General features: G+C 40.6%; 2 protein-coding genes across 9 annotated transcripts in view; both read right to left on the minus strand.

The window, feature by feature from the left end:
- Nucleotides 1-5,607: 5,607 nt before the first annotated feature.
- ldlrad3 (low density lipoprotein receptor class A domain containing 3) lies at nt 5,608-85,062 on the minus strand. Of its 2 annotated transcripts, none has more exons than XM_040133625.1 (6): nt 84,601-85,060; nt 57,180-57,326; nt 47,080-47,205; nt 45,048-45,182; nt 8,789-9,185; nt 5,608-7,757 (listed from the first exon to the last, which is right to left on the minus strand). In XM_040133625.1, the coding sequence occupies exons 1-6, from the start codon at nt 84,650-84,652 to the stop codon at nt 7,553-7,555; spliced, it is 1,062 nt and encodes a 353-aa protein (XP_039989559.1). In that variant the 5' UTR covers nt 84,653-85,060; the 3' UTR covers nt 5,608-7,552. The 2 variants fall into 2 exon arrangements, with proteins under 2 accessions (XP_039989559.1, XP_039989560.1); XM_040133626.1 differs by lacking the exon at nt 5,608-7,757 and adding an exon at nt 7,782-8,079 and having other exon boundaries at nt 84,601-85,062.
- A 16,499-nt stretch (nt 85,063-101,561) lies between these two features.
- trim44 (tripartite motif containing 44) overlaps nt 101,562-144,179 on the minus strand; it is a 43,928-nt gene continuing 1,310 nt past the window's right edge. For 6 of the 7 annotated variants that reach the window (XM_040133884.1, XM_040133883.1, XM_040133880.1 and 3 more), the window contains 5 exons: nt 143,114-143,763; nt 141,726-141,803; nt 133,243-133,539; nt 126,080-126,102; nt 101,562-102,256 (listed from right to left, as the gene is read on the minus strand). In XM_040133884.1, coding sequence (XP_039989818.1) covers nt 102,172-102,256; nt 126,080-126,102; nt 133,243-133,539; nt 141,726-141,803; nt 143,114-143,758 — 1,128 coding nt within the window. In that variant the 5' untranslated portion in view covers nt 143,759-143,763 and the 3' untranslated portion in view covers nt 101,562-102,171. The remainder of the gene's footprint in view (nt 102,257-126,079; nt 126,103-133,242; nt 133,540-141,725; nt 141,804-143,113; nt 143,764-144,179) is intronic. The other variant, XM_040133885.1, reaches the window with a different exon arrangement.

A 144,179-nucleotide genomic window follows, 5' to 3' on the forward strand; every position in this document is an offset into this window, starting at 1 on the left:
CCATGCAGCTGCAGGGCTTTCTAACAGCCATGACCAGCAGTGAGAGGTGCTCTATCAGTAGAGGGTGTGGACGTGACCAAGCGGGGACTTCCCTCTCTTCCTTGGGCCACAAAGGCAGGATGACCTGCAACAGAACATCACTACCAACAGAAAGGCACCCGCTTTTGTTTGCACTTAATGGATGCTGCCCATTCACTTATAAGCTCCCCTCCTCGGTCTTAGCTCTTTTTACTTTTTACTTTTTCTTTCAGCAGAAGCACTGCTGCTAAAGGATTTCTCTTTTTTCATCTTCCTTTTCTGTGCTATCAGAAATGAAATCTGTGTTCCAGCAGCAATACAGTTGAGTGAACATATCACAAAAAAGGCAAAGGTGTCTTTGAAGTCAACCTATGTAAATCCTCCACTTTATCCATCTTTCATTAAAAGCTCCCTGCAGATGTACACTCAGTCCCCCTCCTCACCTGAGTTTTGCTGTTCCACTTCACAGAGCATCAGTGGTCAGATCAGCGGACCACGGTGAGCCTCGGCTTATGGGCCCCTGAGTCAGGAGTTCAGGGCCCCTACTGCCCCCCAGAGGGAGTGCCCGTGGACGCAAGGGGAGGGCCAGGGCGGCCCTGTTTGACAGCTCAACACACAGGTTCTGCTGGTGACCAGGGGGCCATCGAGGGGACCATACTATACTGCTTTAGATGGCACCACACCCCACATTCATCCCCCAAGCCTCTGGGCTGTTGTTCCCCAACAGAAGAGGGTGTGTTTGCAGGAGAGACCAGGCGAGGAGAGGCAGGGCCCGGGACAAAAGACGGTCCTCCATCCAGCACTGTTCTGCATGGTAGCGGCTGTATTCTTCTCCCCTCTTTTTTTTGCCTTTTCTTTTCTTTGGGTTAGCTGCCTTTGTGGGGAAGTGATGGAGGCCGGGGGGCAGATATGATGGATGGAACTTGGGGGTATGAACAAGCTGGGGGGGCCAAACAGGGAAGACGGCTATGGAGGGGCCCGGTGTCGTGCTCCCTGTCTGAGAGGAACGTGCGAGGCATGGGGTGGCCCAGGGTGGAAGGCGGACTCGGGCTGGGGGTTGTGTTGTGTGTGTTTCATTTTGAGGGAGTGTGGATGGAAACAGGGGGGAGGGCGAAAGCCTTGGTAAGAAGATGTGTGTAAGGGATGTGAGGGGCCATGCAATATATAGTTAAGGAAATATATGCGAAGAGGGATGTTGGTGCAGGTGGGGGATGCTGGAGATGAAGGTATATGGAAAAAGAATCCCTTTTTAGCATCATGAGGGATCCAGCTCCTCTGTGGAATTTGCAAGAAAAGTCCACCACAAGCAGATCTTACCAAGCTGGTAAATGCTTGCCACTATTGTTAAAAAAAAAAAAAAAAAAAAAAAAAAAAGGATGTTTATATGATGCACTTGTCAAATATCCTCACGATATATCAATTGGTATTAAATTTGCATACACCTTTAAGATGAAAATAAAGTGAATCTATGATTTCTTAATAGGAAGGGAAGAGAGACTTCTCTCGCATTGTACTGAGTAACTTGTTTGTGTGCATGTGTGCCCGTAGCGTGTGTGTGTGTGTGTGTGTGTGTGCGCACAAACTGGGTGCTGCTGTATGTGGAGCTCAGTTCTCTGGGCGTGAAAAGACAGATGAGGGTACACAGTTGGGATGAGGCCACAATATTTCATCACAGACAGTATAGAACCAGGGCTGGATAAATTGTTTAAAATAATCATCACATGGCTATCCTTTGGCCAGCAACATATAATACCACACACACGGTACACGATGTTGTCATCAATTCTGGAGCTTCACTCTACTCTGCCCCGCTCATGTTTCTTATGTAATGTACGTAACATCTCCCTCTTTATTTCATCACATCACAAGGATTAGGAATAGTAATATTCCCGAGGGATCAACCTCCTTCTATAGCTTCCGTACTGCACCTTGCACTGTGGAATGTCTTCTCAGCAAATCAATGACAGCCTGCTCCTCGGCTTTCTTCCCTCTCCTACTGTCCACCTTGCAATGTGGAATGCCCTGATCCATAGAGAGCCATGAACAAGTGCTTATAACCGCAGGAACACCTTTCACCCATTTGCATAAAACAAACCACCCATTCAACCACCTGACACCATTCAAATTCAGAATTTCTTGTCATTTGACAGGTAATTGCAAAAATTAACTTAATGTCAAATAATCTCTTTTTGTAAGGGGCACAATCAGCTGTTGTTGCTCCTTTATCGTATTAAACAATTATTTGTTTTTAAAGCTTGTTTGAAATGCTTCAGATTGCTGTTGAGGCCATTGAATGGGGCTTTAAGACAAACAGTCAAACTAGCAACCTCATACCACTCCCACTGTAGTAAGATTAACTGAAGCTCTTTGTTGACACGTACAGACCACCTGCTGCATGACAAAGCACCCTTACGCCGCATTTTCGCTATCCTCCAAGAAAGATAGCAGGCCTCCTCCTGGTGTATCACGGACAGGAAAAAAACAAAAAGGAAATCAGGACAGACGCCAATCTTCTGCCCATCAGATACCAATCAAAGCCTGGCGACCTGCTGGCATCCCTCTGGAGGACTGAGATCAGTATCTGGCAACATGCTGGTTGTCCAGTAGTAGGCAGCCTGGTGGCTGTCACCCAGTGCCCAGAGAGAGACATCCTCTTAGTGTTGGGACAAAGGTTGCTGGTCCTCAGGGATTACCCATTAGCATGCTAGTCCGTGTGTTTAACACTGGCCTGAATGGAAAGGACAAGAGCCAGCACCCCGGTCTATTCTTAACCGGGGAAGTGTTACTGTTTCAGCTGCTAATGCCAGTCTGACTTATGCATATATACGCATACATGCATATATATGTGAAGAATTTTTGTTACTATCGGTATGCTGGCTGATTTAATGACAGCGCTGCCATTTGAGGTGAAATTTGATTTGTAGTTAAAGGTATATTGCAAAAATCATAAACTTAAAACTTATTATTTATTCAATAACCAGTTAGTTTCTTTATCATTTACAAAAAATGTAAGATTTCAAGGCTATAGCTCACAAGACTTTTAAAGTTGTACCTCAGGGACATGTCTTTGACTTTCTCCGAACAATGTGGTTGACTTTGAACTTATCACACTGTAGCATTCAGTGAGAACAAAAATAGCCTACATATTGCTGGTTGTCACATGTGCAGAATCAGCATGATTGGAGCCTTTAGGGCATGAAAGAATGGCTTGAACCTCACTGATAAACTGGACAAACACATGTCCTGGAGTCCGTCCCGTTCTGGGATTCATTCTAATGTATGACAAAACAAGGAAGTTGAAACCAGGTGGTATGTGTGTGTTGGGGTGACCATAGTCTTTCTTTTTCTGTGTGTATGTGTTAGCCTAATGATGTGCAAAGACGTCTCCTCTTTCGTGCTGATGTGTGTGTGATTATGTGCTCAGACATGCTGGCTGCTGGCTGATAATAACACAAGAGGCCGTGTGTTTGTGGATCTCTTCGCTGAGGAGATTCCCACCGTGCTCAGCGTGTCTGGGATCTGTGTGTTTTTGGGGTTTGCACGTGTGACTCCGCCAGCTGTTCTATTCTCCTGTTGGCCCCCTCAACCCTTCCCAGCCCTCGTCCTTCACCGACCCCTCCTTCCCTCAGAGGCCTGCTCTTCATCTGATAAGGGCTGCGCTGGCCAAACCCTCAGCGGAGCTCCTCTGAGCCCTCCAGAGCTGCTCCATGCTAACAATGCACCCGCCTTCCCCTCCACGCTCACACCATTTACATGTGAAAACACTGGGTCTTATCTCCAGTTCACTGGAGCTATGGCACAACAGCCAAGTGAGTGTGCGTGCTGGTATATGTGTGAGTGAAAGTGGCCTTGAGAGAGCTGCATGAGTAAAAGTGAACAGTGAAACACTTATGTGGCTAAATCTGCATTTATGTGCCTACTTCAGCTTTAGTTCTCTTCTGTTTTCCGTAAAGAAATATTATAGAAAAACGACGTGAGCCAATTAAATATAAAGCAACCTCAAGAGTCTCATTCAGCACTAGTTGAAAGAATTAAAAGTCTTTACTATCAGTGGGATATTAACCAGCTTTATCACACTTGCACTGTTTCCAATAGCTAGTGGCTACGGTAATGCCAAATGAAAGACCCCCGAGAGAGGACAACTATTCTCCCTGCTCCATCACCTTGGAATATTGCCATCTTGTCATCTTATACATCATGTTTACTGTTCTCGGCATCATTGCCCACTTAAGGTCCCCCGACTTAAGAGTAATTTGGCTCGGCCTCATCTCCTGTGGGGCATAACTGAACGGAGAGCATCCTCTGGGCTGGCAACACACTATTTTGCAGCACATGTAGAGATCCCCTTCTGCTGATTCACCAGCTGCCGGCAGAGAGAGGCAGGGGACGGACAGCAAAAGAGAAGCGTGTGGGCTTTTAATTAAAGTCTGTGTAGCTAAGGGCCCGGGCTAAGCAAACACGGGCCTCCGGCATCAGAGTTTAAGATGAGGTAAAGGAGAGTGGGGTGATGCAAAAAAAGCTCCTAACATGGGACGAGGGAGGAGGGGTGAGGGAGGGAAGATAAAAGATGAGCAGCCCGGGATAAAGGACTATTAGGAAGCGAGGGGCAGGTAGAGTGGTGGAAAGGACAGGAGAGGGGGTGGGTGTGTGCTCTCAGAGATGGTATCACATGTTATCTGATTTATCATAATGTGATGCGGATATTGGGATGGGAGGGGTTAGATGAAATATCGGTTTTGGCCGGGGACATTACAAATAAAATGGGGGCCAACTAGTGAGATAGTACACACTCAGTCTTGTGTTCACTGAACTAAGTGTCAGGGATGTAGATAGTTGCCATGAATCCAAGATATATGTAAGTATGAGCTTGACTGCTAATTATTATTATTATTATTTTTTTTTTAAACAAAGCCATATCAATAGCTACTTTGACAAAACCGAAATCTGTTTAATACGATTACAAAAATGTAGCAGGACAGAAGTGAAGAGCTCCAGTTCAGCAAACTGGACGATTCAGCTCTGAGCTTTGTCCATTATGGTGACATGGTGACATCTAGTGGTGGAAATGTAGAACTACCTGGCTCTGCTCAGCTGCCACTATAATGTAACAATGCGTGGAGGGTAAAATATGGATACTTGGGGGGACTCAAGAGGATCCCAGCTCCACGATAATATCATTAATTTCACTGATTGTCTCAGTGAAAACAGTATCTGGTTGATTCCTTTGTCATGTTTCAAATGTCTTGTAAGCAGTTCCACCAGACTTCTCTCACGGTTTGATTTACATAACAGTTCAAAGCTCAAGGGGGTGAAATTATACGATAGTTCACACACAAATAAAAAAAAGATTAGAAAAAAGTCCAACATATGAATACAAATTTGTGTCACAATACTTTCAGTAGAGGATCTGAACACTTCCACCAGTGAATGTTTTAATTCTCAATACCCACAGCATAGACTCAGATGGCATTATTGGTGGTAAATCTTTATTATTTGAGGATCTGTGATCTAAGGTTTGTCTGTCTAGGGCCCAGGCTGGCAGCACAGCTCCAGACTTTGCTATAAACATACTGCTGAGAAAAGTCAACATTACATCTCCAGGTAGACTCATACATATGAGATCTGAGTCAGAATTTTATATTACTTTCAATGTACAGAATACAGGGGATCGAAAGATCATGATGGGCAATATTAAGAATATGTAAATATCTAACCTCATGAGAACCAATCAGAAAAAAGAATGGAATTGATCTTAAAATTCCTTAAAACAAAACCAAGATATAAACAACAGAACAGACAGACTGGTATAAATGTTCTCCTGAGAAATGTTTTCCAGTTTTACAGCAAATAATATGAATGCTGTTCAACTCACTAAACCTTTGCACATTTTTAAAACAATAAAGGTACAAACAGTTGTGACACATAATCATTCCTTTGGAGGGTAATATCCTTGGAGAAAAGGTCAATAATGATTATCTTTGGTTTGATTGTCTTGTGCCTGCACTATCACCGCTGGCTCTAGAAGAAAAGTAAGACGCAAAGCACAAATACATTTTACTGTTACACATTCATCTCTTACTTTAAACTCTAAGTAGTTTTCTACTTTTAAATAGTTTTCTTTACTTTCCTATCACCTATGTACAGTGTCAAACAAACCACTTTGAAATTAACAAACAATTGTCAAAAGACAATAGTACATTTAAAACACAGATCCTTCAATTATGGATTTCATCAGTCATTGTTTAATACTTCCAATGATGACTTTCCTGAATGAGGCACAGCCAAAGTTATATACATGAACAAACTCAGGCAGAATTTGAACAATCTGATCTAAGACGATGTCATCTTAAATGTTTGTTGTCATGTGAGCTTACTGTTAAATCTCAGATCAGGCTGCTGTTCTTAGGGGCTTTAGATAGGCTATTTGTACCCAAAAGCATATCACATATAAAGGTACTATGGGCCAAAATGGCACAGAATAAGGCCTCAACAAAATCCTTTGTATTTGCTTCTTCTTGTCTGTTATTCAGACAGAAATGTAGCCAGCAGATGGGTTTCTTTTTCTCAGAGGAATGATTTTAGAAACTTTCTTGGTAAAGATATATACTTAAACGGTATAATCTCTGCCTAGCATGATTTAATGAAATCTCAATGGTCCTCTTCACATTTTTAGCTGGAATTTAACCACATGACAACAAGAAATACCGTGACAAAAATGTGAAAAAAAAGAACAAAAACCTCAACTGATCATTTAGAAATATCTCTAGCTTTAAAGCACCACTACAAAAGATACAAAATATCACTTTTTTACAGACCAGATAATCAGTTCACTTTTCACATCAACAGTGAAGAAACAGGTTTAATCTTTTTGAGTACCTCTGACTGGGATGCTCCTATATATCACAACTGCATGTGTTTCTTTTAAATTCTTAACAATCTTGTACTGTCTGTTGTACTGTCTTCATCTCATTGCTAAAATTCTCCAAGTACAGTAAGTCTTCAGATGTAGCAGTATTTCTCAACAGCACAGATTTTATCTAGTATTTAGGTATTTTAAAACTTGAACACAATAAAAAATCTTATGAACCTTGCTATGGAAAATACTGTAGATACGAAATGTAATGTAGAGTGAGTCGTATCGCAAAATGCTGCATTATTTTTCCGCACAGATCGTGGTCACTGCTACATATCATACACAGTATTTCTTCAAGGGGGGGGGGCACAATTTAACTGCACTGAACTGATGACAAATGACTGAACATGTAACTGATTAAGGTGTAGTGCAGCCATGACCCCAGCAGGAGGAGCTGCATACAAGAGCAGTCTAGCAGGAGAAGCTGGTCTCAGTCCAGTGCTTCAGTAAGCCGATGGGAAGCAAGTTGAGGATGCTGTTTAGTCTCTCAGGCCCTGTTGAATCTCGTCAGCAGGTCTGGACTGTAGCTGTGGACTGTCGTGGCCTCACGCTGCCCTGCAGCCAGGTCCTTACGCCCTGCAATCTCTAAGTTCTAACTGTTATGAGTCTACAAGAGAGGGGCTACAGCTGGTCCGACTCTTCTCTGGAGCTCGAACTTGGCTGTGTGCTCGAGTGCACAGATTGGGGTGTGGAGGGTGCAGTGGGAAGTGCTGGAGGGTGGCTTAAAGGGTCTTGCGGGGCCTCGTATCGAGGCAGCTCGCCCTCTGATGGAGGCTCCCCATCTGGGAGGTATGGAGGAGGAGGGAGATCAAACCACGGAGGTCGACTAGGGACAAACAGAGGGAAAAAGTAGACAGAGGAAGAATATGATGTCAGGTTCATGAGCTATTATATAAGGACTGTAAAATGAATATTTTTTCATCAACAGCTTGCAAAGATTCAGGATGTACACCACCCTCTGAGAAATACTCCGATTATGTAAGAGCGTGTCATTATATAAGGAAACCTGTAACCAGTACGATTCTCATTTTTGCTTCTTTGATTTAAATTATCATCATTTAACCCTTTTTCATTCATGGTTTTCAACCATTTTACTTCTTTTCCACCATAATATGATTTGTTTTTCCATCCATTTATTTTGCCCAACTCTGAAGATGACAAAAGCAAAGAAAGTGTTTTAAATAGGTAATTCCTGCACATCAATATATATATAAATGTATAGACACACGCAGTGGCAGAAACCACCAGCAGACAGGTGCAAGACGCTTTAGGTGGCTACAAGAAACGTTTAGAGACTGCCAATGTTACCAAAGGTTCTGTAACTAAATATTAGGGAAAACCAATAATTGTGTCTGGGGCACATTTTGTGTTTGCATTATTTCACTGTTATGCAAGTTTTTTTTTTTTTTAAATTTTCTTTTGTTCAACAACCTTGGACATTTTATTAAAATACTCTGGTTATACAAACTTAAAATTGAATTTATTTCTGAAGATATTCTAAATTCTGTACTTAAAATCCAGGGGTGCCAATACTTTCAACCAGGACTGTATATATCTATGTCTATCTATCTATCCATCTATATTTATATATGATATATTCTAATAGCACCCTCTACAACAGATTTAGTGTGTGTATGAACACTGACTGTATGAGGCAAATTAGCTAAATGAAAATGAAATTACACTTACCCTTATTTCTAATTATACACTAAATTAGCTTATATTTGCTAGAGTTACTATTTGCAACTTTCAAAATCACCGTTTCTGTTCCTGGTTTACAGTTCAAATCTTACTTCAGGGCTACAGACAAAAGATTATACATTTCCATACAGCTGTTAGCAAGATTATTCCTTTCACCTGACATCCATAACAGCTTGTGAGTATGATGGAGGTGAGTCCATTGAGAGTCCGGAGGGATACAGGGTCCCAGACAGCAGCTGCAGCGTCTGAGGAGTTGAGCTGTACTGGCCTGCTGTGGTTGGGGAGCCGGCGGAGAGACCTGGACCTCCGGAATGGGCGTGGCCCCGGTCCAAGATGACCAGACGGGACAGCAGCAGGGGCTGGTGGTGGTGATGCGAGCTCCCTCTTACACCTCTGGGCAACAGGACGCTCCGCTTCCTCTGGTGATGGAGCACCAAGGCGAGCAATGCCACCACCAGGACGAAGATGACAGCGCTGCCGATGACGGCGTAGGTGATGCTGGGGTAGTAGCGCAGGCGGTAGTCCAGTGTCACGAAGTCCTGGCCAGGAGCTTCTGCAGGAGAGAGGAGGGAGATGAAGAGCAAATTGACGATGGATGATATAGGAGGTTGGGGAAAAGAGAAGGTGAGCAGTAGTGTGGGAGACACAGAGGGGAATGAAGGAGGGCAGGATGGAGAAGAGGTAAACGATTTAAGGGGGCAGGAGGTTGAGGAAACGGGAGGATCAGTTGTGGAGTTGCAGAGCCAGGGGAATGGAGAGGGGAGTGAACTGGACAGCCGTGAATATCAAGCAGTAAATTGTTTTCAGGTTCATTTTGAAAGGTGTTCTGGGTGATTCAATAGAGGCAGCCTCTCTTGGAGATAATAAGCATAACAGCAGTCAGACTATCCCCAAGAGCTCCGTGAGACGAAGAGAGGAAGTGGAGCACAGTGCAGAGGCTACTCTTGAGCCCCCAGTTTAAAAGTAGGGACCCCACTCTTTATTACGAAAAAAGGGAAAGAACGGTGGCTGAATTTTTTTTTTGAGGGCAAAACAGCTTACAGCAGTTTTAGATAAAATGTGACTTGAGTTGCTCGGTGTTCAAGATGAGAGAAGGCAAAAGATCACCAGGGGCTGTCGCAGATTACAATTTTTGTTGCAGGGAAAGGGTGAGCCTGCAATCTATTTAGTCCAGGGAATGTTAACAATGAGAGCTGTGGCCAGCAGTAAGAAACGCACAGCAGCCAACTTGCTTGCCCGACATGAGGAAAGGAACTACTGTAATGCCAGAGAACACTGCAGCTTACTATTCTAGCTGGGATGAGGGAATAGCACTTAAACATTTCCGCTGACTGATATTACAGTGTGAGAATTTCAATCAGACGCACGGGGTGAGGCTCATGGTGTTTCAGCTTGTCACGTCGGTGAGCACCGTTGTACAGAAGAGAGAGGAAAGGAGTGTGGAAAGAATCCTATTGATTATGATTCTGCAGCAGGCTCTGCTAATGAGGAATGGGTGTCATAAAAGTATTTCACAGTCGCTGTTTCGTTTTAAATTACACTAATGCCTCAGAGGGCTGTAAACATCAAACCTCTGCGTGCCTCATAAAAACTTCAAAACACTAATCTTTCTATGTTCTGTGTTCAAAGTTTTTGTATTGCTGCTTAATGCACTGTTTGTATTAAAGCCTAACCTGCTCAAAAGATCTGACTTCTCTGTCCGCCAGCCATCACGCAGACAGTTGAAAGATATCGCACAGAAAGCTTGACCATTCCAAGGTATCTTGAGGTTGAATCAATACTTACAGATGCTTCCATCTGTAAGTATTAGATTCCACGAAACTGCAAAGCAGACAAGCCTTTTTGGAGTGTTTTAAAGTATTCAAGGCTCACACAGACTTACAGGCTCTTGGGGGTATTTTAAGCACAGGGTAGAGATTTCCTCCACATGTGAACGCTAGAGCTACAGAGCCACGGAGAATCAAACCGAACATGAACAAAAAAGTCAACCAGTGAGACAATGTAATAGGGAGTTACTTGGTCTGATCCGCATTGCCAAATAAGCTGTTTATGGGAGAAAACACAATCTTTCTGATTGAGATTAAAGAAATGAGATAAAACATGTTGATTAGTATGCTTTAGAGGCGCTCGTAAGCGGATTCTGCGAGCTTCTGACAGACTGAAGTTAGCTGTTTCCCCGTTTCCGGTCCTTATGCTAAGATAAGCTAACCAGCTGTTGTAGCTTCATAATTAATGGACAGACATGAGATCACATCGATTTTCTTATCTAACTCTTGGCAAGAAAGCGAGTGTCTTTATTTTACAAAATGTAGAAACTATTCCTTTAAGAAAAAAGGTGCTGGGGGGTAGCGGCTCAGTATTTGTCAGAGGATTTGTGCGGACAAACCAGCAAGCTATCATTTGATGAGGACTTTTTTTCAGCTTGTTCTCTCTTTCTTCCAGACACCATGCTGCATGTTTCCCCTGTCTACCTGACCTTGAAGGCCTCAGGGAGTCTTTAGCTGTGTGTGTGTGCACATAGCGTTGAATTCCCAACAACAAACAGCCTGGCATACTGCCTATTTATGTACCAATGTGTAGTCAGGGGCCCCGTGCCTTAATTAAATCTAATCTAATTCAGATGCTCCACCCGCCCGCTGCCCAAACCGGGCACAAGCCAATAAAACAAGCGCCCTCGACCCCTCCCTTGTGATTTAAAATTGGCCAGTCCTTTACACTACCAATTAATTATGAACTGGACTGTCAGCAGAGAAAGGCAAAAACAAAGAAGAATTATTTCCATAATTACCTAGTAAAAAGGCTCAAATAAAGAGATCCCACTGCTGCCACCCTACGCTGCCTATCAGGTTTCAGTGCAGTCTTCTGGGAGCAGAGCGCAACACACACAAAAGGAACTCATAATGCTGTAACATTAACAATCGGAGCCTACTTGGTATATTAACAAATACTTGGTCTATTAGCTATAGAGGCCTGAAAGGCTGTTTGAAATCACACAAAACGTGAAAAGAAAGGGAGAAAAAGAGAAAGAGACTGAAGCAGGCTCCTTTTCTGTCAGAGGAGAGAGGTCCTGTGTGTGTTAGCCCCCCCCACTGTGTGAGTGATTGAGCTCAGCATTCTGCGTTCCAGCCAGTTTTTTGCTGTTATTTGTATTTACGGCACAAAGAAAAGTGTGACCATTACATACAAAGATCGGTGAGGAGGGGGGATGGTATAATCACAATGGTAATTCTGATTCAAAAGAAAAGAGACCGAATCAAACACCAGCACCTTATGGACACATGCACTCAAGATGCTAGCTTGCTGTTAGCTTGTATCAATAAATTTCGCCTCTGTGAAGGATGGATTCACACATCAAAGCCCTGGATAGCTGAGCCAGGACCAGATGTTGCGTGTTACGGAACACCAAAGCAAAAAAGGGAAAGGTCATGCACTCACAAGTCTGATGCACTCTTTCTATTTTAAATTCTATAGATTAACATTTCTGCACACTTCTTCAAGATCAAAGACAGTAATCTAACTGACATATAGGACAGGTGATTCAAAACGATGAACTTCAGCACATTTTGCTGGCTTTCAAACTTTTACTGCTACACAAATCTCTTTGCTCACACTACATCAGTGGTTCTCAAACTGGAGGGGCCCCTGGAGGGGCAGAGCGCCACTGTGTGTGTGTGTGTGTTGGGGGGGGGGCTGACAAGAGGAAAATTATGGAGTGAAACTAAGCTGAATGAATATATCATGTGGGGAAAACAAACAAGAGTTTGCTGATTGGCTATCATGCTAACCTTTATTTCTCTCAAATTCAGCTTGGATCCTTTTTATTATTTGCTTCCCCTATCATTGTTAATAATTGATAACATTTTTTTCAGCTTGTGAAGGCATGCCAGAAAAAAGTTCAAGAACCGCTGCATTACATGAACTCAAACATGCCTGGTCCTACTATTATCTCTGACAGTTTTAGTTTGTACCGATTTCCCTTGATGGAACTTCCACGATCAAAGTTGAACATCAAAGTTCACTAGAGGCTTTCCTGTCTTCTCAAACTTGACATGGAAGGATCAAGTACGTTCATGCTGTCGACCAATATTAACGTCGCTTGGACACCGTTGACCTCAGAGAGAGTAAAGTCCAAAGGGAAGTAGGCTTTCCTATTGGCCCATTCAATATCATACAAGTCTTGCGTGACATAACAAAATTTGAAAATCTAAAGACCTGGTGAAGCGTTTCCCAATCTGGGGTACGTGTAACCCGTAGGGTACCTTCGCAATTGCCAGAGGTTAACTAGTCAGCAAGCAAGCAGGGAAGTCTAAACCGTTAGCTAAAAGTAATTAAAATATTGTTAAAATAGTTAGTTAAAAGTAATAGATAAATGGTTAAGAAAACAAGACTAAGGGTAAGATTTAGTACTCTTTAATTGTATGAAAAAAAGTAACAATATCGATATTTTAACAACTTTGGGGATGGTCTGCCTAAATTAAAACAAATGGACTTATTCTGATGGCCTGACCTTGCCTTGAATTTGAACAAAGTTGTCAAGGACTTGTTTCATTGTTGGACTGCCAAGCTGATCTGAAAGGAGGAGAGACACCAAATTTGTAAGGTTTCAGTTGTATGCTCTCTTTTTGAAAATGACCATACTGGCTGAAAAGTTGAGTTTAATCTATTGATACATTTACTGCATGTTCATTATTGTGTAACTTTTCAAAATACTAGCAGTCTGTGAAGGTTTTACATAGAGCTTGCATTCTCCGGGCGGATGAGTGTGTGATTTAGATTAAAGGGAAATTACCAGGGATTTCACGACATACTGAGGGGGGGGGGATTACCCGACCTCAGGAAACATTTGGAGTATTTCTGGGTGCACTTGGACTTTTGAGTATATCTAGATGCAATTGTGTTCCACATTAATAACCTAACTCTGCAGTTCTCCTGGTGACATTGGCACCTCTAACAATGCTTCTGTACTGTCTTCATAAACTCATAAACCTTCCATATGTGGAGGCTTGGGGAGAGGGACAAGGTGCAGCCTTTCAACTAGGCCATTTTAATTACATGAGAGTGCTTTCTCCCCACATCTCTCCATCTCATCCTCTCCCCTCCCCTGTTCTATTCTCCCCTCTCGCCTCCGCTCCACCGCTGCTGGTGCCTTTTGTTTCCCCTCTTGTTTCTCCTCTAATATCTCCCTCTCCCTCCCCCTCAGCTTTGTGCTTTCCAGAGCTCGTTCCTCTCCTATCCACCCTCTAGACCCACTCTGCTCCGCTCTTGTTGGTAATTTACTGACATGGAGATGACATGTACCTTGTCTTTATGATATATAACAACTGCACTCCGCTTGGATTATGCACTCAATAGAATGCTTATTAACAGCGAAAAAACAAACAGACAAGAACACACAAAAAAATCTCCATTCAACTTTCTCCACTTTCTTACTTTCCTTTTGCACTATCCCACCCTGTTCGCTCTTTCACTGCCTTTCTCTCTCCAATAGTCTACCACTCGTTTTTTGCATTTCATTATCTCCTGCCTGCATCAATCTTGTAGCCCCTGCACAAGAGGAGAGAATTACAGGGATGTGGAGAGGTCACAGGCAGCACAACAGTGGACAGAGCAGAGAAGCTGAGAGAGGACAGAGCTAGAAACAGATGTGGATATGTCTAAAACGTAGGAAGGAAAAGAGATCGCAGACTTAGAAAACTTAACTCCACACACACTGCTCAAAACTAGCCTTAAATCTGTTACAAGAGGCTGAGTCATACAGACCCCCCGCTGTATGCCTTCACTACCAGTGTTGCTCTCTTCTCTTCTTGTGCCATCCTTTGTAAACCCTGTTAAAAGCCCAAATTTTCTTTGACAGTTTCCTTTCTTCTTTTACTCTTCTGTAAAAAAAAAAGGAACTAAACCAAGTACTGTGCTTTTCAGGGCTTTTTCAGCTTATTTTTTTATATATATATATATGTGTGTGTGTGTGTGTGTGTGCGTGTGTGTGTTGTGTATGTATTGCCGTAAATACATGTCTAAGGTAATTTCGAAAGCATGTGATTTACATGATGTAGTTTGTCCAGTGTAGAACTATGTAAATGTCTTCATCTTACAGTCACAGTGACACAAAAGTTAGAGCATCTAAGTAGTATCTTATTCAAATTAAACCATTAAAAAAATTATTTTAAATTTGTTTTTTGATTCCTCATGAGACAGTCATGATACTGACCACATTACAATATCTATATATCATTACAATATAGAAATATATATACGATATATAAATTACTGTATCTAAGTACAGAACTGTGTACACCCCTGTATTTGGGTGTGTGTGTTTTATCCATGGATACTACTTTGGAAAGCACTAAATTATAAAGACAACTCCAAGATGTACATTACACTGCAGCCCATGAGCAATAACAGAGGAAGCTTTCACATCAAAATATTTCTCAGTTGAAGTTAAATGAAAACAGAAATCCATTGAGAGATGCAGAACAAGATGAGACAGAATACTTGTGCACACATACACGCCTGCAAACACAGAAAACTGTATGCAGCTACTGAAGTGAAGTGAGGGCCTATGTTGTGCACAATAGCTTACTGAGCATGCAGTGATTAAAAAAGCTACTCTTTTGTCTGTCTAATCAAACTACACCCATCAGCAACAACATTAAAACCAGTTACTGTTTTTTTTATGTTGTGGCTGATTTAATCTTGTGGCTGAATGGTGTGTGTATATATATATATATATATATATATACACACACACACACATATATATATACAAAGTAGACACCATTCAGCCACAAGATTAAAACCGAAAGCTCCTTTGAATGTTTTGGCTGATCGGTGTGTGCTGCAGATCAACAGCAAACATGCCGTTAGGTTGCTGAGATACAAGCTTTTTTTTTTTTTTTTTAATGGAGCGCATTCCTTTATCCTGACTGGCTACCTGCCACTGAATATGCTAACTAACAACTGTCAGAATATGCTTATCTGAAGATGAATGAGCAAAATAAAATGAAAAGAAATCGGGCTAATAAAAGACTCCACATATCTTAATTGCCACACTTAAAACGCCTCTGAATAAAGAGAATGACTCTGGCTCATTCCTGAGGGAACAGATAGGGGCTGCACAGATGTGCTGTACTTTCCCTACGCACTGAAGACTCATTTCGTATTCACAAAGTGCCATCTTTAAAAAGAATCCAAAGTGTGTGTGTGTGTGTGTGTGTGTGTGGGGGGGAGTAATCATTCCCCAGTTTAGCATTTTAGGGTTTGCTGCTATGTGTCGAGTATGGCTGTCTTCTGCTGATAGCGGTTGGTCACAGCAGTGCTCTACTTTATTGCAGAGTCACTTTGCCTGACATTAATTACAGGTGTGGGGCTACTGGCTCATTTGGCAGCCCTGTTGCCACGGCTACGCCCACAATGACAGAGTGATAAAATGAGGTGCAGAACCAGTGACAGACTTGGCCAGCGCGTAGCTCAGCACATTAAGTTCAGTATGAGTGACAGTACCATGAGAAGAGAAGAGAAGAGAAGAGAAGAGAAGAGAAGAGAAGAGAAGAGAATGAAACCACCAGGGGGCAGACAGTTCATATTTTTACTTGGCTACACGTACATGTATACGCACACATATACACACTTCATCTGTTAGTGTTGGGCGGGCATCCAGAGTCAGGGGAGGGCGTGCATTGGGTTGAGGGTTGAGTTATGGGGGGGGGTTGCATGCCATCTGGCTTCAAACATTCCCACAAAGAGATGCACACTTGTGCAATTAACATACAGTCCTCATATACAGAGTGCTGGCCAGCAAGGCACATACATTCATGAAAATACCTTACAATAAGTTAAAAGGTAAAGTTCAAATACATTCACTTACTCTCTTTAGACTCCACTAACAGCAGAGTGGAAATACAAACTCTTAAAAGTGACAGTGGTGGCTATGGCCGCAATAAAGTTTGCTAAAAAGGGATTATAAGGCTGAAACTACTAAATGCTTTTACTGTCTCTCTGAATTAATTTACACCTGCTTTTAAACTTAAGTGTGCATCGGGAATATAACACATTACTACAATGCATTTAGTTGTTGAAATTTTCCTTTCTTCTAGTCTGTATTCTGCCTGCATCGCCATGTGGTCACATTTTTGAGCACACTATACAAAGCAGGTGAGTTGGTGAGGAGGCGGGAGGTTTATCCATTGTCAACAAAAAGCATGCAGGTGAGGTGAGGATACTGTACAGACTGTACCTTTTCTTTCTCTACAGGAGGCATTCGAAAACAAGAAGTTGATTGTTACAGAAATTGTGTTTTACAGCAACTGTGAATGTTTCATTGTTTTCTTGTTGGTTTTAGAGACGAGAATTGTCCTTTTTTGGTACATCATCTTGGCTAGCCGCAGAGCTGAGCCAGCAGGGATTTTATTTCTAATCCATGAGTGGACACTGTCTAATGCAATCCAATCACTCTGCAAATCTGACCAAATCCAGAGGTGGTCTGTCTGATCCGGTCACATTCCGATAGTGTTCGTATGCACTAGCATCTTCTATTAACATCCAATCTTCTTTATCTAGATAAGCCACCCAGATACAGATCCAATTTTAATCCAACACTTAAATGGGGTCCATGACTCACCTCCAGCCCAGCTCACATGTTTTTACTATTGCACCTGAGATGTATGGTGTTTGTTTGTGTGCTGTATCTTATAGATGAGACACGTCCACTCAGGCAACACTGATAAATGGCTTTTGATGAAGGCATCTCTGCTAAGAAACTGTGAAACACTAATGTGTTTTTTATGTAGCAGAGACCTGGAAACACTTGAAGTTTTGACTGCATGTTTGACCCTTGTCTGTACATGTCCAATGTCCTCTCATTGAGGACAGTGGATATTTCATTAGGTGGAGGCTTGCTTTACACGATGTATTTGCAGCTCTGAACAACACCCACTGCCAAAGCCTTTTGATCAATTGCCTTCATTCCATTATTGACCTGGCTGATTATTGGATCCAATATGCAGCATTTTTACAATTATCAGAATAAAATAAATTAGTTTAAAAATGTGGTACTTTGGCCCTGATGCACCCGCCTCTGTCTGTCTGTAGTCACCACTCTGTGGTCTCGAGCAATGTCCCGCCTACAGCACTATCTGATTGGTTACACATCATGGGTAATAGCCTATAAAACACTGAAGGCTACTGTGCCTCAGATGGGCACAGAGGAACGCATCATTTCGAGCTGTGTTTTCCAGTTACATTGAAGATGCCCAAATGATGCAATTTTTTGCAGAAATATACAGTTTTCTATAATGAGGTAATAGAGTTTATTTATGTAGCGATAGCTATATCTTTGAGTAACGTTGGTGCCAATGCAACTGGAACTTATATTTGCTACCATATTGCGAACGAAATATAACCCGCCTGTATGAGTTTTTTTTTTTTTTACAGGCTATAGGTTGCTGATGGTCATAATAACGTAAGCTAATGTTGAGTTTCGTAGAGCTAACTTGAATGTGATAGCGACCATCAACAACTTAATTTGCTGATCTATAATTTACCCAGCTGACTAGCAAAAAAAATGATATAACGTTATATCATGCTTGTCACTTACCAGGGCTGGTCATACTATCAGTCTTAACCCACGACAACTAGTAACGTTACTGAAGAGTGTCCTAATGCAGTCTCTGACACTGTTTCTTGTAGAGAGGTGTGCGATATTGTTGTTAGGGACTTTAGATGGAATGGAATTGCATCTAAGGCCTGTGTTAATCCATGCATTGATGGTGTACAGTTGTTAGAGTTGAATAGTCACTTCTTTTGCTATTGTACATATTCAGCTATAGTAATCATTTTTACCTCCACCAAGGAGGATATGTTTTCAACTGTGTCTGTTTGTTGGTTTATTTATTAGCAGGATTCCACAAAAACTACTGAACCGATTTGCACCGATGTTGGTGGAGGTATGGGGCATGGGCCACGGAAGAGTCTATTAAGTTAAGGGGGAGATCATTTACTACGAATTTGCATTTTTTTTTCTTAAGTCTAGTGTATCTTGTTTGCTATCGGCCTTGGCGGAGGTCTGCGCTCTATGAGTGCCCTTCTAGTTAGTAATGAAGTGGCCTAGTTCTGTATGACAGGTTCCCTGCTATCACATGTTAAAATATAATGTTTAAATAACTGAAACCAACTAAAGGCTCTCCAAAGATGTTTTGCTGTAATAAAAGAAGCATAATCGCATGTTAAGCATTTTTCAGCCTGCGGCCCTTTTTCTCTCTCTCTTTCAGTAAACCGTCATTGCAGATGGATGCACTAAAGAAAAGGTCTAAAAGTGCAGTATGGGAGTGTTACACTCAACCAACACCGGGGAAGGTAGTCTGCAATACATACAGCTATTTTGTTTATTTATTCATTTAAATTTTCTGTTTATTTTTCTGTCATAAGAAATGATGCTGGGAGCTCCCCTCACTTTTTGTTTAAGATAATGTTGAAAAGTTCTCTTTTAATTAAACCTCTGCTTAAAGGCATTTCAACAAAGTTCTGTGTTGGAGTTGGTGTCATTCTAAATTTTGACACCAGGATTTTTATTTTTAATGCAAATGTACATCAGTGCCAAATATTGGATATCGTTCTCACTGATTACTAATAATCAGTATCGGCGCTGAAAAAAACATTTCAGTCGACCCCTGCATAATTTATTCCAGTTTGCTATCAACAAACTTAACTAGTGGATTTGAGAATACAGGCTGGGATTAAAACGGACTGAACAGTTGGAACTGTAATATAGCACATTCATCTAAATTTTAAATCCATTCTCCCTCGAGGGTTTGGACCCTTTACTTAAGCGTGTGATCACCCTCGTTGTCCTCTTTTATGTGTTATTGTTTTTATAAATCCTTGCTGCCAACAAATGTCCCCCTGGTGGGACATGAAAGATGGATTGATTGAAAGCTGCTCTGCCAAGCAACGCTGGGAAGCAAAGCATGTTAAGTGCTCTGCAAGAGGACTGTTCCAGATCCCTTCGGCATCCTAGTATTAATATTCATGTCCCATGCTGTCACCCTGTTCCTGTTGCTGTGCCCTGTTATGTACTATATGTCTGTTCTCATTAGCATGCAAAGAGAAAGAAGCCATTAATGTGCAGGCTCTGTGTGTGTGTATGTGTTTGTAGTGCTGTATAAGCCTGCATATCTTTTTTGGCTGAACCGCAAGAGCGGGGCCAGCCCTAGAAATGCAAATGTCCGTGACTGAGTGATGTCTGTGACTGACTGACTGAGTGATTTACTTCCACCATTGGTCAGCTGGCCAGGTGTAGGAGTTTCCCCACTGGCCGTTGCTCTCTCAAAATGATTTGGTAAGAGCAGTTTCTATTGCCCCATCAGGGGGGTGTTTACAAGCCAATTTAGTGCCTTTGTTGCTAGAGTTGCAGACTTTTAACATCATTTTCTTCACAAAAGCACGTGGTGACAAATCTAGCGACTTTTTGGACAAACCTTAGCTATTTTTTGTATAAGCGTGTTGCCAGTATTGCCCCCTGAGTGTGAGGTCAGGCTTTCCTTCACACTCAGGGACACGTCTCTATGCGTCTCATTTAATCGACCTCACTGCAGCTGACGGCAGCAGCTTGGAAACGGCTTGGAAGTGACTGCTGGTTAACATATAGTCTTAATGGGTCGCGTTTCAGTCACTATTTCATACTTGTTCCGTTGTGTGATGAGAAAAACAGAAAAACATGTAAATGACAGCAGCTTTATTGGGAATTCAGCTGTATTAAAATACTGTATATGTGAGCACAGAGAGTTGCAGAGAAGCAAACAGATAAAGGGGCGGTCCAGCCATATACGAGGTTTTGACAGTCTTGTTCTCATTAAGAAGTTCTGCAAGTCTTTATGGCTTCTTGGAAAAGAGCTGTAAAAATGCCTGAATATTTGTGTTGTATGTGTTTGCACATGTTTTTTTCTGCCTCCATTTCTGTCCTTCTGTATGTATATCCCTCAGTAAGTGTGTGTGTGTGAGTGGTGCTTTGGGGAAGGGAAGTTTTCATGCTTCATCGGGCCTCTATTTGCCTGTCCTGTAATAACTTGTCCGCTCCATTGCTTGCCACTATCAGAGTCCCCCATAACACTCAGTCACAGCTTACTGTGGGCGGCCAGAGGAGTGGAAGGGAGGTGGGTTAGAGTTAATGGATGACTTCAGCATCTGGAGAATATCCATAGAGGAGGATGAAGAGGAAGAGAAGAGTGGAGAGACAGATGGGAAAGACAGGACGTGCAAGGTTGAATGGCAGGTGAAAGAAAGACAAGTGACTGATAAATTTATGGAGCAATAATTTTGTATTAGAAGGGTTAAATACTGACTTTGAAATAACTTAGAGAAAGGTTAGGGTTAAGAAAGTAATACAACTGATAAATGAAGTGAGCATTACTATGGTAAGTATTTCTAAAAACAACACTGTCAGACTGATTTCATAACCAATAACAATGCAAATTACAATGCAAATGTTTGATTCTCATTTTTTATGTATGGAGCTGAATTCGGAAGTTGTTAAACTGAGGCGACATATGTGTTACAAGTTTGTGACACATTTATTGGTTCATGTATATGTGCATATGCCTATGCACATATGTTTAGAAAATGCTTATGGATTCATTTGTTTTGTCTACTTTGATGTTTCCTTGCCCTTGTCTTTGCAGTAAAATAAGATTCATACAGAAGAGAAAAAACAAGAAAGAATGAAAAAAGGAAAACAAAAAAAACATTGGCCAAAATAGAGTGAAGTGGATCTACAGTACAAAGGACCTATGCTGCTGATGATGAGGGAATATAGGAGAGAAGTGGGATGGAAGAGTAGCTACTGTACAGTGGGGAAAGACAAGGTATGTTCATGAATAAAAGGCTTTAGACGCTGGTGAAAACTTAGGCTATGAATATCACTTTGTTTGAGTATCACAGAGAATCAGACTCAGTAGGAGCTGCAGCAACAAAGATGCGTCAATCATCGTCCTGTTCATAACATGTCGCATACTTCAACCGTGGCACACAAGTGGGAGCTTCAGCTCTTTCTTTTTTGATACGCTTTCGATGGAGTAGCATGATTGTGAAGGGGTAGGCTATTTTTTTCCTCGAGAAAAAGGAAGAACGGGGAGGGTGAGAGGTTGCTCAGGATCGTTGAAAGGCTTTGACTACGAGCCTGTCCCACCAACCCTGACGGGTGCGGTCACCATGGCAACTGTTCTTTGGGGCCGAAAGGTGAGTTAGGAAACCCGAGAGTGGACTCACATGGAAATCACATGTGCCAGATAAATGTGCACACACAGATAGCACCCAAAGCCCGGATGTGATGGAGATGAGTGATAAGACTGTGGAGATTAAGAATCTTATTCAGGCCTGTGTGCATGTACAGGGATGGGATCTGTGGGCTAGAATCAGCCTCCTCAGGAGGGCCAGGAGACTATTATAAACTGCAGCTTGCAGCTAGACCGACAAAACAGCAGGCAGGATGACATGCAGGAGTCACAGAGGAGAAGCAGTCTCATCTGACAGCCTTAGTGACAGGGGGATAATATGGGACGTCTGACTGTTGTGGGAAAATTGGTTTTAGTGACTTCTGAAACTTTCATACAAAAAAGAAGTAGCAATAGTTGAAGTTGAATGTTGAAGACGAGTGCTGGCTGACATTCACAGAGAATTAGGAGGTTCATTTAGCTCAAACGTGAAAATACAGAATGTCAATAACTTAAAAAATGAATGTATTTTTTCTTCTTTGTTGAAATATATTCTTTCCATGAGGATGATTTAACACCATTGTGGGAGCCAAGATACGTTTATATACCTGTGTTTTAGTTCTATAAATAAGTGTAGTCTGTATTTTGTGTAACAGCTTATGTAAATTGAGATACAAAGTGATTTCATTGAATAAGTTAATTAATAATAATATGTTAAAAGTGAGATAATAATAATTTGATTCAATTCATGTTGATGTAAGCATGACATTCCTTAACAGGCGACACTATGTAGACCAGTGATGGAGGGTTGTTTTTTGTTCAGTTGAGGCTCAAGTGACGACCGAGTCACACAGTTTTCTTACTGTAGTACAGTTTGTCGATTAGGAGAACTTGACTCGACTTGACTTGTATTATCCTTTTTTTACATTGGAGTCCGGTGGAAGTTTCTCCTCCTCAAGTTAATGTACATGAGTTAAGACAGGCAATCATTGACCTTCAGCACCCACAACCATAAAGTATATCCAGTCTGTTCAAATCTGTGAGAACAGAATTATGTAAGCACGGTGCTGAATTTAAGTGCCCCGCTTTCACATTTATCCGCTGTTTGTCCTGGTGGACAAAAGAGAGCCACACAAATGTTTTGTAGGGACTGTGGATGTGCATCTTTCATCATAAACTCCAGATTTATAAGTAAAACACAACATTTTCTTTTTATTACCTCTTGATTCTAATATAAGGATTTATTAGAATTCAGATATGAGGTCAACCGACAAGTTAAATGGTGGCTGGGGCAGCCTGACATAAAAAACATGATGAAAGAGATTGATGCAGAGGAGGATAAGGCTGAGTTGATCAGCAAATTATGCCATCACATGGTTATCTGGAGACTATTTCAGAAGCACGCAGTAAAGGAGAAAGACTCTTTAAAACGAAGCCCAATTAGTGGGAGTCTGGCAGGAGCAGCAGGGTGTTTGTGCTGTAGCAGTACTAGTCTTCTAGTGACTGGGTAGTACAGCAGTGAGGACTGCACAGTGCTACAAGCACGACACATATTCTCTGTGCTTATTGTACTCACCGACCTTGTTCATTATTTCTCCATTCTTACGTTGCTCACACCAATTTTTTTGTTCTCCTTACAACTAATTTAAGTTTCACTGTCAGTCAAAATATTTGTTTCATAGCTCTTCAAAGCATGCAGAGGTCTATGTGTCATCTATGCGTCAGCTGAAAGGATTTTTTTCAACTTCAAAAATGTGCTCCTGTCCTAAACCAACAATTACGTATGTACCTTTTCCCAGACTGTGAAAAGCATCTCTACGTGTTGAATTGAAAGTATTACATTAGTGGTTTTGAATGTTTTAAGTCATTACTTACTGATGCAAATTACCAAATATTTTTGAAAACTGCAAGGTTTTAGAGTAATTTCCTCTTCTTTTAGTTTCATGCTTGCTACTGCTACTGTTTGAGAGTCAAGTTGTGGAGACAGAAATCTTATCTGAAATCGTTAATCCATCACCTTCGTTTGTTGAATCATTGCTTGCTTTTGTTGCATGGTAATTTAACTGTGAATGGGGAACGTTCTGAAACTTCTTCTTTGGAGTTGCATGGAAGGATAGATTCACAATTTTTCCGAGTTTTTTTTCAAGTCTGTCTGTCGGTCAACAATAGCCAGGTGCACATATGAACAATGAGAACTTTATACTTCATTGAATAATTTCTCCTGTTCATACTGGCTATTAAAAGATCTCCTCTTAATTTGCTTCCAATGTAAATGATGGGGGACAAGACGTACAGCCCTCATTTTGCGCAAAAAATGTATTTCAACATTTATTTAAAGCATATATGAGGCTTCAGTAGTCATATAAGCAGTCTAATTAATAAAATCAGTCTTTTCAGTGTTAAATTCCTCTTTGTGTCTCCTTTTTGCGAGCTGCAGAGGAAGGATAGTAACAAAAAGAGAGAATTTTGTGCTAAAAAGAATGTAAATTTGGAAAATATTCACTTTATTTGTCTAACTTGGATGGCTGAAGCCCAATATTAAATTTGCATAGAAGGCGGGCTGTAGTTTTTTTCCCCGAACACTTACATTTGGAGTACATTAGGACAAGATCTTTTGATGGCCAGTATAAATAGGAAGAATGATTACAGCAAGAAAAAGCTGTTTCACTATCCATGCGGTCACCTGAATCTTTTGAGGCTTAAAAACTGTGAATCTATCCTTCAACAGAAAATCCAACATTTGAAACGTGAGAGGCGTCTAGAAGCTACTGTATGTTTTTGTGAAGCAAACCCTGGAAGAAGCCTATAGAGATGACATGAAAAGAATAGTATGAATAGTGTAATTTCTCCCATTAAAAGATTTGCAATTCAGTAGATGGCTCTCAAATCCCCAATGTCATAGCGTCCTTGAACACACCAATGAGGAAGACTCTTTTTTTGCTGTGAAATCAATTCTAAAAATTTGTTATGCTTACACATTAGTGATGTGCAGGAAAAGGCCTGCAAATGGAACAAACAATAATCCTTTAACAAAAACGTGCTGTAGACGTAGCATCTCTCAGTAGCTGTCACTATTGTCACAATATCCTCGTATAGGTTTGAGCTATACTCTCCAAAGGAAGCCTGAAATTAAACTAGTGCATGGTTATAGTTAAGCCATCTGTAATTCTCAAGCTGCCTCTCACAGGTTCACCTACTGAGTTTGTTCCAAACTGCCCCGGTGGCTGGCAGGTCTACAGATGAGATTATTATGATAAGACTCAAAGCTCATTGTATCAGAAATGAAGACATGCAAAGACGCACGGTTCATCTACACAGTGTTGGATTCTGTAAAAAAAATTTTTACAGAATCAATTTTTGAGCATTACATGACACCTTTTTTACTGCTTGTATAGATGTACTTTTGAACTGAGAGTTGAAATCCAATTATTTTCTTATCGTTGAGAGTAAATGAATGCAACCATATTTCAGGATGTGTCAAAAGCAGAGCATTTAATGTGCCTTTTCCAAATACACGAGATAATGTGTCATGAAATGATAATAAATCTCAACACAAACAGCAGCAACATGCAATAAAAGACAAACTGTAGTGTACTATACCGGATTTTCAGAGTACTACGGGTGAACGCTGCGGCACTCTCAGGTTTAAAACTGACACAAAGTGTGCACTCAAGAAAACACACACTCACAAACACACACGAGAACATGCATAAGCACACAAGCAATACATTCCTCTTGGTAACCTTATCTACTGAGAAGCGGTGGCGACAGGAGACCGTGTTTCAGTGAGCGAGGTTCCAGTTGAAAGCACTTGATTTAGTTCTCAGAGCAGAGATCACAGCTGCACAGACAGGATTAATTAAGGTGCGTCGAGACCTCTTTCTCAATTACAGTGTAGAAAATGAACAGTTGCAGAATAATTTCAGCTATTTTATAAATTTTAGCACTTAAATCACTGAAGAATTTACCATACATGTATACCAAACCTACCAACAGCGGTGGACTCACTGTCACTTTCATATACTGCGGCACACGTGGCCTGCTTAGTGCTGTAGTAAAGAAAATAAGACACAAGCTGGAAATAAAAAAACACATACATATGGTTCAGTATTCTGTGTACACAGTACGTATGTGTTTTTGTGTGCATACCATTAGTATGCACAAGGGCCGGGGAATGCCATTCAAGGCGAGCATGAACAGCCTGCTCGAGACTTATCTGTTAGTTAAAGGTACAGTGAGCAGCAGCTCTCCCGCCACCACACCATGGGCCCACTTTATCCTGGCAGGCAACGCTACGATAAGTCTGAGCACAGAGAGGAGAGGGGCACAGAGAAGTCGGGCCAGAAATCTGGCTTCAGATCAAAAGGAATAAAACCCTCCAAAATACACATATAAGAGCACATTCGTGCAGCATGTACAAACACACACACACACATGTGCAAACATGGACACACCGAAAAAGTTGACTGCAAAGAGCGTGGATGTCTTTTGCAGCCATGCAGACATACACATGCGCACACACAAAATATCAGTGCCCACTTGCAAAGCCAGTCCTCCCTTGGCTGCACTTCTGCCCTGTTCTTCTCCTGGTGAAGAAACAGAGCAAGACCCCTGATGCCCATTCTACCATCTAATCCTCTCTCCTTCAACAATAGGCCTGGTCAGGCTGGTGGAAGCATAAGGAGCCCCTGCGTCTTTTATCACAGTCAAACAAAACAACAACACAGCCCATTGCTGAAGGTCCATGGCTCCTGCTCATATCTCTGTGCTCAGCTAGTGTGAAATCAGTCAGCTCTGTCTGAGTGATAAGAAGTGGAGCATGATGGTCAGTTGTGAAGCTTGTACATATTTACTCTGAGTGGGACATCTAGGGTTGAGGAAGCATGGAAAGATTGGGGATCAGTGCCTAAAGGGGGGCTGGTACCTGGAGGTCAAAGATAAGGCTGATCCAGAGCGTTCTCTGAGAAGTGTTTGAAGTCATGACCTTTTATGTATGGGAAGGGAAGTTGGAGCCGATCTGTGAAGAATGCTGGTCATGCCTACTGCGCGGTCTAAACAGGAAGGAACTTCGCTGACGAAAATGAGGAAGGGACAGAACAGAATCCCAGCAGGAGTCTCACCGGAAGGTATGCTAAGTATGTCACCATCTCTGTGTGGTCCTTTGCATACTTCCTAGCTAATATTGCATCGCAATATTTCTCTTCTCTCTCACCCTCTTTTTCTCTCCCGGCACATGCATTTGCATCTTCTTGAACATCAAGTTAAGCGCGCGGCTGAAATAGCTGACTGACGTGTTCTTGAAGACCAAAAAGACTTTACGGCAAAGTTCGATAAATTGTGAGGCTGTAGTGAGCAGCATTCGTTGGCAACTCTTCTCCTATTAACAACACCACAGCATTAACCAGAAGAAAATAGGACAAAAGTCCTCTTGTCACTAAAGGAAAAGGCTTATACACAACAAAGGCAATTAGGATCAATGCTTCTAAAAATCAATTATGCATGTACTATACACTGCATAGTACATTTAATGTATGCAAAAGAGCCCAGTGGCTTATGGTTGAATTGAAACAGTAGGGCTCAGTGTGTGTTTAACCTTTATTAGTGGGAAAGGCAGATTTTTTTCTCCTTCTACCCTTGCCGTACAGCTCACTTGCTCAATATTTTCTCCTCATTACGTCCGTTGTGCTTTCATTCCCCGACTGCCTTGAATTATTTGTCCAATCTTTATCGATGGCATTCTTTCCATCGTTTGATCACTAAAAGCTCAATGAATGTTTGTTTTGCTTTTTCCCTCCCTGATGCATTTGTTTCTCAGCTGGTATCAAACAATTCAGCTACTTTTTGCCTGTTGATCCTTTATACGCCCTATTCTCAGCAGGAGCCTCTTTTAATGGGTTAGACATCCACATTAATGGGTTCCTCCAAATCAGGAACAACCAGCCGCAGTATATTTTCATGTAAAGAGCTGTATCATTTCCAATTTAATTGAACCCTGTCCATGCACCCACTCTCACACACATTTGTTTCCTCCCTGTAATTAATCTTTTTGAAAATATGCACATTTATTGATGATCCCATCTGTCTCTGACATGCATGCACATATTCTGTAACACAGAAACACAATCTCTCGCCCACGCAACCGCAGATGAGACAGACCACACATCAAGCTGTGGCACACAGTGCAAGTGAGTCAACTTAATGCCCTTTTAATTAATAATGCAGCTTCCAGCTATGCATCAGCTGTAGCCTGAGGGAGTTGTATGACAATGTGTTAAGGAGGGTGATCATGTCACTTACTGGGGAGGGTTTTTGTGTTGAGGCACAACACATACAATTGCAAACACTAAGAGCAGGAAAATTACTAAAGCTAAAACTACACTATATATATATATATATATATATTATATATATATATATATGATATGTCTTCATAGAGTCCCTAGTGTTTTTGCAGTGAGATACTTACACTCTTTCACAAACCCAAAATGGATGCATACTGAAAGACAAAAGTCAATTTGTGACTTTGTAAAGTTATCACCAATGAACAACATAAAAGTCTTTTTTCAAATACTTAATGCTTTGTGTTTGTCTTCCTAGATCTTTCTGAAGCTGTCTCACCAATTAAGTATCCATACTGACATCTTTCTTTCACTCTACTTAATTTTGCCAGTTTTCCGAATTTGTAAACATCTAAGTCTTAGTGAACTTAAGTTATTCTGACCTGCTGGTGATGCTGGATGAAAAGTAAGCTTCTCACCAAATGGATTAGGATTCACCCTCTGGGGAAATGGATAACTGCACTAAATTTAACAGCAAGCCATCTGAGGTATTTTACTTTGAACCACAGTGCTGGACATACTGACTGACACATTCATGGACATTGCAAGAATGGACAAATAATGGACTTTGTACATTGGATTGTATGAATAAAATAAATAAAGAATACAACTTTGTAAAAGGTCAATTACCATCAATTATCGGTGCTATAATAAATAACCCCTAAATAACCCAGTTTTTAAAACATTTTTTTAATAATTCTTATGTTTCAAGAAATTCTTGGAGAGAAAATGAAACTGAAAAATAAACAAAACAGACGAGTTAAAGAAAATCAAAGCCCTGAGTTTTGAAGATATTTCTATGAATACCAACACTGCTAAAAGGTTTCCCAGCAGAATGGCAGAGCTGGAAGATGCTGCTTTTAGAAACTAGGCTAGCAACTATAAAACATCACTCGTAAGCTGTCCCTCAGGAATAAACCCAATAGGTCTAAACATCCATGTCTACTGTGCAAAGTCTACAGGGAAATTACCTATACCGCAGCACATACAAAGCAAAGGCACATAAAGAAGTGCTTCACAATTAGAAGAGTAAATAAATGCATATCACTACCTAGTGATAAGCTTTTACAGGCAGTAAGCCAATGCAAATACTGAATGGCAGATAACCCTGATAAAAGAAAACTCCGTAAAGAACTGTCAAGCTTCACTGTATGTTGTTTTCTGTCTGTCATAGGTAGCTTTTTTTCTGAATATAATAATCCTGCAGTTTGAAGACAAAGAGAAAGGTTTTACACCTTCCATGTTATAATCGGATTTTCATATACGTTCATCTGAGAATCTTGTTGGCTATGAAATGGTTTTGGAAAACAGTTATGTAATGTACTATTGAAATGCACCATTGCAACCCTGTACCTCCACCTACTGTCTTAATGTCTATTTTTTTAAATGTATTTCTATTCCTCTGTAAAGCACTTTGAGTTCCCTTTTGTCTGAATGGTGCTAAATAAATAAACTTGCCTTGCCTACTTACAACTGAACTGACTACTGACCAAACTCAAGCCTGTCAGTTGTTCCAATGCAAAGTCCAAATTCCCAGTAATGTCAATCAGAGTAGCACTGGAAGTTCACAGCATCCACACACACATTCCCATACATACTCAAACACATGAAGAAATAAATTGAGAATAAGAAAGAAACGCGTATAATTAAAAAGGAGACACAGCTATAAAGCAGCCTGAGAGCAATTTTCTCCTTTTTCTATTTCTTCAAATTAAACACAGAACCAGGACCACCTTTTTGGAAAACACATTTCCAAATGTCTTCATACTGCATATTCAAGGAACTTCATAAGATTTATTGTTTTAAGTGTTTTCTGTATCTGTTTCTGATGTTGAATGCAGAAATGTGATTGTTGGCTCTGCCCCACTGACAATTAAAATGAAAACATCAAAAACAGTTAGTTAAAATGTCGACTACCAGAGGTCTTAGGAAGGTCAAAATTACTTTGCAGATGAGCCAAGGAACATTGATGACTTTAACTCACTGGGCATCAAACTGAAAACGCAATAAAATGCACAAGTGATTTAGAGCAACGTGTTTATTTGTCTAGGAATGCATCCATTTATTGTTTTGAAAATGTTATGCAAAACATATTAACAGCCTTTGTTTTTGTGATGGATTTTATCTAAACAGGAAATAATATTTATTCATTTATAGAGCACTTTTCATAACCCCGGTTGCATTGCTTCACACAAGGCAGCCAATTGAAATCAACACGACATGTATTTCTACATGCTTCAAGATTTGCGCTTATCTCAGAGTTAGAAAAAGCTTGTGATGTGTTTTCAGATATGAAACCCTAGCAGTAAGGAAGTTTATTATAAGATCGGACCAGGCAACCAAAATATAACTCTCATGCCTCTCTTATTACTGATAAGCTATTGCTAGAAATGGTACAAGTATGTTCAGCCTCAAGTTAAAACCTATGTAAGGGAGGTTTTTCAACCATAATAATGTCACTAATATGCATGTATGGTCCTGATTGCATCTATTCACTGAGTCATAGTCATAGCAGAAAAATAAATGAAAGTGATGTAATATGCAAAATACTGCAGAGATGGCCCTCTCTTACCCAGTCAAGGTAACTATCACAGGTAAAACTGAGTGGCTATTGAAAAAAATATCCAAAAGACGTGAGTGTTTTGTACTTTTACATGCAGTATAGTTGTGAAAAGTACTAATTTAAGGGGGGACACATGAACACTGATGGACTACACTGACTATCAGTATAGTCTGACACTTTCATGTGGGCTCATATTGTTGCATTTGGCATTTGAATTTTTTTAAAGTACAACGTAAGACTTATTCTTCTATTCTTTCTATTCTTCACTGAATCTCTCGTCTTCTTCTCCCTATCCCCATGCTCTCTCAATCTCGAGTATGGTTTTAACATGCCTCTGGCATGAGAGTATCGCACAGTGAGAACAACATAAATAAAAAAGATGGGCAAGGCAGAGACAGAGAGAAAAAACAAGGATGGGGGGGGTGTTAGAGGGGATGATAAAAATACAAAAAAAAAGCCACTGTAGGAACAGGGTGGTATTATCATCTCAGCTGTGGCGTTCAAACCTTGCCAATCTGAACAAAGCGAACATAGCCTGCCAGAGGAAGCAAGAGCAGAGAACAGAGGAGAAAGCCAATGATTAGAGTAGACAAGACAGTGGGGCATGAGGAGGTGAAATGGTAAAAAGAAGTGATGAGAAAAGGTTGGAGATGGGAGTCAAACGTCAAAATTGAGAGAAGTTGTTGGGAGGTTAATGGTAGATGAGCAGAGTGAGTCAGACAGAGCGAGGAGAGAGAGCAATAGTAAAAAAAATAGAGACTGCCACTGAGAAAGATGTGCAGGATCCAGTTATTACCACGAATGAGACCACTGTTGCATAGAGTGAGTAATCTAGGCCCCCTTTTCAGTGTCTGAGCTTCAAGTATGACCCCCATCAAAATATCCTACCCCGTAGTCTCTCATCCCTCCACTGTCCTGTCATCATCCACACTCTTTTTCTCCATTTGGTTTGCTGTTTTAATCCTCACTTTCTCCCTTCTTTTGTCTACCGTGCTTTGTTTCATTCCCACCTAACCCCTCTGGCTCGACTTCAGTCATCCTGATCAGTCACTTTGTTGTTCTTCCATTCCCCAGCGCTCCTCTCTGTTCTGCTCTTAGTTTTGCTTCCTGCCCCTGTCTCTCATGTTTCTGCTTGCTTATTCCCATTTCTGCTGATGTCTTATGTCCTGCTTACTTTCTCATCTTTTTCCTCCACTTGCTTCCTCTCTTTACCCTCCCTAGTGGTTTTTCTCTCCCTGCCAGCTCCCATAACCCCTTCCCCAGCTACTGTTTCCATCTCCTCTGCCTCTCTGTCCTCCCCCTTGATTCCCTGTCTTTCTACACAATGAATCTAGAGGGTTTTATCTTTTTATTCCTCAATGGCTTTGCCACTCTCCCTAAACCCTCATCTCCATCAGCTTCCCTAACGCTCTCTGTCACTCTCTGCCTAGTCCTTTCCTTCCCTCTTCCGCTCTATCTCTTTTTTCATATGCCCTCTCCAAAATCACCCCTCCCCCACCCCCCATCCTCCCATCACCCTCTCACATTTCTGTCTCTCATCCTCTCCAACATGCAGCCCCTCTTTTCTCTCTCCAAGGCACTATTCTTTTTCCTGTGTTCCACTTAAGCCTTCCTTGTTTTTGCATTTCCCCAGTGGACACACACACACACCAAACACATACTGTATATGGAAGCTCAAACCTCCAAAACACACACACACACACACACACACACACACACACACACACACACACACACACACACACACACACACACACACACACACACACACAACACTGCGCCCTCACCTTTATCACCACCTAAACACACATCTGCATTCTATCACACCTTAATAACTGCTGTGGCTCTCTCTCTGTCAAGCAACACCTTCAGCTCAGCCATATCACGGGTGAATGCACACTTACAGTATTGGCAGAAAATGCATTTGCAGAAAATAACCCAGCCCATTAGTGTGAGAGCTGACTGACACCCAATGCATCACTCAAGGATGTATATCTGTTTACTCCTATCAGTTGCGCACCATGTTGGTCCAGTGCCACTTTTTTAAATGCATGGGGATAATGCTGCCCCTTATTAATAATCATGTATGGAAAGATATTGCAGTATTCAGCCCTGTGAGTGAAAGATAAGATCCAAGTCCCAAATAATTCCTGACAGCCAATCAGTGGGATTTAATAGCCTAAAGGAGTTGCATTTAGGGACCCACTTTTTTTTTGATAAGATGCAACAGAGCATCTGACGCCTGTATTGATAAGTCCCACTTTACATTAGTATTTTAGTCGCTGTTTTTAGATTTTATACACCAGTCTTTAAGACTTGCAAAACCGAGACGCCAATTCTGGTCTAATACTATGATTTACTCCAGCAGACTATATTTTGTAATGCTACTAAGTGACTCTGCTACTCACGCATGGGTGCATTAGATATGCCTGAAGAAAAGATAATATGGTCAAAAATTGTGTGGGGGAAAATTGAATTGAGCTCTAGGCACATAACTATCTCTTAAAAGTACTCTATCTAAATTTCGCCAACATTAATCAAAGTTCTCCAAGAGAATGAAATCCATTTCAGTACATCTCTTTGCTCTGGTTTCATAATTTTCTGCATTTTGAACTCACTGCAATTTTAAAAATGCAAAAACAGCAATTTTCTCTTTTTTTAGGCCACAATGAGCCAACAGAGATTTGAAAAAAAGTGTCTTGTGCAAACGCATGGAAACATTTCTAAGAGAACCCCAAAACAAGGAGTGATTAAAATTTCCCTTTAAGTTAATTTTACTGCATACTGAACCTATTAAAGTCTTAATTAATAATCTCTTGACTTTTGCACAGAAGTAGTCAAAGTATCTGCCACCAATTTACAGCTAGTGAGGACTTCAGTAGAGTAAATAATGAGTAGTCGATATCTAGTATTGGTGCAGCCTCAGCACCTCTTAGTTCTTCTTTAATGTGATTTTCCTCAAGAAAGATAATGGCCTTGCGAGCCTCATTAGGTGCCTCATAGTTTGCACAATACAGAGTAAGCATGCACATTTTTCTAAAAAAAATAGTGCACTGTGAAGAGAGTGGAGGTATTGTAAAAGACTGAAATTATTTAGATGTAGAGATGGAAGGAAAAGACTGAAAGAGAGAGAGCCCCATTCAAGCACTGCACACTTTACATTGTGATCTCATCTCCTTTCTGCTGTCAGCCAACCAGCGATTGTGCACTGAGGGGCCAGAAAGGGGCACATTTTTCAAGGCAAGTTGCAATGGAGCAGGGAAATGCTGCAGTCGAGGCCAGGCTTAACACACTCTAATGCAAATGTGATGCTCGAGAAGCACAAATCAGTGAGCTAATGGGCTTGTTTTTGTCCTGTTTGGGGATTTCCATTTCATGGTGTCACTTAAGCAATCCGATGGTTCAAAACAAGGCCACTGAACATGATTCAATGCTTTTGGCAGTGTATGGACATCACAGACCAAGGCGGGCAAACCACAGATTGACACTTGTGCTGTATAACCTATTGATGGCAATCCTGGACTCTCTTTGGTCTCATCTAGCCAAAAAGCTGTTAAAGTAGAAGTGTAGAAAGAAACAAGTGATGGAGAACAATCACTAGTACACCCACACACACACATGCCCCCACATACATGGACACACACAAGCAAAAAAGCACCCTCGCTCAAAGTACAACTTTACCCACTAGCAACAGTAGGGCTATTGTTCCGAGTGAAATTCCTCCACTAGCCTGTGGGTGCAGGTCATCACTTGACCACCATCACCATGGTGACTGAATGAGGAGAGGTTTAGGAGGCACAGGTTGTTAATTTACAGGAGCCTGATCTGCAACGGCTGACTGGTGCTGATTCAAGGACGGGGATGATTCATGCAGACTCTGGACCCCCTATGCAGCCATAGCCAATGGCAACGAGGCCCTTAAACAACAGAAGCTCTGAAAGGACTGGCACTTGGTGAGCTGGAGAGAGGAAGGGGAGGAATGACAAGGAATGAAAGATGAAACACGTGTGGATATATTCTCAGATAACGCAGACAAAACACACATACTAGGTTGCACACAACAAATGGACGGATGAACATTGGCAGGGTTCCCCATTTAGTTTTCCCCAAGGGCCAAATTATGCCAAGCATGCCAAGCCAAGGGCCTAAACGTCTGGGTTTTTTTTTATTGTGCCAGTAAAGGTTGTTTTATGTGCAGATGTTGTTGTTGTTGCTGCTATTATTATTATTAGTATTATTATTAGTATAGTAGTATTATAGTAGTATTAGTAACAGTGTTAATTTAGGCCTGGGACTCCCAAAGTTTTGAGGGTCACACCAGAAAAAGAATATACTCTTGAAACAATTTAAGTCCAAAACCAACCATTTAATTACTTAAATTTTCATAAACACTGCAAAAATGAACATCCTGCCATGTACACACCTTTTAATATCTGACTCAAATCAGAAGCGTTTTAATTTACAGTTTAAATTAACAGTTATATTTATAATTTACCCCTTCCTTGCCCATACAGAGCCCCTCACAGGAGCTCTAACATAACTAACATTACTAACAACAGCAGTACAGCAAGTGGCACACAGTAGGAAAGGAGTATCCCTGAGGTCTCCTCCTCTTTTCCACAGAGGCCTGACATACGTTTCTCAGCATACCGTCAGTAACATTTATGCTGATTGTTAAACACTGTGCCCATGTGCAAAATGTCCAAACAACTTTCCAAAGAAATAGCTATCAGCAGCATCTCTACAAAAACATTCTCCTCAAGAAGAGCCACGTGAAACTGTGTGCAAGAGTCAGACTGGAGGACATCAGAACCAGCAAACCAGAACCACAAAACCAACCCTTTAATAATTTACACACACATACACAAACACACACACACACACACACACACACACACACACACACACACACACACACACACACACACACACACACACACACACACACACACACACACACAGAGAGAGAGAGAAACAGAGAGATTTTCTGTTTCTCACTTTTAAAATGTTAATTTAAATACCACAATACAACAACAACACATTAGTAGTAGTTTGACACTTTTAAAATATGTTATTAACATATAATATCAAGCAAACATTATAATTTGATTTTATTTTTGCCTTATTTTAATTTATTTTTATATTATTTATATAATTATATTATAATTATATTTAATTGTTGTATTAAATTTTACCAACTAGAGTTTGCTGTTGTTTTAGTAGTATTGCCTTCTCCACTGTTATATTCGAAATATGAAAAGTGCTATACATATGAAATTATTAGTATTATTGTTGTTGTAATTATTATTATACCATAATAAGATTGAGAAATGGACAAAAATAAATGGATGTTCGCTCACCAATCACTGAGAGAAGTGAGATGTCAGGCCTATATTCTGTTGCAGCAATCCTAAGGTAATGGCCAAGATATGCATTGGAGAGTCTGTTTCTTTCCTGGTTCTTGATGGAGTTCATTGAAGAAAATGATGACTCACATATGTACATGGAGGGGAACATTGTGAGTAGGATCATTGGAATAGCTCTCTTGTTTTTTGAAACAAGCTTTGGGAACCACTTTGATCCAAAAGTCAGTCAACCCCAACATGCTTGTGTTGTGCTTTGAGATTTGAATCAAATGTTCCCATATGAGTTGCCTCATCTGTGGAAAGCTCCAACTTTTTGGCCTCTGCAGTTCACTGGCCATCAGCCGAAACTAAGAACATCTGTCTCAGGAAGAGGAGGATGTAACCTTAAAGCTGTCAAATCGTTCCTTGAAGTTTTCTGCCAAGCTCATCACGAAATCCTTCATCACTGGATACTCCCGCATTTTGTTCTTTTTGCAATGCTCCCGTAAAATGTGGAAAATGTAACTTTCTACCGTGAATGTCTCTATCCAAAAGTTTCAGCTTTGACCCGGAAAGCTTCAAGATTAAGGGGATTTAGATGAGACACTATGTCAAACAAAAAAAGAACGTCATCAGTTATCACCTTGTTGTCACTTAAAAACCTCTGAAATTCTTGGCCTTTTTGGCTCTGCAGGCTGGATAAAAATGACACAAGCTCATGCACAAGCCGCACACCCTTTACAACACAAGGCCTTTGCTCAACCAGCAAACATCATTATGCAGCAAAAGATCCTTGTGTTCTGCTGACATTTCCTCCAGCAATCCTGTGAAAAGGCGTTGGTTGTTGCAAACTAGAACTCTCCTGAATTAAATTTACCCATCTCTTTCATTTTCCCACACAGTTTACCACACAACCCTGATTTGTGAATAATGCAATGAAATGCCAAGAGTGCTGGGTTAAGGGCGACAAGCCTGCTTACCAAGCCCTTGTGTTGTCCCACCATCCAAGGAGCCCCATTAGTGACAACGGACACGATTTTGCTCACATCCGAGCCATTCTTCTTGAAGAACTATGTCAATTTGTTAAAGATGATTTCCCCAAAATCTTGCGAACACAGATAGCCATATCAGTTCGGTCACGGGAAGAGTCTATGGCTAGTGATATGGCTTCTGCTCTCTTCAAATAAAAGATTGTTGTAGATAGGAAAAACAATCCTCCACAAAAGCTTCTACTCTACTTGTTGCCGTATTAGTCGAGGGCAAATGTTTTAATGGCTCCACAAACGCTTTCTGGTTTTTCTCGCACAATTGTTTTAATCAACTTGGCATTAGCGAATGGCTTCATAGCTTTAGCAAGGTTCCATGAAACTAGCAATGATGCTGCTGTGGCACTATCTTGTACTGATGTTGATTTACAGATAGTAGAAACAGAGTGTTTGTATGATATTATCATATTTGCTATTTTTTGTTTGTACTGACCTGATTTAGTAGGGTAGTTGTTATTGAAACTTGCAGCATGCATAGTGTTGAAGTGCTTTAGATGATCTGCATGCAGACAGCTACTTTAGCATTGGCTTAGTCTGGTAAAATAAAACAAAACTGATCAGTCCAGTCAGATTTGACAGTTTCCCTGGTCGACTTTGTGTTTTTTCGTGCAGGCCAATTAATTTCACGTTACGACGATTGGCGTGGGCCAACGCACTTGGCAACCTATTGGGGTTCGGGGATCTACGGTATTCATTTTCACATTAGAACACATGGATTACAACAGTATAGATTCTAAAAGGCTACTGCCAAACCTCCCACTCTAAATGGACTCTTACAATACTAGAGGACAATTTCATCTACAATTTAAATTAAGTAACTAGGAAGCTGCATCCCCTCAGTTCAACAATGCCAGCAGGAGCTAACAGCGTCTTGCCAACTGCTTGGCCTTCCTCTCCTGCAGACCAACAGCCGAGAGCCCCTCAACACTGCTTTGTGAATGTACTTTGTGCTAACAAAAGCAAAAACCTGAAACTTTTCCAGAGTTCAAATCCATGGGCGGTGACATGTGCAACCTCCCCTATTCGTGCCTGTCAAGTGTGGGTTGGCTCTGATAAACTGGCACTATTACATTCCTCTCCCACACCTCAGTCTGCTGCCATTATATTCCCCTACGCCATTTCACGCTCCCTCCCACACCTTTCTCTCTCTGCCAGTTCTCTGAGTGCTACTGACGATGGGCATGAACAGACCAACATCTCAGCGCTGCACACGTCTCTACCACAAAAATTGCACATGGATTAACTTGTCATTTTAATCTATAGCACCTATATTATTCAGGCCCAAAGTAAGGCAGCAACAAATGGGGGAAGATGTGGCAGTGTGAGATGCTATTAGCAAACTGAAAGGATACCAATAGTGAATACAGACTGAGGGTCTTTTAATCACTATGACATTCTTTGTTCATTATATATCAGACTGACACTAATTATTAATGTCAAGTTTAATGGCAGTGCTAATGGAGAAGCAAGAGTTACTGCTAGATATTAGCAGACAGTCACTGTATGTACAGCCACATCTGAATTACTAGTGTTTATTGGCCCTGTAAATGGCAGGGCTATGAAGACAGGTTGTTGAATACACAGTGCTTATGCAAAACAGCAGATGTAGTTCTAGTGGATCTATTGAGTAATTCTTACACAGCCTTAGGAGGATATAACAAACAGAAAGCTGCAGATTACTCTCTGTAGGAGGGGAGCATCCCTGGAGTTTAAAGTGAGGGATTCGACTTCTCACAGAGGAAGCTCCATACACAAACCAGTCGGTTAAAACTCCGTATAGTACTGTTGGTGGGAAATGAGAGCGTTTGTAAATATGTGGAGATGATGGCCACATTAAAACTTATGAGCACATTAGTGTTGTAGTTGAACACTAGACACTAGACTACACTACAAGTGATTATCGCTGAGAGGCTTATCAAAATGTACAAAAGGAATTGGCAGGTTTAATTAGAAACAGTCATGCTCTCTATAAAATCTTGGTGCTACTTTATTTTGCAGAATTTGGGCACTGTTTAGTGGGTGGGCTAATTTTCATCAAACCAATCAGGGTCAGGGGTGATGTCAGCTGCCAATGTTTTGACAGTATACTCATGTAGCAGACTAGTGTTAATTGTCAGACTGCTGCCCAACATTTCGCTCTGACTGACAGTCCTCTGAGGACCTGTAGGCCAATGATTACTCTTATGGGGTCACTAGTAAAAAACATAATGAGCCAAAAATATTGTGACAGCTCTGTTTCCTGGACGACAAATTGATGAGCCATCCCCAGTTTGCTATGGGGCTGCCTGCCTGTCTCTACAGGAGTCTGGACATTAAAAAATTTGAATACAGCACATTCAGGCAGTGACAACACAGGCCTACCCTTGGGTGTGATTCCTTCATTGTAAGAGTGATACAAGATACCCTTGAGCAGAAAGACTATAAATAATTTTTGTTTACAAAACATTGTAATTTAAATCACATCTAAATGGCTTCATCCAACAAACAATGTAAATGTATTCCAGGATGTGTTGTGAATGTCAACAATTCTGAACAATTTGTTCTGCTGAATTGATGTTGTCCCTTTCGTCTAAAGGAGCCAAACTGATGGTGTGAGGCTTTCAAAGTAGTTGTGAAACTAAGGTTGCGCAGTCTTTACGAGTTTAAGTATTTATTTGTCTTTTATTTGTCCAATTATTGCACTGATATTAAAATAAATGGAGTCTAGAGGAGATGCAGCAATGACAGCATAGCTCTTCCTCATGTGACGTTGGAAAGCTACAGTACATCATGAAACTTGATGCAGGATGTTGTAGAGCATTACTGTCACAACGTCTCACGAACATACCAAAATATATAAAAGATTTTTTGTGTGTTGTCAACTGAAAGAGAAAAATGCACATTGAGACACATGCACATACACACACACACACACACACACACACACACACACACACACACACACACACACACACACACACACACACACACACACACACACACACTCACTTACAACCAAACCAAATGCCTATTTGTGTCCACGCAAAGCATACCTTATCTTCAAAAACACACAAAGCCAGTTGAGAGCTTTTGAAGCCCTCAAACCATCCTCCTCTGTTCCTACCTTCACACCATTTACGCTTCCCCTCTGTCACTTTTTCTCTCTCAGAACAACTTCACTTAAGAAGAAGAAGGCCAAGATGAAGCGTCTTTGAGATGGAAGAGATGTGAGACTGAATCACTATCACAGCCCACAGTCACCACAGCATCTGATACTCTTTTTCTACTTGTGTTAATTAATGTGTAATGAGAGATGCTGATGTGTGCATTTTAAATCAATTACTTTTCTTAAACGACTCTAAGGGGATTCTCCAACACTTTTTAAAAGGCGTCAGCCACTGTGCTCATCACTTTTTCTAGCGCGTCTTTAAACTTGTCAGTGCCATGACCTTCAGAAAGTTTCTGGACATTAGAGTTATTTTTTTGCAATTAAATATGTAGAACAATCACCGTCAGATGCACTGTGACTCTGTGAGCGTGTGTCTTATTGTGTGTGTGTGTGTCTGTGCTCATACACCCCCCCAGCATCTGGCCAAGTCGTGTGTGCCCTTCAGCGGCATTTCAACAGCAATTCGTTGCAGGGGCAAACATGCTGTATGCAGTGACATGCTCTGTCACTGCACTCTCTATTTCCTGCTGTATGCAGACTATAAGACCGAAGGAGAGCAAGAGAAGCTCAGTTTTGCACAACTAGCTTTCATGTCATTTCTGTCTCTAGAGTTACGCTACTTGGCATCAGGGCTCGACTTGAGATGGATGCTGTTCTCATCCTTTCCGGCTTATCGCTACCCCTCACTCACTTCTATCAAAATCCCTGCCTTTCTCTTCTAAATCACCTAACTCTCTTTGCTTACCTCCATCTTCCTGCCCATTGCTATTCATTGCTCCCCACGACTGGTTCACTATATTATGTTTATGTGGTGTGCTTTCCATTCCTTTATCTCCGTTATCCATTACAGACTCCCCATCGCACTCCCTCTATCTCACTGTGCAATGATTGCACCACTGAATTTATAGAAGATTGTGTATTGTTACATTGCACTGTTTGCCACTTTGCCACCTCTCTGCTATTTCAAAAATCAATTACCCATCAAATAAAAAAGATAAACAGTAAAAGCACCTCTGTTTGTGCATAAGTGTGCCAAATTGTTTAAAATCACTTTGATGGGAAATAAAAACACTGGAGGCATAAAAAAAGGATGGTTTCTGTAGATTTATTTGTCTGATACCTTGGGAAAGATAACTATCACTAGTCTATAAATGTCATAATGATCTGTCCGCTGACAGGCTGCGTGCTGATCTCTTGCTAGACCATTCAAATAAAGGAAGCAAATGTGGATATACTGAATCAAGTAATTATGGGTAAGGAGGAGGAGGACCTGAGAAAGAGAAAGAGCGGTAGAGGTACAGGAGAGAAAGTGACGAAGAAGATGCTATGCTTAGGTGGCTTAGAGCGGATATTGTGAGCCTTATCTGTCACCTGCAGGTCTGTGCTTATTATAGAGAGAGGGAAAGTCAGAGCAGAATTTAAGGTGTGTGTGTGTATGTGTTTGTGTGTCTGTGCAAACAGGAAAGAAATGCAAAGAGTCAAAGTGCAGCGATGCCTTCACTCCCTCCGAAGCACAGAGGGCAATGATAAAAGAAACAATGGAAGAAAAAAACAAAGAAAAAAAGGGGGCTTCTCTTCCTCCATCTGTTCTGAAGGCCACCGCAACATGGTACCACACCTTCTCCCACTTGGACTTTACGCAGCTCTACACAAGTTTTCAGCAGCAAAATAAGCGGGAGAACATTAGAGCATTTGTGCTCCATACATACTAGTACTACTCTAAAATCAATGCTGACAGGGAGTGTTTGGGAATATAACAACACATCAAAACAGACTCAGGTTACAGGTTGGTGCACTGACACATTTCTGTGAATTGAAAACATACAATCTGCTCTGCTGGGTAGCTGAGAAATCGTGCATTTTATGATGAGAAAAAGATAAAACTTGGTACTCTATTACTAGACACCTGAAAGCATTTTAGAGATGAAGGCAGTCTGAGAAGCCTCTTAGTCAACCATGGCAGGCCTTTTAATAAAATCTCTGCAAGGCAGAACACTTTCTTTTTGTAGGAAATGAAGTAAAATAATTGTACTCAGGACTGGCAATATGATGTATCATAAAGCAGTGCTTAGATATTCACTGAGAACATATTAAGGTGTATAAACATTTTGTGATATCACGTATCTGAGTTGTAATGGACTGAGAATGTTTTCTAATGAGTTTGTTAAAAAAAAACAACAAGGAAAAGAACTACGAGGTAATTATTAATGGATTCTATGTCTACCTTGATTGTTAATTGTATTTAACATAAGCAAACATATTTCAAAGTCAACCAGAATTAGGGTTTTCTAATAATAGTGAGCTGTTTGATCGTTTTAGCCCTTCATAGATGATCCAGTTTTTGTTGTGAAGGCTGCTTTTTGAGATCTAATGCCTCAGAGGCCATAATGACACGCGGGCTGCACTCTGCCAGCTGGGATTGGAGTTGGTATTATTTACTTGTCAACAAGGAAATGGAGTGCAGTGGACGCAGATACACAGATTGTGTGTCTCTCTTACACAAACACATGTGTAAAAATAGTAAGAATTTCACACGATCATTTTCACTAATTAGGCACATTTTTGAAAAAAGTTGACTAATTATAGCATATTACGTTTAGATTTGTGAGGACATAGATCAGTAGGCTGAGTTATAAGTGGAATAATTATCTCCTGAAATCCTTATCTAATCTGTGGTTTGGCAGTAGTGTCAGATGAAAGCAATTTTTCGCAGCCGAGGAAAAACAAATAAATAAATTGTGTTGAAATGTTTCACCAGCATTTAGTGTTCATATTTTCAAGCCTACGGTGTGACTGCTGAAGAGCTCCTCCCCTGTTTATCAGATATGTTTGGATCAAGATTCTGCTGACTTTGCCTATCTCAGTGCTGGTAATAACGTTACCGTCACGCGGGCTAGAGATGGAGATGGTTATTGTTGACTTTTTTTTTCTGTACTCCACACTTTGCCTGTTTTCAGTTTTGTTATTTTGGACCCTTTTTTTTTTTCCTACAGAGCAAATCAATATGACAGCAGCACCTTAACACAGGATTATTTTTTTTGAGGAAATAAAAAAATAATGACAGTGTCCCGTATTTCGTTGCCTGGGGTTATATATGCACATCATGAGCTGGACTGCTGGCAGAAATCATGTCGGCTTGCCAATGGAAGTACAGCTGAAGTGATGACAGAAGCCGACTGTTGTGCCATAGTGGCAGCAGCTGCCTGTGAGAAGTGAAGCTGCCAGTGGAATAAGAATGGCATGCCTGACATAAGTGGTACCTGCCAGTGAATAAGACATTTTATAGCAGAAGACATCAGACTCACTGTCAGGGATGATCCTACTGCTACTCGTGTTACAATGCAAAGTCACCGCAACGTCATCGACAGCAGTGTATTTCCCAACATTATGTTACTGATGCCATGGTGTGTTTCTGTGTGTTAAACAGAAGGAATGTTCTTCAGAGTTAGGACAATAAAATCACAGCAGATTATCTCTTCTTTGTCTTAAAGTTTAATCTGTCAGTGTCTTTGCTGTATCTTCATGAAGCACAGACTGTAAAATACATTTCCGAAGTGAAACATTTCAGAAATATCAGATGATGTGACATATTGAATGACAGAATCAACTAACTCCTCTATCATCATTTTATCTAGTTTAATAGAAAAGCTAAATACCACCTGTTCTGTTTGCAGCCAATAATTCAGACAATTATGGCCTGATCAGTTGAACAGTGACATTGGTTATCTCTCAGTCTCATCTTGAAATTGTTCACATTCGTGTTACAGTGCCAATGGATTCTGAATGGAGTGAATTAATTGAATGAAGCTAGAGATGGCTATTTCAAGATCTCCCCTTTTAAATGTGAGAGAAAACTTGTGTAACTCATTCAGCATAATTGGTCTCTGCCGCTATTTCTGACAAACCGAATCACATTACTTTGAGGCTTCCAGTGTGCCATGTGCGGTGTTTTTCCCCAATCACTATCTCCACAACTCCAAATAATTATCTACATGACCAGTCTTGGTACTGTGTAATTACAGTACATGTGAAAAGGGATGCCAAATTGTTATCTCCACACCAAGTGACTTTTAGTATGTGTTACATTTCTGTCATTTCATACATTCAATTTATATATTATTTTCCTTTACATTTTTTTTTACATTTTTTTTCATAAGTTTGTCTCTCTCCTTCAAAAAAAAAAAAAGTTCATTTCAGAGATAAGGAACACAGACATAAATACATGTATTGTGAGTTTTTATTGTAAAAATGGAACCTCCATCTAGAGTCTGTGTAGACAGCCCCTAATTCACATCCCTGGATCGGCGCATTCTGTGCACAAATTGTCTATATCTCTAAAAATGAGTGTATATTCACTTATTGGTGTATAGTGTTTATGCCACATACGTGTGTGACACCACATAGCTCTTTGCAGAACACTGGTATATCAGAAACATAGTGTCATAGCATATAGTGACATCATACATGTACTGTATTTAATCTGTAGTTGACTCATCTTTCTGTGTCTTTATAATTTGTTACTTATTGCCAATATTTGGAACTGATTCCAAAGCCCATGTTCTGCTACATGTCCTGGTTCTAAATTTGTAATTGATTTAGCTGCATCCTTATAATATTTGATCACCTGACCTTTTGCCCTTTTCTGTGATTGTATTTTGTTTACTATGCTAGTTAAAGGTCAATCAGAGCGATCAAGAAAAAAACAAAAACAAAACGTAAACTTTTTTCCTGCTTACATGACAGCCTCGTGTGTTTGATTTAGTGACGTACCTGCTGTAGTCAGGCAGAGCTCCTCGTCACTGTTGTCCTGGCAGTTGTCCTGGCCATTACACAAGAAGCTGCGGTCTACACAACGGCCATTTCGACACTTGAAGCGAGACTCTGAGCACACCAGTGGGTTGCCTGCTGTGGTTACGTGAGAGCAGAGGTCAAAGGTCAAGTTTTAGTTCATACAAGATTACAGAGAAGTTTTTAGTTAAAAGTTAACTGAGAAACAGGAGCACCTGTGTAACTTTTCCTCTAAGAAACAAACTTCAGTGCATAAACAAATTATTTCAAAGCAAATTTCATTAATATTCTGTAGCGGTAGTTTGTCAGTATGTTGGAAGATCACATCCTACCTACAGCACTTTGATATGTTACATCTTCATGGGGATTTTCAGAGAAGAAATGAAACATTAAAAACAATGTGATTCAGTAAAGCATTTGATCTAGGAAAAAAAAAATGAATTAAAGGGAAACAAAAAAACAAATAAAATCAAAATCCTGTCCAGCCCTACCACTTCTTTTTAGCATACTTTCTCATTTGTCTTTGTTCTGGCTTCTGCAAACTCAGGCAGAATTATCTTGTGAGAAGATCCAGACAATTACACAGTCGTGACGCAGTATGTGCTGAGAGCGTGGAGCAAAGCCCCATTTAAATGGCTAGATTAGATTTGTGAGTGTGGCCCCTGCAGGGTTGGAACACTGCTTCTGACAATGGTGAGTGATTGGCTTGATGCACGTTCCACACTGGGAAAGCAGGGACGGGGTCATGTGAGGACATTGTATATCCCTGACAATATAAACCACAACTACAACCTGTCTGCTGTTGTGTAGATTTTTCAAGCAATAATAAAAAGCTAGACCCAAGGGAGCACAGTCAGGAGCAATAGAATATAAGTAAATTAATCAAACTCTTTTGAAAAGGGGTGAAGGGGACAGTAGAGCAGTAGAAATTACATTCTTTATAAAATGACACCCTACTTGCTTTTCTAATGCAAGATGGGATATAATGCATACCAGCTTCACACTTTAGAAACTATGAAAAATACTGTACTGGAACCAGGAATGCTAAAGCAGAGCACAAGAAATAAGGTTGATGATTGCAATTTAGTTTTCTGAGCGAGGTCTTTTCATTTATTTGTTCACAAAAAAACACAAGGAGAATCTGAGAAAGTAGAAGGAGGAAAGAAGAGAGGAGAAGAGACAAAGAATGTGCAACATGTATAGATGTGTGACGATTGTTATCTTTATCTGTCTGACAACCTCTGTTGCTCCTAGATTAAATGAATTAAAGCAATTTTATCACTAAGTGTTTTTTTTCCCTCATTATTTTGCATTGGTCCATTCAAACTACAAGTAATTGGTTCTTTTTGTAGTCAACTGATTAAGCCAGATGTATTCCAGCAATTTACAATTACGTTGGGGGACTTAAAAGAGACAGATTAAAAAAAAGGATAGGTCAAAATTGACACGTCAGAGGCTGAGATATCCTGACTTTCATTCCTTAGTGTGTGTCAAAGCAACCAACAGCATCTTTTCATTAGACCTCTCTCTGCCTGGTTAACACCCTTATCTTTCAAACTCTACACCCCCAGTTTGTAAATCTGTCTTTAATTGGTGTTTATTACATTTTATACGTTTTACTTGTGGTCTCCAAGCCCAACCTCAAATAACCCTGATTACATCACTATGACATCATCAGGGTATTTTCTCAGACTTGACGAAACTCCTCCAGAGCCACAGAAGACACTATACAACAGTTTTGACAGGCTGAGCAGTACATGATGAGTAAATTGACCTTAATGTGTAAAATTGCCGTAACACCTTTAATACCTCGCTCAGCTTTTACACGAATAATTGTACTTTTACAGTAAAGTACATATTCTGTGCTCTACCATCCACTGGCTGTATGATGAGTAGCTGGAGTAATAACAGTTATGATTGGAGGACAGTACATCACTGAACAGACCATGACTTCTGGAAACCTTGGCATGAGACAGACTGCTTTTATTGAATTTGGTTTCCGTGTGAGACTCACTGCAGTTCTCCTCGTCACTCCCATCAGGACAGTCGCTGAAGCCGTTACAGCGGAAGCGTCCGATGATGCAGTGGACGCCATTGGCGCAGGCGAAGAACGTAGGAGCGCACTTCGACTTGACCTTAGCTAGGGAGAGATGCGAGGTTGGGGGAAGTGGAGGAAGAGCAGAACAAAGGATTAGTCTGTGGGTGATGGGGAGATGATGCAGCAATTTCCAAAGTGTTCATGTTTTATTACAGAATTAGCCTTGGCTATGATGCACAAGGGGAGGGAAGGACCCACCAATAAGGTCAACTAAGTTTCCTTACATCTTTTTTTATGGTAATAACATAACAGACACAAATATAAACCATTCAGTCAAGGTTCAAACAGTCAAGCAGCTGCTGCGTAATAGAGACCAATTCATTATTCATTTTGTTCTGTAATGCTTATCTTCAAGTTCTCTAAGTATGAGACCGAAAGGGTAAGATCACAAGCACAAAGTAACTAATAGGAGAAGAAAACAAGTTAATGACAAAGACAAAGAGAGCAAATCGTGGGGGAGTGTTTGTATGGATTCTGCCATTGATCAGCCTAAGCAGGCCATGGGTCTTATCTCCAAGGACAGGCCTGAGACTGAGTGATGAGCCTGCAGCACATCAGTGCCTGGCATCCTCTGTTAAGTGCTAACCCCTGGTTTTAACTGAAACACATTGGTCTTTCCTGACAGAAGGAGAAAAACAAGGTAGCAGGTAGATGCGAGCAAAGACACCAGAAAACAAAGGACCTCGCTTTAGCTCCATCACTCTGAAGTTAAAATTTGAAGCTTGATGGAAACAAGAACAGACATACAATAGACACGGCACTAAAGCCATTGCTGCTGTATTTACAGTTTGTAATGAGCCACATCTGTGTGAAAGACAGCATTATCTCTCTATTTCTCTACTCTGGCCTTTGTTAAACTACTCATGGATTATTCCCTTCCAGTAATTTGCAATAATGCAAAAGCTTAAACATGTAAATGTGGCTTTGTGTGAGAGCTACTCCTATCGTAGCAGTACTTACTGGAGACAGAGAAAGGAAAAACTACCAGTTACAGCTTAGACATTGTTATGATAGTAGTTAAATAAGACTAGAAGTTAATGCGAGTGAGGGAATATGATTATAAACATTGTATTAAACACTGCGTAACAACAAAAGGATGGAACAACCCACACATTCGCACACATCGGGGGGGTGGGGGTCTCAAAACAAGGCACCAGTGGCTACAGTGAATACAAAGAGAGGAATTGGCCTGCTCATAGGTTGGCATTGTGCCGTCTCAAATGCCAGGGGCGCACATTTTTCCCTATACAATATACTGTGGTAGGCTGATTTATGAGCTCTTTCAAGCTGCAGCGATTATGTGTAGCGAGGGGGGGGCTGCTAGGTATAACAACCACGAGGGTTTGGAGTGCCCGTCTCCAGAATGAAATGTAATGCGCTGAACACGGGAGGAAGCTGGGACAGTGCCCGAGCTCTGTGTCTATAGTCGGGGAAGTCTTTGTTTACCTGGATGGCAGAGGCCCCAACCACCCAAAGCTCATTTTACATGGTATATCACAATCATTAAAGTCCAGGGAGAAAAACAGATATGGCTTCGAGCTGTAGCAACCCATAAAAGAAAAGATACAAAAACATGCTGCAGTGGAGGGGGTAAATCGAAAGTCATCTGGTCACAAACAAAGGCAACATCATCCTTTATTCTCTATTTTTATTCATTTCTACATTCTTTTGGATTGAACCTGTTGTAGGAATTAATGGAAACATGTTCTGGCCTTTCGGAGACATATAAAGTTTCAACTTTCTTGGAAAGTACAACTTTCCTCTCCTTTGTATAGACATATATCCTAACTGATTTTTTTTTTAAATTTGCTGGCAGGCTTGGGTTGAAAGACAGCTCTGTTATTGCTCTGAGATTCCTCATTCACTTCCTCCCTCATCCGAACCCTCATCACCGACTCTACTGCTGGCAGGATTCATCGGACTCAGTGTTTGTTTTTCAAATTAGCTAAAAGTCACATGAAGGGCAAGCTCATGAAGGGAAATTCGTGGGTGGGAGAGAAAGCGCTGGTTGGAAGGATAGAGCTAACGTGCTTAGCTGTGTTTTGGGGATGCATGGCCCTTTATAGCCTGTGCTGAGCAGTTTTCAGAGCAAGAAGACAGAAAATTAATTAGAAGGAGAAAGTTGAGGGTGGAGGAGATGGTAAAAACACAGACCTATTAAGTTTCCTTTGATGATTCTGTGAAGGTTTATTCCATGTCCGGGACTTTTACTGTTCAAATTTAAACACCGCTTCTAATCCAGGTAATGCTGATTCATTCCAGCATCTTTGCCTTGCTCTTCAAACTATAAACACACTCTCTTTCTTGTTTTGAACCGCTTTAGTTTCTAGCCAAATTTCTCTTCCCTAAGCCTTTGTAGATGTTTACGTAAAGCAGGCAGGGTGTTGGATGGCTTCCAAACTTAGTTCCAGTGTTCACTGAGCAGCATAAATGAAAACGAATGAGGCTAGCAGTCAAGCTGACTCCTTGAGGTAAGACTATAACTACCAGAAAAACATGGCAGGATCACACCGAAATGCACAGTTGGAGGACACAAAAACAAAGGCACCAAAAACACAATACTGAGGTGCCTATTTTTTGACAGGAGCCTAAAATTGAGAATGCTGTATTTTCTACAAGCATCCGGATTGTATTTGTTTTCTTTTCATGGATTTTAAAGTAAGAAAAGAGAAAAGACTCAAATATTTCAAATTATTTTCACTATCTAAAGAAAAACAAATCCAGGCCATTAAGCAATATGGCATAATTTGGGTTTAAGAGGAAATCGTTTGATGACTTTACATGAAATTAAAAAAGAATACTACTGCAATAAATTATACTACTACTTATAATACTACTACTATAATTTGTCTCTTCCATGTCTTAATCTTCCCTGTGGCTTCAGCATTCATGTCATCCTGTTTCCAGCAACAGATCTCCTGTTAGATAGTATGCTTTGCTCTTCCCCAATATGCACCTCTATGCCCTTCTCCACACTTCTCCCCTTCTTCACCCTCTCCTCGGTTCCCCAGAGACCGGAATAACTTGTTCGGCACAGGAAGGCTTGGTCGTGATGGGCATGAATGATTGACAGAGTGAGGAGAAAGACTGGAGGAAGAGACTAACAACAAAGAAAACAGTGGGGAGTGAGCGGGAGAGAATAGAGGCTGAGAAAGAGTATAGACAGCAGACGACTTGAAAGGTTTTTCTGACCTTGCTGAGCATTTCTGAAGGGAGGAAATCAATAGGTAGGGGAGTCAGGGTGTAAAGAAGAAGGGCAGGGGTAGTTTCAGGGGATCAAAATAATCCTTCCTTACATTTCACTGTCTAAGCCCCGCACTCTAGTTGCACAATACAATAACCACCTGTGTTCAGGAAGAGGCACTGCACCATTATAGAGCTGAGTTCATCTCAGGTGCCATGCGTTAACGGGCCACTGGCGTTCCGTCAAACTTCATGCTGGATGAGGAGGAGAAGTGTGGCCCGTATACCGTACAGCGGGCGCGTGTGCAAAATATCAGTAATATTTCAACAACTTTCGGTAAAAGGGGAGGGAAGCAAGGGCATAGTGAAAAAGCAGTAAGTGATCTGTCAGATAATTGCCCTGCTGCAATATTCATCATAGAAAGACACTTGCTGCTAAAATTGCCTTGTTTGAACTGGTAAAGCCCAACGTTGTATTGTAAAATGACAGGACAGCATGTCTTATTCCTTTGAAGATTCTGAAGCAATCATTTTTGCCTAATTTGTGACTATCGAAGGAACAATCAGTATAAAAGAGAAAACTACATGAGAAAAAGAGAGCAAGAGACAGAATCAGAGTAAGAGACTATATGTAAGACACTAATCAATATTTCATCCATGTTCCTTGGTATTAATTACACCAGCTCATTGATCAGTCAACCATTAAACACATGGGATGTACCAAACGCAGTCCCATTAAACCTTCCTCTGCTTTCCTTTCATTTCCTGATATCACTGCTCCTTCCTTATTCTCTCCATTTTCTTTCTATTTTCTTCTCTTGTCTTTTTGCTCCCTTGACAGTTTTTTTTTTTTTCAGAGCCGGGATAAAAACAAAAACTGAGACTAGTTCCAGTCTACATTCTGCACACTCCTCTGATCTCACCTGCTTTTTTCTTTCACAATGTCCTCCATAAATGTACACACCCACACGGACACACATGCAGTGCAAGGAACACCTATGCACAATGAAACATAGCAGAACTGAGCATGAAGAGACGGCAACAAAAGAAAAAACAAAACAAAACCTGTCAGCAGTATATGGCTCTTTGTGTTAGAGTCAGTGCACCGATCATTGCTCTTATCATATAAACACACACTCCTAATCTCAGCAACCCCTTCCCTTACCCGTGGTGGGCTTGGTGAAGAAGTGGCAGTATGTGGGCCTTGATATCTAAATCATAACCAATCTTTCTCACAAATCTTTTGATCTATTTCTACCCCTGCTGTCGAGGAGAACTTTGTTGATGATAAGCATTTAGTGTCAGTACACACACACACACACACACACACACACACACACACACACACACACACACACACACACACACACACACACACACACACATACACACACAAAACAAAACAAAACAAAAAGCACCACTGATGTTCCTCTGGGCTTTTGGCTGTGTTATGACAGCAGAAAGTAATAATGTGATAATATTAAAGTAATCCAATGAACTGAAATTATTTCTGTCCTAATTGTTCTGAGGAACTAACAGGATCAATAAACAGTGCATCAGGTAATGATAAGTCCAGATGGTTGTATCCCTCACTGTTATGAAGTATTAATAGACAAAAACATCGGCCCTTGTGTGAACCTCCAATTTCTCCAAATTCTGTCCTTCCTGTGTGTCCCCCAGTGACTGAATAAAACAGGCCTGGAGTTACAGAGACTATCGGGCTGTACAGTGCATTCCACATAATGAACAAATAGATCTGATCTTGCAGCAAATCGTATGGCATAAAGAAAGTTTGCTTCATGGAACAGGCCACTGGTTTAATATGACTATGACTGATGAGCAGCTCAAACAAGGTTCTTTTCCCTTCACAAATTGTTTTGTTCAAAGCCAAACTGCTAGAATGAGCAGCAGCTCAGGTGAAGAAGAGTCATCAAGTCAGCCCACTCTGTAATGTAAGTTACAAAGCAGTATTCATATAAGGTTAGCTAACATTAGCCACCATAAGATACTGGTCATACCAGACCACGTAAGGCTGCAGCAGTAAAAACTCAAGAGTGTCCTCAAGTGAGAAATTATGCATTTTACAGTTTATGAATTCAGCATCTTATTTGAAGAGGAAGATTATATCATTTCTTCTTTCAAACATTTTATAATCTTGTTTTAAAGCCCAAAAGACTAAAAATATCCATTATTTCAAAAGAAAAAAGGAATTGTTGGAGACAAGTAAAACATAAATACATTTTGTGTGTGAGAAAAATGTTTTTGAATCTCATCCATCCTATTTATCATTTTGTGACCCTTCAGATTTATCTTGCGACCTGCAGGTTGGGAATCATTGTTCTGAAGGCAAAAGGGGTTCAAGCAGAAATAGGAAACGTAGTCTGCTTAATGCAACATAAAACACAAAAGACAAGTCGTGTCAATTAGATATTGAGCGAGTGGCAATACAGGCAGAATCTCCCTGAATAAAAACATGCTGACATGAAAACAGCTTGATTTTGAGCAGTATATGAGAGGATGAGCAGCCCTTTTGTGTAGTTGATGAGTTCGGATCTTTGTTTCTTCAAGAGCCACTGGCCCCGCTGCTGGCCCTTCTAATTTAAAGCAGAGTAAAAACAAGTTTCTCAGAAGTTTGTGAGTGTAGAATTCTTAATTCATTCTTCCACACACAGAGGCCGCGCCCTCAGCCTGGAGGACTGCTGGTTCAGAGCAGTCATTTCTTTGAAATGTGCCCCTTTGTCTTTTCTCGCATTCCCAACTGCATTTCTGTGCCCCTGTCTTTGATTCCCCACTTCCCGCTTTATACATCATGTCCACTCACCCTTTCGGCCCTACTACGTATCCCTCCTCTCTCGCCTGCTCATGCCCTGCCCAGACAAGGGAAAAGAGGCTAATCCTGGCTCTGAGGCCCAGTAAGCTCAGTCAGCTCTCCTCCTTCTCTCCTCTGTCAGTATCCATTTCATCTAACACTCTCCCAGGCTGTCGTTATGGACAACGGAGAGCAGGATGGTACTTTTGACCTCTTTGTGTGAGGAATTAGTCAGCAGCCTGTCTCTGAATCGTTGCTTGAAGACCCCTCAGACCTGCCAACACATTTACACATACAAGCCCACCCACAAAGAGCAGGTTGAGATACGGTAAAAAAACAAACAAAAAAAACCCCCAAAAAACCACACATATTTTTTTCATCCAAAATAAAGTTAAATTCATGCAGAAAAAAGGCAGAGGTTATGCTCCATGAAAAAAATCAGACTTGATAAACAGGATCTGTAGGGGGTCCTGGCCTCACACAACAGGACAGTAATACAATAAGCTGCATCTTTAATGCAATAAGACTCAGGCTGGAGCTATTGCCTCTATTCTCTCAGCCGAGGCTGTTATTTAAGAGGCAGCAAAAGTATTTACATGACTCAAGTTGGCCCTTGTGCCAGAGGGGACCGGAAGAACAAATAAACAACAGAGGAGCAGTGGAGCTTGGGAGGAAGGGAAAAGCCTGTCTTTTCTCGGTGAATAAACATTCCCTGACCATTCAAGAGACAATCCTGGCCAATGAGGCATAGCAAACTGGGACACATGTAGAATAAGTAAATAAATAAAGGACAGAGGCAAGCTAATGTCAACCAGTTTTGCATGATTTTCTTACAAACGTCCTCACCCACTACTAGTATTGGAATAAAATATAGTCAGGTCAACAACAACAAAAATAAAAGGCAGAAAGCAGTTCATTTATGAGACCAAGTGACTGGAGCAAAGCAAAAATGAAAATCTACCAGAAAGTGTCATCTTAAGTTCATGTGTGGGTTTTGTCTGTCTCGCAAAACTGATTGGACCCTTGTACCCCTGTATGTGTGAGTGACTGTGTTCAAGTTTCACATATTTCATACAGATTAAGAAGAAATACAAGGTTTACACTTTTCACCAAGTAATTTGCAATTCCAGATTGATATATTCTCCTTTATGTTTCCCAATTAGCTACATGGTTTCCAAAAACAAAATTCTTATTAACAAGACACCAGTGAGATGTCGCCTCTTATGACCTTTACCTCGGGCTCTGCATAAGTATCCCTTGGATCAGAGACACCCACATCAGCACAATCTACTGGTTAAACAGCGTGGGCTTCCAGGGGATCTACTCTCTAACTACAGCTGTCTTCTGGTGCAAATTCATGTGGTAAAAATAGGCATAGGTCCCGCAGTAAAAGATGTACCAGTGAACTTTATACGTTCACACATACATATTAAACAAAAATAAGGTTATTGTGCATACTGTGTATGCATGTATGCAAAGCACAAACTGTCCATGCCTAACAGAGGTATAGAAAGAGATGCTAAAAAAACCTAATGCTAAAAACATATTGCTTTAATGATCTCGTCTCATCCTTGGCACATTAAAATTGACTATGAAAGAAGTGGTCAAACGTGGTAAAAACAAACAAAGAAACAAAAAAACCCGGCAAATATCCACATTGATGGTCAATTAAAACATATGTTCCTGGAAACCTCCTGGCAGAAGCCAACCACTCATATTACAAATGGGAGGAAATTTAATATCCTGTGGTGGTCAACACTGCTCTGCCTCCATGGTAATGACTGTGATTGCAAAGGACAGTCGACAGAGGTCTGTGTGATTTCCTACTTGGTTATATAAAGGTTAAAAAAAACTCAGTCTGATAGAAATATTTCACTGAGTAAAAGTGATTTTATTCAGTCTGCACTGAAACACGCTATTCATGTAGCTCAGTGACAGAAGTAGACTAAGCTAAGTCAACAAACTGTCTTTCAAGTTAGCAAATCTACCATCCCCCCGGAGATATATATATATCTCTATCTATATATATATATCTATATCGATCTCTCTCTATCTCTCTGTTTCTCTCTCTCTCTCTCTCTTTATTTATATATATATATATATATATATATATATATATATATATATATATACACATATATATACATACATTCATACACCCCCCCCACACACACACACACACACACACACACTGTATAACCGTGAGCTTGTGAGTGTGTGTTTTCTTTGAGGGGGGTTACTAATTATGATTCTACTTGCAGAGAAGCTCGCGCTGCAATCACAAAGTTTCCAGGCACTGTGTTCCGCTCAGATAATAGACATCCAGACAGAACTCCAGTTGAAGCCACAGTAATGAGTCCTCCTCTCTACCTCCTTTTCTTCCCTGACTTCCTTGTCCCCCTCCCTCCGTCTATCAGTCTGTCCCTGCAGAGCCCCTAATGGAGGCAGAGGTCTGTCTGGGGATTTTTGAAAAGCAGCTGCCGGAGATATCGACTGACAACTAGCCATCCATTTGAGGATAATAAGCCCCACTTATGCCAGAGCAGATAATGTAAAAGTCGACAACAAACACATATAGTCCTCTGACAACCCAAGAGGCAGGCTGAGTGTGATGCTTTATGATAACTTGCTTTTCTATCTACAGCAGTATAGCATGTAGTATCAGCAACTAAAAAAAAATCTTGTCTGTAGGTTCAAAGTACTTGAAGTGAACTTGGTTGAAAATGTAACAAACTGACACCTGAACGGTATGATTAGATAAAACAGGAACACATAATGTATTTCATTCTGATGTCATTTGTCTAAATGGATCTGAGTATAATTTTTCGAGACCTGACAGTTGTTGACAGTTTAACGTCACTGTGTGATAAAAAATCTGGGCCACACAACCCATATATTTAAGTAGTTTATTCATGCAACCGAGTTACAGAAGTGTCACTGGTAAAAGCGTATTAAAGAAGACAGCCTAGGTCACCAAATTTCCCTATGTATACATAACTTCAATGACTAAGGCATTACAGACTAAGAAGACTGCTGACTGCAAAGTTTGGCTATATAGGGTGTGTGTGTCTGTGTCGGTGCTGGCATGCCATGGGACACGACTTTGTCAAGAGTAGTCTGCCTGTTCCCTGAGCTGCCATCAAAAGGGAGCAGTGGGAGAAGTCACTGCTAGAGGAGGAGAGGAGGAGGAGGGGGAGGAGGAGGGGATGAGACAATAAGAAAATGAGGAGAGGCGACAGAATGGAGGACAAACAAACCATTGGTGATTTTTTTCTGGCAGGGCAATTAGCTGGGGAGAAAAAAAAAAAAATCTCTGCAAGATGCACGTTATGCTTTTCTAATTGAAAACAAGCCTCTGTGAAGCAAATTACAAACCGAAAGCCAAAAATCATCAGATGAGATAAAGAGGGAAGGCGCAGAGAAGAGTAACAGGGGTGCGAGGCATTTAGACAGATGAATATATTGGGAGATTGGGGTTTCAATTCATTGTGGCAGGGCATCAAAGTCAATTTTCATCAGCAATCCCATCTTTGCGTGGCGCTCTGGCTGAGACGGGAGGGGGAGGAGGAGCATCAGACCAGAGAGATCAAACCCAACTAAAAGTGAGGAGCAAAACTAAACGATCATTGTAGCCTTACAGTAGAATTATGCATGTGCTTCTATTCCTGCACACAGTAGTAATCTGCGTTTGCTTTGATGGCATGAAGTTTTGCCCTGGTGCTAAACTGGGGCCGAGGGTCTTGCAGGGAGGAAGAGGAGAAGGAGGAAGAGGAGGGTTACACACTGTGGGGGAGAGCAAATTGAGGATTGAGGAGGGAAGTTAATTTAAGTTGGCAGAGAATTAGGTTTACATGGGCCTTACTGGTCTATGAATAGGGAAGGGAGAAGAACTGCGACTGCAATACTGCACAGCGAGAGGAGTTCAGGAGTTGAGAAGACATGACTAAACTGGCTATCTGGATACATTGCTTTAAGGCACAGCTAAGAGCTAAAAATTTGATAATGGAGTATAAACTGGACTTACGACAGCCCTTCTCATCGCTCTTGTCAAAACAGTCGGGCAATCCATCACACTGCCACCCGCCTGGGACACATTTCCCATCTCCACACATGAAGTTTCCAGGGATGTTGCACTCTGTGGTGAAGTTATTCCCTGGAAGCAGCTGGCTCTCTGATGGATAAATAGATAGAGGAGAAATAGAGAAGAGGACAACATGAAAGAGAACAGACTATTACAATCTCACTCCATCACGAAATCAGACAGGTAGAGGGATATTGCATTCGAGCGATATTCATCACCACAGTCAAAATGGAAGACCATCATTATCTCCATTCTCTAAAGATAGGAAAACGTTTAAGGCGGTGGCTCTATTTAAAAAGCCATATCAATCTACGGGCAAATAAACAGAGGATGATCTTATGAATACAAAAGCAGAGGAGGTCACTCAGTGTTAACAGTGTTGTGGGCATAAGCGTCACTGTAAAGTTGGGCAATATCATAATATGGAAGATAAGGATACAAACACAAAAGAACACTCACATAAAAAACAAAGCGTAGCTTTCTGCCTTGGACACAGATGCACAGATACACACACACACACAGACCAGAAATAAACACATTCACTACAAAGCATGTGCCCCAAACTAGTTCAGGGCATTTCTGGTTGATGCAGTGCAGCTGCAGCATAATGGGCTGGAATGTGAAACATGGCCTTTTCGCTGAGGTTTGACACTTTGCAGTGAGCAGTTTAGCTCATAAACAAAACTATAGGGCAGTAATGAGGACAGACCGGGGAGCATTTCATGCTGCAGTACAGAGACTGGGTTCAGCTGGAGGGCCACTTCATTACACTTGAGAGCAGGACGCAGGAGCGGCACCTGCTGCCAAGAGGTGTGGACTTCTAAGCCTCAAGTGACTGTGTGGTTTATTCAGACAGTGAGCGATTGGGTCACGCTGTAGCTCTCTCTCTCTCTTAAATAACTTCAATTATGAAGAGCAATGTTATGAAAATGAAAAAAGTGCTACTCTGGATTTTTTTGTTATATCCTATTATCATTATCAACTGAACTTGTATCTTCTGGCTTAATTACTCTAAACATCCGAGAAAAGGCTAGAACAGTTTCTATCTGTCAGAAAAACCTAATGATACTTGAGGTTTGTGCAACTGACTCAAATATGAGACTTCTGTAAAAGCCATCCCAAAGATAACTGCTCACACATTTGGCAACTGAAGACGATGACTGTGTTCGAGCAAACTTTTTCCATGAGTGCCAAAGTATATCCTGCCTTTGCAAAAATGAAAAGAAAAATCTCGCTCAAGGTCTGTTTGTGCTGTACATTAGTATCCTTTTGTGCCATAAATCAGAACATTTTCCTGCAATGCCTGCAATCTAGCGGTTTATTAAATGTAAAATTCAGTGTTAAAGAGATACAAAGAGATTAAATATCCTACTATGCTGCCTCTGTTCTTCCTATATTTCAAAATAAATCAGTTAAATTAATTCACTCTGTGCAGAAGAAAGAGGGTTTGTTTTATCTATTTAATCATTACAGAGGTACATTCTTGACAAGGCAGTATTCTTTACTGAAGAACCTATTGTACTCTGATACAAATAGAAAGCTTTGACCTTTACATACTTGTGAATTCATAACAAGAGCTCACCGGTTCAATACACTTAGTTGATATTCAGTTAGTAGATGTAGCCACTTCCCAGAGTATAGCTGAATAACTGACACATACAAATCATGTGTTTTTACATCATCCTTCTTCTGCTTCCCTTTTACAGCAGCAGGTTCGAGAAACCATGTATAGATCCTCTTTTAAATGAGATAGCACTACCCTTCTGATCCCCTGTGGGGATGATGCAAACCCCTCTTTGGTCTCTAGCAATACAGAAAAAGGGATGTGAGGGATCAAGACAAAAAGTGTCCTTCAATTTATGAGGCATGGAAAGAAAGATTGGGCAATCTGACGATTTTATATGGTGATCAATCTTGAAGATGTCCACGAACTACTTTTCAAGTGAATCTTAGGGATTGCGACATTTTCTCATTGTACCAACTGTATTTGGTCTAATGAGGAGCCGTTGCTAAAAAAGGACTCAACGTAGTAGTACTGTGGTTGAGCTATTCACAGTCAGATATTTTTTTAAGCAAAGTTATCTGTAAACTTTGTCGGGCAATAGTCGGCACTTCCATAGGTAATGCGTCAAATCCATTCAACCACCTTAAAAGGACGCATCCAAAGGAACATGCCGAGGAATGTTTCATTCGGGTTGGTACAACCCCCTCATCTGTATCTCACGAGGTCCCAAAACATAAACAGTTACCGCTGGCCAATGCATTACGGCAGTTGAAAAAATAAGATAAAAGCAGACGATGGAAAGAGGTGACTGAGGAGGTAACGTTCTATCTAGCTAAGGATATGGTGCCATTCTAAGCTTGGAAAACATAGGATTTAAGACACTGATGCACAAAATAGAGTCTTTAATGCAATAATATGTTTTAAATATTGCACATAGATAAGTCCATAGACTGGTTTGAGTCTGGATATTCTCAACAGTACATTTCAAAATTGGGAAGAGAGATCGCAATTCAGATCGTGGCTCGTGATTGTGTGTTGAAAAGGTCTAATGATATCCTGAGATAACATTTTTTGGGAAGATCGCCCATCCTTACTTGAAAGCATATTGATTAACATATCTTTCATTTGTGCGAGGACCTGCCAAATGCAACATTTGATGAATAGATGAATGAAAATGAATATCCATAATATACATATACATATTAAAACTGATATACATATTATTGATTTCTACCCTCACAAAACAAAACTAACACAAATAGTGGACTGTTCTTACCTGTGGTATGATATTTCAGTAGATAAATTCATTCCAATCCCAAATGATGTTGCAGAGACCTTTTGTCATAGACAGCACTTTATATTGGTGGGCCTCTAGGATATTTAAACAGCTATCCAGGTATGTTTGAAAACTGCCAAATGTCATTTTCTTGTTATCTATTTCATCCTTTGGATATATGTGACAGACCATCTTTCAGGCCAATGGGGAAGACTATTACTGCCCTGACTTACGAGGGTGAAGTTCGCATCAAGACCAAAAGGTAAATATTGAAAATCCTAATCTACAGTCTTGTTTATCAGCTCTATCTGACGTGTTCTTCGTAATGGAGCCATAAGTGGTATACTTTACACACTTAGTATACTATAGATCCCTCAGCAGCCAGCAGCCATTATAAGAGTTTAAAGAACCACAAACTTAAACAGAAATCAATGTAATTAGGGCCACTCAATGTTGACAACACAATGGAACAAAATACCACAGAAATGTCTATTCAGACCCACACACAACTAGTTTAGGAGAGAGCCGTGTAAAATAACTTCAAAGAGCCGGTGGTTTGAGAGGCATCAGGTTAATTGGAGAGTTGCTTTGAGAGCGTGTGTGAGAGAGAGAGAGAAAGGTCATAGACAGGACTGTGTGTGTTGTGTATGTGTGTTTGACAGACGGCCAAAAAGAGTGAAGAGGAACAAAGGTTGACAGACAGCTCATCTTTTCCCATGAGTCTAACACTGGCAAAAGCAAATCTTTTGCAGCACATCTCGCATCCAGGTTGTGAGTCCCTCTTTTGGCAGGCTCCACACATCTTATTCCAATGCCCTTGTCATTCTATCGATACAGTAATAAGCCTGAATACTTACAGTGGTTTACCGTTGAAGTAAGGAGCAAGCCCACCTCATTACCACAGTAAGTGTGGCTACACAGCTCATTACAGACTGCTCGATGAGATTCTTAACAGAATAATAACTCTCTACAGTTCTCTGTGGGCTCTGCAACACTCCCAAGGTGACCTGGAGAATTTTAATAGACATGACAGTGTCCATGCATGTCAACTCATTTATTTAGCTATACACTTTTAACTATTATGCTGTGAATAGCTTGGGGCATTATCCATACCTGCACAACACTGTTGTGTACAACTGTGGTCACACATTGGTTACATGAGGGACAACTGGAGGAGATAAGGTAGGGATGACACCGGACGCCTGTGTATCTTGCTGGGAGAAGTGTAGCCCAATTACTCAGGGCAAATATTTACAATACAATCCTTGCCTCTGCACATCTATCCTCTGCCTCCCACCCTTTCCCAACCTCAACCATGGCAGTGTCCACTTTGGCTCAATTTAGTCTATTAAATCATAGAGCGTAGGATATTTCAGGCATCAGATGGATCCTTTTTTAATTAGCATTTACATTTTGTATTTGCACTACTCCCCGAAACTTTCACTGGTTCACTCAGGGTGAAAATCTTTCCTCTCTGTATTTCAGCTCAGCTGCTGTAGCTGGTGCTGTATATAGACTGCACCTCTCATGCCGCAATTATATTTGAAATAAAAATGAGCTCCCAGTATAAACACTAGTCTAATTTCCCAGTGGTTCTAAATAATTCTGAAATTAAATTTGGAATTTTTTTTGCAATATTTTCTTTGTCTCGTGTTGAGTCATAAGTGACAGGCAATATGAGCGTGACTGCGGTGGTGTGTAAGATTATATTCACAACATAAGGGCACTAATGAAAGCAAACATCTCTGATACTTACACAAAGTTTAAAGATCCCCTCCATACATTTTTTTAAGACATAGAAACACTCAAATTCAAATAATGATTTAACTACCTTGTTCAAACTCCTTAAAAGTATATCTACCCCTTCTAACTTAATAGAAATCTCTCTGCATATACATCAAACTCTGCACATACATCATCCTGTGTCAACTTCGACAGTAAAAGTCCACATGAAGTTACAGTGAACAAAACACATTCATTTTTGAGGGTGACTTTAAGGGTACCTTGTAGAGTTTTTGACAACTAGGAGTGTTATGTTTTTACCAGTGGGTCCCCGTTTTGTTTGTACTGTGCACGTGCACGGGGATGCAATACACATTTCTGCTGCTAATTTCATTCTGTTTCACTCCACATTGCTTGTAGTAATGCTCAAAGAAACAAAGCTTTCTGCAAGCTAGCAAACATGGATGTAAACAATGCAGGATTAAACAATTGGCTTTGTAAATGTTTTATGAGGAAGGACATTTGCTCAATATGTTTGTTGGGCCTCAGGGGTACAAACGATACTGGGTTAAATTAGACCTTGAGGAATATCATAAGGGAGGAAACAAAATCAAAGTCATCCTACATGCAAATAAAATCATGAGATTAAAATGTTGTGGGTATGAAATTGGAAAGATCCGGGGAATGTGTACCCACAATCTCTTAAAAGGGTTGTCAATTATTCAATGTCTTTGACCAATGTCGCCCATTTGAGCGAGCAAAAATCAAGTCAATGCGCAAATGGCAAGCTTCCAACTTTCATTTCATGATTTTCCATGGATACACTTCATACATAATGATTCTGTAAATGGAAGCCTGGAGACTTCAGTACACCCTAAGCAATTCTCTGAATATGCAAAGACGGGCCAAGCAACGGCAGCCTACGGTCCAGCCAGCCACATCTGCCACTGTCTCCCAGGTGTTGTATGAATATTTTCATACCAAATGTCAGCATGCCGCACCAACACTGGACAGCTAATTTGGTAATAAATTCTATATTACTCTCAATAGGGGCTATTGAAAATTGAATAAATCTTAAAGCGTATAGATGGCCTCCCCTATAGGACCCTTTGGGGTATGTCTGGACCTTGGGTTGTGCTATTGGAGACACAGTGAATGGTGCTGCAATATTCAACAGGAAGATAGTGGAAGGTAGTGTTTGGTGTGGGAGTAGGACCAAAAAAGATGCAATGAGGAGTTAACACAAAAGATGAGTAGATGAAGGGGAACAAATTGGAGGGGAGGGAAGATCAAGATACAGCTGGACAAGAGTTGCATGGAACAATTACAGGAGAAAATGGTAGAGGAGTAATAAAAAAGAAACAGAGAGGTGGACCATAACATTATTTTCTGCCCTCAGATTCCTCGTAATAGCTGCCCGAGGCAAGTTCTATTCCCTGTGCTCTGCGCATTAAAGGTCAGTGATATAAATTTGTATCTGAGATGACTATTGGCTTGGCTGCTACAGCTTTAACCCCCATCTTCCTCAGCAGGCTTAGTTATCTGACCTGCATTTATTTGCCCTGGGTGAAAGGTTGAGCCTCAGATTGAAACAGCACCAAAAAATTGATTTAAAAGTTATACTGATGCTATGGAAGAGGTATCACAATGAATTGTTCATAGAGGGGAGCTGTTGAGCTCTTGAGAGGAAAAAAAAAAAAAATTATCCATAGAAATAATCCCACATTCTAATGAAGCATCCCTTATTGTCGGCTTTTGTCCTCAATAATACAACATGCTGGGTAAAATAGTCTCAAGTGAATTGTGAAATTCTGTTTGAAGAAAAAGATCAAGTCAAGTTACATTACAGCCTGATGATGTCAATGCAAACATGCTGGCTTGTGTTTGAGGATAAGGGAGGAGTGAATCAATATGGCTTGGCCGTAAAACTAGCTTTTTCTTGTTCAAGGATAGAAACTTAATTTTCAATTTCACATAACTCTTAATGACCTGGCTATACAAGGAGGCTCTGAGGTGCGACAGAAGTGTGGAGGTGATTTGGCTGTCTCTTTCATTGTGTGTGTGTGGCGCAGAGAGAGAGAGAGAGAGAACTTTCCCAGAAACAGTTAAAGATTCCCTATCCTGTTCCCTCAGGTCACTGAAGCGCCCAGTATAAATAAGCACAAGTGTAAAGACCCTGGTCTGTATCAATTAAAGACAACCTACAGAGAGACAGACACACAGGCAGGGAAGCATTAGCACAGAGCAACAGAGCAAGCAAGGCCTTAATGGGGAAAGATGAAGAAACAGGCGGTCATGCGTGGAAATAGTCAGCAAACCCACAATAATGTGATACTGGGTCCATTTAGGCCTCTGCCCCTTTCAGTCGTTGTTTAGCCTTTGTCACTCTCTAACAGCCACATGGAAAATCTTTTCTGGGAGTATCTGTATCTGTAAATCCTAGCATTTGGGGGGGACGGGCCAAAGACTTCATTACCTGCCATGTAGTTACTCTATCTGTGGTGTCAACTCTGCACAGTTGTGTCCATGTCAACAAGGCTAAATGAGTAACAAAGCAAGATCCACGGGCATGCTGTAAACGAAGAATACAGCTCTTAAGAAAGGCTCATGTGAAGTTAGTTTATTATGAATGAATGAATTATGAAGAAAATATAAAGCAAACGCTGATTGTGAATGCAATTAGGCTCATAAAAAGTGAAAAATTAAAAGTCATTAAGATGACTTTTTCAAAGCCCTAGAAGGCACACACTCGCTTAACATTAACATATTTGAGCAAAAGTGCAAAGTGCCTTTTGTGGAGGTAGAATTGCTATTCTATAAGTTACCTTGAAAATAAATTGCATGAAATAAATGTGTTATTGTGTGTGACAAATCTGAACTGTAAACTGTTGGCTAGCATAAGCTCATTAACATCACTAAGCTGATCTTTATGAAAATATTCGTATTAGTCTTTTTCATATTTCATCATTAGTTCTTTATAAAACTCACGCATACCAAAGTTGGTGCAGTGGGGTAATGCGATTTGCACACTGCCTTGTGCCACAGCAGAAATCCCATTGTGTTACTGTGCTTGATTCATTCCTTAAACTATTTACTGATAATAGTATTTTAAATAGTTAGGTAATATATATATATATATATAATATGTAATATATATGTATTAGAGTTTGTGCCTCATTCTCCTGGCAAATTCCCATAAAGATGCAAATTAAGGGCATTTGAAAGAAAGAGTTGTAACTAAGGGAGATAAATCAAACGTTCTTTTACTGTTTTTGTTCAAGAAGAAAACAAATAAGTGAACTGCAGAGGAGAAAGCGGACAGACTACCTCTGTGGGGATTTTGTAATTCACATTCTGGACAATCAGTTAGCACAGAAACACAATGATTAACAAAATTTGGAATAATTACCAGCAAGCAAAATAATAGATGCTGAGCTGCTGAGTATGGACATGGCATTCAGTATAACAGCAGAGATAAATATAGTATGGACTGTGTGCGATTGTGGCTTCTCTGTTGGTGGGTTTGCTCTCAGCAAGAGCTGCAGTCCAGTCCTTACCTCCAATATTTCTTGAAAATACATACATTTCTGATTAATACAATGGGTTGTCTCAAATTCTCTGCTATATATAAAAATAATAACCCAACTGCATCTACCATCAGGCTACAATAATTAGTTACAATAACGCCTCTATAATCTTAGAAAAATGCTTTCATTTGTCATGTATGCACAATATTGCACTCCCATACATTATTTTCAAATTTCCATGTATGAAAAATGCTATATTCCAATATTCTCACTTGTTTAAAGCCTTGCTCTGGATGTTTATTTCGTGGCGTGTCTGGCGTACTTGATATGTAGGCCATATATTTTATTGTATCTTTTACTGTGTAGCACACTCCCAAAATAAGACTTCCTCAAAAGGGGAAAAATAGTCAGGATGTTGATGTGAGTCAGTCTTACTGCGACAGCCTCTGTTGTTCCTAGCGTAGAGGAACGTGGATATGAGAGGCCAGGACAGCTAATATCTTCCCTGGTCCATATTCTTCTGATATACTTCTGACATCTACATCACAACCAAATCCAGATCCAAACATAACTCCATCCTAATACTGAAAGGACATTTTTACATTTTTGTCCATTTGCATTCCATTTTTTAGTCTTATTTATTTTTACATTAATTTCACACTTGTACAGTTGTCATAGTTTTGACCTTCCATTCTATAACATTCCACTAGTCAGTTTCACCGACTTTTAAACAAATCCTAATTTTACCCAGGTGTATAAAGCACATTTATTGGAGGTGCATAAACCTGAAATGTCAGTTTTGTAAAACTATGGCAAGTGAACTAGGTCAAAGTTAAACCTGTGAGTAGCTCTCAAATACCTAAAGAACGTATACAGCAAACTGTAATAAATCTAAATCACCTTAATTTTCACTTTCAAATCAAGTGCTATGATATTGCTGCACTGACGCAGTGACAGATTTGAGCACTTGCTCAAATCTCTCACTGCATCAGGATCTCAGTAGTAAAATTGGTTAGCATCAGTACGAATGATAGCAAAACTGTGAAGACATAGTTTTTTTTTAAAAAAACCACAACAACAAAAAAAAACAAACAAACAAAAAAAAAGGTCACCACTGGTCACAAAACCAATCTTAATTGTATTCATGGTCTTTCTCAGTCTTTCACAATCATCTTAAATGCTAAACTGTTACGTACGCTGTATAGTTGACTTAATACATCTGCAGTACAGTGAAAGATAGATTTATGTGTAACAACTCTGACAGGCTTAAAGAATACAATTATTCATGTACAATCAGGCTGTATTGATGCAACAAGAGTGTAGCCAAAGCTGACAAGCTGCATTTCCCCCTATTGTCCTACCAATGCTGGAATCCCATATGCACTCCAGTCCTCATCACTGCTAACCCTACTGCTAGTCTGGAGAAGACCACAGACAGCATGACACATAGTGGTGCAACTTCTCATTTATACCCTCTGCTGTACTAATACAGTGTACTGAAATGAAAAACTGTACTGTTCTTTCTCTCTCTGTTGTTTATGTCCCCTTAGAGTTCCCCCTGTTGTTTTGTGTAAACTAAGCAACGGCACACTGCAGGTACAAAACAGTACACATATATGATTTGTAGGTGAACCTGATGTTGCTTATTGGCACAGTACCATAATATATTGGTTTGAATGTTTCCTTGTCTGTGTTTGACACAGAAGTAGAGCAATCCTCTGAAATTCAAATGTCTGTCACATTCATACAGTCAGGGTACCATGCATATACACACACACAGCCAGAGAGAGATATAAACAGAGCGGAGGAGGCGTGCAGAGCGAGAAAGTTAAACAAAAGCAGCATGGTAGCTGCTGAAGAGAGCAAAATAATGTTTAAGAATCCTCCATCACTAAAGTCAGCAGTGTAGCAATATTGTGCCTTCGCCATTTCACATGGCATTCAAAATATTCAAATGACAAAACAGTTCTATGCTTTTGGAGCCACATACATTTGTCTGCACATCTAACGCAAGAACATGTCAGTGCACATATGCCAACATCCTGAGGAAACTGATGTTAATAAAAAAGGGACTTTCTCCACCCACTCATCCTCCCGAATTTAATGGCAGACAATCATACACCACATGCAACACACATGCTTAGACTCATAAGTTAAACTTCAGCTTTGGAATGGAATCGGTGGTTCGTGTGACTGTGTTAGCCAGTAATTGTGCTCACAGTGTAACCAGACGAGCAACAGATACACTGGTGGGTGTGACGCGTCGCGCCACAGCGCCTGGAGGCATCTGTATGTTTGCATATTCATAAATTTTGGAATTTTTGATAAGGACTAAGGAGTAGATATACTTTTAATCCTGTGCAGTCGTTTATTGAACATGTTTTTGTAGAAGAAATATATTAGGAAACACATTATTCAGTGCTGAGTATTTTTACATGTATTAAAACGTCTCTGGAGGGGATCTTAACCAAATCCATAAGTTGTTTCTGTCTCCATGTTCAGTCCAAGTTCAAAACCGCAAAAGGAGAAAAATGAACCGAAAGAAACCCCCACTTGTAAAACAGCAACAGCAGAAAATGGTTAACACTTGTTTGGCCAAAACTAAAAAAATCTTGTCACGACCAGATCAAGACCAACGGGCTGATTGCTGAGTGCTTTTTGGGGACATCCTTAGTTCCCCCACTGACAGACCAAATCTAAAAAGTCTTTAGCACCAACCTCAGAGGGAGAGAGTAGTTATTTTCAACAGCATCGGCCACAGTCGTGGTCAGCTCTCACAGCTGGGGCATCAGCCTGATTCCCCTGTTTGCCTCTGGATAGGAACAGACAATGGACCACAAGCTTGTCCTCTCCACAGGCTAAAGGAGGATTAGTTGCCATCCATGCAGCAGATCATGAAGCAATTGTTTGGCTGGAGAACTTAGCATTCTCATTCACATTCAGCATTTAATGAAATAAGAACACTGGCTCTTAGAGAAGTAAGTCAGAGCAAATTCCTCATGGAAGGAACACAGAATGCTCTTATGCTCTACTACTCATACTTTTCTATGAAATCTCACGATAGTTTGTTCGTATTGTGACCAAAATTGTATTTAATGGAAGGCAGAACAGGATATGAGCCATGTTGTATAATATCACATAATACTGACACCAACATAGCATGAAGTTTTGTATTTTTTTGTTGTTTGCAACATTTACAATTTGTTAACTGTGAAGTACGGTATGTGAACTAAAAAGATAAAATGTGTTGTGAGGTTTGGCGACAATCAAATTGCTTTAATGGGCAATAAATGGCAGTCATTTCCTTCTCATACTTCGTAATCCTTTTTCGAAAATAAGGATGATATAGCAACATCACACAACAATCATTATCCAGGAGTGCATATTCTACAGATACCACTTTATTTTTTCTTTCACTGGTTCTATTCTCTTGGACTCACATCAAATGCGGTGCTGTTTTCAGTCAACATGCCAGAATAAATGGAAGTTTTCTAACCTCCTATAGCTTATGGCATTATCAAAGACATTGAGGGATAACTGTGATTTCAGAGAGCATTACTCAGAAAACAAGCAGCCTCTATTTCCTCAAGACCCCCTCCTAACTAATCCAAACAAACACACACACACACACACACACACACACACACACACACACACACACACACACACACACACACACACACACACACACACACACGCCACACAAAATTATGCAGGCTGCACCACATGGGTTTTTCCTGAAAAGATCACTCAGTTCACTGAGTGCAGAATGAGGCTGAAGCTTTTCTGTTGTCTGCATAGAAATGCAAACAAAATATGTTCAAGTAGAATAGGAGCTTTATGGGGCTGTTTTTCCTTCTTGGTTTAGCTACTATTTAGGTTTTGCCTACAGCTATGCAGTCACTGCTCAGTTCTTTTCATCCCTGGTAAGACAGTGACTTCTTGCCCTACCAGTATCAAATGCTTTCCAGCATTGTTGAGGCTCAGAGGAAAAGGCCTTGATAAAGATAAAAATAAAGTATAAAATGTCTGTTAATGGCAGGTTTATTTCTGGTCTCAGCACAAAATCGAAGACTTTTCCCCTAGGTTGTGGCCACCCAGCAACTAGCAGGAATCTAGAAGGGAGGGGCACTGACAAACCCTCTTAAAAGCCTCAGCCTTGTTAAAGAGGCTGCATTATTGATAGCGCATCTGTGGGCTGAAATTACGCCAGAGTGAGCAGAGCAACACAGAGAGATAGAGTGAGAGAGAGAGAGAAAAAAAAAACAGCTTGAAGAGACAAATTAATGTCAGAGAGAGAAACCATGATTTTGAACAAAAACCAGTTGCTTAATGTGCATATTTCACAGACTCAATTGAAACATTTTACTAATAATCCAGAGCAGATTAATAAAATAATCCATGCACACAAACTGTCTTAAAAAAGTACAGAGAAATTTCTACCAGTTTATTTAAAGTGGCAGTCGCCAAGATTTCAGTTCCGGTTGCTTTGGTAAAACCTGAAGTTACTGGTGGTAACAGCGAATGCGGCTTAATACTACGGGTCACAGAATTCTGGGGGCAGCAAAACAAACTACTATTGTTTTAATACAGACGTCAGGCAATAATTGGCCTTTTTCCATCAGTCTGTGAGCCACTGTGATCTGATTTTATGCTGCACACGGCACGAGCGGGAGTAGGTTACCTTGCTGAGAAGTTGGAGGTGTGCAGCCTGTCGCCTGCAGGTTTTCATCTAACAGCTCACTGTGGCTGCTCCTGACTGTTCCATTATTCCATGCAATACCTCAAACTGAGTGTCTGTCCAAAAATGCTGAAAACGACCGTTGTCTTGTTTTGTAGATGAATTTTTGATGAACGATAGCGGTAAGTGCTATGGTCGCTGACAAACACATTGCATTTCCTGTGATTACTTCATAATAACAGTTAACTCATGTTTGGCCAGTTAAATGCTTTTAATGTGAAGCTGAGGAAGTAGGAAATGTTTGGTTTGCATTAGCAGTAACCTAATATAACATTTTTTTCTGGGAATGTCATCCCCACAGATACCCAGTCTGCTGCAGCATTTCCTACTGCTGCAGCAACTATATAAATATTAAAATACTTTCATCAGTGGGCCATAGGCTCAGTCACCATTGTGTCACCTCATTCAGCGATAGATATGGACTAAACAGCCATTTGTTTCAATGCAAATCTTTTTAGATTGCCACTTTAAAATGGTTAAATCCACTATTAATGGTTGCTTCAAAAAAGCCCAAAAATGCACACACACATGCACTCTAAAAATGTAATGGTTGGGGCATAAAGTGAAATGTAAACTCGTGCAGGTTAACAGGTCTGTGGAGAAAATAAATGAGGTTTTCTCTCCTCTGAGTGGAGTTGCAGAAAGTAGTTGCTGCATATATGTTTGTATTAGACAACATACAGCTGTCTGTCCAAGTAATTATTTCCTGCAACTGATTCCCTGAAGCTATTTCTGTGTTCTTACGTATGGATCCACAGAGGTTAATGGAAACATAAATATGCATACTTTGCGAACAAACAAGCACACACAGCTCTCTGGCAACATGAGCACAACACTGGTTGTTTCATTAGCCTCTGCCTTATTATTATGTATTCATTTAGCAGCCTCTCCTTTATCAAATAAGCCTTGCAAGGACTGCCTTATACTGCCTTTAGTTCTGTGGAATGGTGACCGGCCAAATTAGCCTAGGTTGACAAAACTAGGCCCCATTAATCACACAATGCTACTACAATAATCTGGGATCACAGATCAGACTGAGCCAATAATCCAATAGCAGCAGTTTATTTTGGCTGTTTATCAATCCATCTGGGGATAAATTAAAATGGAGAACAGAACATAAATGCATTACAATGCAAACTCAATATTAAGGACATCAAATCTAGTGTGGTACTGGTAGCGCAAAAAAAAAAAAACCCCTACATACCCGCGCACTAGCAGTATATGGCACATTTAGAAAAGTTGTTATGTTGCAGTTTTCTTTTAACCACATGGCTTGGGTTTCAGAGGAGCAATTGTCCATCTAATCCTCTAAAAGATGACCGTGGCATTTTCAACAGCATCCCAGCCTATTAACATCACCTTGGGATTACCTTCACAGAGAGGAGGACCTGATGGAGATAGGGGGGGACGAAGGATGAGGAGGAGAACGATGACTAAAATGAGATTTAGCTGTTGGCACTGCGGGCAAGCTGCTCACCACTCAAAATCAGACAAAAAGCAGTATTGTATGACAAAGAGGCAGACAAAAATAGACAAGAAAGCAAAGCGTATGACCACAGAGATGGGCGCTCAAGTACAAACAATGCCAGCCAGACAAATAGCTTCTTATGGGCTTGAATTCCTAATCAGTTTTTAGGAGGATTCTTCCCCTGTCAAACAAACAGATCTATCCCATTAATTCTGATTCCCCACATAGGCCCATCAGTGGCAAAAACCAAATGTCAACACTCCCCTGCGTCCCTTTTATCATGCGGTCGGCTGTCACAAAACACACGGTAAACGGCACCCACCCTTCAACCAATGCTACGCTGGCAAAGACCCCTCCCCCAGCAAACTGGCATTTCCGCAGAGCAAGCCAGATAGTGGAAAATGATGCAGACGGTGGGACAGAGGGAAGCTGCCAGAGCTGACCTTACGTTACACCTGCGAGACTCGTGTTTTGCTGTTCGCTTCTAGTCACACAGCCTGAGCCCTGAACATGACAGGATGAAAACAACTGCATATAAAATATAATAAGGTTAACAAAATTCCTCAAACAATTAAGCTCACTTGATGCTAAATAAGCATGACTCGCAGAACCTCAAATGTTATAGGTATATGGGTTGAGAGTACATTTAGTTTAATAAAAAAAATGCTTATGAGAAGTAAATTGAACTATTAATTCTTCTTGGCACATGCAGGTTCATTATGCACCACAGAGAAGATGTGCTTTAGCAGACGGTATGATGAGAGGAGTGAGAAGGATGAGGAAGAGAAATTGCACTCTTTTACTTAAAAAGTGCCTGGGGAAAGAGAGAGAGATTAAATGATGGAGGTAGGGAGCGCACAACAAAAAAGGCACAGACTGCCTTTGTCTGTCTTCTAGTCTGTGTATTAGCAAGTAATGAGCTCCTAATTGTGTAGCCAGGCCGTGGAGTCACTGCAGGGGTTGGAAAGTAGTTGGAATGAACTATATCTGCCAAAAACACCGGGGCGATAGAGGAACAGAAAGAGAGAGCACCAGGTGAGTGGGAGAAGAAACAAAGGAATGTGAGATAGAGACACTGCATTAAGGACAAGGGGTAAAGGGGGAATGACGAGGGCATTATAATGGATATAACGGAAATGTTTATTTCAACAGAATGTAGATGAGGGAAAAGAGTACCAGTGGCCCCTGCCTTTGCCCTCTGTCTCTCTCTCTATGTCTGTCTTCTCTCCCTCTATCACTGTGTATAATATAATATCTACTCAAACGAATGAGTCAAAGTGGTAATAAGTCAAATGGAGGGCGTTAGTTTAAAAGGTAGTGGGTGTATGAATAGTTCTCACCGTGGCAGCTGACGTTGTAACTAAAGGTCATTCCAATAAGATTTCAGTCTATGTGCCATCTGTAAAAGGCCAACTTAGACATAGAACTAACGTGACAGGAAAAGACATGAACAGCAATGAGAAAGGTCAGGAGAGCATTAGGTGACCAATTTTTTTCCAACTGGTAATTACAGTCAGGGCAATGAATTCATACCATAGGGATATCTCACTTTCTCATACTCCCTGTTAAGCTTTCCTCTTTCCTCTGTGTGACAGAAAGTGGATGCGTGGCAGTTGTTAATCTGCGTGCTTTTCTGTGCGCTCATGTGTTTGACTGTGTATTTCAGCAGGACTTTGCACAGTATTTGTTCATCTAAATCTATCTCGACATGATCGCAGTGTTGACGGCCCCCGTTGTTTCTCCTGGATGCCACTTAATTCTTCTTTGCTGGTGAGCCTGTGTCATCTGGCTTCACTTCCCCTCTGAGAGATCGGCTACATTACTCAGGCACATAATTCTCTTATACTCCCTCACACACACAGCCCTAGACCTCTATGTTGTCATGGTAATGGCTAAAAAGTACTCTCACAACACAGTGAGAAAAAGCTTCATATGCACACAGGACTGATGCTATTAATGCCAACCATTTCCTTCTCGCAGCATAACATCAGTGTTCCGGATGCTCCATATCACATTCAGACTCACGCTCAGAGCTGCAGAGCCTCCATGTACCTTCCCCTGGGTCAACATCAGCATCTACTCTGATATTCTTCCACTCTAGCCATTGTTAATGATGGCCTTCGGTCCATTTCAAAGCAGGGGAAAATGCAAAGAGCAGAGCTTTTGCGGCTTGGTGACCAGGTGACTGAATGTGCATCAGTCTGCACCAGTGGTTAGCACTATCCACCTCATTTCTCCTCGCTGCTGCCACACCAGCATCATCTGCGGTAATGGAATGAGGGGGAGTGGTTGTGGATGGAGGCGGAGGCGGCTGGTCTGACAGAGATACACTGCTCAAAGTGCTCTGAACGGCACCAGTAAAGACACCAAACGAAATGAAAACAAATGGCCTGCTCTGAAAATGGCTCCCACTCTTTGGGCTTCATTTTTATTTTCTTTTTTTCTTATTTATTTTTTCTTGTGGGTTTATCTGCTTTCATGTGAGTTTGTAGTCAGTTAACTGGGTTTGGTTCAAGCCTCTAACTGGTACTGATCTGTGCTAACCTACGAGAAGGTCAGTTACAAGCAACACTGCGTGACACTGCATGGTGTTATGCTGTAATATGTGCGTAGGCATGTACAGTATATACGGTGCACTCAGAAAGTATTCAGACCCCTTCACTTCTTCCACATTTTGTAATGTTGAAGCCTTCTGCTAAAATAGTTTAAATTGATTTGTTTCCTCCCCATAATGACAAAGTGAAAACAAAATTTTAGAAATTTTTGCAAAATATTTGAAAATGAACAACTGAAATATCACATTGACATAAGTGTACAGACCCTTTACTCCATACTTAGTTTAAGCACCTTTGGCAGTGATTACAGCCTCAAGTCTTTTTGTGTTTGATGCAACAAGCTTTGCAAACCTGAATTGGGGATTTACTGCCATTCTTCTCAGCAAATCCTCCCAAGTTCTGTCAGGCTGGATGGGGACCGTCGGTGGACAGCCGTTTCCAAGTCCCTTCAGAGATATTCGACTGGGTTTAAGTCAGGGCTGTGGCTGGGACTCTCAAGGACATTTACAGAGTTGTGTCTAAGCCACTCCTGTGTTGTCTTGGCTGTGTGCTTGGAATCGTTGTCCTGTTGGAAGTTGAACCTTTGGCCCACTCTGACATCCTGAGTGCTCTGGACCAGGTTTTCATTAAGAATATCTCTGTACTTGGCTCTGTTCAGATTTCCCTCAACCCTGACCAGTCTCCCGAACCCTGCTGCTGAAAAACAGCATGATGCTCCCACCACCATGCTTCACCGCTGAAATGGTGTTGGGCAGCTGATGAGCGGTGCCTGGTTTCTTCAAAACATGACATTTAGAATTGAGGCCAAACAGTTCAATCTTGGTTTCATCGGACCAGAGAATCATGTTTGTCAGTCTGAGAGTCCTTTAGGTGCTTTTTTGCAAACTCCAAGTGGCTTTCATGTGTCTTTCACCGAAGAGAGGCTGCCATCTGTCCACTCTGCCATAAAGCCCAGATCGGTGGAGTGCTGCAGTGATGGTTTTCCTTCTGGAAGTTTCTCCAATCTCTACACAGGACAGTTCTTGGTCACTTCTCTTAACCAGGCCCTTCTCCCCGATTGCTCAGTTTGGCTGGCTGGCCAGCTTTAGAAAGAGTCCCTATGGCTCAACACTTTTTGCATTCAAGAATTATGGAGGCCACTGTGCTCTTGGGAACCTCCAATGCAGCAGAAACTTTTTTGCAGCTTTCCCCAGAGCTCTGCCTCGACACAATCCTGTCTTTGAGCTCTGCAAGCAGTTCCTTCGACCTCATGGCTTGGTTTCTGCTCTGATATGCATTGTCAGCTGTGACACCTTATATAGACAAGTGTGTGCCTTTCCAAATCATGTCCAGTCAATTGAATTTATTACAGATGGACTCCAATCAAGGTGTAGAAACATCTCAAAGATGATCAAGAGAAATGGGAGGCACCTGAGCTAAATTTCAAATGTCATAGCAATGGGCCTGAATAGTTTCTGAATGCAATGTATATGTGCAGACTGAACTCACAGTGTATCCATGTGTGATTGTAGGTCATCAACATGTGTTTTGCAAAGGTGCACATGTTTGTGTATCGACATTTATGTGTATGTGTTTACAAGTGTCTACGTTTGTTTGTGTGTGTGAGTTTGTGTGTGTGTGTGTGTGTGTGTGTGTGTGTGTGTGTATTAGTGCAAGTGAGGTGAAGACTGTGTGAGTGGCTACAGAGGTCAGTCAAGGAGGAATCTATCATAATCCATCATAATCAGCTGCCGTACTGTTCCTTCAGGACAGATGAGCTCCTGACCCATGGCGGACACAGTGGAGATGAGAATCACATGAGGGGGAAATGTGATGTTTACCAGCTTGACTGGTTTCTGTATAAGACATGTTCAACCTTATTGAAGGCTATGTAGACAACGCAAGGCCAAAGCATCTTCAAAAGCATCTGGATATTGAGGGAGCTCGGGACATTTGTTGTGCACATTTTTTCTAGCAAACACACATTTTTTCATTTGAAAATGTCACTTGGGAAATTTAGCTGCATCTGAAGGATCAGCTCATACAATGTGCATATTTTGGCAATTTAATTTTAATGTAGTTTCCTCTAGTTAATTAACAACTATGGGAATTAGGATTAAATAACCTTGATCAGTATTTTTGTTTACATCTAACAAGCAATTCTTCCTTTTACAATAGTTTGTTTGATTTGGAGGACATTTTTCCTACTATAACTTGCATAAGTATAAAGATGACACTGTCCACTAACACGTTTAGAAAGTGAAGAGTAGTTGGTCTGTTGTCTTGTCATTTGTTTGGAAACCTATATGACATGATAAATTACATATCTGTTATAAAAATGTTTTAAATAACACACCACGTTTGATCAGTGGCACAGCCCATTGTCAGGACATCAAAAGCCTTGGAATGTCATTATACAAGTCAGAGTTTGCTAACTCTTTAGGTACATTAATACAAAGCTACATCTCTCTGGAAATCCCAGCAATCCTTCATTTAATATCAGGAGTCATTAGGCACAGGATGACCAAGCTGACGTACTGTCCTGAGCCTATAAGAAACTAGTCAAATCTTAGGCTTCCAGCTTCTCATTAGAGCAGGCTGGGCAGTGACGGACTCAATTACCATACCTGACACACTAGACCCTGGCAAGACTAATAGTTCTCGCCCAGTAATGAGCTAAGCCAGGACTGAACTTGCCGCCCCCTTCACCTCTCCAATATGAACCAACCTCCAGTTTGATTTGCCCTCCCATACCGTTCTTTTGCTCTTCCTGAGTCCAAATATTAGAGGATAAAAATGGATGCAAAAAGGGAGGTGCAGGAACCTCGTTTTCATCTTTGGTATTCATTGAGCAAGTGAAAAGAATTCATTCTGTGGCCTAGGGCTGGGGTCTGCTGCCAAGCCATGGCTGACAGGGAAGCAGCATTAAGGCAATTAACATAGGCTTTGCATTTGATTTTTGCTGGCAAGACTGCCTCCGTAAACACCAGGCAGGATCGGGTGATTAGTACCTGTGAAGATGAGCGCCTCGCCTCCCCTGGTCCCTGTCCAAGGGAGGATTACCCTTTATACATATTGTGCATACACACTGCACCTTATACATACACAAACACACACATTTACATTGACTCAAAGGTACGATCTTTGCTGGAAAAGAAAGAGAACAAGCTCTGGGGAATCAAGGAGTGTGCACACTTGAAGCACGAAGCCGAGAGCTTAATGGGTCAAGCCATGTTTGTGACATGACAGACTTGGAGTCATGTCTACTCCACACATTAACTTCCAGCTTCTGCTTTACTTCACCTCTTCTCCCTCAAACAGACAGGGAAGTTATCCCTGCCTGTCTTGACCCTTTTATCATCCATTTAACACACAAACTAATTCTTTGGATTCAGCTCCATTTAATGAGCAGGTTTTCAGGTATGTAATAATGGGAAATCCAATATTATTATCAAGGGGTCTTGTGTCAAAGCTCTGAAATTAATTGTGACAAATAGGCAATTATTTCAAGTCAGCCGAAAAGAGATTGATCTTATTTGTTCATTTATGCACCCGCCTGGAGGGGTAACATTGAGTGCATAATAGCTTTTACGTCCCTTGATTGGGATTTCACCTGAGAGGTTGCTAAATGAAACGTGTGTCCATGTGAGTGAACACGCATTAATAGGTGAAGAGAATTCCATTGGCACTGTCAACTAAATGTCAATCTGGTGCGAAGAGAGGGGCGGGTCACATCTCTGCCATGTACTTTACCCACGGATAGGGGTGGATATCAGAGTAACTGAGGTTTTAGCTGTCTTCTACTCTCGCCCGCCATGCCTTGCCAAAAACTCCCATGTACTTTACCCACGGATAGGGGTGGATATCAGAGTAACTGAGGTTTAGCTGTCTTCTACTCTCGCTCTGCCATGCCTTGCCAAAAACCCTTGCTCTCAGAATTGGGTTACCGAAATAAGGCACATAAGGGCATGCAAATATCTCCATGGCATAAATATGGCACGCGTTCTTCGCACGTAAACCTGAAAAAGAATCTGTCAGATTATCACCAATAAGACATACCTCTTCAGAGGGGGAAAGGATATTCAATTATAATTGTGAGTTTCATTTCAGCAAATGGATTGTTTCATGAGCCAGCATTCCTCTCGTGTGAGTCTTAGATTAGAGTCTTCCGCTGACCTACTGAACAATCCTAAATCATTGTGCTGTGTAATAGAATCAGAAGGGTTCCACCAAAGGTCTCCATAATCCTAAAGATGAATCTAATCCTGCAGATAAATGCATTAGCAGAAACATTGTGCTTCAAAAACAGGTTTCCCCTTGAATGCTATGACATTTTGCATATTTATCACACATGACACGGAGTGCTTATGTAATCACACTTTGCACGCAAAAGAGAGAAACGTGGAAAACAAATGTCTGTGTGATGTAATTAAAAAAAATGTGTCTGATCAAAATTACCATTTCACTTATAATTATATGTTTGGAAAATTGCCTTTAATTACAGTGTTCACCCAGTGGATGGGGCTGGGCCACTCACTTGCTGAAATTGCCACGGCTTTATCAAGACAATTATGCATGAAGTTAAAGGTAAATCCACATATCCACAAAGTTTAGTGCAGCATAATCATCGCCACAGGCATTTGGAAGCTGATAAATACAACTCTCAATGCAGATAATGAAACACTGGCTTGTCCTGACTGTGAATCTACAAAATATTAGGGACAGTTATTGAGCTGTATCCCTTTTTTAAACAGTCACAATCTTACTTGCCTCAAAGATTACAAATTATTTTACTTGTCAGTTTCCCTGTATCTAATCTGTATCTTTTGTGGCAGATATAGACTTCACAGTCAATCAATAAGAGACCATTTATTTTGCCTGAGTGACCTCATAACTTCATAACTCGAATAAGTGTCAAAAATATTTTAAGCATTCGGTATATTTGAGAGTATTATGTTAAGTGTTTCAATGATTAGTCATCTCAGTCATCTCAAGGGGACAAATATGAAGATCCAAATATATAAAAACCAAACTTACAGCACCTACAGTATATTTTCACCTGGGGCAACAAACAAACAGAGGATCAGCTCCCCCGATTTTATCTGTGTTTCTCTCTGGGTTTTTGTTGACCTTTAAGGTAGTGTTTGTTTGTTTTGACAGAGGGATGTTGGAATTTCAGTCCAAAATAGCCTGTCAGTGTCCCTGGCTGCCACGGTGGCTGTGAGACACAGTACAGCTAATGACTGCTGATCACAGGGGACAATGGGGGAGCCAGCTGTCAGCCTGCCAGGGTCCGTCCCCTGTCTGACAGCAGGCAAAGCAACACAGGGGACACATACAGCGGGTCATTCTCCTCTCGGTGCCTCTCTGAGGAGGCACCGTGGATGAAGATAAAAGCGGGGTATACCAAGGTGACTGGAGAGCAAACATGATGTGTGAGCTCTAAATAAAAAAATCCATAACTTTAATCCATACAGGGCTCGGATGCTCCAAAGTCTACATTTGTAGACTGAATACATCATAACAGGTGAGCAACCTCAAGGGCAACCATTTCAAAGGCCTAAAAACTTTGGACCAAATTCAACAATACACTGACAGCAATCCAGTTTGCTGCTGACACACAAAACGCGGCCAGGCTATCAGGTTGCTGATACATCCGACAAACTTTCACTCAATTACGCAGGTTACAGCTTGCTTCCATGGTTGTTGCAGTTTATATTCACAAATGATTCAGATCAGTGCAGAAGCTGCATCTGAGACTGCATTTGAATTGGATTTTTATTTCAGTCAAATTACTTAATTTACATGAAATACACAACGAATGTCAGATGTGATTGGTTACTGCTTTGTGATTTTCCACCTCTTTCAGTCACAGTTCATTTAAATGAACTTTTCCCCCTGCTCTGCCTGATCACGCCTTGCTGCTTCCACTGAGTGGATTACCGCTTTACAAAGACAATGAATGGGATGCTGCAGCTCCACCTAGCTCGCTACGTACCGGGCGTCTTTATTCTAAAGGATTATTCTAAACCGTGAAACAATGGGATATAAATTAGGGAGAGAAAGGTTGTTTGAATTGATAAGAGGGACAGAAGGGTGGGATATAAAAAGTACGGGGTCTTTAAGTTCAGCCATCTCTCCTCCAGTAAAAATTGGAAACAGAGTGGATACACAGTTCACTGTTTTCCTGCTTTACAACAGTCCACTGTAAAACTTCACACCATATAGGCAATGTGTGTATGTACACATCTGCATTTACGGCAACACGGAGAGACTGTAGCAATCTTAGAAATGCTCCAAAAATTTCTCTGCTTGGCCTTTACTTGAAAACAAACTTCCCAGCACATCTCAATTCTCCCTGTGCACCTGGCACTGTAGACAGTTCAAATCAATGTCTGGCATAAACTGTCCTCATGGTTAACTCCACCAGTAATAACTATACATGGTATATAATTTACTGGTTAAGAGTACTGAGTAAACACTATATTTATTGAAAAGCAAGAGTTAAATTTACTTACAAGTCGGCAAAATGCAAAAATGTAACGGCTAGCATTCTACAAACAACTGTCTTCAGTAAATAAACAGATTCATCCAAGATTTGATCTTGGCAACCAAGGACATGATGGATCAATACACAGCAACCATCAGGGATTAACAAAGCCAATGCATCGCTGAATGGCAAATTAGTTAAGATCAATCCAAAATCGATATGTAATGAGCTGTCCACTAACTTTTTCCAGTGCATTTTACTCCTCTCTGTTTCTCTCTGTCTCCTTTGATCCACATATCCCAGGGTTCATGAAACATTTAGTAACATGACTTACAGGTCAGAGATGCTCAAAGAGAATGGTCAGTCAACCTACATCTACCACAGAGGGAAATACAATATCATTTACAAATGATGGTCCTACAATATACACATATGCGTTACTGGTCATGCAAAATGTGTAGTTATGTTTGACTGATAAATGATGAAACAGAATCCATACAAGTAATGTGCTTACAGTAGTTAATGCTGCACTGTTACCAAGGTCTGAAACATGACTCCAGTCATGTGGTTTTGTTTAACAACTCTGGGAACTAAAACCACACTGGCCCTCCTTAATCCCTAGCCTTCTATGTGCGACTATAGCTGGAAGCATATCAACCATGTCAGCCAGAGGGAAAAAAATACAACATCTCTTTCTCTCTTTCCTGTTCCAAAGACACGCAAAGATAAGCACAGACACACGGCAGCTTATTGGGCCAACTGGACTGTCTTTGGGAAGCTACAGTGGAGAAATACAAAGCACAATAAGCAGGAGACAATGTGATTCTGTCTCCCTGTTCAGTGGGAGAAATGACCCGAATAGTCTGTCTCTGGTTATGAATGAAAATATCCTACCACCTGGCCTGTGTGTGTGGCCTGGTAACACAGCGAAGGTAATGGAGCGCACATTTATGTTGATTGAGGAGATACTTGGTATGGGGTTTTTCCATAAAAGACACTGGAAAAAACAAGTAACTTGGATATTAGCTTTGATAGGTTTCATCTAAAATTCCTCAGTGAAGCAAGACATGGGCTTTGAGTACTCTGTGAGTTGACTTATTCATTAGGTCACGAGTTAATGTTAATACAAATGTATAAGTCCATTTAAATCTTAAACACACAAACATATTCCTGCATCTTATTGTTGCACATAAATCAAAGGAAGATGGTCCAATTGTCACTCTATGTACTCATACACCCACATACTTTACAAGCACAAAGCAACAGACAAGACCATGCATTCTAAACTGTGCTGTAATATCTGATATCAGTGCTTATAAACTGAAGGATTAAGGGGAACAAGAAGTTGCAATCCAATATATCAGCTAGTTAGGAATTTATATATATTGTATTTGATCAACACAAACGTATTAAAGGATATTTAAGACAAGCACCCCTGGGTGCTACAGCCATTTAATCAAACATTTATAAAGTTGGCGTATTTACATATCACGATGTTGATCCTTAAAATGCAATAATCATCCGTGGGTGTAGGGGGAAATAACTGATGCAAAGCTCATTCATTTTGCGAACTTTCTACCTCAATTTATTTCCATCAATAATTCTCCTGGTGCATGGATGAGCAGACTGGATGAACAGCTTGAATATATTTTCAGGCTGCACACCACCGTACCGTAAACTAGCCTTGTTTGCAACCGCATTGCAAAATTCCATTGTCAGTGAATCATTTGGCTAAATCTCATGTTACACAATAGCACCGATTTATCTCACGGAGCTCTGAGGGCGAGCGCGAAACTGTACTCTACCTGTATCTAAAATATGTTAGCCTTCTTTGAAAGGGAGCAGAAAGAGTGGTCTTCACAAGACCAAACTGATATAAATTGCTAATAGAAGGAAAAGCAGAAGGGACATTTGCTTAGATGAAAAATTGGGAATTTTCTGAGGCTGTGCTACTTCCTGAGATATTTGTGGCAAATTTCAAACATTGTGTCACTGAGTGTTCTGGAAACTTATCATAATTAATGAATCTTTTATAGAGTGATTCTATGACTGTCCCTTGTTCACAGCATGGAAAACAACATTTAGTGTGTTGTGATTCCTAGATTCCAAATCACACCTTTGTCATGGCTGTTGGGAACTGTCTTACGGTGCGGTGAAGTGTGTGAAGTGCATTAATAGCACTCACATATCATCTGAGTGTTCGCAGATCTGCTACATTCAGATCTGCTACGCTGCAATTATGTGTAGGTAGCCAAATATTTAGATTCTACTGTGCATATTTGGAAAAACACTGAAGCGTGTGCACAAAGCACAGCCACCATGGGAATTCTACTCCATTCATACATATTTTATTTGCCTTATTATTTGTAACACTGACTCTGTGTGGAGTGGGAAATTCTGCCAGTGTCTTCATATGTCAATACAGTGATTTCCATTTTAGCAGGTATTGCCCAGCCCCAAAGAACCCAAACAGATTTTGAAATGTCAAATTAAATGCAAATTATTGTGACAGAATATCCAATTTCGACCTAATGCTATTGGTTCGTATGTAGGCTTGAATTCTAACCAATAGCAATGTCCTGTGAGAAAACAATATTGGCTGGTAACATCTACGATCTATTCTAACTGATATACCGACCTGGACACCAATACGACACACTGTCCAGCTGACATTATTATTACCCTGGTCAGGCTATGAGCTAATAGAAGACTGAAGCACATTTTGTTTATTTAAAGCTGAAAACACGTTGGCAGTACTGAAGTAAACAAACTACAGTAAAATTCTGGGAGAAATCTTCCGACATCAATCACGTGTACAAGCTCCTTTCCTCCAATAGAGAAAACAAGGGTTGTGTTTGGCAGCCTGCACTTAATCTCCGTTCCACACCTAATAATATGATATTTACATATACTTCACGCTGACATTGAGAAAAACATATTCAGATCCATGTGTTGAACTAGGTGTGTATTTCCTGTGTTCAATAACAAGTGTTCAAAGGTCTTGTGCGTGTTTATTATTATTATTATTATTATTATTATTTACACCTGTCTTCTTTTCTACTGTGACATATCCAAATCTTTTCTGTTAAAAGGCTCTGTGGTACCTACCAGGGGGTATTTTTTGAAATTAATTAATTTTTTTTTTAAGCTATTCCCATTCAGTGCACCTGAAATACACATTAGGATGCACACAACATAATGTAGATGTGAGTAGGGTTTAGCATCAATCGTGTTGACAGAGAAGTGGCATCTTTGAATTTTTTCGGTGTTACACTCCATAAAAGGCCCCATAAAGGACAGCAAAAAATAACTCTGACATCTTAAATTTAATGCATGATTACTGGTGGCCCACATGCACATTCAGGCCACCAGAGACGGGCGGTTAGCTTTTCAGCGAGCTGCAATCAGTGGATAGTTGCCACTGATTAGGACACCAGCCCGAAACTCCAGCTGCATGGTTAGAAGGAGCAGGCGTAAGCGCCAACTGGTCGGCCTACGGACGTACTGAACTTCCGCAGAAGTGTCCTCCATCGGGCCCCCAGCTGCCATGGCGGGGCCGGAGAACAGATTGACTTGTCAACACTGCCCTGTCAACAACCCCGCGGTCATATCTTAGCCGGGAGGAGACTACAACCTCAGTTCAGTAACACACATAGTGGCTGTCTGTAACAAAAACAAACACAAAACGAATATATATATATATATATTTTTTTTTTTTTTTTTTTTTTTTTCCATTCAGAAGTGAAGAGGATATGCACACAGTTCAATGCACTGGAAATGCACGAAAAACTCTGCAACAGCTGCCCCAGCTGCTACAACTCCAAATTTTCAGAACAAAAAAAGAGGAAAAAAAAAAAAACCGTTCAGTCGATGGAAATGAAAAGTCGGATTTTCCTTTCACAGAGGTCGCTCCAGTAATTTTGAGCAAACTCGTCGAAGGGGGAAAAAAAAAAAAAAAACCCATAACAGTGTAGCTGTAGCACACAACGTAGACTTCAAACGATTTTACACTGCCCCCTCCTCTCCCTGACCCACCCGTACACTGAGGCATGTCCGCGTCGTGACAGCAACATTACTTTCCGTTCGCTTTTTAAAAACTTACCAACAGTTCTTGAGCCTGACCCCGAACCAAGCAGAAGGTACCAGATCCACATTATACGGTCTCCTTTTACCCCCCCGGCCTGCCCTTGCTCTCCTGCCCCGCCGCGGGGCCAAAAACTGGGGGCAAAAGAGGAAAAACTTCTCCGATGCAGCTACTCCTTCCTATTGTACTTTTCAAGCTTGACTCTTATCTTTTTCTTTTTTTCTTTTTTTTTTTTTTAAATTCCGGAAAAAAATTAGAAGTGCATTTGGCGTGAGAGAGGTGGGTTCGCGTCGGGACAGCGGTATGGACTCCGGTTTGGGGAGGGGGGAGGGAGGCTGTACAGGCTGGAGCTGGAAGGGGCTTCGGGGTGGCGACAGGCTGACTGGGGAGTCGGTCGCTCGTGTGTTGGTGCTGAGAGAGGCGGAGTCGGAGGCAGAGAGCCGGAGAGCAGAGGTCGGCAACTCCGGGACAGCGGTTCCCAAACTGCGAGCCCGGGACCGTCGATGGTCTTCAATGGCGAAACCGGGAGCCGTTTCACTCCGGTCGAAGCAAAGTCAGCAAACAGCTGGGCTGTTATCTCACCACCTGATGGAGCAAAAAACGGGCGAAAGGAAAAATACGATTGGGGACAAGTCTGCAAGGACAAAAACCTCCAACTCCAAAATGAGGGTCAAAGCTTTCTGTTTTGGTTTTCCTTGATTTGAAAAAAAGGGTACTGTATGAGGGGCCAGGGCCATTTGCATATTCATTTCCAAGGTTCAAAACTGACTGATCAAACTTTGCATGGGGTTTTTTTATAAAAAAGTCCAATAGAAAAAATGTGAAAGATACATCTAAAAGAGGCACCGGCTAACAGCAAGTATTATAGTAACAATCCCACTGTAAATCAAACCATACCAGTCCATACTGTAAGTAAATAGGCTACTATATGATAAAGCATCTATAAAAAAGAGCTAGGCTACTATAAACTCAGTAGTGTATAACACAAACACTTTCCTTAGGAAATGTTATGCAAACCTATACGGTAGTTACAATAGGAATGGAAATATTTTGAATCCAAAACTGTAAAACAAACTGTAAAAAACTAGAGATTGAAGCAACATATGGCACAGGGGAAAACTGTGTGAAGCAGTCTTTTAACAGATGGTGTGCCCTGATGAAAGTTAAAGGAGTAAATACTTGTAGAACATCAAAGAATGAAAGAACTTTTGGTGCTGGCACAGAAAATGAGAAATAGACACACAGAAAGTGATTCCTTCTTTCCCACTGTATTTCTGGTGTTCCCATACAAACTCAGCGCTAGTAACTTCCGCACAGGAGGATGAGGAATTTAATATTTAACAGAGCACTGTCCAGGCACTGATACACAACGTGTACACAGAGATAGGAGTAAGAGTAAGGAAGATAGTTTATATTGGTGATTTCATGCCAATTTAAGTTGAACTGAATTAGGGGGAGAAACAGAGTGGTATGGAAGGACAGGGGGCTTCACCTATCAAACCTCTCCTCTTTATCATGGAACTGCAGCTGTGTGCAGACAGACAACCTCGCTTCAAACAAACCCCTCCTTTTGATAGCATGCTAACCTGGAGGCATATGATTGGGATGAGTCCCAATATCAGACTCCTCCAGCTCACTTTATATTCATCCATACGCTGCCTTATCAAGCCAAAGCCTCATGCAGACTCAAACTTCAGTGGAGGGTCTTGGCATGTAAGTCGGATCTGTTAAAACTTTGTCATAGATTACAGCTTGATAGTGTCTGCAGGGCCTGTTGTCCTCATGCCCCCCCCTTCCATTGTGGCCTGTAGGGCTTTGTGTATTTCAGTCTGTTATGATGAGTCCTGATGGTAGATGGTTGTGCATGTGCACTGCGTAAAAGTCTACAGTTGGCAGATATGAATATTTTAATGATCCCCAGAGTTAACAAAAGGAGACACAAGTCTCCCTCAACAGAAACCCTGAATACAATCAACACTAATAAAACTAAATGCTTGTTGAGGAGGAAGAAGATTTGTCAGTCAATGTTAAATGGATTTTATTCTGCTCCCCTGGAGTTATCATTAATGTTAATGCTGAGCTGTCTCACAAATTATACAGCCTGATCCATGAACCAGAACAGTATAATCTGTTTTTGGGGGCTCTGCACAGGCTGCAAGCTAAAAGCAGAAATGGGCTCAACTACATTACTGATTGACACACAGTGTTTCAGTAATGCCCATCAATTAGTTTAGGCTATCTATAAACAGCTCAGACCTAATTAGCCGCTGGCCAACAAATGGACTCATTAAGGGACATTAAACTCTAATATGAAGGTTGTTATTGACTTAATCGCAGGAGAAACCCAATTAGTGGCCAAATTTGTAAAATGACTCTGAGGTAGTGAGACGATCTGATTGGCAAAGAGGGGGGGAGTGTAGCAACCTGGGATGACTTTGCCTGTGGGCGAGCGGTGGCATTGAGAGAAAGAGAGAGTGAGATTCAGCCTGAGATGTAGCGCGAGGTAACGCATAACAGGAGCAACACAAAGGGAGTATTTGTGAGCATGTTTATGTGTGGGTGTGGAGAGAGAAAACAACACTAACAGAGCAGTCGGGAGGGAGAATGACTTGGGAAGCCAGGGGCAAGAAAAGTACCAGGAGGACGAAGAAAGCGAGATGTGAAGAAGTTGAAAAAGAAGGTGTGAGAATAAAAGAGAAAAAATCAGGGGAAATATTGTAATAGAAAGAGATAGGGGGTGAGAACAAAACCTCCTCAATATTTAAGGTATTACCTTATATTACAGAGCATTACATGCAAGCTGTAGGGTATTAGTCAAAGTAAATAAGAGTAGCTGAGTCCACTGTCACTGAGAGCTTTGCTAATATATCTTCTTATCTAATGAGAATGTGAAATGAGGGGGGGAGAGAGCAATAATACAACTCATGACAACTTCAGGATGACATGTCCTTGTCGTGTCAGACTGCCATCGAAGTAGCTGTGAAATGCCAAGGCCCCTAAAGGACTGGCAGTGGCTGTTTCACTCTCTCGTCTGAGTCTCTTGACATTCATCTTACTTTTAATAACCAGCGTTCCGATGTGAAGGACATCTTTGTTTGTGAGTGAGTCAGAAAGCGACAGAGAGAGAAAAACCGGAGCGAGGACACATCGAGGGACAATACGCTAATGATTTCAGCAAATGTTTCTGCTGGCCCATTTAGAGGTTGACTTTGGTGGCGAATATTATCTGATACCCACACAACTCTATGTAAACAACACTACACACTCACATCCAGGCTTATGTGACCAATCATATGGAAACACGTACAAACACATATAGTTATAAATTGTTGCATACTCGCAGAACTTTGCCCACACCTGTGTTCACTCAGAGTCTCCTTCATGCTCCTCCAAATGCATTAATTGAATACTCATTCAATTTTGTGATCAATGACTTGTTCCTCTGACATTAGTTAGCAAAGCCGATGTCTTGCCCGGTGGCGCTGCAGGGACATCAGATAGGCATTGACAATTGAATCAGAGGGAGATGGAAAGGGTGGCTTGTGGGTGTGTGAGTGTGTGTGACTGTCAATCTTTAAGGGCCAGGCTGAGAATCAAATGAGGAACAGATATTGATTTGGGATTTCAGAGGCTGGGGCCAATAACAATTTGAGCGAGAAAATGCCTGAAGCATCAACAATTACTTTCTTAATTAATCTAGACAAACTGATTAGAATGAATTACACATAAAATTGCAAAACACATATATAAGAAATATAAAAAAAATTAGCATTAACATAACAATATTGTAATGGCAAAATAGAAGGATGTGACTATCAAAAAATAAGATCGATCCCTGGGCTATTTGAGTAAAGGTAAAAAGCTTGTTGCTTCCACTGCTGTGCCTGCTAATGGCAAATATGAATTAAAACCCACTCAGTAAAATGCAGAGTTAATAATGATCCCTCAAAACAGAAATTAATTATACCACTATAACAGCAATAAAAAAGTATCAATTAATTGTATTGATTTACAAAACACCTTTATAATAGTAAAACATACACAGGAAAACAGGATTACATAGTGGTTTAACTGGGGACTACTCTCTTTGGTGAACCAGCTCTCAAGGCCGCAGCAGTCCATGAGCACATCTGGTTTCCAAACAATGGGCAGATGCATTTCTAAATAACAGCCTTAAACAAGGTCAAGTCCAGCTAAGCTATGGACGATTTTCTCTCACTTACACATAATTAGTAGACAATGGCCAACTGTGAGCACTCATCAGTTTTTGTCCCTCTCCTTAGACAAAATATAAAGCAAATAGTTGCTTATACAATCATAGATGTGGCTCTAAATGATTAAATTATAGTCAACAGAGTTAAACAATGGCTGATTAGAGAGAGTAGATACAGTGCATCAGAATGTCAGAATGAGACTGTCCTCTACGAGGCTCTGTTTGGGCATCATGGTGCTCTGAGATAATGGAGTAAAGCTGAGGCTGCTGGGAATGTCATCAGTTTTGCTGGTATTAGGTCATAAACCAAAGCTTTGGACAAATTAAAATGCTGACCTGATGATGGCACGAAATGAAAAGTCAGGGTATCACCAAAGTCATTACATATTATCACGTGGGGAGCATAAATGCCCGTACCAAACCTCATTGCAACCCAACTATTGTGACATCTCACGCTGAACTAAAACTGTCAGCTTGCTGGTGATGCTAGATGAAAAGTCAAAAGACCACTAGAGACTGTCTGAGTGCCAATCTATCTAGAAGATGTGAACATATTTCGCTGGATAATTGAAAAGTTTGACCTGCGTGGGGCACTTAGAGGAAAAGTCAGGGGATTACCTAAATTGTCTTGTGCAGACATCTGACTCCACTCATGGTCACTCATTTTTACGTTTCATACGTGTGCCTTTTTCCCCTTTGTTTTAGCCCTACATGTGTCAGCTAAGTAAGTCTACTGCTGTAGCCTAATAGGGTTATAGGGTAAAAGGATTGGCCCAAATAAACAGATACATTTGTCATAAATCACTCATCGGTTTACCATTGTTATTGAGGAATTTTTTTGGTGATAATTATTTAGATTATTGTCCAGCCCTATATTCAAACATACCATGCACCTGTTGTTGCGCCATTTCACATGAAACCAGAATTGTTAACCTCATGGTGGTGCTAGAGGAAAAGTCAAGGCATAAGCAAAATCTTTAGGATTCATCTCATGGGGACCATGAATGTCTATACCAAAGTTCATGGCAATCCATGCAAAACCATGCAAAACTTCTGAGATAGGAAATTGGTTGGGCAAGTGTCATAGTGTTGACTTTGATATCAGAGACCAAGGTTTTCACCCTGTCTCCTTAGAGTCGGCATTGGTTTCTTTTAACATGAACAAAGCAGTTTGACAAGAAAAGTGGCAAATCAAAAATGCTAATTTCACAGTCATGGTCACGTAATTTTCAAAGGCATGTTGTCCTGCGAGTAGGGGCGTCAGATCAGAAAATGCTTGTTTTCTGATCTGTGTCATTTTGGGAGGGAAATGAATAACTATTTTGTTTTTTGTGTATGAAGACTTTTTGGTCAAAACACCTCCAGCTTAGTGGCCCACAAACACCACCTAATCCTTCCACACTCTGCATCCATACGCCGTACAATACATCCTTTTTAAAAAATATTGTTGGTGTCGGGTGCATAACGTCTACCTCTGCAACTCCATCTCTCTTTCTTTGCCTGGGCCAGGTGTTGCTGGTGTCATCTGTCAAAAGGGGTTAAAAGTTAATAAAAGTCAATAAATCTGGTTATCAAAGGCAACATTAAAATGGGTTCGGCATTAAGCATAATTAAAGAACTGAACCTTTTCAATTTTGGTTCACTCCCCATCATATGCAAGTCTGAGCACATGTGACCAACTGCACAGACAGAATAGAAATATATTAATAATAAAATATTGAAGAATAGAAGGAATAGGAATATCACAGTTAGTAAGTAAAAGAGAGGAGGAAAACAGAGGACAGGCAAGAACATCAGAGCCAGAAGGTCGTGTGATGGAGTATGGCCAGGATGAAAAGAGGCACCAACACTCCCAGCAGGCTTGGCCTGTTTAATGGCAATCATTTTGGTTTGGCCCACTGCTCACACCCGCAGGCTGCCTTCATTTAGTGGACCACCAACTGTCGCAGGTGTTTTTTTTATGGGCCAAAGTGGGCCACTCATTCCCTTCCTCCCTGCCATGCCCTGGCCCTATTCTGCATTTTTCATCAGACTGCTCAGTGCTCCAGGCTATATTTGTGTTAGATAAAAAGACCCAGATTTGCGGGAGGGTAACATTGAGGGTAACCTTGAGAATATTACAGAGGCGCTGCATGTCTACGGGATGCCAGAATGAACGAAATATACATAGCGCCAGCGTGTGAGTGACATGTGTGAGCTATTGAAGTGTGAATTAGAATAGAAGGAGCAAAGAACCGCAGTTGAGAACAGAAGAAAGTTTGAGCAAACAGGGAAGAAACAACTGGTTCATACTTAAGATTCAGCAGTCAAGTGCATAAATATAGATGCATGTTTGAAAAGGGGGTTAGGAGGAAAGTGAGCATGAAATATCTTAACTAAACTAAAAGTTATGGGAGTTAAGAAAGATTTTGTCAAGGGTGTGACAGGCTGCATCATGTGTGGAGATCAAAACTGTTCAAGAGACTAAACCAGGGGTGGATGGCAAGAGGTAGCAGCTCCATTAACTGTCTAAAGGTTTCCAGAAAGACCAGGACTGAAAGAGATTGCTTAAGTCTGGGTGCATCTAGAGCATGAAGATTTGCCATGGGAGGAGCATTCTGAGTTTGAAGGGGTAAGAGTCAGCACAGTGAGGAGTTACCAGTAGGGAGGCACCAGTAAGATCTGCAAAGCTCAGAGATAATAAGCAACACTGCCATGGGGTTATAACTCATGCCTGGCTGCCCTGTGCTCTGAGGGAAAATAAGGGGAACGGAGAGAGGCTAGTAGGGGAGCTCGCTTAGACCCGGGCCTTTGATCACAGGGTGAAGAATTACCAGCTCAATGCCCACTGCTGCTGAACCCTAGCCCCAAAGCACCACAGGGAATGTTCATATTCACAAATCAACCCCTTTCTTGCTACATATCTCTAATTCAGTTTTTGGCAGGCTCATAGACAAAAATACACACACATTGACAGACACACATGGACAAATAAATCACTTTGTTCTCTTGCCTTGCCCTGGGCAACCTCTCATTAGAGTCACTACTGTGGAGCAAGGGAGCTGTGACACAAAGTGACATGGGGTGATGCCAATCTGCGCACACACAAACACACACAATTGCACACATCTGTAAGTCAGTCAGTACTGACACACCGTGACTGAAAAAGAGTTGAAAATAAGAATTGAAATATAAGAAATCTTTTGAAGTGTGAAGATAACATGGTCCACAGACTAAATATGTGTCTGACTGAAGGTAATGGTGGTAGCCATTCAAATTCAAAACAATGAAGAAATTCTGTGAAGCAAAATGATTCAGCTCTAAATGACAAACATAGGACATGGCAACAAAACACACTGAATTGTCATTAGAATTAACAGTACTTAGCAGTAATAGAAAGTTTCCAAGCAGTATTTGGTTGCGTATCTCCCTGCCCCCTCAAGCATGCCTGAAGCTTACCCTGCTGGCTGATACAGAAGTGTGTGTGGGCCGATGGGGGTTTCCTGCCCGCTGTTATGAGGGGAGGAAATGTGAGTGTGAAAGAGTATGCCTTTGATCGTTTCTAATCCTCAAAGGAGGGGGGCCACCTCAGCACGTAGACAGGGGAAAACCCAGTCCAGCATTTAAGAAGAAGGGAGGAGTGTTGGAGCATGTTTGTGTGTTGTGCAGTGCTAATATAAAAGGTTAACTGCACACATTTGAAATGATTATTTATGCTCCTGAAGAGTTTGTGATGATGATTTTTTTTTTGGAATGTTTTTTTGAAGGAGAAGTTGGAGAACGATCCGTCCTCCATAACATTTGATGAAGTGACAAACTGCGTTCTAAAATGCCTTTAAGACCCAGCATGTCCTATAAATGTTTGCTGGGAGCAGATGGAAGCCTTGGCCTTCGTCTTCCTAATTTAATTGAGAAAGTCTCATTATAAACCATTGCTGGTGGTGCCTTGGCTCATACACATGCTAAGCCTGACCTTTCATCTTACGAACAATTAACATGACTGGATGCTCGTTTAATCAGAACGCCATTTTATTATCATTATCTTAATGGCAACTCGTATATCATGGGTAAAGTCAAACCCTGTTCACTAAGTTGTGGCCTCCAGTTTTGCGAGGTCGGTGAAGGGTTTAATGAACACTGTGATCCACAGTTAGATGCTTAAAACGTCATGTCAAAGCAACCATATAGGACAGAAAGTTGATGATAAATATGGGGGAGAGAAGAAACTTTTATCGTTTCCACTCATTATTCCACTCAGTTATACACAAAGCTTTCATGAGGAAAAGATTCTGTATGCAGTGTGACTATGACTCAAGTGCAGTGTGAATAAACAGATACTGGCTCTCAGAGACAAAAACTGGTTATTTCTTTTCCTCTTTGTTATCAGATGGGGCTCTGAGTGAGTGTGTTCACATGCCTTCTCTTTGCCCAGCATCTGCCAAGCAGGCCCATGGTAATAGAGATAGAGTGGGCACATCTGTTAACCAGTTACCAGTTTTAATGTTTTGGCTTTACAGTGTATATATATGCCTATGTATATATACATATATATACATATGGTTTTAATGTAGTGGATGATTGGTGTTAATTTTTAGAGAGTGACCTTTGTACGTTGAGTCTTCTCAAGGGATACAGTCTGTGTGTAAATGAGAGAGGAAGCAGAAAACAAAAAGAGGGAGAGAGCTGTCTGTGCAACTTTTTATATGAAATCATACATGCGCATTCATAGATGTGCGTTTGGTATTCCACCCACAGGTAAAGATCGTAAGGCCACTCTGAAACACTCCAGGCTACCTTGGGACAGCTCCAGCTCTCACTTCACAGTCTTCCTGTATACTGCGAGACCCTGCAGGGCACTCAGAGGGGTGGTTAAAATTGGAACACATTCATTTCAATCCCCTGCCTGCCAGCACTAATGGATGTTAGCCTGTTTTGGAGAGACAATGAAATTGAAGAAAGACAGGATTTCAGGCTCCTGTGGTATGCGTGGACATGAGTGAGAAATACAAACACATTTAATCCCTTTGTGCTACTGTGTGTTTTATACATGATTTGGATTCAACAACAGCCTCTTCTTAGCCTTGAAAGCTAAGCTCGCTTCTCACCGTTGTTTCGCAGTAGCCCTGATATGCCAGTTTACTGCGATAAATTTGGAGAATAGATTTACTTTTCATTCTGCTCCATCTCTATGTTGTCTGGCTTTTGTTATATCCCCTGTCCCATTTCCTCTATTACAAATCAAAGGTGCATCAATAATCCTAAAGGATGAACACAGACTGTGCTACCTGCGGAAAATGTAGGTGCCTATAGCTGTTAAGGTATATTGAATAAACCTGATTCTAAAGCTCCTTGAATGCAATAATACCTGTGTTTATGCTTTGAGGTTTATCTACACATCATAAGACATTTTCTATCTACAAAAGCATTCTGAGCCAGATGCAGAATCGGCCTCATGCCTTGTTTACTGTTTTTATTTCTCTACTTTTCATGCCTTTCAAACTGCACTTCAGTTCATAAGCCATCTATTTTGTCTCTCTTTGACTGCAATGAAGTTCTGTCTTTTTCTGCAGAAACGTATCACCCCTTGTATATTGTCTCCCTTAAAAAGGAGATGCAAAATCACAAACATAACAGACTGAAATATCCATTCTGCCAATTTGCTTCTCCAGTTTAGGAGAAATCCATCAAAGGTTGCGGGTCTCCCTTGGTAAACAACAACAACAACAACAAAAAAATCACCGTTTCTAAGTAATTTCTTTTGATTTCTCGTCTTGTGGCTTATACTTTTTAAAATTTAGTGTGCAGGTTCCTATTGGGAGTTTTAGTTCAGTATTAGCCATCCAGAAATACTATATAACACTGTAGTGTATCCATTGTATTCTCTTATCAACACTATGATGAGAAGTATCTGGATTTCTATGCAGAGGAAGTGCTGAAGTGTTGATGTTGCTGCAGACACAGAAAGTTCAGTCTTTCCTCTTGCTGAATAGAGGTCATTAGCACATATGCCATACCTGCACGTGCTATATGTGTAGGTGCCTTGGAGTAGAAGTGTAGCAACACCAAAGAGGTGACAGACAAATAAATGGAAAACAGAAAGCTTAGAGGTGTTAGTGTATGTGGCTATGCCAGAGAAGAGGCTGAACAGTTTCAAATAAATTCATATTGTAATTCTTCTTTTATATTAAGTTGAAAGGAGGTTTTAGTTGAGGAAAAAACTCTTGCTGTAGAGGAGAATTTTTTTATTTGAAAATACATAAAAGAGTGCATGTTTATTTAATGTCTTATCATCACTGCATTGAATTAAGATCTGATATTTAAGCTGCTTGTCATCTTGATTAAGCAGTCACCATGGGGAGTCGGCTGAAGAAACATTTTGTGTAGGCGGGAAGTACAAGGCTAGACAGTAATACAACATGTCAGTGAAGAACTAAATGGATAAAATCATGTTTACTTTGCCAATTCTTACTAATATTGACATTCCTCTGTGTCTATTTTCTTTATACGCGTCCTCTTTCCCTGTCTAAACCTTGAGGTCATTTAGAATCTCATTATTCCTCATAAAAACATAATATTGCTCTTGTGAAAACACTTAGTAGTGTACAGCATGGTGTATCACAATTATAAAATTGTAACAACAATAAATGTGTTGTACATCTATCCAGAAAGTATTATAGACATGTAACATTAGAGAAGTATTAGAGCACATTGTTAGTTCTTTAGAACATTTGCCTATCTACTCTATACAATCAAATCTGATCTTACAATCAGCATGCTCTCATTTCACAATAAAAGCTTTATCATAGTTTTAAAATGCTTGGAAATTGCTTGCACTAACTTCAAAGAGCAAAGTAGCTGATTGGTGCAAAGATAACTACTGGAATTTCTGGCATTATAGGCTGCCATATTTTTGTTATGTTTGATTGCACAGTGTAACCCATGAGCTCTGACCCTAACCAGGGCACACCCACAAAACCGCCACCTGGTTACTTGGTTGTATAAACAGCCATTGTATGCTACAGGCCATGAGCCTGAGTCATGTCAAGCAAACACACTGTACCATATTTCAGACTGACTGATACCACAATACCAATAGCAACACTTGTACATACCTGACTTCTGGCAGGCTTCACACAAGAGAAGAACGAGCTCTCTATGCCTCTTTCTTTCTGTGTGGGTGTTTGGCGGACTGATTTGCTGAACAAGTAGATGTCAATTTCAGTGTCTTATTTCACACCACAGGATGTCCAAGACTTGACAGTGAAGTACAACAGACTGTTTCTTTCCGTCATGAGAATGGTGGGATATAAAGATATAGAATGATACGCTATACTTTATTTTAAAGACAGGTATCCTGGAGTTACCCTATAGAAAGCTCACAGATATAATAATAATAGCTTCCTACATTGTCACTAATCCTGGCAGCAACTCATGCAACCTTGAAGCTGAAAACTCAAGCAACACCTGTTATGTCATGTTTCATTAATCACTATGAGGAAATTGTCCTCTGTATATGACACATGCACACTATTTCGCAGCAGCAGGCAGCTGTGTTGGGGCAGCCCCAAGGAACTAAATCCAGTCCTAAGGCCAGTGCGTTAGTCAAGGGTAATGTTAGGTACATTCCTCATATCTTGTTACCTGAGGACACATCCCAGTTGGCCCAGGTGGGGTTCAAACCCAGGGCCTTCTTGCTGTGCAGACACGGTGCTAACAACTGAGCCACCGTGCCAGTGCAAGCGAGTGAAATTGTGTCAGAGCCCCAACTTGACAGCAGCCCCTGAAAAAAAAAAAATCAACAAATACTAGAGTACATTTCAGCAAGGTACTGTAAATGTATTTTACATTGCCACTAAAACCAGTTGCCTGTTTTAATCTTTTCGCTGAATTGTGTATATATACAGTTGCTGATCGGTGTATATAAATGGTCAACTGATTTTGCTGTTTTCCTTCCAAATGCTGCTTTTGATTTATTCAGGGTAATTTGCTGAGAAGAATCTCTGGTCTTTTCCAGAACAGCCTGATGAATGGGGGCCACTGACACTACTAACTGCAAGAAAGCTATTTGTACAACAGCTAGCTTTTAGGTCTGCCACTCTTGTGCATGTGGGTCTACAAATTATGCAAAGTGATGGCATTTGATCTTGCTCTATCAGAGTGAAGAGAAAGAAATAAACTAAACGGATAACACAGTGCCCCTGCTGTAATTTAAAGGTTATCACGGTATGGTACACGGTATTGTTCCAGTCACAGTTGAACTATTCAGCCAAAAAAAAAACATATATTATGTATACAGTATGTGCAGTACAGTCTAGCAAACCCAATGATGACAGCAGTGCAAGTTCAGTGGTAGACTTTGTCCCTGATAAAACTGCTAATGCTATCCATCTCATCAAACATGGAAGCAAGTATCTAATCTCGCAGCCTTGGGGCAGACCTGGAGGCCAGACGGCCGCACCCTTCCTCTCCTCAGGCCAGGCCAGAGCAATTACTACTGCTGCTTCACACACAGACCTGTGTCACCAACGCAATTAACAAGCTCCGGAGGAGCCTGGGCAACCAGAAAGGGACAGACTGTGTACACAGCATGAATGATGAGAGGCATGAGGAGGGATGGGGAGCGAGGAAGAGATTGAAGGGAAAACAAGAGTGGATCAAGTCAGGCTGCCAGGGTTTTAGTGAACAGTTAGTGTGGGCGGATGTCAAACTTCTGTGAAAAGAAAACATGGAAACTCACATCTCTCATCTCTAATGCAATACATCATTTCTGGATGTCATACACACGCAGACATATTTGCGTCAACAAAATTTAACATTCTGTGTTGATATTACATTAGAAACATATACTGTATTGTTTTCACTCCAACGTACCTTTGGGCAAAGATGTTGGAGAGTTAGCCTGCAAATGCTCTATTTTGCCGCCCACTTCTCTACATTCTACATTCATCCTTGTTGGGAGGATGATTCATCACAGCTCTTGCCGAGGGAGTTTAATATGTTACAGCTCGCAAAAGGAACAGCAGTAGGTGTTATCTAAGCGGGATGTTCATTTTAATCGGAGGCATGTTACATTATCAGCTGGAGGAAAGCAAGCATCCCACCTCCTTTCCACTGCATTCAAACTATCATGATCCCCATCTCCATTACCTTGCATGTGACCAGTTTTTTGTCTCCCCATCGCAATCTTAATTCTAAACTCTAATCCTCATTCTAACCCCTGGTATGAGTCTACTCATCTGCTGCTCTTTTAATCACAACATCCCCTCAGTCTCCTTTCCCTTCCTACTCTTACAATTTTTTCACTTGTCCTAGTAGGATGCTCAGACAGGAAAAGATTGCACACAGGTTAGAGACAGAGGCCCTAAGGTGTCTTTGCTTACTCTGGGATGTAAGAGTGATGGAGGTTGTCGAGAGGAGAGATGGATTTCCCGGCCCATCTCGTCTCCACCCATTCATTGTTCATGAGCTGGGGCTGCCAGACAGCTGTCTGTACCTGCCACTTCTGAAAGATGCCTGCTGTCAGTCAGTCTTGGATGGTCCACAATTTGTGTTTCCTTCTCGCCAGCTGGATCTCAAATGAGCCAAAAATCGAAGACTGGGAATAGATTTTTTAATATTTTTTATTCTTGAGCTTTAGCACTTTGTTGAACATATTAAATAAAATGGATTAAAGTTGGAGGTGTTAGTGTAGGATGTGACTAAAAATACAATCAACAAATGTAGAGAACATAAGAAATGTCACTTTTTTGTTATGTGTGTCATTTTTTTTATTAATACATTGTATTTTTCCTGCACCTTGGATGGTGTTATGAAGACTTTCTTGTTAAATGTCATTTTCTTTGTCAATATGTTAATTTTGTCCACTCCCCACCTCCCATTTTGTATCCAAAATGCATGGATACCACAATGGAAAGCCACATAAGTAGCCACAGGGAATGAAAATGTTCAATTCAAAGGTGACACTATCTTTCAGTCTTCATAACACTATGAGTGATGTCAGGTATTGTAATATTCATCTCTGGTTGAGTGGTTGAAGCCAAAGCAAACAGTGGAAAATGTGAAAATCTGGGGCTAGCATCCCTTGACTGATGCCTCTTTCCTTTTTGTTTGTGTGTGTGATATGTGTGTGTGTGTGTGTGTGTGTGTGTGTGTGTGTGTGTGTGTGTGTGTGTGTGTGTGAATAGGCTAAGGGGAAAGATGAAGAAGAAAGTGCATTTACTGTGAGACAAGCAATACATTCTCTTGAATGGTACAAGAACATGCAATCTGAGCAAGGGCGAAGGTGTGGGTCTCTGCAAATATTCCTCAATTTTTCACAGGCTAATGCACATCCTCACAAATAGAACTACACACATATAAATATACACACACACACACACAGACACACAGACACACACACACACACAGTCTTGTTACAATATCCCTGTGGGGACACTCATTGACATAATGCATTCCCTAGCGCCTTACCCTAACCTTAAACATCACTAAATGCCTAACCCCCCGAACCTAATTCTAACCATAACCCTAACCCCTAAAACCTTAAAAAGTCTTAACCCTCAAAAAGCAGTCTGACATTTTCTATTTCTCTTCCAGCTGATGCATGCTAATAAACAAAATCATTAAGGCATGTCATAGTGGGCTGTGGGTGGTGGAGCTCTTCCATTACTATCAAAACCACAGCCTCCAACTGTCTTATAAATGATGGCAGAGAGAAATAGTCTCTATTAAAGGCAGCAATCAAAGCTGCATCAACACTAGCAAGCATGTCACGTAGGTAATTCAATCTCACGAGCCATGAAGCAATTAATTCATGCCAGTATAAATACACAAATAGTCTCTTTTTGCTCATCAGTAAAGCGGAGGTCTTACGGCTGTGCCTGTGTTTATTTGCGCATCTTTGTGCCTCTGTGTGAACATGTTCAGTGAAGTGAACCTGGAAGAGCAGGTGTAATTGGGTGTGGAAAAAAGGGAACCTTGTGGTCTCCCTGGCTAAATGAGATCGGACAATCATCCCCTCTCCATTTCCTCCCTAGACAACAGGCACATTGTACCCCCCTCAGGTCTGTTATTACTTCTTTGATCAGGTTGGACTCCATGACAGATGACAGGATAATGATTATTCACTGAAACCAGCTTCCCTTTGATAGCCTGGGAGCTTGTGTCTGGCTATGCCTCCTCCCAGCTAACTTGAATCAATTTAGCCACAGCCCCCCTAAAACACACACACACACACACACACACACACACACACACACACACACACACACACACACACACACACACACACACACACACACACACACAAAGTAAAATCTCTAAAGGGTTTGAGCGCTCTGGTGCATGGTCAGTCAGCAGTGGCTTAGTGAATGCTGAGGATCAATGCCCCCAGTGGTAAATCATTAAGCCCCATTATTTCTGTAAAGGGAAACCCACAAGAGAATGCAAACCCAGATGTGTTACCACCCAGATAGCAATGACCACTCGCTAAATGAGTTTCTCTGGGTCAATATCTCAATGCGGAGAGACTGGACATGCTGAGAAAGCAGTTCAGGTAGAGAGCAGATGTGAAGCCAATGTGTGCCGCATAATGTGATTCTTAGAAGGCAAGGGAAGTAAAGTGAGAAAGAAAAATGAGCGACGGTGAGACAAAGGCTTTCTGATTGCGGCTGTGAGTTGATGAAAAGTGGGTTCTGGCTTGTCTGGGTCTGTGGAAATGAGAACAGTCTGCATTTAAATGCATCTTTGGAAAGGCAGAGACCCTAAAGAGTTCTCCCGCTCCATCACCCCCCTTTCCCCAAAACCTCCTATTCCCTGTCCTATCTGGATGGGATGTTGCTTTGAATTTTGATGAAGGAAAACTAGAATTTCCCCTTCCTGAATTCCTACTTTACACCACTTAATCTCTCCTCCTGTCTCATCCCATCATCACATGCCTTTGAGGTTGTCTGATAATAGTGTCTAGGATGACTGATGGTTTTCAGGTGTTTGTAGTGTTTTTCAAGAGACAAATAATGCAGGTATTGTTCCTAAAGTGGAAATATAACTGCAATCTTCAACATCCAGTCTAAGAAACAGGCTGTTTATTTATAGATTGAAGACAAAAATAGACAATTAAAAACAAGAGGAAACATCAGACAGTCGGATTCTTGTCTGTTGTTACACTACAATAAAGAATGAGCCTTTGGAGTTATTTCAATAGGCTGTTGACACACCAACATTTCCCTTAGGTCAGTATACAACTCTCAGTGCATCTCTGTGAAGTGCTACAGTGGTGAAGTCATGTTGCTGCCATACATGTCTCACATATTATGGGTGAAACCACTTTAGATATTGAATTTAAGGCAACAGAATCAATCACGTTAAAACAAACTGCTGATACAGACTCACTTGCTGTAGTACATCATGAACGAAAGCTACGGCTGAGGGGGTCAAGGTAAGAAGCGCATATGCTTGTCTGGACGGTAATCCGTCATACCCTGCAGATTGGCCAGGAGTAATGAGCCGTTACATTACAATACACAGAAAGCTGCTACTGCGGGATCAGATTACAGTTTGATTTCCACCTAACAAAGACTCCGCAACATTCACCAATCAATAGGTGTCAAAATGTCCCCCGCTTCTGATAATAGATCTGACAAGCACAAAAGGAAGTGCACACAAATCTACAAGCATAAAGATTCGGCGGGTAGGGCAGAGGATGTAGAGGAAGGAGGGGTGAATGCAAAAGGATGATGGAAAGCACTAGGGAGAACATTATAGAACAGAAGCTAGGCACACTTAGATTTCCTTTTTTTTTTTTTTTTACAATGAATATATACTATAATACCCAGAACACCTTTGTAATATATTCTCTTGACAATTTTAGGCATTGTGGCATCTGACAAATGTTCCCTTTTTATGTCTGAGAGTGTCCACAGTGTTTGTCAAAACAACAGAATAAAATGCTATTGCGAATAAATGAAGAGTGAAGCACAAAATGTCACAGAATTTCCAATTCCTGACATCTGTTGGGCTTAACAGATGCTCCGCTCGGCTGCCTACCCAGGCTTTCTCTCTGAGTCAGCCAGGCTCACCAGTAAGCCAAGGATCTGACTGGCTGTGGAAACTGAGCCTGATGGTAATTGATTGCACATAACTTGTGTGCTTCAATTAAAGAAAGTTGGTAGCTAGTGAGGAATTAAAAAAGTTTGAGAGCAGAAAAGACGTGGCCATCCATATTTGTGACAGCAGCCTTCTTCAAGGTCAGCTCACTGCCAGCAGGCACCGGGAGAGGAGGGGTGGTAAAAGGGAGATGGCTGTCAGAGTGTGGGCCAGCCTGACAGCTCAACGGGGCTGACAGCTGGCTGAAGCAGAAACTGAAGGACAGGTGGATGCAGTAAGAGTCTAGTGTGCTAGCATCAGGGGGCGTGGTCCATGGATGGCCCAGAATCATTGTCTTCAAAGTCCAGTGGGTCGATGGGGTCTGCCCTCGGCTCCGGTAGCCTGGAAAAGAGAGGAAAAAAAAAAACACATATATATATATATCCGATCCAATATATCTGATCACTTCCAGTCTTCCGACTCTTCTCTCTTTCACAAACACCTGCATGCAGCCACACAAACACACACGCCCTACCCACACACACACACCATCCACCATGCACACATATTATGGAAATATAATAAACCTTTGTGAAATGTAATCAGCTTCAATCAAGCTACGCCTTAAGTAGAAATCATCCATTCTGTCGGTTTTATATTAGCAGCTCTGCAGTGACAGAGACAAAGTGATAGCTAAATTTCAGGGACCTGTAGCAATCCGAGCTGGGCTGATAGATTCATTTTCACTGGAGACAGTCTACACTAATCATATGCTCTAATTGGACAATGTCATAAGGGTGACAGAGCACTGCTCCTCCCTCAGAAGCAACTCTCTCCTGTTACTTCTCTTATTCCCCCCTCTGTCTTTTTTATTATAATTTCCCCCCGAAATCTACAGTACCACATCCATTTTCAAAAGATTATGAGTCAGCATGTTCTTCGTAAACACACACTTAGTATAGAGGGATGCTGTTTAATTCAATGAGATTCAATGCACTTTAGAGTTATGCCATTTAATTTCGCCATTCAAATGTCTCTTTTAAAGCAATCACTTCCTATGACCTTGGACAGTTAGTTTGCATTCATAAATTGAATTTACCGCAATCTATCAGAGCACGAATCAACAAAAAATGAAATCCAGATTATTCCACATATATCGCCGGTCATACAGTTTTATATGGCACGAAGTGTTGCAGAAGGACAAGTTAACTCTTAGGACAGCCTGTCTGAATGTTAGGTTTAAAACTGATATTACAGACACTTATGGTTCAGGGTTAGATTCTATGTAATTATTACAAAATAAAGCTGTATGTGGAAGTCAGCCTTTAAGCACCACTATCAGTAAGTAACCAGAGCACAGATGCTTTGTTCACTGATTATTACATTTGGAGGGAGATTGGTTCATGACAACCAATAAAGCAACAGGTAATTCAAATATCAAACAATATTAGCTCTCACACAATTGGTTACACAACACAGTTAACAAAATGAATGAAATATTTCCCAGACAGGCACAATGAGCATTTGAATGTGCAGTGTTCAGAGGAACGTATGAATAAAGACAAAATTCCTTTAATATAGTTAAAATAAGACATTGAGCTTACAGCCACACTCGGGGCTCTTTCATGCTGTACTAAATGCTAACACATCTTGGTTTAGCATGTTAACGTGCTAATATTTTCTTATTACCACTAAACCACAAGTACAGCTGATACTGACGGGGAAGTATTGGACAAATCAAAATTTTGACCTGATAGTGGTGCCAGATGAAAAGTTCAAGGATCTCTGAAGTGATTACAATTCATCCTGAGGAGAACATGGATGTGGGTACCAAATTTCATGGCAATTCGTGCAATAGTTGGTGATACATTTCACTCAAAACCACAAACGTGAACCTCTTGCGAACCCTACAGGAATCACCACAGGTATTAGGATACATCCTCTGGGGACCTAGAATCGCTCTGCAAAATTTTTTATCGCAATCCATCAAGTAGTTGTTGAGACAAATTTGATCCAGACTGAAATATGTGACATTGCTAAAAATAAACATGATCTTCACAGGTGCATGGTCCTCCATTCCAAAGGAGACTTATTTTCTCAACTGCTGCTTCTGGGATTGAGAATAAACTTTGAACCTTTAAAAACATATATACGCCATCTATCAAGCTACAGTATATAGAACATATAATGTTATACATTTAGTGTATTCAAGGTAAAATTAAGTAGTTGTATGTGGTTAGCCATAGATCAGGGTCGCCACAGAGATGCAAGAAAATGTTTTGTCATATGCTTATTGTTATTTATGGGAAAATAATTTTAGCTTTTACTGTTGTTAAACTTGACTTAAACTGTAAACTACACAGGTTTCAACTTCCCTCACCAGGTTTGTGGATAGAAAACAGTTTCATAAGACCAGTTCTGGCAGAAAAAAGCACTGTATTTTCCAGAAATGTGAGAGAAATGAAATGTGATAATTTGGTAATCTATCATACTGATGTCTGAATTAAACAGTTGTCATGTTGTCCAGAACAAAGAATTAGAAAATTTCTCTACAGAATCCTTGATTCAATGAAAATCTTCATCTAAGTAGCTAATTAGTGATTTTCAGATTACCCGGTTGATCCTGTGTGTGTGTGCGTTTCTATCTCCGATCTCTCTGTCAAGGACCCATTTCCATTCATCTCTGCCTCTCTGACGCGTCTATCAAGCACTTGATTCAACACTGTTCCATCTCCAATGTGTCAGTTTTCCTGCCCATGCCATATGCAACAAAATCTTTGAGAAAAAATCTTAAATGTTGATTAATAGGCAGCAATATCTTTCTAAGCACTGCTCCCTGAGTATTCCTGTCTGACATACTTCTGCTGGCAGAAACAAGGATCTGCTTCCTATCCCTTCGTCCTGCGCCTCCTCGAGGAGCACGTCATCGCAACTCAAACTCACAACAGGGCATCTCATCAAGGAGCATCCACAAATGTGTGTACACCTATAAGCAGAGTCTTGTTAGCCTGTCAAACCTGAACGGAGTAACTCAAAAATGCTTAGTGGTCAAGCTATAAACAACACTATTAGGTTTTAACAAAGCAGCAATAATAGAAACACACATATGCACACACCTTGGCATCAAATGCCAATTTACTGACTGCCCAAAGAAATGATAATGTTGGACAGACTTTATACACACACACACACACACACACTCACACACACACACACACACACACACACACACACACACACACACACACACACACACACACACACACACACAGGGTTAGTTGCTGTATAGTTATCCCATCTCTCTGTATACATCTGAGACATTAATTATTCAAAAGTGCTGTTCCCATTCAAATTCTTGGCAAAGTTAACACTTGCACTTTCATACACCAAACAAATTTTACTAAGTATTCAAATTGTCTATAGCATCAGATAGGCTGTTCGCTTTGTTGTCAGCACAGCACACAAAAGTCTGCATTGAGTAAAGCTCTGCACTCTCACATAGCTCCCTCCTGTTTGAGACGGTGTTTGGGGTAAAACGTTGGCAGACTTATTTGTGTAAGGCAGTTTCATCTCGCATCTCCAGTCAACCAAAACAGTCACCCTACTCTTCGTACAAAAAAATAAATAAAAAATTACAAATATATTCATATGGCACACAGCGAGGCCTCTACTATGGAGGCAAATGAACTATTTATATTCTATGATCCTTTCTAAGCCTTAGGACACAGGGATGTAATAACTTATTTATTCCACCCGCAGGAAAAAGGCCATTACTTGAGAGAAAGAGAGAGAGAGAGAGAGGGAAAGAGAGAGAGAGAGAGAGAGAGAGAAAGAATGGCAGCAAATGGGATGGGATGGCAGAGAGAAAAGACGGAGGGGAGCTTCAACACACAACAAAATGTCAGTGGGTGGTTGATAAATTCCCTACAAGTTAAAGCCCTTACTTTGTTCTCTTTTTCCGTCTGTTCATCTTCCCTGGACTAAGTAAAAGATCACTTTGCTCTGTGTGTGTGTGTGTGTGTGTGTGTGTGTGTGTGTGTGTGTGTGTGTGTGCGTGTGTGTGTGTGTGTGTGTGTGTGTGTGTGTTTCTGTGTCCCTGATGACGGGGTTCTTTCCCTCCATGACTTATTCATAAGCTTTAATGCAGTTGATGTATTATTGATCAGGACTGATCACTGCCTCCTCCCCTTGGTGTGACCATGGTCTGTGGCACCATGGTCACACCAGGGGGTGAGCTGGGGGCTGGGAGGCCTGCTGCAGAGCTCGCTGTCTGGGCTTCAGTGAAACACACTGGCTGTGCTCATGGGTGATGGATCGACAACAGTCTTGATGTGTGGAAATTTGAAACACTGTGTGTGTGTGTTTGTGTGTGTGTGAGGGAGAAAGAGGGAGAGATAAGAGTTTAGATAGGTCTGACAGAGTAGAACAAAGCTAATCTTACTAATGTCTCCTCACTGAGTGAGACAGAAAAGTTTCTCCAATAGCCTTAAAATGAACCCATCACTCATGGGAGAAAATCTCAGGCTCCCCGTGATAAAAGAACAGGGAGGGGGTGTACATGATGCTGCCTAGACTTTGACTTTTGTCTCTCTCATTCTATTCCTGTTTTGGCCTCAACCCCATGGAGCTCTCGGGGAGATAGAGCAGGGAGGGGTCTTCGCCCTGATTGAGTTTGAATTCCCTGCTCTTGGCAGAAAAGCTGCAGGATTCCTAAGTCATCGTCTGGAAACACTCCCATCACGCTGTGGCAGCCTTGCAAGCTTGATCCAGCCTCACTGCCATATGAATAATCATACCGCAGTGCCTTGGATATGCTGAATGGGTTTGAGGTGTGTGTGTGTGTGTATGTGTGTAAGAAACTGGGGGTTGCTGATAGGGGATTGAGGTTCTTCTTGATTAAGCAAACAGGTTGGTTGAGAATAAGGCTGTCTACGCTACATAGCACTGGTGGTGATCATCCGCAAGGGAAAGTAAGTTTTGCAATTTGCATTTCCAAACAGTGGTGATGCCATCTAAGCATACTCCATCACATAAGATGGCAGGGCCCATTTCTCAAGCCCTGGGGGCCTATGAGGTTTGGTCTAGTGAGAGAGGAACCTTAATAGTTATTGATAGAGCCCACAAGGACAGGCTCTTACCCTTAGTCTCCAGTGAAGCACTGCACTCTGCACTACTTAATGAAGTAAAACTTGTCTCTTCTGCAGGATGATTTAACACTACAAACAGCTTTGTGACTAGATATGACTGAGATATGGAAAAAATAGATCAAATAAAGTAGTGAAAGGCAGAAAGAATGGAGTGTAGAATTCATGATGTGAAGAAGGGAGGGAGATTGAAAAAACAGATATTGATTTGTAAATCTAAATCTAATCTAAAAAAAGAGGTAGGTTATTATGAGTAATTTACCATCTCTGCACTAATGCTCTGCTGGATCTAATTGGCCATTGTCCTGGAAAGGTTTACATCTTTTTCTCTCTCTTGCCACCTTGTCTGCCACCTTCCCTTCTTCACTTTATGGGTTTATGTAATTTCCTTTCATCTGACAGCCCTGTATAGCGATGTGTAATTTACAAATAGCCCTTGCACACATCTTTCATTAAGAGCACCCCTGTGATCTTCCCAACACTTTGCACTGCGATGATCCTGCCAGCGAGAATTTGAAATATGGATGTATCCTAATGAGGAGAAATGTGAAGGAAAAACCAAGGAGGGCAAAAGAGTGAGTCAAAGAGGTAGAGGGAGACATAAGTAAGCAAAAGACAATTTATCAGCGATCAGGAAGGTGAAGAATGGAGAACAAAAGGAGGACAGCCACAGTGTTGGCAGGAAGTGACATCATCTTGATCGCGGATTGTTGCTGAGGCTCAGACACGCGGAATGGAGAGGTGATGTGTGAAAGCCGTGATACATTTTTCAGGAGTTTCTATTAAAGTTCCATTGCCACATGTCACTCAGGCCACGATCAGATGAAGTGCTTTTTTCTCAAGAGCACTTGTGAGCATCACCAGGAACACAATCATTAACAATCTCTTTGATATGTGGCACTATGCCTAAGAGCTTGCAAAGTCTACAGTTAGGTGTAGCTACTTCACCGGCTACTGAGAACAAACAATTGTATAAAAATAGATTCATAATAGAATTACAAACCAGTTTCCTTTGTGAATATATTTGCACAAACAAGCAAATAACAGAGTGCATTTTAAGGAAATAACAGAAACTCTGGGTAATGATAATTGAATCTTTAAAAAAATAACTTCATTTCATGGGAGAGAAGCCTTTTACAGTTGATTACTTACAGTACAATAAAAATAATAAAAAGAACAATAAGAAAGAAATAAAAAGAATAAAAAGAAAATGTATTTTGGAAGTTTCAGTTGGAATTAATAATTATGTACTTTGCTGAAACCATGCCTAAAATAATAAGGATAAACTAATTTGGCAACTGATACAAAAAAATCTTCCGTTTAATTCCTCCATGCGCAACATTTTAAACAGCTGGTTATGCTGTCCTTTCTGACCATGATCAGTGTGGAGTTTGTTTCCCTTGAAGAGCTTAAAACTCATATGAATCTAATCTTCAAAACTGAATTTTGAAGATTAGACAGTAGGTCTTGATGCACAAGCATGCTTTTTGGGGTACCCCAGGGGTTTGCCCTAGGTTTTGCTCTATTCATATTCTACCATTAGGCCACCCTGTGAAGATGATCTCAGTTTTCACCTTTAAATTGGATAACACTCTTACAGTATAGACATAACATGTTATCCTAATCACAGTGAATTAAGTTGATGTTCTCAATTTGTCTTCAGAACCATCAAAATTGCGTATTTTGAAACTTTAGATACGAATACATTGAATACCAGCTTGTTGTGGATCATTTATTATTATTATTATTATTATTAATTATTCTCCTTCATTTCAACACTGTAATATAATACAGGTTAAAGCTGTACTATTCTAAAAAAACATTAAAAGCGTCCATACTGCCATCTTTTCTTGTTTATACTACTGTAGCTCTTCATTCTCTACACTGGCCAAAATGATCTTGTGATCACTCCAGCTCTTTCAAAATGCAGCTGCACAGGTTTTAACTACTAAAAAGAAGCAAAGTGATTTATCCAAAACATGGGGTGAACAGCACTGGGTGTGTGCCATGCTACATCACAGAGATTTTTGACTGCGCATGAGTTGCACAGATTGTGATCATTAGATGAAGCCTGTCTGATTTTTTTTTTTCAAAGTAGACTGAAGACTAAAAGTAGGCATGATTTTTTAAAATTTTTATTCTTTTTATCCAAACATTTTTATTCAAAGACATCTTCCTTATAATACCCCACATTCTATCAGTAACAGAGTTTCTGTCCTGCCATGGCAGAAGGAGAACTCCTCAGCAAGTGTGACGGCAGTAATTGAGGAGCGAGGAGTCTATAAAGATTCTGTGGTGAGAGGCTGCTATGTGGGCACAGGTGCTACCAGCAGCACGGGTGTTGTTTCACGCTGTTCGCTGGTTCATGACTGTTGCACTATGCTTTGAAACAAGGACAGCAACCACAACACTGTTCTTCCTCCATGAAATGGGAGAAATATCTACACGGGTGTCAAAAATCCCTGGGAATTTTAATGATAAATCCGTAAAATCTCTTAATAGCTCGCATCTGTGCAGTAACCCCTGTTAATCCATAGTTGCAGTATTAGTATTGGCTTTGTTTACATAGTGTTTTATTGGGCTGACGAGATTCTTTTTCCCCAGGCAATATAACTGTCTATGCTTATGACATCCAAACTGACCATAACACATTGTGCTGGAAAAATAATACTGTTATTATTTAAATATCTAAAATGAAAGCATGCTTAAGTCAAGAAAAGTGTTCTTCAAGCATGAGACTTTTTGTAATTAACAGTACATTTCATTTTGGGATGAAAGTCTTCAAATATGAACAAATGTACGGTTTATACCCCAGTTTGCATGAAATGAATTATTGACTCTATCTTAATGCCTGAAAATTAGTGGAAGAGAGTGAAACAAACTTCCTGACCAAAGAGAGAGCCTTCCATCCCACTGTATGATACACATTCTGAGCTGACTGAATAATTGCTACCAACAGTGGTAGTCTGCCTCTTTCAGAGTCACCGGTCTATTCATACTGTTCACTGGGACTGTCTTCCCCCTGAAAAACAATGCAGCACCCTGTGGTGTTTCCCTACTGTTCCAAAGACTTAATCAGTTCAAGGAGGACGTGAAGAGACAAGGCACAACAACAGGCAATGCATCATGGTACGGGGGACAGAGAGCTAGGGGCTGTTTAACATGACCCTTTGTGAGCACTGCAGCTTACTCATCAGGGCAAAATGGGAGCAGCGAAGAAAAATACGTCTCATCATCCACCAGATGTATCGCCTCAAGTAGACCCCATTCAAACTCATGTTCATGCATGCCAATATTTTAAAATGTACATCAGGAAGTACGCTGCGTACCACTCCAACCTAAGATTGCTTGCAGTCTACTCACTACATGATGCATGTATTATACTAAGGATGCCTTCTCCTGCATACAGACTGTGGACAGTGAGGCAGAAAGGTCAGTGATGTGGAATAAAATAGTGTGCCGATGCTCAGCCAATCAGAATAATCACACAGGTTTGTCTGTGCTGCAGCAGGTGTGAGGAGTATGATGAATGCTGTTATCCCTCCATGAACTAATTTCTCCCTCACTTCGACACAGGTACCTTCCGTTAATCATACTGAGGAATTAATGCAGAGCCATTCAGATAAGAGCATTAGATCACTGTAAAGACTCAATCTTACATTGGCTCATTTAGTGATTTTACTATTTCTGTGGCCATGGGGCAATTAAGAAATTAATCAACTGCTGCAATCCCATCCATGCAGTCTACAAAAATAAAACTGCTCATTATTGTGAATGTCAAAATCAAACTGACCTGAACATGAAGAAAAGCATCAGCAGGGATTACTTTAGGTATATGACTGTGTGTGGACCACCATGTTAGGAAAATACACCACAATACTTCTTTTTAAGCTCCTCTTCACTGAGATGCAATCTGACAATGAACAGTTACCCTGATAACAAACCCCTGGGTAGGCACAGGACTGTGCCTTCTAGTTTTTCCAGAGCCACTATACTCTTGGTCACAAATTAAATGGCAATGAATGACGTTAAGAAGATCCCTTAGAGGAGAGCAATGAAGAGATAATGGAATCACCTTAATGGTTCCCCACTGTATAACAAAGAGAGGGGAGAGAGGACAGACATGCTGGATGTAGTCTGCTAACAAGAGGTTTGATCTTCAGGAGGTTAAACTGTGTCGTTTTCTGCTATTATTCATACATACTTACAAATATGCAGCTATTCATTTTTAAAACAGTAAAACTCAGATCCATAAAGAAACCCAAGGGATGATTATGAAACAGGATATATGACTCACTGGGGTCTAGTGCCATTGCGTACTCTGGTGATACAAAGTAAATGTAAATGGTATGGCATTTTACTGTGAAAGAGACAAGACCCAATCCTGGAGTGGTGCTGCTCAAAATGTAACAATCTGAGCTCAGTTTACAGAAGCAACAGGCCATCTGTTAGTATCCTGGACTAAAATATTTGTTGCCAAAGAGTCACCACAGTTGTACAAAACTGCAAAACGCTTCACTGATGGTTCAAAAACTGAAATTTACCTAAACAATAAAGGAGAACCATTTGCAAAGAAACACAACAGCATTTCTGTTCCTAGTAAGGATAATAGAAAATGCCTGAGCTAAAAATCAAGAACTCTTACAGGTGAATAAATCATCAGTACTACTGTGCATTTTTTGCATTTTGCCTTTAACCACCACAATGGTAATCTGGGTTATAGAGCCAACCTGAGTCTAACCTACACTGGACTTCCTCATGTGTAGGTTTGGTTCGGCAGATCGGATGAAGATGGCACTTCTACTAACCAATAGACTCTCTGAAAAAGTCACCTTTCATATGGGATGTTGAAATGCAGTAAAGTACATGTACTGCAGTCTAATAATGAATCAATGAATACAGTATAGGACCACTTGATACTTTTTGTATTTTTATGATAAATTTGACCTTTAAAAAGATTTTTGTGACATATTGTAGTGGAATGTTTTGCAATATATTGGGTATCATCAAATCTTTAATGCGATACCACTGATACTGTGGCCAAAATATTATGATAGAATCGATAGTAGTGAGTGCACTGTGATTTCCTCCCCTTCACAAGATAACCAAAAAGTATACTGAGTGGCTTACACAAATGATACTATATAAAAGCACAATTTCTAATAATCTAATTATTTCTCAAATTCAATTCCCATCTCCTAAGTGTTTAGAAAATGTTCTCTGATTTAAGCCCATAACCTGCTTTGTCAGACTAGTTATCCATGACAACTAATATTAGGCATACTGAACCCACATATCTCAGGCATAGCCAGGTTGATCTTGCTTCATTATATATTAAGTCCCAGGTCTGGGGATATCTGATACTTGCCAAGAAGAGTAAAACCTCATTTTCCTGCATTCTTTTTTAACAAGACTAGGTCAAAACCTATAATATGGCTGGACCACATAAAAAACTACTTTCAACCCTGCTCAGAAAATCACTAAATATTGCTAGATGAGCTCATTAGCATATTCATGGTGTCATATTTGCATTCTGCCTATTATCAGTCGGTTTCAGCCCTTTATCTGTGTGCTTCTCTCCTACTCTCTGTGCTAACATCTTTGCGGCAATTCATTTTGAAAGAATAATGGCCAATGGGGAAACACTCGGCCAGCCGACCAGTGGTGTAACGTCATCAGTTAGTCATGCGGCAGTCAGCTTAATGTCACGTGCTTTGTAGTCGCTTGAATTAGATTGCTGTCGCGGTGCAGCCAAAAATATGCAAACTTCAAATGCACACTATGTCTTTGGCATAAATTGAAATTTCTGTAGTATATAATACTCCTTTTGAAGTTTGAATCTCAAGCCCATAAGAGTGAGAAAAGGAGAGAAAAACACATTGGAGAGATAAACTTTTATCTGTCCTTCGGAAAGCACACAGCATCAGCTTACAGGTAATGAATAGCTAGCACCAATGCTGTCCCCCAGTCTCCTTTGACTTAAGACTTCTTATATTCTTTGTTCCCTATTCCCTCTTCTTTAACCTCAACTTGGCTGTAGTTTTATTTCATGTTCCAGTGTCTGTGTCCTTTATCTACTTTTCAACTGATTTTTACTTTTTTCTTCCTGTCTCTCCCTTCCTTCGCCCATGCCCGTAATGCTTTCCCTGCTTTGTCTCTCTCTGCCCTTTGTTGTCTCCACAGACAGACAGACACCATCGATCCAGGGTTGCTGAAGGGAGTCCTTCCTTGCCTGATCTGCACAGTCTGTCATGTGACCACTGAGCTGGCTCTGCCCCAGGGCCAGACAGCCATTATGAAGACTGACTGATCACAGCAGCGCACACACACTTGGCAGGCTGGCAGAGCTGCCCCCTGTTGCCTCTTTCAAACAACTCCGTTCTCTAACAGCAGACCAGCGGCGCCGCGTTAAATGAGTGAACTGCCCAGGTACCCTGACGAGCTGTCCCGGAATCTGGATCGCTCTGGAGAGATTTTAAAATTAAAAGCCTGTTTACACCACACTTAGAGCAATGACTCCTCCTTTGTCTGTACTCTCCTCTATCGGAGACGGAGCGATGTCAGATGCCCATATGGCCAGACAAAAGGGAGAGGCGAGGAAAAAGGAAAAGAAAAGAGTTTGTGTCTATGAGACAGAGAAAAACCGAGAAGAGTTGGAGAACAGACTGGCTATTAGGCAAAGCCTTCTGTCACATGAAAACTCCCCCTCCCCTGCATCCAAGCCCTGTCATCCAAGCCCTCAGTGTGAAGGACGCCTAGACAGACAGCCCAGAAAACCTGGGCTCCAGACTGTCACAGCTCTCATCTCGGCTGATAAAAGTCTCATATGCCTCATCCATCGCTCCCTGCTTTTTCCTCTGCAGAATGTTAAACACACTGTGGAATAAAGGACTTCCCTTAGGGTGCTGAATAATGATCTTCCTCTTGCAGCAAACAAAAAGATTAATTTTTATGATCACTACCACAAAATCAACTTTAAAAGAAAGGGTCTAAATGAAAATTGTGTACTATAATGCAAATGTATAAATATCAAACTTTGCAGACAGTGCTGCACAAACAGAAAATGGTTTGGACTTTATTAATATTAACTGAAATTTGTTGTTGTGTTCCTGCAGAAGCAGCATGATAAAATGTAACACTGCAACACAATGAAATACAGTCATGGGGCTTGACAGCTCCCCAGTGCTGCCTGACTAATAAACTTTTATGTGTACTAATGCATCCTGTAAAACATCAGTCATAAAAGCCTGCCTCCTCCTGAAGGTGACAAGCCCCTATCGGACATTTCATCATAAAGAAACTGGAAGCAATATCATTGCTTTTTAAAGAAAATCGTGAGGCATGCCTACCCTTGGGAAATGCATCTTTATCTCTAATCACAGGCGAATAAAAGGCACATTTTCTATTTTGAAACATGCAAATGTGTCTCTATATTTGGACAAAATCCTGGTTCAAAAGGGAAATTCAGACATACAAACAGAACCCCCATTAGAAAAAGCAATTATATTTTTCATTCACTGCCCCCCCTTCACAGACCATCGCTAGATTAAGGTGATTTTGTAAAGTGCAGGCTAAATCTCCCATTAGAATCCTGGGGTAGTTAAATCCCAACAATCTCCTCATTCCTCTCTTGCCAATACTATAAATCTACATGGTGACAGGGCTTGTCGTGAGGCTGCTGAATTAAACATGCCACCATTTGCACACTCCTCCTTCCCCTCACTAGGAGAATAACTGAGCAGAGGGATGGACTGTGGCGCGGAAGAGGGAGAGTGCGCTGACAACTGCCCCACTGAGCCGTCAGACAGCCTTGCTGTGATGTTGTTGCTGTGTCCAGCTGTGGAAGGGAGGTGCTTTCCAGCAGTGTGTATTGGGTATTTGCTAGAGCTGTTTCTGGGTTGACAGTTCATACCTATGGGCCGTAGGTTTGATAAGGCACTGATTCATTGCCCCTTGGTTCAGCCTGCTATTATCATCCTCTGACATCTCCACCAAGCTGTAATCAGACCTGCAATTCCACCCGAAGGGTAACATACTGTGATACGCATGTGTGTGTGAGGCATCTCTGTGTGAAAGCATCTTCCTTTCTATTCAGAGCACAGACTGTAGGTACGGAGAGACAGTTGCCTTGTTCTTTCTGTCTTTCCACTAATTACCCTAACCCGGCAAGTGTGTTTGTGATTGTGTGTATGTGTGACTGTGTGTGTGTGTCGTGTTTATGTGTAATTTTAGGATGAAAAATTAAGGTTCATACACAGTGTGACATCTTACGAGCACCTTTACTTCTGTCTAAGGGAGATTGCATGCATGGTACGGTGCAAGGCGGTGTCTCTACGGATCCAGTATGATGATCTGTCTTTTGGATAGAACACAGACGGAATGAAGTGTGTGTGTGAGAGAAAGCGAGAGGATATGGGAGAGAAGAAAGAATACGCAAAGAGTTTCCAGAGAACCTATTTTTCCTGTTTGTAAATGTATATCATTCCCTGACAAGATACAAGACAGAGACTCTAATTTTCTTCTCCACTTCCTGTAGGGTATGTCATATCAGCCTTACTCAAGCCAAATAATGTTATTCTCAAATGTACACAAAATTCACAAGCACCCAAGAATTGCCTACAGCAGGAAATTTGCCCATCAGACCAATTAGCATCTGGCTGTGTGGCAGTTTCCTGAGGTGGTGATTTCAGTTGACAACATTGACATTTGCTGATCATTGTATTCCAGCTGTTAAATGTTCAGTCCAGATGAGCAGGTCAAAAGTACCAAAATAAAAGCATGCCAGTAACTGTACAGATTGTTTAAATGAGAATGTGGCTTTCTGAAAACAAATATCAGCATTCATGCTAGTGCTCCAACTATATGTCATGAACAGACATTCATAGCGTCCTTAGGATGAACTCTAACGATATTCGTGATGACTTGACTTTTTGTCATCTGGTGCCACCATGATGATGACATTTGTGTTTTTGAGTAAAATGTCTCAACAACTTTTGCATGGATTGCTATGAAATTTGGTTCAGACTTTCAGGAATCCACTCTGATGACTTGTCATAACTTTGGTGATCCCTTCACTTTTTATCTAGAGCTATCATCAGGTAAAAAATATAACTTTCATTCCCATTAGTCTCAGCTGCACTTTGTGTTTGGTGCTAATTTGCAAATGTTGGCATGCTGAGATGCTTGATTAAAATGGAAGACATGGTAAACATCAGCATGCTAGCACTGTCTCTTTCCCTCACTGAAATTCCTCAATCACTTTCCTCTCGCTTCTTTTTGTCATTTCACTTCTTTGCAAATAATCCCAGGTGTGCATAAATACACACAGACATCTACACACTCCAACACACGTAAAACACACATACACAGGCACTCCCACCAGAAATATCTGTTTTCAGTGGGGGAGAGTGAGCTGTAATTAACGCATTTGGATTCATTATTTCTGATACCAATTCCTCGCAGCCTCTCTCTTTACAGAACACACAAACCACAGAGGCTTCTGTGACAATGTGATTATGAGATGGGACAGCTAGAGAAATATGGGTGGGTAATTTAATGAGCAGGTGCAGCAAAAAAGAATTAACAAGACAGGCTCTGAGAAAGGATCGCAGCACATACAACTGCGGTTCTGTATTCATAAATTATGAAGTAGATAATGATACATCAGCGTATTTTACTATGTGACATAAAAATGACATGTTCTGCCTCAATTTACAGTCACTGAGACAGTAAAAGCATGCAAGACCTGAAAAAATGAGTATGGTTACTCAGTCTAAGTGGCTTAGTATGATACTGAACACTGGAATGGTATTTGTTGAAGCAGATATAACAAAATATGGACCACTGGAAGAGATAAAAGTCTCATACGAGGAAGCTTGGTAAAGTTTACCATCAGAGACTAACCCATTGTTGCTGTCTTGTGCAATGGAGCCTTCTGAAATATTCTTTGCCACACTCTCTTTCATATTTCATGCCTTTCCCTTCTGTATTACCAACCTGCCTAGAAAGCTTACTGTAGTTTTCCCATTTTCTAACCCCCCCCCTTTTTTTTGTCTTTCCTCTTCAGCAGTCACCCAACATCTTCCATGCTGGAGTGGAAATACATCTTTACCGGCTATACCTTCTGCTCTTCTCGTCTCAGCATGGTTAGACCATACCTGTGCTCAGTTTCATTTCAAAATTTCACCACTACAAATGCCATCTCTTTATCACTTTCTTACCACCATTTTGTTCCTTGCATGCCTTTACAACTAGGCAGCTTCAAATTATGTTAACGCACAAATGTCTACTACTTTAACTTGCACAAAGTTCCTCTGGATAAGAGAATCAGCCTTATATGTGAAATATGAATTGCAAAGGTTGTCAATCCATTACTTTATATTAAATCTAGCCTTTTTTCCACACTTTAAGGCAAAGTTCAACAGATATGAATATTTAAAGTCCTGTGTAGCTCCTTGTTAAATTGTTAAATCTCTCTTTTACAATGTCAGCAGAACAAAACCGACAATCATTCCTTTTCTCAAGGTATAAAGTCACTATGCTGACAGTGATCTCTGAAAAAAAGTACTTCAGAACAGATAAACACATGAGCACACACACACACACACACACACACACACACACACGCACACACACAAAACAATATTTGTGCACGCACAAGTACACCTTTGCACACATACAACAAAAACATCAGCAGAAAGGCAAGGAAATGTATGTGGGATAGAGATGTACTTTAAACACATGGATTAACAATCCATTATTCATAGGCAATACGGGCTCAGAGAATCAACACATACACAGCCGTAACCCAATTCTGCCGCACTATAGCCTTGAATGCATCACAGACCCTCAACGCTAACTCTGTGCTCTCTGGGATCCCAGACAACACACACAGAACTCGGCACAGCTCTCATATCTACACAGCAGATCAATAAGCTCTGGTCAAAGCTCTACATACACTGTGTCCCTGGCCGTCACAGGCCTGCACTGTAAGAAATGAACAACTAACAAATCCAGTAGCAGCTCCCACTACAACTTGGGTGAAAATCAAAATTCTGATATAATTTATCAAACTTATCAGCTGGAAATCTCACTGTAGTCAAATCCAATATCAAAAGAAGGAGATTCTGTTTGAAACATATTCATACCTGTCATGTCTGTTTCGCAAAAATACATTCTTACCTGTCAGGTCTTTCTCGCATTTTGACAGGTCATGATTCATATTCAACATTTTTACAGGATATTCAATTAGACAATTTCTTATTCAGTTTTGCAACTTGCTCTTTGCACCATCATATTTCACTGTAAGTTTCAGATGGAATCTAGAGGCTTCCACTTGCAAAAGTAAAATAGATGGGTAGTGCTAAAGCAACCCTAACTCCGATCAGAGGCAGTTATGTAGGTAAATTATCTCATTTCTATTCAGGAAAAGTTTCAGGAGAAACAAATAACTGCCATTAGTCATCACAAAAGAGAAAGTCAACTGAAGCGTACACACACACACACACACACACACACACACACACACACACACACACACACACACACACACACACACACACACACACACACACACACACACACACACACACACACACACACACACACACACACACACACACACAACACACTCTCTCATCTTCTTACTTTTTCCCTTTAAGACCTCGGAACACACCCTCTCTCTACTCTTCCAAAAACCGTTTGATGAGAGTCATACTAGTGCTGACACTATTCACAAAACACACATGTACATGTACCCAAACGCACACATACACACGAAAATAAATGACATCTTAAAAAACTGGAGGAATGTTGCCAATGTGGCATGAATTATGCATGCTTATAGTCTCTTATCATCTAAATGCATGTCTCTCTATTTGTCGGGGTGGTTTGTGTGTGCTTTGCATTCATTTGGGACCCAAGATCCACCTCTGTGGAATGGTGATGGTCAAGAGAGAGAGAGAGAGAGAGAGCGAGAGAGAGAGAGAGAGACACACAGAAACTTTCATGCCAATAAAGCACCTCTGAGTTTGAATTTGAATTTGAGAGAGGGAGGGTGTATTAATGAAGAGGTTTTATTACAGTCATAATAAGCAGCCTGACCTTACACACACAGGAAAACAGATACTGATGCCACTAGCTGAAACATTTTTAAATTATTTAATGAGGGCTTGCTGACACACACACACACACACACACACACACACACACACACACACACACACACACACACACACACACACACACACACACACACACACACACACACACACACAGACGCACACAAAGAATGGCACAAAGGCAAGAGGCCCTGTAGTGCCTCCCTTTGTAGCAAGCGATGTAAATTTTTCATTAGAGGAAATGCGGCTCCCTCCCTCCACACCTTCATCTCAGGGCTCTGTCCTGTGTCCTCTGACCACTTTCCCCTGACACCTCCCTGCTTCACTCAGCCCATCCATTTGACCCAGTGAAGGGCGAGCAGCTCAGACAGACAGATAAGCTGATTCCCCAAGGCACCTGCTTTGCTTCACTGTCAGCCCCCTCTTTTCCTTGGTTTTATGTGTTCATGTGAATGTACAGCATGGTTCAGGGTGGTCTATAGCCTTCACTCAATGAGACCTAGTGAGTGATTTGCCCCATTGCTCCCCTCTGTCAGCGAGCATGCAATGATGGGAGTTTACAAGTATGGGCTTGAAAAAATTCAAAATGGAAAACAAAGGTATAAGGCAGGAAGTGCATGTAACTCTCAAGCAGTTAAAAACAGATCTGTTGCATGGTTTAGATAAATTAGTTTAACACTTATAATAGGAACTAGCTCTCAAAAATAGCACGCATCACAAAATGTCTAGGGCTTCTTGGGCAGAAAAAGAAGAGATTTAGCACTATGTGCTATTTCTAGTGTTTAGATTATATGCCTGATTGAGGGACACTACAAAATGCCATCAAAGATTCAGGTGTAGTGATGTAGCCACAGAGTACCATTTTGAACTCAAAACTCTTTTTCCCTTTTAAATTACCGGTCTTTGTTAAAAAACACCAAAGCCATTTAGCATGTAAAATGTTGCTTGATTGCACTAGTATGTGGGTGAGTGTGCGTGCACGTCCATGTGCCTGCATGGTAATTGATACAATAATACTGAGAGGTGCAAACTGAGTGCTCTGATTTTGAACCTGCGATAAAGTTGATACGGTGAACGTGTTAACAAATAATTGCCTAACAATCCAGCAGATATTGAGAAACATTAGCATTCATATCAAGTTGGGTTTTTTGGCATTCATTCTACTTTTGGTTCTGTTTTTGGTCCCCACAAACTCTTATACAAAATTGATGCAAAATGCTCCATTGTGTTCACCAGCTAGTCACTCTTTTTGTCTCTCTGCTGTTTGGTTATCGGTCAAAAGTGACACTGATGAGAGCAGTAAAGTAAACCAAAACAGTTGATTTGTGGGCTGGAAAACCAAAACAATGAGCTAAAACATGCTAAGAAGCTCTGCAGAGATGAGGGGAACTGCAGGATCAGGTAAAAATTCTCTGTGAGTGCATCACCACCCGTGACACAGATCCACTGTTAATATAAAAATATTGATTATAGGCTCTTTAAGTTCAAAATAAATTAAGTAACAACATAATAGGTATATTAATAAAAATAAAAAGTTGTAGAGCAACCTCCTTACTTTAACACTATAAAAACTATAAACACAACCATACATCATTACTTAATGTCAAAGCATTCACTTTGATCTAATCAGTCATTCACTCACTTTTTAAAGGTTTGTAAACTTTCATGATTTAGCTTCTCTTCATTTATATCAAATGTAACAGTATCATAAAGTTAGACTGCTTAAAGATTAATGCATTTCAAAGCAAATAGGATTATATATTAATGTTAGTCAGAGAGGGTTTTCAAAACCAAAATACAGAGTGAAACAAATGTAGAGCATATTATTTATGTATAGGTCGAAATTAATGTAGGCCATATACAATATGTGTGTTTGTGCAAGTTGAAAAGAATAGGGATGGAAATAAAGACAGAGGATGCCCACTTGCCAGCTGTGTGTGTGTGTGTGTGTGTGTGTGTGTGTGTGTGTGTGTGTGTGTGTGTGTGTGTGTGTGTGTGTGTGTGTGTGTGTGTGTGTGTGTGTTCTGGGCCATGCATACATGATAAAGTAACAGAGCAGGGTACAGCAGCTCATGGGATACAGCGGAGACGTGAGTGATTGAATTAATGAATGGGGCGGACCTCGTATTGTAATTAGACGTTCTAGGCTCCCCAGCGGGCTTTACCATTTTAGTGTGCTTTCACAGTGTGATTTATATGCGCAGAAGGCCTCCATTTCTCTTGCTAAGCAAACTTGCCACATGTCGTAAAACTTGAACTTTTATGATTTAGATGTTTTTTACTCTTATACATTCACTGACCATGAAGTGGTTTTGTCTGAATTTTAGCTGAGAAACTAACCATGTAATCAGCTGAAGTCTTTTTTGTTTATTAATGTCTAAACGAAAGTGTCTTACCGTCAACTAAAGCTTCCAATTTCCTTGCATCACACTGTTGGACTCTGTGTTATTCTAAATTTTGACACCAACATTTCCATTTTTACTGCAAATGTACATCGGTGCCAAATATCGGTTATCAGTCTCCTTGATTACTAATAATCGGTATCCGTAGAGGCCCTGCAAAAACCATATCGTCCAACCCCTATTCTCAACCTTTCTCCCCTATACCCTTCTATAATTTTTCCATTCTTTCTTTGGGGTAGCATTTTTTCATACAGAAGGCCCTGAGGTTTCACAGATTCGAAGTTCGTATTTCTTCCCTCTTTTGTTTTAATAATTTCAGCATCTGTATCTGCAAATAAAATAAACCTCATACAAATAAATAGGCAGATTTTCAAAAGAATATCAAGCAGGAACTGAAGGCAAAGTTAGTGAGTGTAATCCGTTCACACAGACATTAATATATTATTTAACTCCTCTGTGTCATTTTTTTTTTTTTTCATTTTTTTCTATTTTCCCTGGAACTGTCTCCTCTTTAACTGCTCTCATCTTCATTGCTATGCTTTATATGGTCAGAATGACAGGATATAAAAACACAAAGAAAGGCACACTGTGGGAGGTAAAGAAAACAGAGAGCCGCATCTCTGACAAGAGATACTTAGAATCACATTTTTTGGATGTTAGGCTATACCAAATTCGACTGTTACCTGCATTTATATAAATAATGTTTACTTATCCAATGGTGGCAGGGAAAAAGTCAAAAATATCAGGGATAGTCACGGTTTATGTTATAATTGTTCTTTTTATACTTAACACTAGCATTCAGTATTATGATTCAGAAACGGAGCTCCCAGTACAAACAGCTATGCCCCCACTAGAGCTTTGTTCAAAGGGCTAATATTTCAACATGCTAAGATTTGTGTTCGAGCAAGCATAAACTTTTGTGTTCTTACAGTTGTGTAACATTAAGCCACATTTAGCAACAAAGCTAAATAATGTTAAACTGTAACCATACACACGGCAATACCATGTTACAAAGCAAATTGGTTTCTGTTAGCTGGAATTTTACAAAAATGACAAGTATTCTGTTGGAAAAGACACTACTCTTTGCACCAAGAGGCAATCTGTTGTTTCTGCTAAGATATTTTTCTAGAGCTAATGCTTGTATAACTGGTGCACCAGTTATACAAGCATTAGCTCTAGGTAGCTAACATTATGGTGAAATGAATGTCAACAGCAGGAGGAAGTAAAGTTATTTGCCTCTGTATCCTAATATATGAGGTGTATATATTGCAGATTTGTCAGGTCAGCACACCTCTGACACTACTGTTAGCATTTTAATGTTACTCTCTTGTTGACAGATGGACTTTGCCACTAGGGGTGGCTGCCAACCCTGACTGGTACCTTGGTTAAGCCACAGGGGATAACTTCTTTAAGTCTAAATGGTTGGTGCAAATATGTCCCTTATAAGACAATCTGAGGTGCTCGGTATTAGCTGACTTGGTGAATTAGAGAAGAATGATTGTCTTTGAACTAAAACTGATACTCCTGTCGGTACAATCATACAGATAAGGATGTAAAACATTGGAATACCCCCTTGAGGGTATACCCCAATGACTCCCTTTTGGAGGCAAGCAGTCCAAAAGTCCCAAGTTAAAAGCCTTTAGTTGTGGAATCCAAAAGACAGAGAAATAGTTTAAATCTGGCGATATGAATTCCTTCTTGTGCAGCTCTCTTTGCTCTCACTGACTGTCTCACTGTTTTTTCATCTATTTCTTTCTTATGCACCATATCCCAGGAGACAACATAAAAGTGGGTTTCTGGAATTAAGATGTTACTGCAGCAATAAGCCCTTTCTCGGAACCCTTTGGTGTGTGCATTTATGTGTGTGCAGACAGTCGGAGACACTCTCCTCTCCTGCAATGATCAGTGGATACGGTCACTATTGATGTACTATGGCCCTATGAGATCACCGATGTCTGAGACTGCAAAATATTAAAGCAAACGAATGGTATTTGAGGGCTTCCAGAAAGAAATTTTATTAATTTTATCGTCGCTTTTAATTATTTCTCTTCAAAATAAATTAACATAACAGAAACACAAAATATCATAATACATCATAATATGCTAACATAGCTTATATGAAGCCATTAGTCTGGTTATTTTATGTATGTATACACACACATATACACACACAAACTATTCCTGAAGAGGCTGATTTGCCAATTAGGAGGGTTCATACATACACATTAACACACGCAAATAAAGCGACAAACACGTAGATATACCACACACACACGCAAAAAGACAAACACACGCACAAAAAAATACGTAAAAAACGTAAGCCAGGAACAGGGGTTGCAAGGAAGGTGAGGGGGAGGAATGAAAGTGAAATTTACAGTGCATCACATTAGAGGCAGGAGGGTGTGATGGTTGGGCTGAGGGGAGTAATGCAAGATTTATATGCAGAGGAGGAAATATCTTGGCAGCCACGGAGTACCTATGTTAAGAGGCTTGAGGAGAGGCGGGGGATCGTATTGATGAGGAAATCCAGGAAAGATGCACGTGGGTGCAGGATTGTGGTCCTGTGGGGATGCTCTGTCTATGGCAGCGATATGGGGCTCAGACAGCGGATTAGTGTTTCTGCTCCATAATCAATTAGCTGTCTGGAACCCATTGCACATAACCCTAAACATTCACTCCTTGCTTGATTCCGCAAAATCTCTCTCCTTCTGCTCTTTCTTTCTCATTCAACAATTTCACTTCATTTCTCTTTTTACCTGTTCACCACTTTATTGGCTTTACCTTCAAACCATAAGATGTACAATTTCTGTTGCTCAACCAATATTATAATAATAACTCAACATGAAGCTGTCCAGAATATACCTTCCTTGTTTCTTTTTTCCTAGTGTTTCGCTCAAAAATGTGTGGCATTTTTGACTAACCACAGCAGATTCTGCACCCACTGCATTTTAGGGCAATATGAGGGAATTTGGGAGTTATAATATCAGGGAGTGTGGTTGTGTGTTTGAGAGTGTGTAGAGATGTAGAGGTTAACCTTGGCCAAGGACAAACTATTAGCTCCATATCACCCTTGGGCCCAAGCTTGCTGCAAACTGTTCCAGAGCTTAGGGGTCATAATTCTGGTTGACCAGTCAATAATATATTACATGTTGACTGCCAGCCCTGGTCATGACTTTCTATGCTTATTAAAAGTAAGGCACTCCAGAGAGGAAATACAGTACATTTCCCACAAGCAGGCAATGCTGCAATATAAATAGTACAAACTGAAATTAAAAATTCAATTACTGTTTGCAGAAAACAAGCACGTTGTCCATCACCAGTGTATTTTGTGGAACATTGGACTATTTTTGTATTCAGTGTTCACTTTAAATGAAGTCTCTGAGAAAATAAGGTTCTTTTCTCTGAGGACAGGTGTGCTGGCATTTGCCAAAGGTGTCTGAGTCTGTGTGTGTGTGTGTGTGTGTGTGTGTGTGTGTGTGTGTGTGTGTGTGTGTGTGTGTGTGTGTGTGTGTGTGTGTGTGTGTGTGTGTATGTGTGGGTATGTGTGGGTGCGTGTGTCTGTGTATGTCTTTGTCTGTGTCTGGGGAGGGGAGGAGTGCTTTGAGATGAAAGCCCAGAGAGACAGCTAAGGGGAGAGGCAGAGACAGCAGGTGGTGCAGCTGCACTCCTGCTGAGGGTGAAGAAGGCAGAGAGGTTTTTTTGTGTCAACAGATCAATAAGTGTGAGACTGGGAGAGGACTATCCATTTCAGATTGTCTGACACAGACAGAGATAAAGGTGAAAGATGTAGTCTAGGCAAAAAAACAAACAAACAAACAAACTATAATAGCAGCTGAAAAATAATATGGCTGCATCTGTCCAATCCAGTTTCTCACTCTCCCTTACACATGCCTGCAGGCTTTGGGATATCAAAAACGTGAGTACTATTCTGTATCAGAGGGTGAGGCTTGACCCCACTAATGACACAACAGCTTGTTTTAACACGATATAAGCACACATATAAACACACACACGCACATGCATGCACACACGCACATGCATGCACACAGACACACACACACACACACACACACACACACACACACACACACACACACACACACACACACACACACACACACACACACACACACACACACACATCCAACCTGTCAGCCACTGTCCACAGCCCTCTTATTAGGCCAGGCAGATTGTCACCTCTTCTGATTCCAGCGGGCACACACAGATGAGAGCTACTAATTGCCTTGCTGGGGCATCGACGTGACTCGCATGTGACGGGATTGGTTTGGAGGCAAATTGGTTGGGAGGGCTGATGTGCATAGGTGACTCTGTGTCTGTAGTGAGTTTGTAAGTTGCTTGACGGTAAAAGGTGCAAGTATAAGAGGGAAGAAACTTGGAGAGATTGTATTTTGTGTGTTTTATTATGCAAGATGAATACTTTTCAGTCTCCTGGTGGTTGATGGAACAAGGGCCTTAGCGAGGAAGCTTTGAAGGGTCCTTAGTCGCTGCTAAACTATTCTGCTATAAAAAGGTGAACATGAATCACACTGGCAGTCTTACCTTGGCCTGGCCTCAATGTCGTGCTGCAAATGATGAGAAACAGAGAGTGACAGAGAGGGAGAGAGACAGAATAAAACATATTTAAAATCTTTGCACAGGTGATGTGGATAACAAATAAAAGGTAAACAACATTATTTATATCAACTTCGGCCACATCTGGTGTGGCTCTACATCTGACAAATTAATCGTCACTTTCATCCGCCAGTTGTGCTCATGTATATTCATGAGTTTTTAAAAGGAGCAGTTTGGAACAAAGCAGCAAATGAGCTGCAAACATTATTCATGTGCTGGCTTTTCTGTTTGACTGGGATGTAAAAGTTTCAAAATGATGGACATAATTTGTTGACCGTCAGTTTGTGATGCTTTGACAAACACTGAAAGTTATAGTTATAGGTTTATTTGAGTGCCAAATGCAATTTTTTTTAATCATATTTCAAATTCTGTCAATTCCTGAAATGTAATTACCTTATTTCAGAAGGCTTTAATTATATGTAGCTATGAATTTACTAATAGACTTGTAGTGTATACTCAGTATTTCGCATGCCAAACACAGGCATTCAGGGGACTCTGGAGGGGAAAAGACCTCCACCTGAAAAAAACGCTGCAGCATAGGTGGCTTGAGAACTGTGTCCTTCTCCATTTTTCTCTGGCCTAGGAATGTCACTGAGCACCTCCTGCCTCATACATCCATTCCCCCCCATCCCCTTGTCCACTTTTTTAGTATTTTTTCAAATTATGGAGTCGGTGGAGTTAGACTCAGAGCTGGGGGTGCAGTTACACTTTAACTACCAGTGCTAAGATGGCTGATACAGAAAGGAATTTTGATGCTGTGTAACTATCACCGTCTTGAAGGCAGTGGCTCCTAGGCAGCACAGCAGATAAGAGAAGAGCTGATGAGTGGAAGCTGCGGAGCACTGACTGGCTGTCTGCCTCACTGACTAAGATTGGGCTCTAAATTTAATTACCTTCAGATCTGGACAAATACGTGGTTTCAAATATTGGAACTCAGTGAGATTTCCTTGGTTTACCCTGTCAAATACTTCAATAGACTCAAAAGTCAATTTGTGAAATCAGGGTCCAAAACTGACGTTCACCAAAAGAAGCTCTTGAGCGGTTGCTGTAAGGCTCCCTCTACACAAAGCACACGTTTGCTAAGCTCCTTCTCTTTCTCCACTGCTTGGTTGGTTATCATTAGTTTAAAAATGGTAGATTTGAAAACGCTGGAAAAAAAGGGTTTAATATTTCTTTGAAAAACCAATTCTGTTGCTGGGTAAAAATATTTTTAGCTGGTGAGCCAATGAGTGGACTGTGGATAGAATATCATTAATCGGGTGATTCAAAATATTTTAAAGTTACTAAACACTACACACAAAATTTGCATATTCAAGTGTAACACTGGCGCTATATTATGCTTTTATTAATATCAACGATTCCCCTGAAGAGACGAAAATCAACAATAAATGATTCCCCATCCTATCATTAATGATATCAAGGTAGCCATTCCTGGTGATCAGTTGGAGTCAGATGCATACCACATCAGTCAAATTTCATTTTGTTAATGATTCTGTATAAGCAAGTGCTGAATTAGTTATGCATTCTGTATTTCTTGGATGTTTGTTTTGATTGTGTTATATTACAGCAATGAAAATGTTATGCTGTTACAGTCCCAAGTGTATGCTTTGTTTTCATTTGGTCCAACCGAAGAGTTTTTTAGCACCACTGCCCACAAAACTGAAAGAAATATGGTTTTAAGAAGAAGCTGAGAGCTATACAGCTGTATCCTGATTGTAATTATCAGTTTGCAACAATTTGGAGCAAAATCATACCCTGAGGGGTGAATAATACAAGATATCCATTTCCTGTGTTGTTCACATGGCTTAGGGCAGTTCAAGCAATACCTGCACACATAAGAACTGGTCTATCAAAGGTAAGAACAACCCAGACTTGTGGGTCTGCCATCAACAGATGCAACCTGAAGCTGCTCCATTCATAAATTAAAAACAATATCAACTTTATAGACTGATGTGTTCTTGAACTGTTTGAATGAGAACTTTTTTCTTTCAAAAGTGTGCGGTTAACTCCACAGCTCAACAGTAAAGTACCATTTACAGTTAAAATAAGGTCAGTTAGTATTCGTATCAAGCCCAAATTGATCTGTTTTTAGTATAGACTGCAAAGATCTGTGGTGAATACCTTCCTCGACAATGAAAGTCAAATTTCATTTGACATTCCCTTAGTTCACAATCAGCTCATTTGATGAATTATTGATAAATTGTCACTATTTGTTGTTTTCAAATGGCTTAAAATGAAACTATTCCCCAACATGCATTTATATTAAAAATGAACAAAACTGAAATAAACTGCATGGAAAAAGGCTGCGTTGTTTCAAATCCGCATGCAGTTCATTGTGACCTGGGTTCATGAGTCAGGGTTGGACCACTGGTGCAGACTCCCAGTGCCTGGCTAATGAGCCATCTTAGCTTTGTTTCCATGCCAGGAAGCCTTTATAGCTTAAACAGTGTTGGGCCTCCGTATCCACTTTTCTAAACATAATCACGGAGTGAGGGAACCTTACAGAACCTCTTCCGCCTTAAATGTGAAAATGTCTTCCCATACAATTGCACAGTAAAGTAGGTGATGCAGACATAAGTGGGCTGGTATGTGCACCGGCACAAGTGCACCAGTCCTGGCTTGCAGGAAATTATAAGTGGATTTGAAATATTTCTCTATGATCACAGAAATGTAATGGTTTATGATACCTACTTTAGCATAAGTGTAATTGTGTTCCCTATGCTCTCTGTGTAACTGTATGAATGTTCTGAATGGCAAGAATCTTTCTGTGCCTCTACAAGTCAGGCTCTATTTCCCACCAATTAACATATCACATTTTTTAAAGAAAACGTGGAGACTGCGAGTTTTGATAATAAATGGACTGAGACTAAGTCTGTTAAGATATTCTCCCTCTGGCTCCTGCTTATTGATGAATTTTCAGAATGCTTATTTCACCCGCGCTGACCCTCTTTACTATGTTTGTATGTGTGACTATACATGTGTCTTCTTGTGACTGCATTAAAAGACAGATGGAAGATTATCAAAAGGACCAGTGGTATTTTGTTTGTTTCAGCTTACTCAAGAATACTCACCTCAATTATTCAATTATATGGTTCGATCTTTCGAGTTTAGAGGATGGATTTTATGAAGGTGAGAAATAAATCAATTAGAACCAACATATAAATTACATATACATACATACAGACATATATATACATATATACACATATATACATATACATATATATATATATATACATACATATATATATATATATATATATATATATATATATATATATACATATATATATATATATATATATATATATATATATACATACATATATACACATATATACAAATACATAAATACATATATGTGTGTTTGTGTGTGTATATTTTAGATCATAGTTTCTCCATTCCAAAGGAATATATATATATATATATATATATACATATATACACATATATATATACACACATATACATATACACATATATATATACATATATATATATATATATATATATACACACACATATACACATATATATACACACATATATATATACACACATATATATATACATATATATATATATATACACATATATATATATACATATATATATATATATATATACATAAATACATATATATGTGTGTTTGTGTGTGTATATTTTAGATCATAGTTTCTCCATTCCAAAGGAATATATATATACATATATTTATATACATATACACACATATACATACATATATATATACACACATATATATACATACATATATATATACACACATATATATACATACATATATATATACATACATATATATGCATATATATACATATATACACATATATATATATATATATGCATATATATATATATACATATATATGCATATATATATATATACATATACATACATATACATATATATACACACACACATATACATATATATACACACACACATATACATATACATATACATATACACATATACACATATACACATATACATATATACACACACACATATATATATATATACACATTCATACATATATGTGTGTTTGTGTGTGTGTGTATTTTAGATCATAGTTTCTCAATTCCAAAGGCTTGCTGTTACATGGATGCAGTGTACTAGCTTGATGTGCTTACAAAGCAGCAATCGCTTTTCTGACTTTGCTCTGAAGTCTTTACTTGTATGAAGTCGTAATCAAGGCATTACTTCCAAAAATTGCCAGAGGCTACATCTGTAACAGGATTAGATTCTGCTTTACCGGAGCAGAAGTAAACAAAAACAGAAAAAGCAAACAAGGTCAACATATTTAAATATGTATTTTCATTTTGGGCAAAGTTGAAGGAAATGGCTTTGTTTCTAGTGTCAAATCAGCTTCTAACATGGTTTCATTCATGGATTTCAAATCTCTAACAATACTTCACAACAATACAGTGAGAATGAGTATAGACTTTATACTACTGCAGCTTTTGCTGGTAGTGGGCTGTAGTGCTGAAACAACAGATTAACTGATTAGTAGAGACAAAATTAATCTTTTCAAATATGATCAGTGCTTTACTTTTTTTCATACATTGTACATTGAATTTAAATACTTTTTTACTGTTGGCAAGACAAAACATCAACTCAAGCTCTGGCAATCTGAGATTTTTCATATTTGACATTTTAAACAATTACTGTAACTAATTAATCAAAACAATTATTGACAGATTAATAAAAAAAAAAAGTAGACATGGAGTAGCCTACACAGTTCAGCAGAGCTGCAGTAAAGAATCAAGTGAAGGATTGTAGTTCAATGTGCCATTTGTAGGAACTGCCACTATGAGGCAGACAGTGACAGAGTTAGTGAACAAGTAGGAGAATTAATGTCTGAGTCAGTTACAGTCTGGATCCATGAGGATCCACACATCTAAAATTCTGTACGACAAAAAGTTTTACAGGTGCTGGTGAGTTAAGGTGTACTTGATACAACTCCTCTTCTCAACAACTGTTTTGGTAATCCCATTTTCTTTCCACTTGAGATCTCACTGTTTCACACATTCTCCGACTTACATGTACACCTGTGCCCAGCTCACTTAGAATTGTGTGTACCCATATAAATACAGTAAGATACGCAGGTGATGGATAAGTGAATTGCTGCGTACGCCCCCTCTCTACATCTACACACACTTCTCCTGTGACCATACATCTCCAAATAACACTGCCCATTACAATAATACTTAATAAAGTAATATACTATATCACTTAATCCAGCCATAACTAACACGTGAGAACAAATGGGATAACTGTTGACATTCATTTAGGGTCATAATGAACCAGGCTCTCCATGGATTCATTTTCTCAGCTAGAAAAGCAATCTGCCCATCAGCTACAATCATTACTGCAGCCTCCCTTGTACTGCACAGCATCACCAGAGAACAATCAAGCATCCTTTCTTGACTGTGGTGACTCAAGTATGGAAAGTGACAAATAGACCAGTGGGATATTTTTTATTTGGGGGCTATGAGCAGTAAAAGCTTCCTCTTTAGTGTTCAAATGAGAGATGAGGGAGTGAAATGCCACAGAATCGTTAGTGACAGAAGTGCATTGAGATGGTTTGCATTGCTGGTTGTGTTTACGTACATGCAAATGTATAAATTGCAAACTGTAATTGCACACACGGGCTGGTGTGAATAGTACTTTGGCATGAGAACCAAGCTTTGACTAACAAGCTGGTAAATAAAAAGAAAAGGAACAGTGCACGCATCTGTTGTGTTCCTCTTGTAACTTGAAAATATTGTGGCCAGAGGACAAACATAGTTACTCTTATGCTTCATCAGCACAGCAGCTCAGGATTAATTTGCATTTAACTAATTGTATCATACTGAAACAGATGAAGGTGCGAAAGGAAAACTGCATTTCTCTACATAAAAATAATGCATGTGTGATACATACGTAAATACAGCCAGGCCCTGATTTCATTTAGAAATCGCGGCCTGGCTGTGTATGGTGGCACCTGTTTACCATATTTATTTTGCTATAATGACTATGCAGCAGGTGCCACAGTCATTCGGAAGATAATTCTTTCAAGTGGAATGCCTGGGTTCAAGCCTCCATGGCTGTAAGCATTCATGCTGCTCATAAGTCTTTAAGCAAAGCACCAAGCCCTTTCAAGCAAGACTTTTTTCTAGGCCATTTCACAAAACAATTGGAGACAGGCTGATACGCCACTGCTGACTATGCTATGTAATGAATTATCAATAACTATTGACAGCATGCACTGTAAAGTCAGCCACACATGATCAGCAACAAAACAGCTTTGTGCTGGCTGGACAATTGTTGCTAATTGTTTATTGACAGGTGCAATAGCGCCTGTTTTTAAAAGGCTGCCCTTAGTAATAACTTTGGCACCAGTCTACTGTGGTCAAAGTTAAGATTAATTAATTATTGACCCTGCTTGCTTGTGTTCTCAGCTCTCAGCAGACCTTGTGATGTGACATGATGTTGTGATTAAGGGTGTCAGCTTTGCTCAAAAATGGGCCTCTCAATCTAATGCACTTGTTTTTCATTCATTTTGGTAACTGCTTTCAAGTCACAGCAAAAATGTGGTTTAAACAAGCTAAATTTAAACTGACTGCTCAAGTGGATCCAGTATAATTTGTCAGAAGAATTCACATAGGTACATTTTTGAAAGATTAAAAAGCCTACCTTAAATATTAATTGAATGAAAATCCTATTAATTTCTTCCACAAAGAAATCACCTTCAGAGGGCAGGATTTGAGCAAGGCCAACACCTTCAACTATATTAGATATGTGAAGTATACTGAATTCGACTGTAGCTTATGTAGAGCAAACAGTATAAGTATATGAAGAAGAAATGGTGTGTTTTTAAGTATTCAAAACCTCCAAGTTTAAAACATCACACTAATTAAATTACGGCATGCTGGATGTAAGTCACACTGGGCTTCTGTGACATTATCAACTTGCTGACCTCTCTACCTGCACTTGACTGTTCAGTGAGTTAGGCCCAAAGTGCTGATTGTATATAAGCTGTTTAAGAAGCACAATGAAGAAATGAAGGAAGGAAGGTTCTTCTCACCGGCAATCTGTGGGCTGGTCCAGGCCCTGCTACGAGGACCTCTGCTACCATTGCAGGACCTATTGCCTGCGCCTCAGCTTGTTCGAGCAGGCACAGCTGATGTGTGATGTTAGCCATCTCCTCCTGCAGCCGCTCAGTTTGGACGGTGATCTCTGCGATTTTCTCTGCAGCGGACGCTGTGAGGAAGGCCTCTTTGAGGTCTACTAGGTGAAGGGTCCTTTTCTCCTCCAGATGCACCAGTTTGCGGAGTTCATCAAACTGGTTGTTCACATAGGCCTCTAGCTCCTCTGTGGACATCTAAGATATGTAAAGGGGACAGAGAGGGAAGAGTTAAGGAAAGAATTGGGTGAATTTATGTAGAGAAAAGGAAGGGGATACTGCGCTGCCATTTAAAATGAATCCAAATGAATTATTTCAGTTAGGTATGAATCACTGAGATTAATGAATAAAACAGAGTCCAGCAATAGACATCAAACTCAAAAAAAAGTAAATAAAAACAGAAATGAAATGACAATAAAATTGTAGGGGTATAAATTGGACATCCAGCAATGAAATAGATAGATGCATATAGAATGACCACAGTATAGGGGGCATAGAGAAACTTCTATCTTCTACTTTGAAATGTGGATATTATCTTAACAAAACAACTAGTCTCTGTCATGCAATAGCTAATTGACAGCTTGAAGCAGATCCCCTGAGCATAAACTCCTAGCATCCCATCTGTAGATAGAGACCTCAGAGGCTCCTTCTACCACAGCAAGCCATCTGTTTGGCTTTCAAGGCAACTGAACTGCTCACTGAGATACCCCTTTAATTCCTTTCCCTGTTCCCCAATGAGGTTCTCTTTAGATATGACTCATTACGTTAAAACGCCTCAGTAAACAGACTCCTCCCTACAATCCTTCCCACTGAGATGGCTACATCTCAAACGCAGATGCTGTCATGATGTAAAACACCCCAAAGTCCCTTGTCATGATCTCTGCTCCTGAATATGTTATAATCACTTCAATCTACGAACATCAGCTGCTCGCTCTCTCCTCTTCCCTTGAGCAGAACTTCACTCCCTTCCTTTCCATCTATTTTATCTTGTTTGCCCTCAGCCTCCTTCTCTCTAGGGAAGCAAGGGATCATCACTCTTCACTGAGGTTGGCAGAGCCAAGGTCCCTAGGGGCCCAAAGTTTTATCCTGTGTTTGCCATTTCTGCACAAGCAATCAGATTCTCCAAATTGCCCATTAAACCAAGCGCAAGAAGTAACATTTTTAATTTACTTTCTTTGAGCAGAGAAAAACACATTGCTCATTCTGAATCAGACAGAGAGAGTTAGTTAACATCTAATTGAAAAGCAAAGAGTCATTTTCTCTTTTTGCTTCACCAAAATCAATGCCCTGAATACATGTCTGACAGTTGAGGAACAATAAGCAACAACAGGGTTGGACTAGGAACATCTTCCATCCCTTTTCCAGATACATAAGCGAAATGTATCCTTGAATGTTGGTGATTGGAGAGAATGAAGCAGCACTTCCTCCATCTATCTTTCTATGCCTCTGGAATGAAGTTTTCATAATTTAATATACAGAGCAATATAACGAAGTGCTCAAATATGATAAATCCATGCTAAATTGCAATATAGGCTGATTAAATCTTCTAGATGACTCATCATTTTAAACGTGGGCAGTGAGCACTTAAAAAACACATTAAGAAATGACAAGGCATTTACTACTTCATTTCATGCTGGGACTGGAATTTAATGCTTAAGTCATTGCCCATTTCTGGATGTCTCTGACGTCTTTCTCTAAGTTGACTCTGACTGAGGTGTCCTGGATGCTATGGAATATCAACCAATTCAATACTCAGGTGCAGTTCCCCTGCAAATCTAAATAATCCTTTCAAATAATCATTTCTAAAAGCTTTGACATCTGCTACACATTTACATTTATTATCAGTTAGCCAAATTAACTATATCTATCTGTCAAATTTTTCAATGATATCTATGAATGAATTAACAGCTACTAGTAGCAGTAATCACTTCATTAGTTAATTCCATGTCAGGCGTAGCTTTAGCATTCAGTTATCATTAGGATTATGAAAAGCTCAATTTTATCAACAGTATTTCTTTTAAATGGCTAAACTATCAATATTTAAAGTGAGACCATGTAACGTTTGAAGTAAGAAACTATTCAATCTTCCTTTTAGAAATAAAAAGTTCAATTCATGACCTGTGGCTTCTGGTGGCTCATAATAGCTAATGTTACACAAGCAAGTATGCTAATGTTACTAGACGTCACATATATACACACATGTTCTGATGCACCACATATGTGTGTATATGTATCTGCTGAGCAAAAGTTAAATGCAGGCTAACTTTAAATGTGTGGTTCAACATTTGGGATAAAAGACTGCCACTAATGAATGTCTCCAATGTCATTTTACTTTACATGACGTAATTCTACATTCACATAAGTCATTCAGCACACATGTATTAAAAGAAAATGAGTTTCTGCATATTTTATTCTTTTTTGGTAAGAACAAGTTTGAGAGAATGGAGGAAATGTAGTTAGCATAAATCATAAAGAACAATGCTACCCGAGAGCAAAGCTACAACATGAATAGGGCAGACAGAATCTTAACATAAAACTGATCATCTTTTGTGTTTTTATCTGGCATTAATCTGACACATTCCATCACCACATCTCCTAATCTCCAGGACCTCTGCAGAGCCCCCTGCCCTCTCGTCAAGGTCCCGTGGCCTCAGTGGCAGATTGGAACCGTGCTCCTGGATCAGTGCTCTTTGTGTTTGTTGAGCAGGGGCCCTCTGCCCTTGGACCTTTCACTCAGTGACAGAGTTTCTCTGAGAATTTGTCCTGCTAGCAAGGAAGGAGCATTCATCCGTGCTAATCTTCATTTGCATTGCTGCAAACTGAGGCCACGAAATGAGGCCTCAGGAGAGACAGCGGCACACTGCTTGCAAGGGCAGAGTTGGAGTAAGGATGAAAGATGAGTGGGAGAGCACAGGCAGAGGTAGGACAGCAGGCCAGCAGATTAAGAAAGCTAATTTTTTTTTTCAGTCATGTTTCTAACATTCTTTGTATTATTACTATAGAACCTTTTTAATTGAGAAATTCAGGGATATGTTAATGCAAGTAAATTAAAAAAAAGAAAAATAACCAACCTGTGCAATGTAATCTGCAGTCATAACAATTCAAAATGGTTATTTTAGCAAGAAAATGTCAACCTCAACCTTTATTTCATGACTTTATGTATATTATATTGGAGATGTGAAACGTGGACTGAAAGCCGAAATTCTGAGGAAAAAAACTCTGTGACTGAAAATGTGTCCTCAGGATCTGTGGCTTACTAAAAATACAACATTTCTAATACATTCAACTAAAAATTCACATGCTTACAATATAGGAAGACAAGGTTGTGCTACTCATTAGTGTTGATGAAAAATGCTGCAGAACAAGGATCAAAGCCCTTGGAAATTAAAACAGATCACTGTATTACTTTGGTGAAATATTAGGGCACACTTATATTGAAAACAAGAGTAAGCTAAAAAGAGCTGACAATAAATATCAAAGTAGCCTCAGCTTTTAATCTTAACCTTGTCAGCTACACAGACACTTCAGACACTTAAATTTCTACTTAACTCCTGAAGTTTCAGCAAACATCATGTGTTACTTGAAATTACAAAAGAGTAACATGTCCCACTGATATAATGGTGCATTTAACTTGAAACTATTTCCCTCAATTTGAGCATTTGAGGCTTCAATGAAGGAATAAAAATGCATTTATATTTTTTTTTAAATAAGGAGAAACAGGAAAAAATGTTTGATCTAATTTTGACTCCTCCTAAGGGGAGAGCTCAAATGGTTAACTATCTTTGAATATCCTCACTACCAAACCAGAGCAAGTCCTGGTGCCTATGCAGAGGTCTGTTTTGTGAGATGTTTTTTTAACAAGACTAGGTCAAAACTTAGTATATGGCTGGACTGTGTATGGTCAATGGGCGAAAACTGAGGACGTAGCTGAAAACTGTTGTGGAACCAATGTAAACAAATACTTTCAACGTAAAATAGCTCAAGCCTAAATGACGCTAAATGTCGCTAGATGATGTTATATGCTAATTAGCATTTTTTTGATTTCATCATGTCATATTTACATTCTGCCTATTGTCAGTCGGTTTGATCTCTTCATCCGTTTGCTTCATCCCTACTCTCTGCGTAATTTAATACAGCCGAATTCCTAATGAAGGTGTTTTCATTTACATGTTTTTCTGTTTCTGTTGTCAGACAATGGAACAGGTACAAAATAGTAACTGAAACGCAACCAATTAAGACCACATGTTAACCAGCAGTCACTTCCAAGCCATTTCCAAGCCGCTGCTCTGCACTGCTAAAATCCTGGTTTTATAACTGCAATGTTGTCTGGCTGTGCTTTGATTTCAGCTATATTTACTTGTAAAATGATCACGTCTAACTCAGTTACAGTGCTTTCAAATGAATGAGACGCACAGAGAGGTGTGCATGCGGAGGGAAAGCCTGACCTTGCGCTTCCGAGACAATAGTGGCAGAACTGTTCTATGGAAAGTAGCTAAGGTTTGTCCAAAAAGTCACTAGATTTGTTGCTAGGTGCTTTTCTGAAAAGAAATCACCAAAGGGGTCTGAAAGTCAGTAAATCTACCAAAAAAGGAGATGTAAACGCCCCCCATATGATATAATAGAAACTGTTCACGCAAATTCATTTTGAAATATGAAACAGCCAATGAGGAAACTCCAACTGTTGGCCACCTGACCAGGGGTGTAATTTTATAACTCAGTCAGTCAGTCAGTCAGTCAGAGACATTCGTGTTCATAGGGCTGGCCCCGCTGTTGTGAAAGGCGAAAAGGCCTAAAAAGAATTAATAGAACACTGACTTTGGATTTGTCCTTGCCTTTGGCAATAGTGTCCGTGTTCCAAGTGAACACTACTCTCTCTCTCTCTCACGCTCTCTTTTATCTCCTCCTGAAATTAGGATCTCCAATTTGGCTTCTAACACAACACAGCAATACATTGAAAGTTAATTTGAAAGTCAAAACATCTTCAAAAGCCATATAAAGCAATATAAAGAGGGGAAGTAAGAGAAGTTAAAAAAAGGGAAAAAAAGACAGATGGCCTTTGGTTTTATAATAACAGAGTTTCAGTTACCAGCACCTTTTTATTGGTTTTGAGTGTAGCAATGTCAGCCAAGCAACTTTCTGGGTAATGATACCAAGTAATTCAATTAAAATGCTGTGAGCAGAGATAGAAAGTGAATGACAGCCTTAAAGAGCAATGGGAGAGGGGGTAGAAAGAGGAAAGTAGGAGGAGGAGGGAGAAAAGGATGAGGTAGAGGAGGACAACAAAAAGCAGGATGAATAAACCTAACAGCAGCAGCCAAGTCTTTTCATGCCTATCCCGTCTGTTCCTCAGCCTCGGCACCCTAAGACAGCTTTAATGTGTCTGCTGCTCTTGTAGATTTTATGAGGCGCGGAAAATAGATGTAGCCACTGCACACACGTACACAGTTGTGACTGAGCTGATGTTGCTATGCTGCTTCCAGATATCGGACTCCTCTCTCCGTAGCTGCATAGAGCAGCTCCACAGGCAGGGTGTGCCCTAGACGACACCCTGCACGGCAGCGAGTGAGTAAATAAAACACGAGAGCAAGGTAAATATGCTGACTACCTGCTGTACTGGTCTGAAGCCGCAACATGCTTCACATATCATGCTCAGCTCTCTGACGATAACTAACGCTAGCTGACAGGCTGAGTGAAAGACAGCCATCGAGGCCCCTCATGTTACGTTACGCATCCAGACCTCCATTAATATGTATGCAGCCTCATCACTGTTTTCTGCATTATATTCCACTCCTGTGGAGATGGGAGATATGAGCTTTGAGAGAATAAAATCCCCACACCTGTGGCAAAGTATATAATTAAACAGGCTAGATTTGATAAGCAAACAGCAGCTAAGGGTTAAATCTTTTCATCCACCCCTAACCTCCTCACAGACAACCGCTCACACCTCTCCCTCTCTGAAGTCCTTTAGGATGTCAGTACCACGCAATTTAACCTCCTCCAACTTCCAACGTCTATCTCTTTCACACACACACACACACACACACACACACACACACACACACAGGCACACACACACACACGCAAACACCTTTCCTCACCCGGAGCAGTCACTCTGATGGTTGCCTGTCATGCATAGTAAGAAATGCTGACATTTTAGAGCGCAGTGAGGACATGCCGACAAATCCACATAATGGTCTCTAACACAGTGCCCTGTGAGTGAGCAGGTAAGTGGTTTTCACCAAACACACTGCACCTCTACAGTGGAGAAGCACAAGACTAAATGTCCAAGAAGTCCTTGGGGCAGCATTGATTTTTCAGCATGATAATAGACATGAACTAGAGCGGGGTGCCAGCTGCCAGAAAAAGTGTAACCTCTCACAGGCCAGTAAAATTAACCTTCTACATTATGCCACTGTGCTTAGGTCACATCTCATCTCAGCAGGTACTGAGCAATGCTGCTTTGTGGCATCCGATGGGTTCAAACATAGTTATAGAGGCAGAGCATAAGGCAGAACAGGAGCAGCAGGGGTGGTTGAGAGAGCAGGTGCAGCCGCTGTCAACTGTAAATAGCCGAGACCATAGCTGAGACCTAGCTGTTTGTCCCTGATCCTGCTGCTCACTGTTGCATCTCTTACTGCACAATACATAACTGTCTGTGGTCAGGTTTTATTTGCAGTGGAAGAACATGTCCCCACTATGGCATGTGTAATGGAAATACAGCCACTGTTTTCAAGGTTGACTTGTCATGAAAATTCAGTCTGAGTAGCTTTTGTTTTGGTCGATGACTGTGGTGACTGTGTGTGAAATGCACTAGGCTCCCTTTTTTTCAGAAGGGAACGTGGTGAAGGTTACACAAAAAGGTTGAAATAAGTTTAAGATTATTATTTCAGACTGTGAAACAATCTGAGTGGCACAAACAAATCGATGTCACTTTCTCCTGCACAACTGCATATACATAAGTATAAAACTGAGGTCAACTTCACTGGCATGAATATAGAGGTGTGGGTGTGGGTGGATTTAAAGAAGTGAAAAGAAAAAGTCAAACATCTGTACACTAAAATGTAGTCGCATACAACAGTCCGGTAATAAATACCAACTTTGTGAACGTACGTAGTGATTCATCACCGTGGCAATTTTTGAGGGTGTAATGAGCATTAGTGTTGTATTGGGCTACATTATATTGAAAAGCATTTTTAATATTCTGTCCACCTCATTTATTTATATGGAGGAGTAAAAAATATTACAAACCCTTTCAAATTTAACACAGTGTGTACTACACCATAGCCACCTAGACTGAATACAAGGATTTTTTGTCGACATACCAACTTCAACCAGGGTTTAAAGACAGCCGGAGTATTCAGCATTCAACATTCCTCTCCATTTTATACATGACAATGCCTGAGACACAGTCACTTTCAAAATACAACCTCTGACTTAGCACAGAAGTGCTGAGTCAAAAAAGTGACATCAACCGAAGCCTGAAGATGATATGTCTCAGTAATCACGCAATGATGCCATCACTCCTACGCTTCGAGCAGAATTATACAGTATCTGCAGAAACTCAATAGGCAAGATCTGTGATCTGTGAATGGGGTGGCATGAAAAATATATGGATTGAAATAATTAGCTCCCATGTTTACTACCCAGTGCCTTTATGACATAATCTCCTTCTAATCCCTCTTTATCTCATTCTAGACTGCTGTGTTTCCACCGCTGCAGTGTCTACACCGCTGCAGTGCTTACTGCTGTACCCACTGAATTAGAAATGAGTAATGGTTATTTTTTTGATCTGCTATGGCTCCCCACAGTTTGAAACCAGGTTTAATCAAAGTTTTTTTTTTTAAACCTTACCAGAAACGGACAAGCCAATAAGATTATGTAATCTTATGTAATACATATACACACACACACACACATATATATATATAAATACACACACACACACACACACAAACACAAACACACACACACACACACACACACACACACACACACACACACACACACACACACACACACACACATAATGAATGCAAACCTTCTTCATTAAGCTTTGTCTGAAATGCAAAAACTGAATTTAACATCTGGGCACAGTACGGAGAAATCTCTTTGAAGGAAAATCAGCAGCAAATATAATGAAACCACATGGCACAGTCACATAATGAAAAGCAATGCAATGTGCACACGGGACGCTGTCATTACTTGCAAGGAGGTCAAATTCACCTTTGATTGCTGCAGAGAAATACTCATTTCATTTGATAAGACTTGGTTGTAGCTCATTACTGAATGAGAACAGCTGTGTGTAAATCTTTTGGGAGTTACTTTATAACTGATGTTAGGATTCAATTCGGCCCTCGGTTGTGTATGCAGGAGTTTGCACTCACCTCAGGGTTGGTCCACTTGGTCTTGATCTTCTCAGCCATCTGTTGTGTACAGCCCAGCAGGTCATAACCCTGCCTGCTCTACAGGTGGAGCAGACAAACAAACAGTAAACACCACTGAGTATTCCTCTACATAAGCACGTAAACAGAGTCACAGTACGTAAACAGAGATTCTTTCTGTGTGTATCAAACAAATGAGGAAACACTCAGTTAGCTAGTTATTAGAGCACCAAATTTACCTATGTTTTACAGGTCACCACTCAATCAAAGGCCACAATTTTACATATAAAGTTTGACATGCTACATGCTCAATGCAATGTGCTTCAACAGGAAATCATATCACTACTTCCAGAGATAAAGGATTTCTTTCACATGGATGCACTGGCACAGGAAACAGGATAAAAGCTAAAGTAGGTTTAGAGTAAATAATGTGGCCTTGGGCTGTGTTTGTGGGTGCGTGTGACCCCTTTTGTGTCTCATCAATCCATATGTTGCTGTGATGTAAGAGTAAACCACTGAAGTGTGCTCCTCATCTATTTTTCAGATGTACAGGAGCGTTGTTTCTACTGTAGTTAAATGCGCCACCTTTTTCAAATGAGGCTCATGTTGAGATTTTCTGATTCAGTTTATTTTAGTGTTCACAAACAAAATCCTTGACTGTTCAAAATATTAATCCAAAACTAAGTCCTGGTTCCTGATACTATCACAGGCCTGTTAATTGGTCCTTTGTGCAATAACACAGTCCGAATGTGTTCAGTGAGTGATAACATCTGACTCTAAACGGTACTGTAATCATCACAAACACTATGCTCTGCAGAACTGAGCCCACAGTGATAATGATGATGGAGTTATTCTCAAAATCCAGCACAACATTAGCCCAGCTTACTGGACCAACTGCAATGCTGCATTCAACGACTGGTGACTCACTGGACCTATTACATACGCCTGAAGCAAAAAGCCATCTGGGAAGTAGAGGAAGGGTGAAGAAATAATTGGTGCCAAGCCAAATGGACATAGGTGTATATTCATAATGTTTAATTTCCATTTCGCAGTTTTCATAGAAATTATTTATGTGGCTGTATAATCGAATCGAATTTTTTTAATGCTGTCATGTTGGTGGTCTCAAGACATTGTTATGTTTAAAATATTACGCAGAGCTCTTACGGAGCCCTGGTGAGTTGACTTAAAGAGTACAGGGCCTACAGCTATTGGCATACTGCTTAATACTGAATCAGAAATGCAAACCAGATAGGTGGTGCGCTGAATACATTATGTTATACATATCAGAGCTGCAGATGTTGTGGAGCATACATGTTAACTATAAGTAGAGTAAATCTCACATCATTGGTCTACCATATATAAACCTGTCATGTTCTGAGTGTGCGACTCACCTTCTGCCACACATAGGCCTCATGCAGAGTAATGATCTCATGATCCCTGTGCTCACCCTGCACGGCACACACCACACAGATTATCTTCTCATCTGGTTTACAGTAGAGGGAGCCTTCCTGCCCATGCTCCTTGCAGCGCAGTCTCTCTACTGTCACAGTGTCCCTCTTACACGCCTCTCCGGCAGCCATGGCCTCCTGCCGTGGCTCAGCACCATCAGCTCCGTCACCCAGCTCAGCCGCCAGGGGTAGACTATTCTGGGCTACCTTGCTTCCCTCAGCATCATCGCTCTCATCCCCATTAGTCACTGACACTCCAAGTGGTGCCCTCCCCTGATTTGCGCCCATTCCAGCTGCCTTCTCCGCACCAGCCTCATCCTCAGCTTCCCCTCCGACTCTGGAGTCTCTGCTGGTGCCAAGTCCATTAGCTTGTGTCCCCTCGTGGTTATAAGGAATTAGAGGATGATGCGTCCTGCTGGCGTGTCTCTCAGCATGGACTGGACAGAAGGCAAAGCTGCAGATGTGGCACACTTGTGTGGCCGGTTGGGCCTCATCAGGCTCGCACTCATCACATGACCCGTCCATCTGTGGCAGCTCCTCCTGTTTCACCCTGATGGCTCCTTCCTGGGGTTCCTCTTTGTGGTCCATGGTGGCTGATATATAATAACAATAATAATTACTCAGAGGAGTAAGTCTTATAGGAGACACACAGAGTAGGGGACAGGTTATTAATAGTGGTGACCTTCAGTGAACAGCTCTCATATTTACACTGGGGAAAGTCCAAGATCCTCAGGACTAATCCCATCTGATATAATATTCCCACAACAGATGATGTATGTAGAGAGCCAAAGTCCAGAGGAAACAACATCTAGTGGAACATTATCACACAAGTGACACAAAAAAATGCATCATTCTGCAAGGGCAACAAACAGGAAGACCCATCTGCAGTCATTGAACTGTTTTTGTATGCAAACGCACTCATTTTGTTTACTGACTCACAAACAGAAAGCGCTGAGTGCGTACGCCTGTACCCTCAGCACGACCGAACACACGAGCTCTCCTCCTCTCA

This window comes from Xiphias gladius, chromosome 8, assembly GCF_016859285.1.
Source record: "Xiphias gladius isolate SHS-SW01 ecotype Sanya breed wild chromosome 8, ASM1685928v1, whole genome shotgun sequence".
Classification (NCBI taxonomy): Eukaryota; Metazoa; Chordata; class Actinopteri; order Istiophoriformes; family Xiphiidae; genus Xiphias; species Xiphias gladius.

Coding starts and splice junctions, on each gene's coding strand:
- ldlrad3 (XM_040133625.1), bottom strand. CDS start 84,652: ATGTGGATCTGGTACCTTCTGCTTGGTTCGGGGTCAGGCTCAAGAACT. Junction 47,206..57,179: donor GAGCGATGAGAAGGGCTGTC/GTAAGTCCAGTT, acceptor ATCTCTCCCTAG/CTAAGGTCAAGTCGAAGTGC. Junction 9,186..45,047: donor GCTCTGCCTGACTACAGCAG/GTACGTCACTAA, acceptor TCTCTCCTGCAG/AAGCTCCTGGCCAGGACTTC.